This window comes from Primulina tabacum, chromosome 3, assembly GCF_025594145.1.
Source record: "Primulina tabacum isolate GXHZ01 chromosome 3, ASM2559414v2, whole genome shotgun sequence".
In the NCBI taxonomy this organism is placed as follows: Eukaryota; Viridiplantae; Streptophyta; class Magnoliopsida; order Lamiales; family Gesneriaceae; genus Primulina; species Primulina tabacum.
In genome coordinates this window covers 3,175,125-3,287,532 of record NC_134552.1, presented here as the reverse complement: position 1 = coordinate 3,287,532, position 112,408 = coordinate 3,175,125, and the positions used below count along the sequence as shown (strand labels likewise).

Below are 112,408 nucleotides of genomic sequence, written 5' to 3'. Positions count from 1 at the left end.
ATCCCCTATCATTTAAACTCTATTCAACATCAATTTTTTTATCTCAAACTCTTTATTTGATTTTCGCAATTTCTCGAATAATCTTATGAATTTCATGTATTTGGACATAGAGTGGTGATAATTTGAGATAATTCTTTTGTCGAATATCATTTTTATGCATTTTATTTTTTTAAGGTTTGTTGTGCATACTCATAAACTGTTAGCATTGAATAAAGTAGAGACTTAATTGAGACCATCGGATTTTTTGTTTATATTTGTATAAACTCACGTTGATGTAATTATTACATTTCATAACCATGGTGATTGGTGATTTTGTTTATATTATTTTAGATGCGCAACAATCGTAATTAAAATATTATAACCTTGGTGGTTTTGTATGCACTAATTCAAACTAACAATTCATAATTTTATTAAAATATATTTATTGATATAAGTAAGAAGAATTAAAAAAATTAATATATTATAAATTCAATAAAGCAAAACAAATGTTAAATCAACTCTTAAAGAGAAATAATAGATAATTAAACAAATGAATCACGAAAATGGAACTTGTGTGTTAATAGAAAAAGGGTATTTTAGGATTTTTTAATTAAATAAGACATAATGCAAAATGTGTAATAAAGAAGGTCATTTTTGAAATTATGACTTTGAAATATACTAGAATAATCAATTTTCCTGAAAATTATTATCAGGTGTCGAGGCTCTTAAATCTATTCTTTTTATAAAATAGAAAATATTAGTTGAAGAACCGAGATTCATAACCTTGACACCTCAATTAAATCGAAAAAATTTATTGAGGAGTTGGCGTTTAAGACCATGGTTTTTTTATTTAATAAAAAAATAAGGACTGAGATTCACAACCTCAATGTCTCAATAAAATCGAAAAAAATTATTGAGGGTTCGAGGCGCAAAACCCCGGCTCTTTTTCTTTAAACGAAAAAAATAATCGAAGGACTGAAGTTCACAACCCTAACTTCTCAATAAAATCAAAAAACATTATTGAGGGGTTGAAGCTCACAACCCTGTCTCTTATTATAAAATCAAAAGAATAATTGAGAGGAGTTCGCAATCGAATCTCCTTAATAAAATAAAAAAATTTAATTGAGGTTCTGGGATTTGCGACTCCGGCTCCTCAATATAATCGAAAAATTATTGTTGTGTTGAGCTCACAACCACAGCTTTTTTTATAAGATAAAAAATAGTTAATGAAACGGGGTTCGCAACCCAGACTCCTCGATAAAATCAAGAAAAAAAAATTGATGTATTGATGCTTAAAACACCTCCTCTTTTTATACAATCGAAAAAAAATTGAAAGAACGAGGTTCACAATCATAATTTTTCAATAAAATTGGAAAAAAATGTTGAGTGATCGAGGCTCAGTACAAGTATCTTTTTATAAAAGCGAAAAAAATAATGGAAGGAGTAGGGTTCACAATCCCTTGTTGGTTGTAATAATTATCTTTTGTGGGTAGAACAATCGAAACATGGTGCTTGAACTGCTATGCAGTTTAAAAGATTTGAGAGTATCTATAACTTTTGGTAAAACAGAAAGCATTCAGTTCTTTAATTTATATTAGAGCCAAGGTCACAGGTTCTGTAATGACGGAAGTAAATATCACAATTTTCTGATGTTGTAATATGAGATTAATACATAATTAATGATGTTAAAATAATTTAATATATCATAAATTGGTCATACGAATTCCAAATTTGAAATTCGGAAATGACGTAGAAAACTTAATTATATAGAAGTTTTGTTTGATAAATTTGATCGTTTGACTGATTCAAACGGATATATCGATGGTGAGAATGATAAATATTATATATTATATTATTAATATAATATTAAAAAAGTAAATATAAAAAATTAGGCCAGAGAATTGAATTCATTCATCGATAGAAAGTCACAACCTATGAGCGAAAGATAGAGAAATTGTGTTTCGATTTTTTATCTTGCAACTTGTCGTTTTATTCAATTGACGAACCGACTTCAGTTCTGAGATCGTAGACATGATATCTTCGATTGGAGGTATAAATTTCATATTTCTGAATATTTTTGAATTCATCCATTTTTGTAATAAATCCAATAAATTGTGAAATCATACTGAAATTGAAGATTGTTGAATATTGTATTATTTTAGCAAATAATAGATAATTATAGTTGAGTTATTTGAATTATTTCTAATTTAATATAAAGATGAATTTTAATTGTTGAATTGAAATTGTGGCGTTGTTCGTCAGTTAATATTAAATTGGATTATATATTCAGATTCTACGAAGTATATGATATATGTTAATATGCAGTTTTTTGCAGTTTAGCTGCTGTTTTATATAACCTATTAATTAAATTTAATTTATTAGGGTGTATTTGATGTTAATATTGTTAACTAAATATACCTTAATATTAATTTTTAAACGATGAAGATTAATAATCAAGTTTATATGTTTGTTGAATTAGTTGTTGTTGGGCTATTTGAAGTTATATATTGAGGATGTTATGATTGTGTTGATACGGTGACGATGATATGATAATTGTTGTTGAATTATTTAGATAACAACATGCCTCAAGATCAAATAAATAAATATATTTTATATGTACTCGATTATCATGTACGTGTTGACGTACGATCATATGTTGTTGTTGTTGTTCAGTATTGATGAATAATATTGTGTTGAATGATGGTAAATCACCGGGAATAAGTGATTTGATATTATATTTATTGTTATTTCTTATTTTTGATATTGTTGGTTGTCGTCTATTGGGAGATGTCTTGACGATATTGTTGTCACCGAAGTAGAGGTACGACGTATCGTTGATGTTGTTTGTCGCAATAGTAGGGGAGACGTATTGAAAATATTGATCTCACCAGAGTAGGGGTGCGACTTATCGTTGATGTTGTTTGTTACAATAGTAAGACAGTGATGTTGATATTGTTGACAGTTTGGTTGTCCAGAAATAGTGAATGTATTATTCATGTTATTATTTCAGTTATATATTACTGTTGCTAATATAATTGTTATGTATTACGATGATGATTGTTGTATATGCTCACATTTCGAGTGATGTATATGTTGGACTGATTACAGGAATAGTGTCGTGACATGATAGAGATGAAATACAAGTATGTCTAGTCAAATAAGCATTGTAGTTGATAGTAGATAGATGCAATATAACTCATTGTCGTATTCGAGTTATGTGTGTGCGCTTATTATATTGTTTCTGCTACACTGATGTAAATAATGTGTTGATTGCACTATTTTAGAAATATATGATTACACTATAACGTCGTCGAAAAGAAATTTTTTTGTGCATATGACGTTACATATCATATGATTACGTCACGAGATTTGGGATTCCAGGTTTGATTGCCATTGATTGCAAATATTGCAATAATTGGGAGGAATATTATTGAATGCAATAATTGTCTCTTCTGGATAGAACAATCGAAACGTTGTGTGGTGCCCTGTGGTTTAGAAAAATTGAGTTTCACTATTACCATCATCTATAATTTTAGTAAAGTAATAAGCGTTTGGTCCTATACCCCGAATTCTAAATTAAATTGAAAAATATCATTGAGCACCGAGGTTTCCCACTCGTGCTCCTCAATAAATTGGGACAAAAGTATCAAGGGATTGGGGTTCGAAATCTCACTCATCAATAAAATCAAAAAATTTAACCGAGGTATGGGATTCACTACTCTAGATCCTCAATAAAATTAAAACAAAAAACCAAATTGAGGGATAGGCAAAAACCATAGCTCTTTTTATAAAATAGAAAAAAAAATAATTGAAAGCAACTGTTCACAACAACTTCTAAATAAAATCAAAAAATATTATAGAGGGCCCGAGGTTCACAAATCCGGCTACTCGATGATATCTAAAATTTTAAAAAAAATTGACAAATTGGGGTTCGCAACTCTCGCTCTTCAATAAACTGGTCCGATATGTCTGCCCATTTTGACCATTTTTCATGACGCGACAACTCGACTGACTTAACCAATTTATACGGTTCTAGTCTAAGTTTATTGACGAGATGCAACTATCCAAAATTTATTTCTTTATAAATCCTTTGAAATCGAAAAAATAATTGAAAGACCAAAGCACAATTCCGACTCCTCAATAAATCTGTTTAGCCCAATTAATTGGCCAATGACCCAACTTGGCTAGGGGCAGTTTGTTTAGCCAAAATCCTTGAAGCCCACGAGCCACAGCCCAATGGATAAAATCATATAGTTCCAAGCCACAGCCCAATGGATAAAGCCCAAGAAGAGTTGCAGTTTGGTCTAAGAAAAGCACGATGCCGGGAGTTGAGCCATGACCCAACGTGAGTGATCGTGGAATGCGGTTGAAACTTATCTGTGAAGGGCGACAAAAACAGAAGGAGGAATCAGAAAGAAACCCCTGACAAATCAACACAACAAATCTACAGCAAAGCTCTGCAGAATTCCTCACAATAGTTCATCTTTTTCCAATTTTCAGTATTTTAGTTCCTTGAGATTTTTACATATTCCTTCAACTTTCTTGTGCTAATGTCGTTCAAATTCAAAACAGCGTAATTAAATTTAATGTTGTTCATGGATTCCTCCTGTAATTTTGTCTTATTCCTCATTTTGTGTTTGCGTTTTTGAGCCATTTCGAAGGAGTTAGAACTTAAGACCGAATCGAGACCTACAACGTTTGGTAAACGGAGTCAGATTATTTCACAATTTTGGCACGATCACGTGTCTGGCACGCCCCATAAATTTTCGTGACAAACAAGTTGGCACGCCCAGTGGGACCAAATGCCTCCAAAGCTTACTGAGAAGAATGAAGGAATTCCTCCATCACAGGGGAAAGATCATCGTTCACAGGAGGAAGAGACCGATGTTGATGGAAGATCAGTGGAACGACTGGTACACAAGTTCGAAGAAGAGGCTGTGAAGGAAGGAATTTCATTTTCTGGTGGTGAGGGACTTCCAGCAACTATTATGTTGTCCATGGAGAAAAATATCCGTGAGGATCTCAACGAAATGACCAAAGTCTTTATTGCTGTTATGATGGAAGTTATGGCAGAAATAAGGGAATGGAGGAAGTCTTTGAAGGAAGAGAATAAGTCACCAAAAGATGATAAACCTAAGGAAACTGGAACTAAATTGTCTGAAGACCAACGCCAGGGATCGGGGAATCCTCAAGCAGGTGAAAATCACTGCTTGGAGGAATCACTGACTCTCGGGTTTGTTGGGGAAGGAAGGTATACTCCTCCACACATGAGGGAATATGAGTTGGATCCTAAATGGCAAAGTTACAGTAACGGTAAACAAGTAGCAGGGAATATGTTCGATGTCACTTCTCCTAGCAAGCATCCAGAGATGTATGGTGATGGGGGAATGCATGGGTGTTCAGTTCCAGGTTCGGGGAATAACACTCGGGGGGCAAATTATTCCCCGCACCCATTGCGAAAAACTTCAGTCTTGGACTCCGAGACTGTACATGATGTTATTCAAGAGTTGTATGTCCCGGGAGTGAGGCCATTCAACCGACCAAAGTTTCATAAGCCATACCCCGATGTTGTTGATCGTGAAAATCCTTACCCACGAGGATATCACATTTCAGACTTTACTTTATACCCGGGGGAAGACCGTCAATCTAACGTGGAACATGTGGCGAGGTTTACAATACAGTGTGTGGAACTAGCAAATTTGGATAATTTTTCCAACTACAAGTTACGTTTGTTTCCCAATTCATTGACTAGTACTGCTTTTATTTGGTATGCCACACTGTCTCGGAAAATGATGTTTGAGGTAACGGAGAACAAGACAGAAATTTTTCATGGAAAAGGCCGCTGTCACAGTGGAGATGATATGTATTATAGTTGGAGGAATATGAGGTACAGTAGGGGATCCATGGCCAAAAGGCCGGAGAACCGGCACCTCGGAAAGGTTTCATTTCATGGGTCAATGAATGGCGAGGGAAGGAGTGACCGACAGTCATTCCAGAAGCTAATACAGAGGTCACCACCTCTAGACACCGATAATAGATATGAAAGAAAATCTCGTTTTGTTATTCCTCCCAGAGCAATCCCCAATGGTGTAAAGAAACGGGTGGAGCATCCAAAGTTCCCAAAACCGCTTTCTCGGACCCAAAAACGACGTTTGTTGAGAGAAAAAGCTGTTTAGCGCAGATCTAAGGTGGAGGAATCATTCAAAGAAAAGAAAATATTTGAGGAGGAATATGGAGGTAGCAAGGAAGAAGAGTTACAAATGGAGGATTTAATCTTAGCTCCGGCTCAGATGAAAGATCGACAGCCGGAGACAGATGTTTTATAAAGATGGAATAGATGAGAAGTATTGTACAAAGTAGGCTGGATAGCCACTTTGGCTAATTTTGAGATATTGACTCGTAGAAAGTTTCTGTAATATGCGAGGAATAGGCTTTTAAGTCATTCCCCGCTGAACTTGTTTGTAAATAATGATGGAGGATTTGTAAATAAATAAAAATACTGGCTCGTGGAGTTCGCTGTAGTTAATTTGGGTAAAGTGCTCGTTGTGTTAGTTGTCCAAATCGGTGACAAAGCGAAGTTCATTTAGTGCATGTTTTGAAACTTCGGTGAGCTTTATTCGAAAATGTGGTTTGGCCGTTCATTGGGAATGTGTGTTGATTTGCGTTTGTTTGCGTCGTTATTAAATGTTTACTTTTTAGAAAAATTTTGGCAAGTTTCCCTTGTAAATGTGATACGCCAAAAATATAAACACCTGCAAACAAATCCCAAGCAACAGATACCCAAACAACAGTGTATTCTAACGGCAAAGTTGAGTTTCTGACCATTCCCCAACATTCACGAAACAGAAAAAGAAACAAGCCAAATCATGGCAGACAAGTGCAACATGTCAAGAAGGTACTACGCTATGGTCCAGAAATTTCATAAAAATGCCAAAACATAAACTAGGATCGCCATAAAGATGAGACGGAGTTTTCAAGAGAGATCAAGTTGATGCAACTCTTCCCATTTGGACAGACACTTTGCCCGAGTCTGCTCAGCTGTTTGCAAGGTGTGCTCCCACTGCTGGTAAGCATGCTTTGTTGCACCAGCTCATCACCCAAGCATTGGATGACGGCTTTGAGCTTATCAGAGGAAACTTTCAAGGCTTCACTATCATGCAGAAGGACAATTATATCGGTTTTATGTTGAGTTAGCCTTTCTCTCCGAGAGCATGCTATCCAACTTTTCTTTTGTGCTTTGAAATCTACCACTTGAATCAACATCTCCGAACAAGTGAGGATTGAATCCTGAAAAGCTGAAAACATTGAAGGAAGATTATTTAAGATATCATGCAGTGGGTGTTGCAAGGTATTGCTCATAAAAAACTCACTCTGACATATTCACAAACACCTTGAGGGCAGCATGAAATGTAATATATTCTACTATGTTTTTGTGATGGAGGATTGAGAAAAATGGTAAAATATACTTACCTTGAGAAGGTGTGGCTTGATGTAAAGGAGATTGATGATGACAATTTTCAGAAATTTGGATGGCATCAAAAAGGCAACGTAATCGGCGGTGATACGGGACATGGGATCTCCATGAGCGGTTGAGTATTTGTCTCGAAATAAAGGAAGATCGATATAAAAGCAATGAAGAATTGAAGGATTTTGGGGAAAGAAGATGAGGAAGAAGTTTGGGAAATATGGTGTTGTGAACTACACTGTCTTCTTCTTTTTTCCTTCTTTTCTCCTCCTCCTCCTCATTTATGTCGTATTATAAATTTGGGCCAACTTGTAAATGGCCAACACAATATATTTGAATTATTAAACATAGCCAAATTGGCCCATAGGCCAAATTGGCTACGGGGGGCAATTGTTTAGCCCAATTAATTGGCCAATGACCCAACTTGGCTAGGGGGCAGTTTGTTTAGCCAAAATCCTTGAAGCCCACGAGCCACAGCCCAATGGATAAAATCATATAGTTCGAAGCCACAGCCCAATGGATAAAGCCCAAGAAGAGTTGCAGTTTGGTCCAAGAAAAGCACGATGCCGGGAGTTGAGCCATGACCCAACGTGAGTGATCGTGGAATGCGGTTGAAACTTCTCTGTGGAGGGCGACAAAAACAGAAGGAGGAATCAGAAAGAAACCCCCGACAAATCAACACAACAAATCTACAGCAAAGCTCTGCAGAATTCCTCACAATAGTTCATCTTTTTCCGATTTCCAGTATTTAGTTCCTTGAGATTTTTACATATTCCTTCAACTTTCTTGTGATAATGTCGTTCAAATTCAAAACAGCGTAATTAAATTTAATGTTGTTCATGGATTCCTCCTGTAATTTTGTCTTATTCCTCATTTTGTGTTTGCGTTTTTGAGCCATTTCGAAGGAGTTAGAACTTAAGACCGAATCGAGACCTACAACGTTTGGTAAACGGAGTCAGATTATTTCACAATTTTGGCACGATCACGTGTCTGGCACGCTCCATAAATTTTCGTGACAAACAAAATCAAAAAAATTATAGAGTGTTCGAAGCTCGCAATCCCTTATAAAATCGAAAAAATATATATTTGAAGGACCTGGGTTCACAATTAGGGATGGCAAAGGGCCGGGGTCGAGGCGGGTTTGTCATCCCCATCCCCATCCCCGAATTCCATCCCCACCCCCATACCCGCCCCAATCCCCGCTTTTTCGGGTTCGGAGAATCCTCAAACCCGAAACTTCGGGGATCAACTTCTCATCCCCGTTTCAAAAATATTAATATGGCAAGACGACGACGAATTCGGAAATTTTCTCAAACCAAAACTTATTATTATCTATTATTATTAGAGATAATATTAATATCAATATCAATATTAATAATAATAAGATTATTAATATTTTAAAAAATAATATTATTATTATATTATTAATACTAATAATACTATTATTTTATTATTGATATTATTTTCGGTACGGATTCGGGGATTTCGGGGATGTGGATCGGGGATTTTTTTAAATCCCCGAACCCGAAAAAATCGGGGATCCCCATCCGCGTTTCGGATTTTCCCCACAGGGCCCCAAACCCGTGGGGAAGTTGCCATCCCTATTCACAATCCCGGCTCCTCAATAAAATCGAAAAAAATTATAGAAGGGTCGAGGATCAAAACTGTGACTTCTTTTATAAAATGGACGACCCGACTTATCTGACCAATTTGGACTTCTCTAGTCATATATTCTCGACAAGGTATAAATCCTTTGAAATCATCTTATAAATCATGATCTAATTGTGTATTTAACGGAAAACAATTGAAAATTTTAATTTTTTTTTAATTTTACGCCCAAACATTTCCTAAGTTCTCTATTTTTTAAAAAAAATTAAATATTGACTAGTATTTTAAAAAAATTTATATAGAGACGACAAAACGAATCAAACCTCCGATGAACTCCCGTAACAATAACTGTTGGGTTTGTCCCGAAAACCAGATCTAAAACGCAGCAAAAATTTAAAATTTTTCAGATATACGATATTTCAGGGACGATCAATTGCCTTTGATTTATATTTAGCATATACGTGTAAATAAAATAAATACACGAATACAGATTACCACACGATCTAGATCGTGGTGACGACAATCTTGTCCAAATCTTACTGCATGGCTTGACTTTGCTGCTACCACGAACCGCCAAAATCCGGTCCACCAACTGTATATATCTGCCTCAAAATAGCTGGCACTAGACAACTATCCGATTTTCTCCAAACAAATCAACAAGCACAAAAATCAAATAAAATTTATTTCATCAATTAGCCAAGAGCGAAGTTGTGAGAGAAGCAAGAATTATTGAAGAACCCTTCTTCAATCACACCTCTATTTAATTACACGGCTCATTTAATGAATGATTGTCCTACTATCATTTTTAAAACATTATCATTTCAATTCTTTCGTATATCAGTTGAATTGCATGTTCCTTTTCGTTTCTTAGTTTCCCACACTTTAAATGCATTGTCCAATCAATTTTAAAATGCATCACGTGGACACCTCTTTTTCCATTCATTGAAATGCCCATTAATATTTATATATATATATATATATCGAAACATGTATATTATATATGACATATATAAGTATCCATGTAGATATTATATATATATATATATATATATATATATATATAATAATAATAATAATTCAACAAATCCAATATTTCAAAAATAGAACTTTTAGTTTGATTTTTCGTTCTTACTTATAATCACTATTATAAGCCTTGAAATTTAATCATATTAAATTTATTATTATTAAATCCAACTCTTTGAATTTAATTATTTTTGTTCGGGTAGATAACAATCAGTATTTATGTCACGCCTCAAGACTCGGGATTGACACCGACGTTGTTTAACAATCACACAATCGAAACAACAAGCCTCTGTAGCACAGTGTAAACCGAAACCAGTTTATATATCATAATTCAAATGAAATAACGATTGTCTTTACAATACCGAAATCTCCAAAAACGACAGAGTTTAATGCGGAAACGTAAAACTAAATTAAATGTTACACTTAATCTAAATTCTTGAAGTCTGGCATTCACCAGCCCAAAAACTGGTCTGATTCCTCCTCCTAGATTTCCTCCTCGGATTTCTCTGGGACAGGTTGTAAGAGGGGTGAGTATTTTGGGAAATACTCAGCAAGTGGAGGATATCGAGTACAACATAAAAATTTTACAACATTTTCGAAAATAACACATAATTACATCATGCTTTTCGTAATCGTAACATCATATTCATACCATAATACCACTGCGATTTTTCCACCTTCTATGGTTTACTGACGTCAGTCCCTAAGTTTTAATCCTCTAAGGGGGCGAGGCCATAAAACGTTTCTATCCCACCGTGGAGGGCCATATGTTGGAATTCCACCCATTTTCAGGGAATTCCTCACAGTGCCAACACGCAACGTACCAAAATTTCAAAAAAAAAAACGTATAGACGGGAGACGGTGTTCAACCGAATTTTTTAGGAAAACGAACACATGCAAAACCAAAATTTTAACATTTAAAACAGCCCACTTACAATATTTTTTATCTCTAAAAACGTGGAGTGCACGATGCTAGACTTGGATCACTTCTTATTCTTCGATCGGGCAGCACTTCGGCTTGAATTATTGGACGACTTTGGGACGATTTTTGGCCAGAGTTTCGGCTAGGATGGCTGCTGGATTTTCGAGAGTTTCAGCAAGGATTTTCGAAATTGGGTGTGGGGGAATGACTAGGGATGATGGTGGTATTTATAGGTGAGGGGGAATGGAGCTAAACATGACATCAAAATCCCACATATTGCACTCAAGATCCACACAATTTTTCCCAAAAAAATGTATTCCATGATGAGTTTATTTTGCTACCAATTTGTGAGATACATTCCTTAATCCCTTGCCCTTGATTATTTTCGAAAATATGCTAGCTAAGTTAAGGATTTTGTGCACAAGTTTGATGATTTGCCTCCACTTTTCCTTGCAAGTTTCCATGCATCCATGCATCACAATATCTAGGCATATATTCTAGGAGGATTTCGAAAATAACTAGCAATATTCATGCCTTAATTCTTTTAATTGTATGATATTCAAATCTTGCAAAATTTCCTCCCCAAATTTCGAAATTTGCATGTCTTGGCACAAATATTACGAATCCAGGCTTTCTGAAAATCGTTTGTTCGTTAAAATTAAAAGAAAAAATTATGATATGCAAATCGCGTATGGGCTTTCAAATGGGACCAGCCTGTCACCCGTCTTGGCCCGCCAACCAACGGAGCGGCGAGCCAACAATGGTGGGTTTGGGAACACCAACCCAGTCCACCACCAGCTCGGGGGTCGAGTCGATCCACCATAATTAAATTTTTTTGAGGGGTTGAAGCTCACAACCCTAACTCTTATTATAAAATCGAAAGAATAATTGAGAGGAGTTGGAAATCGAATCTCCTTAAATAAATCAAAAAATTAATTGAGGTTCTGGGATTTACGACTCTGGCTCCTCAATATAATCGAAAAAAATTATTGTTGTGTTGAGCTCACAACCACCGCTTTTTTTATAAGATAAAAAATAGTTATGAAACGGGGTTCACAACCCAGACTCTTCAATAAAATCAAGAAAAAAAATTGATGTATTGATGCTTAAAACACCTTCTCTTTTTATACAATCGAAAAAAATTGATGGAACCAGGTTCACAATCATAATGTTTCAATAAAATCGGAAAAAAAATGTTGAGTGATCGAGGCTCAGAACAAGTATCTTTTTATAAAAGCGAAAAAAATAATTTAAGGAATATGGTTCACAATCCCGTGTTGGCTGCAATAATTATCTTTGGTGAGTAGAACAATCGAAACGTGGTGCTTGAACTGCTGTGCAGTTTAAAATATTTGAGTTGCACCATTACGATCCATCTATAACTTTTGGTAAAAAAGAAAGCTCTCAATTCTTCAATTTGTATCAGAGCCAAGGTCACGGGTTCTGTAATGACGGAAATAAATATCACAATTTTCTGATGTTGTAATATGAGATTAATACATCATTAATGATGTTAAAATAATTTAATATATCATATATTGGTCATATGAAGTCCAATTTGAAATTCAGAAATGACGTAGAAAACTCAATTATATAAAAGTTTTGTTTGATAAATTCAATCGTTTGACTGATTCAAACGGATATATCGATGATGAAAATGATAAATATTATATATTATATTGTTAATATAATTTTAAAAGAGTAAATTTAAAAAAGTAGGTGAGAGAATGAATTTCATTCATCGATAGAAAGTCATCATCGATGAGCGAAAAGAGAGAAATTGTGTTTCGATTTTTGATCTTACAACTTATTGTTTTATCCAATTGACGAATCGACTTAGTTCTGAGATCGTAGACATGATGTCTTTGATTGGAGGTATAAATTTCATATTTCTGAAAATTTTTGAATTCGTCATTTTTTGTAATAAATCAGATAAATTATTAAATAATGCTGAAATTAAAGATTGTTGAATATTGTTTTATTTTAGCGAATAATAGATAATTATAGTTGAGTTATTTGAATTATTTCTAATTTATTATAAAGATGAATTTTAATTGTTGAATTGGAATTATGGAGTTGTTAGTCAGTTAATATTAAATTGGATTATATATTCATATTCTATGAAGTATACATTATATGTTAATATGCAGTTTTTTGCAGTTTAGCTGGTGTTTTATATAGCCTATTAATTAAAAGTTAATTTATTAGGGTGTATTTGATATTAGTATTGATAACTAAATATTCCTTAATATTAATTTTTGAACGAGGAATATTAATAATCGAGTTTATATTTTTGTTGAATTAGTTGTTGAACTATTTGATGTTATATATTGAGGTTGTTATGACTTTGTTGATACGGTGACAAAGATATGATATTCGTTGTTGAATTATTTAGATACACCATAATCATCGGGATCAAAGAAATAAATATATTTTATTTATATTCGATTATCATGTACGTGTTGACGTACGAGTATATGTTGTTGTTGTTTAGTATTTAGGAATACGATTGTGTTGAATGATATTAAATCACATGGAATGAGTGATTCGATATTATATTTGTTGTTATTTATTATTTTTGATATTGTTGGTCGTTTTTTATTAGGAGACGTCTTGACGATATTGCTGTCACCGGAGTAGAGGTTACGACGTATCGTTGATGTTGTTTGTCGCAATAATAGAGGAGCGACCAATTGAAAATATTGATGTTGCCACAGTAGGAGTGCGACATATAGTTGATGTTGTTTGTTATAATAGTATGATAGTGATGTTATCATTGATAGTTTGGTTATCCAGAAATAGTGAATGTAGTATTCTTGTTATTATTTCGGTTATATATTATTGTTGCTAATATAATTGTTATATATTATGATGATGATTGTTGTATATGCTCACATTTCGAGGGCTGTATGTGTTGAAGTGATTACAGGAATAGTGTCGTGACATGATAGAGATGAAATACAGGTATGTCTAGTCAAATAAGCATTGTAGTTGATAGTAGATAGAGACAATGTAACTCTTGTCGTATTCGAGTGATGTGTGTGTGCTTTTATATTGTTTATGCTACACTGATGTAAATAATGTGTTGATTGCATTATTTTGGTCATATATGATTACACTATGACGTCGTCGAAAAGAAATTTTTTTGTGCATATGACATCACATGTCGTATGATTACGTGACGAGATTTGAGGCGCCACAGGTTTGATTGCCATTGTTGTAAATATTGCAATTATTGGGAGGAATATTATTGAATGCAATAATTGTCTATTCTGATTAGAGCAATCGAAACATAGTGTGGTGCCCTGTGGTTTAAAAGAATTGAGTTTCACTGTTACCATCAACTATAATTTAGGTAAAACAGCAAGCGTTCGGTCATATACCCCGAATTCTAAATTAAATTGAAAAATATCATTGAGGATCGAGGTTTCCCACTCATGCTCCTCAATAAATTTGGAGAAAAATATTAAGGGATTGGGATTCGAAATCTCACTCATAAATAAAATCAAAAAATTTAACTGAGGTATGGGATTCACGAGATCCTCAATAAAAGTAAAACAAAAAACAAAAATTGAGGGATAGGCAAAAACCTTAGGTTTTTTTATAAAATAGAAAAAAAAAATTGAAAGCAACTGTTCACAACAACTTCTAAATAAAATCAAAAAATATTATAGAGGGCCCGAGGTTCACACACTCGGATACTTGATGATATCTAAAATTTTTAAAAAAATTGACAAACTGAGGCTAGCAACTCTCGCTCTTCAATAAACTGGTCCGATATGTCTGCCCCATTTTGACCATTTTTCATGACGGGATGACTCGACTGACTTAACCAATTTGTACGGCTCTAGTCTAAGTTTATTGACGAGATGCAAATATCCCAAATTTATTTCTTTATAAATCCTTTGAAATCGAAAAAATAATTGAAAGACCTAAAGCACAATTCCGACTCCTCAATAAATCAAAAAAATTATCGAGTGTTCGAAGCTCGCAATCTCTTTATAAAATCGAAAAAATATATATTTGAAGGACCTGAGTGTTGGGATATCAGGAAAATAAACGAGGTAACATCACAGCGGAACATCATAAGTGATATCAACAATGAATAAGATGAATACCAATATTTATAGTGGTTCACCCCAAATTGGGCTACGTCCACTCTAAACCTCTCAAGGAGATCACTTTTTTAATAATAACAAAGAAGACAAGAGAATTGAGAATACAAAGTATTTCACTCAGAACACTCTGATTTTAACACTCACTTTCTCTCCACTAATCCTATTCCTTCCAAGGATAAACAACTCCTTAAGAAATCTCACACTAAATCCTTTGTCTCACTTCTACACTTATGATTGTAGATGAGAGGATTTTGTGTTTTGGTGTGATTTTGAAATGAAGAATGGATGAGTATTTATAGGTGAAATTTAGGGAAAAAACAAAAATTAAAACATCATAGCTTACATAATCAAACCAACCATTTTTTACTAATCTCAAACCATGTGGTAATTGTGTTGTTGAATTCCAAAATAGTGTGTTTTGAATTCAAATATGGCTTGCTTTGAATTCAATTTAGGTTGCTTGAATATTAGCAATTCTCCCCCTCAAGCATATTTTGTGAATTCGATCAAACCTGCAACAACTCTACAGTATTCCAACTTCCATTTCGGCAATGTCTTGGTCATCATATCCGATCCATTTTCATCCGTGTGAATCTTCTCAAGCTTCAACAGCTTCTTCTCCAATACATCTCGTATCCAATGATAACGAACATCAATATGCTTTGATCTTGAATGCATTGAAGGATTCTTTCCAAGATGAATTGCACTCTGACTGTCACAGAACGACCTGTAAAAAGAGAAATTACAGTAAAAAAATTAAAATGAAAGTACAATAACAAAATAAAACTGTGATTTATTTACCTTTCACCTCACCCCACAATCATCTTCGCGAGCACATCAATGCCTCCAAAGTCGTTGGATTATGTCTATTAAGACTGACCAACTATTCTTCCACAATTGCTAAAAACAGATTCAAATGCAACAGTTGACATAGGAATAGCTAAAACCGTTATGGTTGAGGTGAGCTACTAAAAAAATGAAAATTAATAAAACTAAAACCCTAGAGTATTTATATCCACATATATAAGGCGGGTATTATAGGACCCATGACCCGCCCCATATCCGGACGGGTCTGAAAAATTGGACCTGAGACCCGCCCCATGACCAATTTAGTATGCCCAAACCCACCCCATACACGCGGATCCATTGCGGGTCTGGGTAAAACCCGGATCCATTGACATCCCTATCTCGCCTTGCGGAGAGAGATAAAATGTTACGATACTTTGCGTTAACAATAAAAACAAACAACCACTTTCGCCAATTGTTGTTTCCTCCATTATTTTGTTGGAATTTTATTTTTATGATCAATTTTTAATTTGTCATTGGAGTAATTCTAATATTTTCGTGGTCAGTTAATATATATAAACGTAAAAAAGATCATATATATACATATAATTAAAGTAAGAAAAAGAGGGTGGGAAATTTAATTATATGGTTGATATTCTATTCTTGTTTATTTATACAGTGAAATTTATTTGGTCAATCAAATATAATAAACATTATTTAATTATTAAAAATAACTCATATGCAACATCGAGCCCCTTACGTTGTACAAAAAAATGTATAATGTAATATATGTCTTAGTCAAAAAATACTCTCTAAAATAAATATTATTATTTTATCGATTAATTAATATCTTTTTAAATTAATAAATTTTCATTATTTCAATATTGTTAATTTATAAAAAAAATTTAAATATATATAAATATTTGATTATCGAAGCTTTCTTATGTACAATCCAGTCTAATTTCCCTGAGAAGGTAAAAGCTTTCTTATGTGCAATCCAGTCTAATTAAATATTGTACATATTTTTAAAAGTTTTCCATATTATTTTTATTTTTTTATACAAATTCAAATATATCACATTTTTGCCAAATAATAAAATTATTTGCCAAAAATAGGAAATTTAATTATTTTTTTAAACTATAATATTTAATATACATTTTCACATATACGAATCCTCTAACAAATTTAACATCATTTTTCCAAAAAAGGGGAACGACAGGCCAAACAAACTTTATTCCAATTTCGTTGACTTACCTAACCAAATACAATTTTTTATAAGCACGACTTTCGCAATGTCACCAATTTTAACCTCAGTAAGCTACGACCAACCTATGACCTACTATGAAATATAAATTCAAAGGCGTGTTGATGTCCAAAGTTAAGAGTATGTGATATTGAAAATTTGAATTCAATGTAAAGTTTGAATAAAAATTATGGTTCACGAATATGAGAGTGTTTTTTGGCTTTCTATATTCTTGAATTAATTGTGGTTCATGATTGTTGAATTTTCTTTTGATTTTCTACATTCTTGAGTTAATTTGTCACTTTTTGTTCTTCGTATTCTTGAGTTAATTGAATTAATTATTTTTGCATGACTTTTGATTTGTATTTTAGAGCTTATAAATTGTGTATCCATTTTCTCAATCCATATAAATATTTTTTTAGAACACGCTCAAGATCTCACTCAATCATTCTCTTGTATTTTATATTATTAAATTTTCATTTGGCCCTCGATAAGTTTTGTTGATAAAGTGAAAGTACATTTTAGTTCGTCGGTGTAGTTATTTTGTTCTATGTTGCTGCATGGTTTTGTCGTTGTATCCTGAGAAATAGTTGTCCGTATTGAATTTCTCAAGGATTTTTTCACATAATGTGACTGACTTAAAACTAGTCTCTCTGAAGTCTTATGAATATTAATTTCAATGATCACATCGGCTAAGCTCAAATCTTTAATGTTGAATCTTGAGTTTAATTATTTCTTGGTGGATTTAATAATCTTATCATTGTTACCAATGATAAGTATGTCATCTACGTAAAGATATAAAATGACATAATTATTTTTAGTGTTCTTTATTTATACACTATTAGTCGCATTAGTAAATTTAAATCCAGTTTCTATGATGACTTTATCAGAATTTTCGTGTCATTGCTTTGGTATTTGTTTTAAGTCATATAGAGATTTTACCAGTTTACAAACCTTATTTTCTAGCTCAGTCGCATGAAATCTCTCATGTTGTTCCATATAAATTTTTTCTTCTAAATCTTCATTTAGAAAAGTTGTCTTTCATCCAACTTCAATGTATGTTTTTATAAAATGGATTCCATTTCGGAATGGATAGCCTCTTTGCATAGAGGTCTCTCAGATGAATTTATTGCTTCTTTGAAGCTTTGAAGTTCATTTTATATCATGAAAATGATGAAATCTGGACCAAAGGTTTTATCTGCCATACCTCTCTTACTCTGTATATCTTCAACCTCGTGGTTAATCTCATGTTCTTTTTCAATTGCCTCATATGATCTTTTGGATGAACTTGATTCTTCTTTATATTTCCATGGAAATGCATGTTCAAAAAATGGAACATTTCTTAATTCTATTATCATATTATTGTGAATATCATGTATTTTTAAAATTCATGTACAGAAAACGATAAGCATTGTTGTTTTGGTCCTATCTTTACTTTTTTCGAAGTGAGCATTGCTACATTGTCAAGACACTCCACACTCGCAAGTATTGGTAAGAAGAAATTCTTTCTTTTCAGCTCGTATGGGCTTTTATCTTGCTTCTTTTTGGACATCTTATTTAAAAGGTAATTTGTTGTTAGAACATCTTCCCCCCCACATGTTCTGTGCTAAACTAGAATTTAATAACAATGCATTCATCATTTCTTTCAAGGTGCGATTCTTTCTCTGTACAATGTCATTTTGCTGAGGAGAATAAGGTATGGTTCTTTCTTGTTTGATATCATGTTGAGCACAAAACTCAACAAATAGTTATTCATATTCACCTTCACGATCATTTCTTAGCAGTTTAATATTTTTGCTAAATTTATTTTCAACTTTACTTTTGTAATCAACAAATTTTCTAATTGCTTCATCTTTACTTATAAGAAAATACACATAAAAAATTTTGTGTCATCGTCAAGAAAAGAAATGAAGTATTTATTATCACCATATGTTTGCACTCCTTTTAAATAATGTATATTACTGTGAATTAGATCAAGAGACTCATTATTTCTTTCAATTGTTTGAAAAACTGACCTTGTTAGTTTTGCTTCAATACAAGTTTCACATCTGTGTTGTTTATCAATTTGGAACGCATGAATGTTTTTCATGTTAATTACTCTACGAATTGTATCATAATTAATGTGTCCAAATCTATCATGCCACAAAAAAAGACTCGAACAAGTAAGTAAACGTATTAACTTTATTAATCACAGACTTAATAGTCATTACATTGGTTTGAATAGACCATTACTTACATAATCGTTGCTAACAAACATTCAATTTTTAGACAAAACAAGTTGTCTTACTCAAAAAAAATGTGGAAACCATGCTTGTTAAGAAACGACCTGGACATTAAGTTCTTTTGGATGTCTAGTACAAACAACACATTGTTCAGAGTCGCATTTTTTCTATATATAATCTTTAGAACAACTTATCATTGACCCTTGATCTTAGACGTAGCAGAATTTCCTGTGAATAGCTTACACAAATTCTCAGATTTCTCAAAATTTGCAAACATCTTCTCATCAGAGCAAACATGACGAGTGGCACCAGTGTGGATCCATTACTCTCTTGGGTTTGAACCCACTAGATTAACTTCAAAGATTACAACACATATATTCATGTTTGAAACTTCTTGAGATATGTTCTCTACTGCAGTCACCTCTTGGTTTTTCTTCGATTTCTTACACTCAGATGCCTTGTGACCCATACTACCACAATTGTAGCATTTTTCAAAGAAATTCTTCTTTGAAATGGCTCTTTTGAGTCCCGGGTTTATCTTTTTGTTGGAAGGAGAAAATTTTTTTCCGTTTCGAGTTTTGACTATGGTCGAAAACATTTTCCTTGGCAACACTGGAGAAAACAATCGTCTTTCAGAACTCTTGTTGTCTTCCTCAATGCGAAATTGAAAAATGAGCTCTTCAACATTAATCTCCTCACGCTTGTATTTCAAATAGTTTTTGAATTCCTTCCATGTTGGTGGTAGCTTCTCAACAATAATAGTCACTTAGAAATATTCGCTCAAAGTCATCCCCTCAGCGTGAATCCCGTGAAGAATCACTTGAATTTCTTGAACTTGACTAATAACTGTATTAGAATCCATCATTTTAAAATCTAGAAAGTGACCTACAAGAAACTTCTTGATCTCAGCATCCTCGGTTTTGTATTTCTAGAGACTCCCACAATTCTCGAGTCTTCTTCTTTTCACTCACTACAAGAAAAACGCCCAACGACAACGAAGCTACGACAACGGTTTTTTTGAAAAACCGTTGTCGTATAGTTTTTAACAACGATTTTAGTGAAAACCGTTGTCGTAGCTGCGTTTTGACAACGGTTTTGTAAAAACCGTCGTCTTTTAGAGGGTCAAAGACAACGGTTTTCTAAAAATCGTTGTCTTTGAGGGTGTCAACGACAACGGTTTACTAAAAACCGTTGTCTTTCAGCGTTTTTTAGGGCAAAAGACAAACTGTTGTCTTTTGGCGTGTTTTATTGGACAATCGACAACGGGTTTTGAAAACCGTTGTCTATTAGCGTGTTTTTTTGACAAACGACAACGGTTTTTTAAAACCGTTGTCTATTAGCGTGTTTGTTTAGACAATCGACAACGATTTTTTAAAACCGTTGTCGATTGGCGTGGTTTTGGACAAACAACAACGGTTTTGGAAACTGTTGTCATATTTAGCGACGAATTTTCTAAGTCCGTCGCTAAATTTAGCGACGGCTTCTTTCTTACCGTCGCTAAATTCAAATTAGCGACGGTTTTAGTTTAAAGAAACTGTCGCATGTTTAAAATTAGCGACTTTTTAAAAACCCGTCGCTACACTTAGCGACAGTGTGGTATTAACCGTCGCATAATCAAAACATGCGACGGTTTTAAAAAACCGTCGCATTTATGACAACCGTCGCTAATTTGAAATTAGCGATGGTTTAACAAAATACCGCGCAAACTCTCTATAAATATCTCCATTTTCGGTCCATTTTCCTCCACAACACTTAAATTTTTTTTTATCTTACACAATTTTCTCACTTCACACAACACTTAAAATTTTTCTCACTACTTCATAACACTTAAATTTTTCTCTCTTACATAATTTTATCACTTCACACAACATTTAAAATTTTTCTCACTACTTCATAACACATAAAATTTTTCTCACTACTTCATAAAATTTTTCTCACTACTACTTCATAACACTTAAAATTTATCTCTCTTTCACGATTTTACTACTTCACAACATTTAAAATGTTTCTCTCTTACACGATTTTAGTTTCAATTGTTAGTTTCTTTTATATTTATTAAATTGTTAAAAGATTTTTTTTATTTTTCGAAACAACTTAGCGACGGAAAGCATGAATAAAGTTCGTCGCTAAAGTTAGCGACGGTTGCTTTATGCTGACCGTCGCTATGTAGCGACGATTTTCAAAAACCGTCGCAAATTCCACCTACCACAACAGATAAAAATCGTCGTCGTTGAGCGGACTTTCAACAACACCCTCAGTTACAACAGTTTTAAAAAGGCTACGACAACGAATAAAATCCGTTGTCGTATGCCGTTTTTGTTGTAGTGACTATATACAATGTGTAGCAAATTAGCTGTGGGGACCCGAACTTAATTCAATTCTTAATCACTTTCTGGGAATAATTATTCAATTAAAATAAACAGGGTCTAAATTTTTTTTTTAAAAATACGAGAGTACGCAGCATATGAAATAAGTCTTATCTCATTTACAAGATCACTATTCAGATCTAAGTACAAGTCCTGTACAAACATAAATCATAATAACTACTGTTTCTTCACTACATCTCAAGTGATATAACAGATATACTCCTAAGTCCGGATCTCCACGCTAACTGTCTTCTCTCATCCTCTTCTTGACCCTGATCCAGCCCCACCTGTTGTCATGCACACATACAAAACAAGACAACAGCCGGATAACTCCGGTGAGAATAAATCTCAGTATAAACAATGTAAACATGCAATCATATAAAAACATATATAAAAGCATAATAAAGATATCATTATCATGTAGCAATTCACCATACATGAATTATATAAACACTGTAAATCAACCTGTCGTATCAGACTCAACTCAACCGACGCGTCGTCTCAGACTCGACTCAACTGACGCGTCGTCTCAGACTCGACTCAATTATAATCTAGGGATCCCGGTGTCTGAATAATGACAAATATACCGAATCTCAGTCGATAGGAATGAACCAATCCCTAAACGGCATCGATATAATTCACATATCCAGTGTCTGGGCGAATCGGCCGCAGAATTGACGAATCAGTCAAAGATAGGCGAATCAGCCAATGACTAGACGAATCATCCAGTAACTAGACGAATCAGCCAATGACTAGGCGAATCAGCCAATGACTCAATACATACAATGTCTATGAATCAATAGACCATACAAATCAATCTCATCAATTACAAGTATCAATGCAATAAACTAAAGTATGTGATTTAGGGAGACTCGAGTCAAACCTCACTCGAGTTGTGCAATCTCAACTCAACATTAATTTATACCTTTCTTTCTGATACTCTGACTCTGTCGAAGTCTCGAACTCAAAACCTGTCAATACTCAATCTGACAATAACAATATTGAGGGTACGGCATCAATATACCACTCAATCAATACTGGATAAAATCAGAATTCAATCAAATTCTGTTTCAACAATATAATGTCATAATTTCAATATATCCAGCACTACCATATCAGTCAGATATCAATCTCAACCCTCATACTCGATACTACTTCAATCCTGATATCAATTCTCAATCAACTCAACTCTAAAATCATAACAATTTCATATGGTATCTGTTTCTCAATCCAGTTTCGATTATACGATGTCTAACATGACAAGAACATCATATATGAATCATATCAGATTTTGACAATACCATAATTTCAAATCATATCAAAACGTAGCAAAACTTACGTCCAGTTGTAGCCTACGTCGATAAGAACTCAATACCGAAGTCGGATTCAAAATTGGACGGGCGGATTTCTCACAAAAGGCGTAAGGATTTTCAATCCTTTTTCAAAAACCTTTTCTTGATTTCCTTCTCGTTTCTTTTCTTATGAAGAATGTAGTATTCGTGTATATATATATATATATATATACACATCCACGCACATGCAAAAGGACGAGTAGCTCAATGTGCATACTGCACGTCTCGCGCATATGCGCGACTAATATCGGCACATATGCGCAAGACCTACGGGTCTCGTGGATAAGCTTCTCGGCAGCTCGCGCATATGCGCGACTCATCTCCGCGCATATGCGCGAGGTCCTCTGCCCACGACGCGCATATGCGCGCATCTGTGCCGCGCATATGCGCGAGGGCTAATGTTCCTCGCACATTTTCATGCATTATCTCGTCTTTCCCTGTCCGATCCTTTCCGTCTATAATCATATCAATTATCCCCAAATCATTTCAGATTAATAGGATAAAATTCTCGGGCCTTACATTAGCCAAACAATTATTCATGTAATTTCTACACAAGAAATCAGAATGATACCATGTCTCAATAGCACTACTAGTCTGCACATCTCCGTCAACCTCGGTTAGTTTGGGAGCATCCTCGGTGAGGAACCTTTCTAGATTCAAGGTGGTGAGACTGGATAACATCTTATGATGCCACCTTTTCAAATTTGAGCCATCGAATTTCTCCGTTTATCAACATGGTTCACATGCATAGCAGCAACTGTGACTTTCATAACTATGAGGTTAATCAGTAGTCATGTCTTTCAATAAATCACGTAATGAGTATTACAAATTCAGTTTTAAAATTGTTAACCAAAATGCTAAAATTCAAAGTATGAAAACAAAAATTATAGATCAGTTAACGAAAGCAGGATCGTAGAGATACTGACAGAGCACTAAACAAATTTTAGCGGGAACGTATAGATACAGACATAACACAGAACCAGCGTGTTATGTCTGTATCTCTACGATCATGTTTTCGTTAATTGCTCTATATTATTTGTTTTCATAATGTGAAATTTAGTATTTTGGCTAACACGTGATCATTTCATCAATTTTCAGAAGTTAGATTCTTCTTAGCAGCATCTTATCGAATTAATCTCACACAAAACTTGCTCGGTGAAGATTACCTGGTCAATATGATTTATAAATTAATGCGTTAGCTCGTAATTAACAAGTACACATCAAAAGATAGTGTATGCGAGGTTCAAAAATGAAATATGATTTTTTAAATTTATTGTTTTGTGATTTACTTTAAAACACGGAGAAAACGAATACCATGCAAAAGTTCAAAGTTAGAAGGATTGTTATTTATTTTGATGTATTTTGATGTGATATTTTAAAGAAAAAAATTTGGTGGCCACAATCAAACAGAAAATGAATATCCCAAAGTCTCAATAATATATATATCTATATATATATTAATAACTTTATTTGGTAGCACCAACCAGTCAAATCTCTTACCCACTCTTCTCCCGACAACTAAAATAATTATAACACCCTTTTAGTTCTTTAAAAACCCTATTATGTAGTAAGATAAACTTGACATTTTCTCATCATATCAACGTCAGATCCCTTGTTCCGAGTTGTCTACATTTGCAGCACAGTATATTATTTGGCGGGCAGTGAACTTTTTAATTTATTCTCCTTGATTATAAGTTTGAACGTAGGAAAGGAAGGAGTAAAAATGGAGGCGCCACCGCGGAGGAGCCAGCTGAAAAATATGCTGCAGACGGCGGTTCAGAGCGTGGATTGGACGTACAGCATTTTTTGGCAATGTTGCCCGACAAGAAGGGTAGGATCACTTATAATTGAATTAATTTCACTTATGATCACATGCTAATATTTAAAAATTAAATACTTTGTTGATAATTATATAATTTGCAGAATTCTTGTATGGGGTGATGGCTACTACAATGGAGCCATAAATACAAGAAAGACAGCTGAGCCAACGGTGGTCACGATGGAGGAGGAGGCGCTACAGAGAAGCCAGCAGCTCAGAGAACTGTATGAGTCCCTCGTCGTCGCCGAGTCACGGCGTCCCGCCGGCGCTTTGATGCCAGAAGACTTGACGGAAGCCGAGTGGTTCTATCTATTGAGCGTCTCATTCTCATTTCGACCGGGGACCGGGTACGTAACAAAGTTATTCATTCGGACGACACGTGCATATACAGGTACCTGGACTGTCATTTTCTGGAAAAATAGCTACAATGAAATATTATACGAAATAAAATAATATAAATATAATGATTTAACAAAAATGTTTAACAAATACATACAATTTTTCAGTCAAATATTCATATTCAAAAAGTGTCCATAACTATTGGAATCATTTTTAGTCCGATTATCACTTTCAAACAAATTCCCTTTTTTTAAATTTAGTGCTTGATTGATGAATCTTAGATGATGCGATCCGGGTGAATCGGGTGAGGGGAGTCGGGGCAATCCACCGGATCTGATTTGCATTTTGTTCAAGAAAATGAGCGAGGAGATGAATCTGTGAGCTATAGCTTCCACTGTGACCTGCAAACAAGGAGATGAACTCGTGAATGGGCGTCAGAGAAGTGTACGGCGTGACCACTCCGATGCTTAAGTCAGTTGGTGATTTAAGCAAAGAACCAATGTAACCAAGTGATGGTTGTGATATTGGTGTAAGAGTGTAGGGCAATAAATGAGTAGTAAATGTGTGTTCAATATCTGAATAGAGAGTAAGTGTAAAGAGAGAACCTGGTATTTATAGTAGGAGATGTAATGATGACCTCGTTCTTTGTGCTACCAACTAATTATAGTAGGGCGACTGATTATACCCTACATCCTGACATGTCAAATCTCTTACTAGTCACATCCATAGGATTCTGTCAGGTATGCTTCTCGAGACAAGATCTTATCTTCTAAAACACTCGAGTGCGATACTGTTAGCGAGGTAGCCCGGGTAGAATGTCTCTCGGGAGCTTATATGAGAGTCCTGGCTTCTGGTTGCCTGTGGAGTAGAGCCTGGTCATCTCTCTGCCCGGCTGTTGAAGAAAGCACTCTGCATATTGATCTTTCTTTGAGAATCCATTTAGTATTCTGGGTCATCCATGACCCGAGCTCTTATAGGGTATCATAGACTATTTTAGTTTTAAATTGTTTTAACTTTTTTGAAAGTAAATGATTTAAAATTGTGCTTGGATCCGTAGATTCGGATGACGGATTTGAATATTACTCACCAAGTATGAAAATCATCGCAATGGTTATTATTAAATTAAAATTATATAACTTGAAACAAAGTGAAATTCACTTTGATTTATTTATCCAACCAAGTTAGGTTGTATTGGATTGATGAATTCGAAATGATTTTAAGTTTGGATAAATATCAAATCTATCAAAATGATTTGAAAAATAGTTAATTAAATATTTAAAAATTATCCAGTGGATTTACCCAAAACTTACCAAATGATATGATTTGTTATTTTGAATACTTTAGGTTATGTTTGGATTTCAAATATTACTCATCCAATTTCTGATATGATTTGATTTCGAACGCATAAATTGACTAGGTCAAACCTTCATTGAATGGGAATTCAGGAAATATGGTTGGGAGTTGAGGTGAAATTGAAACAAAAAAATACATTTAACACAAGATATTTCAATTTTTTATTATAATTTTGAGTCAAATCAATACGAACTGATTTAAAATGTTGATTTTAAATCAAATATAATCAAATTATCCGGTCTGAATGCAACCTTAGGGAATTAAAAATCAATATATTTAAAATTTCATAATCTCAATACATGAATCCAAACACAACTAAAATGAATTTCAAATCTGTTTCGTGTAAAGTTACACTCACAATTTTAATAGCTATCATAATAGACATCAATTGCACTCAAAATATGTGTTATTTGAAATACCTCTCTCATATCCTTCCTCAAATCAGCATCTTAATAATATCTGAAACGGTTGTTTAACATAAAAGTACTAAATAAATGGATAATTGCATGAATAAGATATGTGTGTTTTGTGCGGTATTGTAACACATTAACACATTGAAGGACAATCTTCAATACAAGTTTTCCCAAGTACAAGGTATAACTCCCAATAGCGAAGGAAAACGAAACAAAAGCCTAAGTTCTTGTAACAAAAGTTGTAATCCTTGAGAGGGTCCAATTGCGGATGGCTGTCTTGTGTATCACATAATCGAAAGAAGTTAAATTCGCTGCAGACAGCCTGTTGGGCTAGTCTAGAAAAATTTTGATCAGTCCTCCAGTGAGGACAACAATAATGTCATTAATATTCGAGGCCATTCCTTCTTGTTCATTAGTTGTATTGTGGAATGTATTGACAGCCGAAGGATTGAAGTTCTAGACCTTATCACAGACAAACACTCGTCCAAACTTTGCTAATCTCTCATGACACGTCTATATTCATCAATCAATCGCATAATCTATTCACTCTTATTTATAAGCTCTATATGTTCTAGATCTTCTTCCTCGAATAGATGATACCTACGGAATATGAAAACAAGAATTTCATTGGGAAGTAAACTTTTTAAAATAAAAATATCATATCTAGACTTAGTTTCAATATGATCATAAATTTCAATACTCTAAAAAGATAAAAACTCTATATTTGTAAGCACAATTTTATTAAAAAACAATTAAAAAATAAATTATTCCTTTCAACATCATCAATGCTTATGCAAACTTAAGATTTATTAAATTCATGAACCCATCTCTATAAAAATATATTCACGCCTGATAACAAAAATTTGATATGTACATATAATGCATAAATAAAAATACAATGGATCATACAACAGTTAATATGAAATGCGATATTTCATCCAAAAAAAATCTCATTTTCTATCATCGCATTTCATAATTTACTCACTATTCCATTTTTTTCCATGAAGATTGCCTGGAAAAGCATACGAGAAGCAGAAGCATGCATGGCTCGCGAGCGCAGATGAAGTTGACCGTAAAATTTGTCCTAGACTCGTTATCGCTAAGGCACACTCCAATGTTAATTTCTTTGCTTCTAATTTAATCGTATATTGAATGTTATTAATGGGTTTTGTGTTTCCTTCTCCATGAAATACCCGATCCAAAAGAGTGCTGGAATACAGGTAATTTCTTTTTGTTAGTTAATGATTTTGTATCTAGAAAAATATGTGAAATTTAATTAGAAAATAGTTTCTGTATGATTTTTAAGCTGTTTTTTTTGTTTCCTTGTCCAAACACATTTCTGTTTGATCTGTATATATGTTGAAATATATAGAGTTAGGTCTTTAGCATTCTTGGATGCTACGTGATAAGAGTTTGTTGTAATTAGTTGTTGTATTCTTTCTTATTCTTATGGTCTTTCCCTGTTATTAAGAGTCAGTCTTCCTAGTTTTGTGGTTTGTTACGTATTTTAGCCTTGTATATGTACGGTTTCACTATCGATAATTACTACTACACTCATGTATTCTTCAGACTTGTGTGTGCATTCCTGTTCTTGATGGGGTCGTGGAACTCGGATCAATCAAATGGGTAATCGGTCGCTACAATGTTTATCTTCATTTTTTTTTTTCATATGTACAATGGGTAAAGAAAAGGAAGATTTTTGAAAGAGAAATAGTTATTGATGAAAATTCAAAATTTTCTCAGAAGAGTTGAGTCTCATATATAGGTGAGGATTGTATCTAGCTATATCATAAAACTCAATAATACATAATTTTTTGAAGAATTTATTATTTCCAAAAAAAATCAGAAAATATTATGTTTTCATTTAAATAGCTAGTTGTGACAGGTTGAAGACGACATAGGCTTAATTCAAGACATAAAAAGAATCTTCGGCGACCATTCAAATTCGGCGATCTCCGACTACTCTACTTCCACTCCCTCTATATCTTTTCTTCTCCACCCAACAGTAACATCACATGACTCGGCTCCGCCGATGGATGGCAGCTTCGTGTCGCAAGGCGACGACGAGTCGGGTTCCTATTTTGGCGGACTGCACTTGCCTGATTGTGAAGCAGCGGAGGCAAATTATGAACATGATCATCAGCTGGTGGAACAACTTGACATGCCTGTGGGTATTGGGGTCGGGTTACGGGATTATGAGTCGGATAACTTGGATCCGTATTTGAATGTTTTAGGGAGTAGGACTCAGCCGGAAAGGTCCTGTGAGCTCAGCGAGGTGCAGAGGTGGCACACACGGCAAGATCCCATGGACAGTAGCCTGCATCCTCCAGGTATATGTATATATATATATTTTTTGGAAGGAGATTTCGATTTGTATATATATTTTAAGCTTAATATAATGTTTTTTTTGAATCTTTAAAATAATATTATTTGTTTTTTTTTTTTTTTTTGAGAATGTAATATAATATTATTTTGATACTGATAAGTTTTGGGTGCAGATATACTGGCAGGAATTTCGTCTCCCCACGAGACAACACAAGAAAACAGTGTCTACTCCCGGACAGTGTCCACCATTCTTCAGTCAACGCGGTGGTCAGGCTCTTCTCCCGCCGCCATTCCCTCAGCCAGCACCACCTTCTCGAAGTACTCCACTTCCACGAGCCACCATCACCCCCGCCGCCGTCTCTGTGGCTCTTCTCAGTGGGCCCTCAAATACATCCTCTTCACTGTCCCATTCCTCCCCAATCCCACATCCAGTGACTCCTCCGATAGCCTCCACCGAGACTCCACTTCCGCAAAGCAGGAAGAGCTCGGCGGCAGCCACGTCCTCGCCGAAAGACGCCGTAGAGAAAAACTAAACGAAAGGTTCGTAACACTCAGATCCTTGGTACCCTTCGTCACGAAAATGGATAAAGCTTCGGTTCTTGGGGATACCATAGAGTACTTGAAACATCAGTGCAAAAAAATCCAGGAGCTGGAGGAGCGAACGAGGCAAATGGAGGCCGAGGCAAAGCAGAAGAAGTTGAATGATCTTATGGAGAAAGGAGACTGTCATGTACTTTCTCTAAGGAAAAAGAAGAAAAGGAGGATAATCGGAGACGGCGGCGAGATGAAGAATGCGGCGGCGCAGGTGGAGGTCTCGATAATCGAGAGCGATGCCTTGGTGGAGATCCAGTGTTTGCTCAAGGAGGGATTGCTGATAAATGTGATTCGGATGCTTAGAAAATTCACGATCGAGGTGATTACGGTGCAATCATCAATGGAGAATGGCGTTTTTGCTGCTCAATTGAGAGCTAAGGTATGATCTTTTTGTAATCTTTTTGAATAATTTTTTTTTTTTGCAATGTAAATATTTTATATTTAAATTTTCTCAGGTTGGAGAGGGTATTAATGGGAGGAAAGCAAGCATTATGGAAGTGAAAAGAGCAATCAACCAAATAATATATTCTTAATCAACGAAGTTTTTTAAAAAAATTTAAGCTTGGTTACGTTGAATCATCATAAATGTACAATAACCCCTAATTAAGTAATTCGCCACGGAGAAGTATGTCAATAACAAATCTGTCGACGTCCTTATAATGTGCAATATAAGATGTAACTCTTATTGTATATATAGTATTTTTTTTTTTTACATTTTTTGTGCATATAGAGTGATGTTATTAAATTTGCAAACTGTGAAAAAAATATTAAAAAATCAAAAATGAATAATGTTTAAAAGTAAAATAAGTGATTATGATATTAGATGTTTTACTAAAATATCAAAAAATATTATTACTGATGTGTTTGCATAAAAGCAAAAACTTATGTGAGACGGTCTCACGGGTCGTAGTTTGTGAGACGAGACTCTTATTTGGGTTATCCATGAATTCGTGAGATTTCTCACAATACTTGCATAAAATAGGATTAGATAGTGTATAGGGAATTGTAAATATATGTAAAGATTAATTTTGGATTAAACAAAAATATTGAGATCAAGAATCTCCAAAAAAAAAAATTCTTTTATTTATCAAAATATTATAAGTAATTTTACATATTAATGCTTTCTTTGGATGGAATTTAAGAACTTAATTATGTGTAGGTAAATTGAAATTTTTTGTGTTAATTTTAGAAAACTGATTCGCATAATATGTTAGGCCTTTTTCCATATCTTATGAGAGGAACAGACAAATTTAAGGGTCCATTTTAAAACGAGTGATTTAATTTGCCTCGAAAGGGGAACATCTTTGGTACCTTTTTTAGGATAATAATTATGGGTTTTGTCCATCTAACAAAGATATATCTTTTATATATATTTAGTGTTATGACGTATTCACTGCATGTTTGCATAATATTTGATATTTTGAAAGTCTTATTTATAATTTAAATTTTCACAATTGATCGGCACCACCCTATAAAAAAAGTCGGTATACACCCCTCCCCCTAAATAATATAGAACATAAAGTGAATTTTAAGTTGAATTCATGAATATAGAAAAAGTAGTTCTAAATTATCAAATTTGAGCTATGGACATGTCACTAATTTGCTTTCTCTCTAAATCAGTGGCGATTAGTTTGTGAGCAGTATCATGTGAATAAATCATTAGACGATCTCACGAATCTTTATCTGTACGATGTGTCAATCATATCGATATTCACAATAAAAAGTAATACTCTTAGAATAAAAAGTAATATTTTTCATGGATGACCAAATAAGATATCTGTCTCACAAAATACGACCCGTGAAACCGTCTCACACAAGTTTTTACCATAAATCATTTTATATGGTATATAATAATTGTTATGCGATATATATTTATCGAGTATAACTAATATGCGTAATCACATACAGGAGTAAACATTTGTTCTACACTGAATATATTCCGAGGTACAAATTTAAATGTCAATTTTTCTCCAAACATATATTCGGTAAATGTTTATTTATCTTATAAAGCAAAATGGCAAACTAGGTAAGTTATTGCTTTCATCTCTCTTGCATCCGCTGCTACACCACCAATTTGACACCCGAGTCTCCCACGATCTTCAAGCTTCGAGTCGCCATTTTCGTCGAAATCTTCTTCCGGTACTTGGCCATTTTCTTCACCAAGCTCTGCATTTTCAGCTGACAGATCCTCACAATCCCGGGATTCATTTTTGCACATGAAAAGCTTGAGCCTCCCATGTTCTCTTACGGATATAAAATGAGTACTGCAGCAAGAGAAACTAAATGCTTTAATCACTAATCGCCCCCCTTCTCGATGAGACCGCACTTGAACAACATCTTTACCACTAATGGAAGACAGTGGAGGTGGATGACAGCTGCTGTAATCTACTTTCTTGCTGGATTTTCCAGCTTCCGGGTGCTTTTTTCGGGAAAACTCTGTTTTTCCAGTACTAGAACAGAATTCTTCCATGCTCGAATAAAAAACGCATTCCGTTTCGTTTGCCTAAGCCCTCGGTGCACATTTCCAGGCTCTTTGTACTGAGTGAATAATCCGATCTCTTCTCCATGGGATGGACGTAAACTCTCTCGGAATCATCTGCCAAATGCTTGGAGGTTTTTGTATGAGAATGTTAGCAACCAGGGTCTCCGCGGAATTGCCCATTTCGGCTAATGTTACTGGGGTTTGGATTTGTAGCCATGGCGAAGATGGTAGTTCTGATTTGCAATGTTGACAAATACTCGATGTGGGGGACATTTGTGGGAATGTTTGAATCCAAGAAACAGAGCAGAAACCCGGAGAGGAGCTATGAAAATAATTATAGAATTCGAGGGGTTTGAATAAAAATTATTGAAAATTTATTAATTTATAGAAAATGAAGATTTTTTGTCAGAATTTGTAGATTTAAAAATTGTTAGAAAAAGAGAGACTGCGACATCACATAACCAAAAATTTAGTTGAAGGCGAGAAATGATAAATAATATTTAAATGTGAATGTTTGCTATGGGTATTGTTGTTATTTCGATTGAATGCGAGGAGCGAAGAGCTTTTCATGCCCACTTAGAATTATGTCCTTTTTCAACTCAGCCCTGGCCATCCATAATTAAAATAATGGAAGGAAAACTAGTAATAATGAAATTAATATAAAATATATCTCATGTGCTATGCCATGGGATATTTGTTCATGATATTATATTTGACCGTGTTGAGTGTTAATTCAATTGAATTTCTCGTGAGACGATATTATATATTTTTATTAATAAGATGGTGGTCAACAATATTCATATTTACAATAAAAATAACATTTTTAATTTAAAAAATAAATTTTTTGATGAGTTACTTAAATAAAATATTTATCCGATTTTCAAAAGTAGAGAGAGGAGAAAACGTGTGGCTGCTGGGATTCGAGCCCAGGTCTCCACGGCCACAACGTGGAATTCTTACCACTAAACTACAGCAACTTTGTTGAGGTCAATCCACATTAGATATTTTACATTATCACTTTTGAATTTCTCCTTTTTTTCCACACTCGGTGATTAATATTTCTTTTACCAAGAATAGATGTTCATAGATACGATATCAACCAACCAAGAGGGAAAGTCCTTGTTCACCCAACAGAGAGAAGAAATTACAAATTGTTCTAAGCAATGAGCTACTGTATTGACATACTGTTTCATGTGCTTTAAACTAATTACCCACGGCTTTATGATATGGTTTTTAATCTTCTCATCGCATAATCCAATATAACCATAGTCACTTTATGGATCCATGACTGCTGGCACGGCCATCCGTGCATCAGAATAAATATGAGTGTGGGCATGTTTTCTCTCGCAAACTAGCTTTAATCCTTCCTTAAGAGCCAAAAGTTCCAGCATGTACCACCGAGGCCGGTTGCGGAATGTCGGATTATCCTATCAACACCATAGATGTTTAGTTGTTCGTTAACGACTGCGTCCACATCAAGATGAAAGTGCCTATCTAGTGGTGGAGTCCAGATTCTCGGCGAATCACTGACAATCTTATATTTGTTACTATGAACCTCACGCCGCAAAGCAGTATTCCTCAATGCAGCTATTGTCCCACTGTTTCGGTAGCGATATACGCGCTTTTTCGTCTTATGAAGAACTCCAAGTCGACCACACCAAACACCCCAGGCCCGGCAAGAAAATCTTTCATACTCGATTTTGACTCATCATCCAAATACAGATTTTCATTGTATCACGCCCTCAGACATGTTTTAGCAATTGCTTCTGAATCTAGCCCTTCCAAAAGCCTTTGGTTTCTGGACAAAAGAAAAACGCATGGCACCTTTCATCACCTCCAAAAATCCAGAGTGGACATACATCGAACACTGGAACATGGTGCTTTAGAAGGTACTTCTCGGTTGGAATAATATCATGTGCTAATCTCCACCAAAAGATCCTAATTTTCAGTGGAATCGTTAATGACTAGAGGAACTGCATCCACTTCATCAAAGGTAAAACCGTCTGATTTTCCAGAGTATTTTGCAGACCAATTCCAGCCCTATTAAACCCTCTTTAACAAAATATTTGCCTTCTATATCATATTTCAAGTATCTAGAGTCTAGAGTCGGTGTTTGTGGGAGTGGGATACCATGTATTTCATCCGCAATATAAGGTAAAAATGTGTCGCTAATCGCCTCGTCATACCATCTCCCATCCTTGATGAGGGCACTGACAGTGAGCTCATTCTCCATGGATGCATAGTTGACAAGCAAATTAGGAAACAACATTCCCATTTATCTTGGAAAATTCTGATTGAAGATCAATTCCCTACTCGCCAATACCTACATTCCTCTAGTAAGCTTCTGCTCCACATAAGGAATCACCAAATATATAACAGATTACTTCCAAGAGGCACATGCATAATATCGCCATATTTAAAGTAACGAGCTTTAAGGACTCGGCCGACAAGGGATTGGGAGTTTTGGATAATCATCCATATTCGTTTTGCAAGTAGTGATTTATTAAATATGTCGAGTTTCTAAAACCCATTCCACCTTGACATTTCGGTTGGCAAAGATAGTACCACTTTTTCCAATGTAGCTTTTTGTGGTCTGCATTAAAGCCTCACCAGAACTTGGCACATTTCATTTCGATGTTTTCACATATGTATCGTGAAATTCGAAATCACAACATTGCATATGTGAGAATTGCCTGAAGCACTGACTTAATAAGAACATTTTTTCCTCCGACCGAGAAAAATTTATTACCCCACTCTGAGATTATCTTGACAACTTTTTCCAAAAGATATGCAAACTATACTCCCTTATTCCGGACTTAGAAATTAGGTAGGCCAAGATTAATCTCATGTCCCTATACTACCAGGATGGCGAGCATCGATTTAATATGATTCATTGTATCTTAACTTGTATTCGGGCTAAAAGAGAGACCGGATTTTTCGAAATTGATAAGCTATCCTGAAGCCTTTGCATATTGATCAATACAATGCTTGACTTGTACGCAATCTCCTTCTGTTGCCTTGAAAAAAAACAAGACTATCATCCACAAAGAACGAGTGCGAAGGTGTTGGGCTCGAATTTGCAATCTTGATTCCAAGTGTATCGGTTTCTCTTTTGAAATGAAAACAACATCGAAGAGAGACCATGCACACATATCACAAATAAATATGATGATAGAGGATCACTTTGTCTATTGCCTCGTTTAGAAATCAGTTGCGCGAAAATATCATGGTTAACTCGGAATGAATATGAGACAAAGGTGATACATATCATAATCCTTTTAGTCCAGGCTCGAGTAAATCCCACTTTATTCATCATCGCCTCAAGGAATCGTCACTCAACTCTATCATAGGCCTTACTCATGTCAAGTTTCAGACCTGTAAAGCCATATTTCCCAACTTTTCTACTACGCACCCAATGAATAGACTCGAACCCAAGATTATGTTGTCAGATATCAATCTTCCTGGAACGAAAGCATTATGGTAATCATCGGCAATATTACTCATGAGGGGGCCTAGACAGTTTGTGAAGACTCAAGAGAAAATTTTATAACAGACATTACAGAGGCTAATAGGTCTGAACTCTTTCATCAGGAGAGGATTTGCAACTTTAGAGATGAGAGTTACCACTGTCTGATTCCAGCAATCCAGAGAAACTCCATCATCAAGGACGTCTAAGATAGCCGAGGTAACATCCCGACCAACAATGTGCCAAAAGTTCTGATAAAATAGTGTTGGCATGCCATCCGGTCAAGATTACTTATCCGAATGCATATCAAATAATGCTTTCTTCACCTAAATGTTCATTTGGCTAGTAACCCTAGTTTGTACATGATCAAAAACGATATGCATATCGTCTAGGGAGGAGCTATTAGAATTGAAGAGATTATTAAAGTAATCAATAACAATTTCAGCCATATCTTTGGGGCTCCGTACAGAGGTCCCCATGTGTCATGATCAATTCTCATTGTGTTTATTTACTTACTAGATGAGGCATGTACATGGAAGAATTGAGTTTCTTCTGTCTCCCCATTGAATCCAATCAACACGGCTTCTATGTCGCCAATATTCTTCCTCTAGCGTACACAGCTTCTCGAGTTCATTCTCAAGCATGTGTAGCTGGTCCGTAGAATGGAACCATTTTGACTGGCTCTTGAGTTCATTAATTTCAAACATCTTCTCTTTAATTTGCATATGCAATGCACGGAACTTATGTCCAACCCAATGGTGAAGTGTTTGTAGGCAATTGACTATTATGTCTTTTAATACCATCGAGGCATCAAATGGCCGCAACCTTGTACAACTTTTTCAGCATCCTCCATCTCCTGGAGCCATCCATCCTCGAATTGAGGAATAAATTTGTGGTTAGGGGAGAATCGTGGTCCTTGGACATTTAGATTTCCCAAATGAATGTAAAGAGACCGATGGTCTTGTGGAAAAACTCCAAGGCCTGGTGTACCAACAAAACGATCAAGCCGCTCAAGAATAAGTTGGTTCCCGGTTCTCCTACTAGCCCACATGAAAAACTCACCAGTAGAATGTTGGTATTGTAAAGCACAATCATAAAGAGCGGCCGAAATCCTTGCATCTGTGAAGAGGCCCGAATATTACCTCCCCATTTTTCACTATCAAAGCAAATCTCATTGAAGTCGCCTTCCACAAGCCAAGGTAGTTCTTTTAATTCCCGGATTCCCGCAAGGCGACGCATTGGTTCCTAAGACTGATTTCTAAGAAAGGCATCTGGGATACCATAAAAACCCGATAATCTCTACTTTTTGTCTCTCTCCCTAACCGTGCAATCAATGTGGCCTTGGGAGAAAGAATTAACTGAAACAATCAACGGTTTCCTCCATAGTATACAACCAGTAAACCCAAGTAACATTTTCCACTGGGCACTATTTATATTTCTCTTCCTTGTTTCACTAAGGAAGAGTCGAGAGGGCTTTTTTCAGCTGTCAACCGCCTGAGTGCTCAAAATGCCCGTTGGTTCCCAAGCTATTAGGCATTCTATACTACACAACTCATTGTTGTCGGCGGTGGTTGTGTTGTTGTATTTGTATCAGGCATCTTTAATTTTTTGGGTGACATAACTATCGCCGTACGACGATCCATTTTCCCAACATCCCAGTTCCTCTTCTGTCCCGTTAATTTTGTTTTCCCCAGTGAAACCACTCCCGACTTGTTTGGGCTACCCCTTGCACTCCGTTTCCCCTTCATTGTGTTAATTTTTGGTCGTAGGTCAGCTTCATCTCCCGATTTAAACTGTACAGGCTCTTTATCCATCTCTTTCATAGAAGCTGATATCGGTACATGCATCAATATTAGTGGAGCATCTGCGATCTCCACATTCGGTGGCAACTGTGGAATTGGTTTACAACAGCTTGTGGAATCTGGTTTATCATGAGAAGTTTTCATAAGGTCTTGGGACATATTTCCTCGAGATTCATAGGCTGTAGATGTTCGTTGTCCCCCTTGCACCTCTTCCAACATCAAACGATTGTTAGACTCCACGTTATCTCTATTAGTTTCTTTGGGTATTTCCAAATCATCCCCATCATGCTCGCAATTAGGATCATCTTAGGCTGAGTAAGTATTTGTGTTTTGTGATGCATGAAGCCTATTCTTTCAAGCTCCAGTCGGTAACACCGCTCGCAACCAGGTTCCATACTCCAGTTTTCCTGTTTGCAATGAATCGCTATCACATTCTCTGCCACAAGCGTAACAAAAATCGGATACTCTCAGTTTCCTTGTTGACAGATTTAGAGGAGATTTCTTCGGCGGCCGAGCAATTCGCGATTCGCGTGTTTGATGTTTCTATTAATTAATGTAATCCTACTTTTATTTCTAATCACATATTTGGGCTAAACTTTGTCATCCCAATCTCCTTCACTTCAGCATATTATTATCGTAATGATTCAACAATTTTTTTATTTTTCTGGTTCATTTCCGAAATCATTTCGACTAAAATTAAACAGAGCTGACCCAACAGAATGAACAGGTGCACTAATTCATCCTTTTAAATCTAAAATTAATTTTTTTTAGATTTAGTGGGTACTTTTCGTAAAATGTAAAATTTTATCTCCGACGCTTTTTCGAGGTATACTTCAAGCCTACTGGAAAGCTGTTCAACGAAATAAACCATGAATAAATTGGAGTTTACATTAAATGGGAGACAAAGAATCAAGACAATAAACTCTGCCACTTCGTTTGTTACAATTACTCAAAAGCAAAGTAGCCAGTTTCTGTACAAATTCCTGCGTCTTTGATTAGTTAAAGATCAAAACTGAAGTCAAACCACCTATCGTCTTGGTTCAGAAAGCGTTCTGGTCAGTAATCTCAAGAAATAATTACGAGTCTCCGGTAAAACACGCAGGATCAGCTGGGGATACCTGCATACGAGCATACGAAAAAGATGGTTTCAGCACCATTAAGTACTAAACTACCACAACAAGAAGTCAAAGCAGAGAGTCAAGCATACCATGGCATGGTACATATTTTGTCAAATTTATCCAGGATGAATAGGACACAGGTATGTCTCAAGGAGAGAGCGTTGAATGCCTCAGACAACTCCAACATGAGAGACACGTTTTCCACAGATATGTCCTTTGAGGAGACGAGAAAACAGTGAGGAATTGTGGCCATAAGAGCTTTTCGGTCAAATTGGTCCTTTCTCTTATGTAAACTCACCTGTGCAATCGCGTATTCACACAGACGTTTCAGACCTTCCAACAGATACTGATCAGCAGCCCTCAGAAGATCCTGTGCTATGTCCAACTTGATGTCAACTGATCCAGTGTATATGAACCTGCGGCCAAAAATAATGCAGGGACAAGTAATTAGAAATTAAAGATGATTGCCTTCATTTTATTTGAGAGCGAGAGTAAAATTGTAAAAACATGGAAGCATTTTCACCTCATCATCAACTCAAAGACATCCCATCTTATATTTGGAATCTCTATGTCTTTGGCTTCTCTTTCCTGCAGTGGATTATAGTAAATTTTTACGCGGCCAACCAATTACGAGACAAGTTATTAACTTTAATTTAAAGACCTTGGAACAGCACTTTCGAATTCATAAATCCTTGCTACTATATTTGTGTATGTTTATGTTGAAGCAAAATACAAAAAATTAGAAAATATAATTCAGACGATGTAAATTGTCCTATGTGACTGAAATATGTGCGTCAGTTTAACAAGAAATAGTGTGGGTGGAACTCAATTAGGAAATGGTAAAAGATACCCGGTAACCACCATCAAACATAGCTCGGAATGCATCAGAAGAAGCAAGTAGACAAATTCTGTGAGCATAGAATCGTTTTCCTGATGAAAAAAACAAGAGAAATAAAGATTGATAACCAATTGCTTAGAATGAAAATGCATGGAAAACAACTCGCCAAGATACATATCAATATTCACCTTCAACTAAAAATGTGACATCAGACAGTGTAGGATTATTCACGTACTGCTCACCCAAATACACCTGTAGAACAAAAAGCACTTAAGTTAATAGGAAAAGTAAAAATAAAAATTTCCCATCACAAACTGAAATATCAGCAACCACACAAAGAGGTACCGCTGCTGTATATTAGTCAATATCAAGAGAACGAAGATATGTTATTGCAAAAGGCCAGATGCATCAAGCTCTTTCAGTTCAGATCAATAGACAATTCAAGATCAATACTTTTAAACTATAATACAAGCAACCCAAAACTGTAAAATCCTATGTCATCAAAGAACATGCATCAAGCTAAAACATTTTCTTTATTCAGAAAACAGAATAGTATGACACTACAAAAATCAGGTTCTGCATGGAGAAATGTATTTCAAGTCCAGAAGTCACATTTAAGGAAAATAATGCAGAACTTATGCGGGATTTCAACTAATTTGCATGAAAAGGTACTGAAACGTTTATATTTTTTGTCAACCCTTCAAAACAGTATTGAGATAACATATCCTGAAAGTAAATATGATTGTCATTTAGTATAGCTACCAGATATTGTACACAAAACCAAAACATAAACTTTTTATATTTATTTCAACAATGTAGAGAGCAAAAAACGTGTAATAATAAATAATTAATAAATTAATATCGAATAGATCACTTGTTACGGATCTTAATATTATTATGGGCTTTAATTGTTGGGCCTGCTTTGTGTATTGGAAGGATCTAGAAATGAGAGTGGTAGATAAAATGTGAGGGAGGGGAGAGTTGAGGATCCGTTCGATTATTCTGTTAATTTGGGGTTTTGAGAGAAAATACTAGCATAGGCTAGGGGAGAGAAGTGATCCTCTTGTACAGAGACAAATTTGTTCAAGGCTTAGCAATGCAAATGTCAAGTAATGTTACGATAATATCTAGAAATGAGAGTGGTAGATAAAATGTGAGGGAGGGGAGAGTTGAGGATTTGTTCGATTATTCTATTAATTTGAGGTTTGGTGAGAAAATACTAGCATGGGCTAGGGGAGAGAAGTGATCCTCTTGTACAGAGACAAATTTGTTCAACGCTTTGCAATGCAAATGTCAAGTAACTTGCATTGCAAAGCGTTGAACAAATTTTTCCAAAAATCACTTAAACAGGTGATGACCTCACCAGGTTATCCTAATTAAATAACTGCCAAAGCCATCCATGTCAATCCTTAAATTACATTTTAACAGTCTTTTCAGAATTTCCACAACATGTAAGTAAATATAGCAAGACTGGACTTCTACAACATGAATCTGCAGCATTGCAGTAAAAATTTGGTCAGATGAATCCTATATGGAAAAGTGAATAAGGCTCAGGCTTAGGATTATCTTCCACCCCACCAGGTGAAACCTGTGTTTTCACAACTACAATTGCTTCTCTTTCTTCCATACACTATGCATTAAAAACAAATAAATAATTCACACCATAAGACCTTGTTACTCTACTTCCCTAGGAACTCGAAAATTGACAAGTACATTCATGTGCTTGTTATGTTAAGCTACCAGGTAAACAGGGTTCAGGCCAAGAAAAATCAGGGGGGAAATCATATAACAATATGGAAAATTCATCTAAAAAATATCAAAACATTGCAAAATAAAAAATGCATAATCCATAAATTATACAAGTGACTGACGCAATCAAATCACTTGAAAGACTGGACAATCACCTGTGGTGTTGGTGAGGGTGGAGCTGCATCCACAGGAGAAAGAGAGTTGGCTTTATTAGCCAACTTGCATAAAGCCAATGAACTATCTCTTTGGTTCTTTAAGTTAGTTGATTCTAAAAGCTCCAAAAGCAACTCCAATCCTGAAAAGAAGGTGGTTGCAGAAGGCTCTAGCAGAAAGTGTAGATGTGCAGACAATTTTGACAAATTTGATAAACAACATACCATTGTTATCAATAAAAATAGTCTTTTGATCATCAGGAGAACACAGATGCGCAAGAGCCAAAGCAACCCGTCTATGAACATTTTTTTCCCCCACATGCATCATGTATAATAAATGGTTCAGTACCTAAAATGGAAAATGATTAGAAGAGTGATTGGCAAGGGACCCTTTATATGATGGTCAATGATTTGCATTTTCCACAGTTCTAAGATCCAGACTTACACCAAACACATAAATTTTCAGATATCAAGAATCAAAGGCTCGACAACACACCATAAACCTTTTATCCTCTGCTGTTTACAATAGTGACATTTCCCTCCAATTGTCCCAAACTGTCACTCTCCATTTGTTCTTTTTCTTGGGGGTTAACCGCTGATGAAACATTTGAATACTACACTTATATTTTCAACAAACAAAATAACTCACCCGCCCATGAATCTTCTCTTCAAGTCTTTTCAATGTCTTGGCAACACAATCTCTAGTAGGCTGTAGGAAAAGGAATATGAAACAATGCTTTCAATCACTTGAATCAAGCTATAGCATCAATTCAAAGACTAAACAAATAATGTTTCTGACTAAAAAATCAATAAGGATAAGATAGTACTTGAACAATAAATTCACCATCTTGAAGTTTCTGAATACCTCCAACCCTAATAAGTTCTGCAACATTATCCTAAAACAAAGAAGAGTGAGAAATAGAAGAGAGTAAGAAACCAATAAGTACCTCCATGCTCAGACCAGAAAAATGCACATATAACTCAGGTTTACAAGAATAACAACACTACTATCTTTAGAACAATACTTCATTATCTGAGAGCCCATAAAGAGCAAATGCAGCATTATGTTGCAGAGATCCATTCTTGGATTCAAGAAGCTTCAATAATGGAGCTATTCCACCACTGTGAACTATACCAGCTTGGTTATGAGTGTCCTAACACACATGAAATATGGTTTTAGCAACAAAACAAAAGAATCAGATAAACTTAGGTGGAATTAGAAATGTGCACTTTGTTGGGACCAAAAAATGGGAAATGTTACCTGAGCTAGCCTCCCTAAGGCAAAGGCTGACATTTCTCTTAATTGAGAGTCAGGTGACTGGAGCATACTGATTAATGGCCGCACAGCACCTCTTTGAACTATATGCACCTGAAGAATTATCATCCAGGGATTTGCCATTGCATTGAGTTAAAATAGGAGATTCCAGATAAAACCATAATAAGTAATGAAGCTCCAGTTCTCAAGTTAAATAGCAAAAATAATGTTAGTACAAACCTTACAGTCTGTATCCGTAGCTGCAAATTGCCCAAGCAGTAAAGCAGCTTCTCTTTGGCTGTCCGGACAGCATGAACTGAATAAGTACAACAGAAGCCAGATTAGCCACCTCAAGGTAGATATAAAAAGATGAAGGCAAAATAATTTAAAACAGAAAATGATTTCCACAAACAGAAAGTAAAAATAAAACCACACATGCATAATGTTAAAGATGGTCAAGAACCAAGAGTCGATGTCTATACTGCGTTTCAATATAGTCAATTAATAAAAAGGATAAATGAATAATTCAATAAAATATACACGCGTATACCTGAAAACGAGAACAGCAAACTTAGAAACATCAAGGTCATATCCAGAAACAAATTTACATATTTGATACAAGGATCAAACCAAATCAACCTCCGTACAGATATGCAACTTATTTTCAACACTCCCATTCACTACTGGTACATACATTTCAAGAGAAATTTGATGTGATTGACATACCCATCTGTTTCGTTTAATTTAGAATAAATTACATCATACACAGAAGAGGTAAGTGATTAACATACCCATCTGTTTTGTTTAATTTAGAAAATTTTAAATCATACACGAAAGAGATCGCTCCCACATCTGATAATATAATTTTATATTTTTAGCATAAACTCACTTTGGAATCCTTAACTGACACAAAGATTTGCTCTAGAAATCCACTCCAATGCCGCATTTAATTACTGTAAATAGCAAATCATAATCTGGACAAAACACAAAAGGATCTCAAAATTCATTCACAGGCTCACCACCACTTCAACAACGCCGTTGTTTCGAGAACCAAGATATTCAAGTTTTGGATTCCATTTTCATAATTTCAATCAAGGGTGGTTTAGAAAATGGTCGTTTATGAACTACGATCAGAGAACAACTTTTTCCTAGAGGGACACGGTGAAACCACAAATAGCCTCTCACAGATCAGGATTCAACCAAGGAGTTCAATCACTCATGGTCTAAAATGTTGATTTTAGTTAAGTCGCTTGAAAAAACAAGTATCAAGGCATTGGCGTCAAAGATGTAATGGCCATAAAACACTAGAAAAAATTGGGATGGAAAAGGGCAAGGGAGAACAGGATCCCTGCATTGCTTAATCATAGAAAATTCCTTGCACTCCACTGCTACAACGAGGGTAACAATTGCTTGCAAGATTTAGAGATGTCCAGCAAAAATATAATACCGTGTTAGTTTTTCTCCAGAATCAGAACATGGAAATGCTGGATTTGAAGGGAAGGAATGCTTAGTGGTGATAATTAACATTTGACAGTGCAAGCTGTTCTAACAGATATAACTCAAGCATGTTTTACAACTTGCTCAATCACCGATTTTATTTCACAATTCAAAAACTGGAAACTTGTGATTCCAATTCCATCGTTCAAAATTATATGACAACAAAACAATAATTTCTAAATAAAAGACCCCGGGGAATGATACTGCTGTTTCTCCAAGAACACAGAACATAAATCCAATGACCTGAGTAACCCAATGACAGGTTGCAAAGCCCCAGCAGCAAGGACGTCCTTCTTAATGCTTGGGGAGGAATGGACGAGATTTCCAATGACACCGACCTGTTAATTAGCATTAAAGATATCAGAAATCTTTTTCCATGTACAAGGAAAAAATATAAGTGAATACAACAGCAATAGAAAAGAAAAGTATTAGTGGTCGCCAACCGCTTCATAATGTATGGCAGCATCCTCTGACCGCAACATAAGTATAAGTGTTGGTAGAGCATTGCATTCCACAATCTGATATTAATGAGATATAATTAAATCTCCGTAGGGAAGAAATTCTATATTTTGCAATTTTGCAAAATCCAACCACCTGATTTTTGTTCTCATCATTTTTAAAGGCAAGAGTTCGAAGCGCTCCAGCCGCTGCTCTCTGCACCTTCGAGTCAACAAAATCAAGCAGTTCCACAAGTGGAGGTATACCACCCTCAACCCTAAACATCAAAGAATTAAAGTCTAAACACACATCAAAACCGAGAGACAGAGTACAAAAGAAAACCAACCTCACACGAGTTTTAATGTTGTTGTTTTCATGAGCAAGATTGGTGATCGCATCAGCTGCCCTCCTTATAACGCTACATACTTCCCGAGATTTTTGTCCATCTCTATGCCTCTTTAAGAGATCAACAAGATGGGGTAAAGCACCCGCATCAACAATCAGTTGTTGATGCTCCGGCTAAGGAACAAAAATTGTAATTAGATAGAACGGATTAGAGTTACAAGCAGTAAAGATGTAAGATCCACAATTTAAAACAAAGACCGCGGAATATACTTTGTGAGTAGTCATTCCCTATCTAATAAAGCTCGTTCCAGTAAAGGAAACAACAAAATATTTAATAAATACAAGGAAACATCAACTGTCAATCACATTTTATGTGTAGATAACATGCCATTTTCTCATTACTGAATCAATCTGACCTCTTACTTCTACCCACAAACAAGTTCGCTAATCTAAGTAATGGTGCATGTGAGATGCGGCTGCTCGATTAGCAAAAGTCAGACCCGACCTATCTAGAATTTTCCTAAAACTTTGACTGTCACCACTTAGAAGATTTACTTAATCATGCTCAACATTGAACACGGCAATTACTTTAATGGCAAGAAGTCCAAGAGTGAAGGCACTCCCCTTCTCTACATCATGCTCGTACAAGGTCGAACCACTATCGTCCTCCCGTTCAGAAGGCCGAGCCTTCAGATGCTTCACAAGTGCTGGAACAGCACCACAATCCACAATAACATTCACTATATCCTCTGCAACGAACGAATTTACCACACGGATCAAAGCAGTAAACTCAATATCCAGAGCACGAAAACTCAGGAAAAGTATTTCCAACAATCAAAATAAAAAAAATTTGATTAAAAAATGAAAAGTAAAAAATTTTACTACACATGCAAAATTCCCAGCAGATCAAGGCCCTAGACTCAAAATTAAGCACTGCGAGGCTCAAAAAATAACCAGAACGGACCAGACACTACACAAAAACTGAAAAGGAAAAAAACAAATGAAATTTATTTTTCATTCTCCAGATTTATGTACCGTTCTTCGCAAGTTCGGATAAGACGTGGATGGAGCGTTTCAAGGACGCGCGATCCACCTCTGTGGAGGTGGAACAATCGAGAATCTCGACTTGAGTTCTGACATCGAGTACGAGATCTTGCCGCGAATCAGACGACGATTCATCGTCTCCTGTCCTCACTTCGAACTCTTCATCCAGTTTTCTCTTCAAACTCCGCCTAGAAGATGACGAGCCAGACGAAGATTTCTCGCGGTGGCGCCTCCCGGAGTTCTGGCTACGGTTCTCCATCAGAGAGGTGGTGGGGGAGATGTGGATAGAGAAAACAGAGGAAATGAGTGTGGGTGAAAAGAACGTGAGAGGTGCGTGAAATGAAACGAACTGACAGAGGGGTACTTTAGGAAAATCACAACGGATCGGTTTCTTTAATATGGTGTCGGGCGATACCCGTGGGTCCCTTTGATCCTGGAGCTAAACCGGGTCGGTTTAAAATAATTTAAAACTTTGCCGCTTTTATCATTCCCTCCAAAACCCAAGCACCGCCAAACTGAATCATCGTTGTGTGTGAACATATTTAAATAAACAATTTAATTTAATTATTTAAGGAATATTTTTTAAAATTGGTGTAAATATGTACGTATTGACGTATTGTGTGTATATATTTTTTTTATGGATAATATTTTTTGGACTTAAATCTGGAGTTTTTCTTTTTATTTTTGCAATTTGTGTCAAGTTATGATTATTTAAAGGCAAAAACTTGTGCGAGACGAACTCACGGGTCGTATTTTGTGAGACGGATCTCTTATTTGGAGCATCCATGAAAAAGAAGTACTTTTTATTGTGAATATCGGTAGGGTTGACTCGTATCACAGATAAAGATTCGTGAGACCGTCTCATAAAATACTTACTTTTCTTTAAATCACGATATGTTTTTTTCTAGATTTGCTGCAAGACCAATTCTAGTAATTAGTTAGAATAATCTATATTTATTTATATATAAGATGTTAAAAAAGGAAATAATGGGAAATTAATGTTATATTTAATAACAGTCGAGCTTTTGATTGAGGTCGATAGGAAATTTGTCTTCTTTTCGTATTACTGTTCAATATTCAAATTTGAATTCGAAAACCCTTCTTGAAAATAGAAATCACATTTTAAAAAAATCGTTTTCACTAACCACATTTGAATTTGTTTCGTTTTTAGCATTTTAATTAATTAGAGTCAGTATTGTGTCATATTTATATGTGTGATTCAAAATAATTCATCACACATCTTGTTCACAGAACACAGCCCTGTCAAGCCGGAAGTTGCAGTCTTTCTTCCGTCTTTTATTTTACTACGTCTGATTCATTTCCTGCGAAACCTTCCGCCAGCAATTGATTCAATAACAAACGATATGCTGTATTTTTTACCCAACACGAGCCACGTATATATTCTATCGAGATTTTTCTGTCCCACATGCACAAAGTGATTTTTCTCCTAGAATTTTATTTTTTTGTTGTTGTTGGATCATGAATTTTCCGTTTTTGTGAATTCTCTTCAAGACTAAAATAATTTAAAAAAAAATTTATGTTGGTTTTCATGGTGGATGCTTATACATTTAGATATTTTCATGCTGGTTTTATAAGGACGTAAATTTTGTTATGAATCAATTTATTTATATCGTGTTCACGTTATTAATTGGTTTACATGTCTTAGTCATGTTATTTTTTACAAACATAAAGCGTTTGCGTCGTCTGCTGGTATAGTTATAGATTATGTGTTGTTTACTATATATTTTTTTTCAAATAATATTTTAGCTTAATTTTATGGTTTTTCTAAAAAAATAAATATTTTCCACTCCATAAATCCAGGTAACACAAATTAAGCATACAATATATAATATTCTTAAAATAAGTTATATCAAACTAGACAAGCAGAATGCCCTTATTTCTGCAGCTAGAGCATCAACCCAGAACCTCTAAACTCCTCTCGCACAACCTTTTCAAGTCGTTCAACCATAGCAGGAGTCAAGTAATTGACCCAATCTCCAATCTCCCCGTTCCTGAAAAAGTAACTATTTTTCAACGAAGAATCCAAGCTACCAACCTGGTTTACCTCCAGATTTTTAAGCTTTTCAAAGCTACATAGCTTAACTATTTTATCTATCAATCCCATCTTTTCCTCCTCGAACGAGAAAGGATATCCAATAAATTCAGCTATGATTTTCACATTAAAATTTACATCTTTCTTCAGATCTTCGTATTTCAAAAACAACACTTTTTCGGGATTCTTCAGATAGGCATTCCAGTATCCCAAAACATGTTCCCAAAAGGGTCCATAATCATGCGTCCCTTCACAATACGCTTCCAAGAACTCATCCAAAGAAATCGATCCACTGGTAGAAATCAGATTCTTGAAATGCCAGAGCGAAATGAATTGATCCAAGGGGTTTCTACATATATGTATAACACGACACTTAGATTCCATGATGGAAATTGGAAGCAATTTGTAATGCACATGAGTCGAAAAGATTCTTGGATCGGGAATGTGATCCAGGTCGGGATTTTCACTTTCTCTATAGATGTTTCGTTCAAGAAAAGGGATTAAAGCGTGAGGATTGGATGTGAGTAAAGGATTTTCATCAAGGGGATACTGCGAGCGATTAATGATGCTGAACGTTAATGCTTTAAGCCAAGTGGTTCCGGATTTGGGAAGGGTTGCCAATATTACGTCAGTATCGCGAGCTTTGAAGTATTTTTCACAGCGTATAATTGGCCGAAGTAAATCCAAGCTACACCAGTGACCCTTGTATTTGTACAGAGACCATCCAAGCAAACTCTTCTTTTCAAGCCCTTGCAGGAGCAGTTCTTCGACTTCGGCATTATGGTTATCATCATAATCAGTCAACTTTAGTTGAAAAACACTCATTTTGTATTGCCTTTTGCGAGTTCTTCATTTGAAACTGACTTTCGGGGTTGGAGTGGGAAATTATGAAGACCTAGCTTGCAATTTATAGTGTCATTGTGAAATGCTATAATTTGTCTATATGCATCGTGAGTTATGCTAAATTTGGTCAGATTTCAGCCCAAAACATTTTTCATGCATGCTGTGACGTCGACAATGCATGGAAATTGTGAACTGTAAGCTTGTGTGCCATGCCTCATAATTACATGATTTGCATATTCTTGTCTTTATTCGAAAACTACACCAAACAAACACTATTTCAAATTCTCAGTTCCTATAATTTTTTTTCTCACTTATTACTTGCAGCAACTCCATTTTAATTTGAAGCTTCGAATAATCAAAATTTACTAGTACAAGAAAAAATTCGTTTTCAGAGTCTAAGGTCATCTCCAACCAAAATCTCTATTTTAGAGCAACTCTATTTAAAAATAGTGCAGTTTCTACAGTCAAATACAATATCATCTCCAACACATCTACTTCAAATCTTACTCTAAAAAAAATATTCTCGGAATATTCTTTTTATTTGATTTATTTAATTTTTTTCTTATTATTTATTAAATATTTATATTTTAAATTTAGTGATATAATTAGAATTATATTTTATAATTGATATAATTAATATTATGAGTTTTGACTAATAGATGAGTTTTAACTGGTAGATACGTTTAGACTTGATCCATTTAAAATTTAAAAAGAAAAAATATATATATTCCATTTAAATTTAATTAAATAAAAGGTGGGTCGAGCTCTTTGTTTGGGTCGAGCTCGACCCACTCTTCAGACCTTGGTCGAGCTCGACTCAAGCCTGAAGACATCGACCCAGCTCGACCCAGGTGGGTCGAGGTGAGTGGCTCGACCCACTCTTCTTCTTCTTTTTTAAGGTGAGTGGGTCGAGCTCACTCTGACTTTTTTTTTCTTTTTTTTAAATATATTTAATTATTAAATTAATATAATAATATCATATTGTTTATATTGTTTATATATTATTATATAAATAATATTTATAATTTTTATAATATAAATATTTATAATTAAAATAAATAAAAAAACAAAAAACAAAAGAAAACTCATCTATCCCCAAATTTGACGCAGAGGGAAATGAAGTTGCGCTATTTTGCAAAATAGCGTAGCTCCGTCGGAAGAAACCCCATCACCTAAATAGTGTGAAACGCTATTTTGATGCTGGGATTGGAGATGACTTAAAGATTCGTAAACTACTTACACACATTTCTCTATTTACAAGGGAAAATTATGAATTTGGAAGAGTCTAAACGACACAGATTATTTTTCAAATCTCAACAAAAATAGCGAGTATGGAAATGGTACACCAGATGTAACGTGCCAGTCATAAACAGTGAACAAGCAAACATGATATATAATTCATTTATATATGAGTCTTCCAAAAAATTATTATCTTATTCATTTATCAAAATTATTAATTTAACACACCAGCTTAAGTCGGGACTAGAACTGTAAACGAATCGAATTTTATGAAATTTTCAGTATTCGAGCTCGAATTCGAATAAATATATTCGAAGCTCGATTCGAAACTCGAACTTTTATTATTTTCGATTCGAACTCGATTCGAACTGAATTCGAACTCGAATAATATTATATATATTATAATATTATAATATTATATATATATATATATACTTAATAATATTTTATTTATTTTTTAAACATAATGCTAAAGTTCGCGAACAATCGAACAATATAATTTTAGCTCGAATTCGATTCGAAAAATATTCGAACAAGTTCGAGTTCGGCTCGAATTCAATAATTTCGAATTCCGAACCAAATATTATTCGAACCGGCTCGAAAAGTTCGTGAACGTGTTCGGTTCGTTTACACCCCTAGTCGGGACCGGAAAAAAGTATAATTTTAGAGAGATTATTAATTTATCGAGTATTAATTTATGTATGTTTTACTGCATATAAATACCCGAATTCAAATAAAAGATCAAGACACGATTATTATGAACTTTATAATAACCTCAGCACGTTGTATAATTCAATTCAATATTCAAGATCTTGTGGTGAATTTCTCTAAAATATTTATTGATCTATATCTAGGGCGCTAATAAATCGATTATTATTATAAAAATATGCATGATTGATTCATCTCACAAAAGACATACTAATATTTTAATACATCACTTTTTCCATTCGAGATTAAGTAACAAATATGCAAATGGTTTGGCAGGTGATTTACATGCAACGATAAATTAATATCCATCAATAATTAAGAACAAGAAAGGATAAATTTCATGTGAAAATGAATAAAATATCAAACATAGAGATGTCAAAAAAGATATATCACTCCATAAATGTGAAACAAACACTACAAGAATAAATACTTATCGTGACATTCATAAATGTCATCATATTCAATATTTAGTGACATTTTAGTTTTAATGACACCTCCAACAAATGTCATCTATTCCAATGTCGTCTTAAACTTCCTGACATTTTTTAATGTCATTATAAGATGTTAATGACAACTTCATACGTGTTACTAATTATTCATATAATGACAATTTTAAATGTCAGGAAAACTCATGTTTTAAATACATTTATATATGCCTTGTTATTATAGTAATAATGACAAATTTATATGTCAGTTAAAATCATTTATAATGACAACTAAAAATGTCATATATGTTATTTATAGTGACAATAACAAATGTGAGAATATTTGGGTTGGATAAATATTGGAGGAGGAAAAAATAGATAAAATAAATGTGGGAATAAAAAAACATATTAGATTAGTTATCCTGATATTTTTAATTGATGTCATTTTTTATATGGAGGGAAACAATTATTTTCCCTCCTCCAATATATATCCAACCCAAGTATTGCCACATTTATTTATAGTGACAATTTTTAGTTTTTTAATGATTTTTTACGATGTGAGAAAAATAATTGGTTCACTCCATGTAAAACATGACATAAATTAAAAATGTCATGATAACTAATCTAATATGTTTTTTTATTTTACACATTATTAATTTTTTACAAGTGTCATTATTAAGTATTTGTAACAACATTTAATTAAAAGTGTCTACAAAAAAGTGTCACAATAGCCCTTTATTGTTGTAGTGAAAACAAATAAACCAGGTTTGAATTTGATGCTGTATGGACTTCGGGTGATTAATCAGTCCGGGTGATCACGCTATTATGAGAGAATATCCGCTACTTTGCGTCCATACCAATAAATATCGGGGTCGCCACCTATGTCACGAAGTGAAGTTAGAGGTGTCGGGAGATACACGGCAAAAAATCCTCCAACACTCAAGTTAGTAAACACCTCAAGATATGTACTCACAAAAGATAGAGATTTTTGGAGCATAGAATAAGATACCGAGAATCCACCCTCCAAATGGAGAGATAATTCTTATTTATAGACTCCCATGGGGGGTGGTCATAGGCTTGAATAACACGGGCCTCCATTGAGCCTATCCCCTTATTTAATGGTCCACCAATCTTTATAACCTTAATCAATTTTTAACTGTGCCCGACTAATATTTACAAAAATGAACAACTTTCTAGACTAATACACATCAGAATTCATGAAAGCAAATTCAATAAAAGTGTATATTCAATATCCTAATTCTGTTGACTTTATATCAATTAATCATCTAGAATCCCATCTTTCAAACAAAGTGGCACAGTAAACACATTATTCCGCAGTTGAACACAAATTTACAATTCAGAAACGCAAATTCATGATAATCCAAAACGATTCTTGATCACCGATGAATCATAAATCTTGAAAACTCTGCTAGAACCCATTACATTTCCTTGTAGTATACATGGCGGAAAGGCGTCGACATTCCATGGATTGCAATCCTGCTGTTATGGACCAAATCAAATTGCTTCATCTTCACGTAATTTATCCTCAACGGCGCCAATGGGCTTCCGCTCCCGCTATTGGTTACCACCAGATTCTGACCACTCTCCATGGTAGGCAACGCCGTGCCCTTCGGCAGCGCAAACAAGTCAGCCGCCGTCAAAATCCTATTGGGCACGACGTGAAACCTCAGCTTCGATACATAGGAGTGGCCTCCACCACCGCTGAAGATTGAAACATCATCGATGGCGAAAAGGGTAAGCGACTCGAGGACTGAAAGATCCGGGTACGTGACCCGCATTCCCAGAGCGACTATACTGTAACCGCTTACCCGCAGTCTCGTCATGGAGTCTTTCAGCATTTGGCGCATCATGAAGAACGCCGAGGCGGGCGGCGGCTGCTGGGGGAAGGATAGAGAAGTCATCCTTTCAATGCTGCAAGAAAATGGGGATAAGTGGGAGATAAAGCCTTGGAGGCCGTGTATGATGAGAAGGCCGTTGTTGAAGAGATCCGGCTTTGTGATTTCAACGCCGTTGATGAAGATTTTCCCCACGGAGGATGGCTCCAATGAGGTGGCGGAGGAGGTGACGGTGAGGCAGCGGTTGGGGGCGAAAGTCCCGATCTTGGTGCCGAATGCTAATTCGCGCAGGAAGTGGAGGGAGTAGAGGCCCCGGAGAGAGTGCTCTTGGAGAATGAGAGGGATGGAGCAAGAGGGGCAGGTGATGAGGGAGGAGTACGTGGGGGCGAAGACGGTGGTTGGTGTAACTGAGGAGAAGTTGGCGTCGGCGGTTGCGGCGGCGAGCTCTTCGTAGCCGAGAGTGGAGAGGACGGTGGCGAGGAGGGATTTCGGGTACGCTCTGAGGGTGAGGTGGAGTGGTGGGCTCACTGGTGCGCCTGCGGAGGTGTTGAGGGATATCGATATTAGGAGGACGAAGGCTAGCAAATTGGTGGTGGCCATTAGTGGAAATGGAGATCTTGGGCTTCTTGATTTGACAGTCGAGAAAAGAGTAGAAACTGGATTCAGGTTGGGGAATGGGCGGTTAAGAGTGACCACTGTTTTTTATTTTGTTTTATCGATAAATTGTGAGCGACCAGTTAGCATTATCTAATTATTCGTGTGTGTGTGTGTGTGTATACATATTTTATTTTATTTTTTTTCTCGAAATAATATAATAAATCAATATATTTTGATAATATAACAATACATTATAATAATTATTGAGCCAAACATATAACAAAATAAAAACGAATCATCACTCAATGTCTTATTTTTCAAGAACATCAATCGATGTTAATTCAAACTAAAATAGGGGTCTCAGGAATATCAATCGATGTTTTTATAAAAAAATACAAAGGGATACAATACATTCGATGTAGCATAGAATGAGACAAGATTTATTAGATTAAAACCTTTGCAATGATAGCATATTGAATACTGAATAGGACGCAAATTGGTCTTCTAGTAGATCTTTAAATAATCATATACCAAACTAAAGACACATTCTAGGTCTCATTTGAAACTATTTTACAGGAGACAGATTTATATCATTGAGGCGGCTTGTACCGTTTGTAAAAAATGTAGACCATGACCGTCACCATTTCTTATAAGTATTTCTTTCTTTTGATAGATATGAGTCATTTTTCTTCCACCAAAACCATCGAGAAATCTTTTTTTAATGATTTCTTTTATTTTATTTGATTTTCTCCTTTCCCTGATTATTTGTATTCTTTCATCGAGTTCTTTCTCTCATTTATGGCATTTGAGTGTTAAGTTCTTTAATATTAGTGAGTTGTTTGTTTTCATGTATCAATAGAGTGTGTATTCTCTTTGGAAATACAATGAATGTTTGTACACCATAAAATATTATAGTGAAATTCTTTCCATCTTGTCCGTAGTTTTTACTCTAATAATTTTAGGGGTTTTTCACGTAAATCTCGATCTCCAATTTTATTTTCATGTTATTATCTTAAGTTGCCGCACATAAGACCAACCTGAAAAATGTTTTTTCATATAAAATCTTCTAACGATATAAATTATTTATTATTAGAAATCAATGCCATATGCATAACATAGAGAGAGAAGACGAATACACGAATAGGGAATACAACGATGATAAAAATAAACTTAAAAAAAAAAACGATGATAAAATAAATAAATAATATACTTTGGTCACTAACTTGTGCAAATAAAAGAATCCAAAATGATCTACTTACCTTTGGGAAAATTTTCTTATTGATTCGGTAACTTTTATTTTCAAGTACATGCGTTTCATGTGCATAAATTTTATATATATATATATATATATATATATATATATATATATATAATTTGAATTTATTTACAATTTTTTCAAATTCCATGTTAGAATAACGAGATAATGATAACTAGAACTTAGGATTAATGGACATTGACAAGAGAATCTGAGAAGTTTTTTAGTGATCTATTTATATTTTTTCCCCTTAATTATCTGCATCACGAGACTCTTCTTCAGTAGGCTTTAATTGTTGAAAATTTCAATATCGTCACGTTAAAAATTCAATCTCAGTCTTTTGTTTTTGTTAAACGATCAGTGAATCATGTAACTCATACATTAGCTAAGGCATCAGTTTCTTATTTAATTTCCAACATAATTATATCTGACTTCATTTGAATGTATTTATCGTGGCTTTTATTTATATAATATATATATATATATATATATATGTATACTATCTATACTTCTATACTATATTATTAAGTGTGAAGACATGATAATAACTATCTAGAGTGGACACCAACTTTTTTCTTTCAATTTTACCTTTATATAATACTAATATTACACTTTTTTTTTTGTTTTTTTTTTTCAATTTCAACACACAATCTTTCAATTTTACCTTTATATGATACTAATATTACACTTTTGTTTTTTGTTTTTTTCAATTTCAACACATTTTTTTATTTTTATTTTTTTTATTTCAACAATTCAAATATCAATTTAGTCCCTTCATAATTTGTCAAATTTCACTTTAGTTCATCGATAATGATAAAAAAAGATTGTACACACGCATCGCGTGTGCAGAATAACTAACATATATATATATATATATATATATCTATTATATACATCCCATTATTAGTTTTTTTTTTCCTAAAAAAGTATCCCATTATAAAAGTTTTTTCAAGGCCTCATCAAATCAAAAGTATGGGCCCAATTGTAGTTTGGGCCTATGCCATTGGAATTTGGAGGCCTACCTCCAATCACCGTTCGCATTCATATTTAAACAGTAAACCTTTCATTAACAAGGTGTACTGAACTAGGGTTTGAGAATTGGCGTCCAGCGAGTGGGAAGCAAAAGCAGCCGAACCGAGAGCAATCACAAAATCCTAGCTATGGTATTGCCTCCAATCTCTGCTCATACGATATTCCTTAAGTTTATAGATTCGTTTTTGATCTCTTATCTTGCGGATAATGTCTTGAATCACAGTCGCTCGTGTCGAATGAGGAGTTCCAGCACATTCTGCGTGTGCAGAACACAAATGTGGATGGGAAGCAGAAGATCATGTTCGCTTTGACCTCCATCAAGGGTATCGGTCGCCGTTTCGCCAATATTGTCTGCAAGAAGGCCGATGTTGACATGAACAAAAGGTCCTCTCTTTTCTCACTCTTTAGATTTGCGTCAGATCAGTACATGTTAGCTTGAATTTGATCCTGATTCTGTGTGTGTTTCTTGGATGTTAATTTGCTTTCTGTGTTGTGCGTGGCAGTTGTCTATTGTTATTTATGCTATTATAAATTCATTTATTTCAAACTGTTCATGAGAGATATTTTCAACTTTTTTAAGCACTCTTCCATGCTATAGATTTCTCTTTTTGTTAGACCCCAAGGATGGAGCTCTAGAGGTAACAGTTGCTGGAAATGTAAAGGAGTCGAGCATGAAAATGAAGTTTAGAGTTAAGCCCGATCCGTGCGTGTAGCTTGTTTTATAATTGATCGAATTCAAAATTATTATATTTCTAGTCCCCTAAAATGTATTTTCAAAATTCTAGTCGTCTAAATTGTATCATCAGAATGATATTGGATTAATTTTACTTTCAGAGACAAATATTTATGAAAGTTTATGTTTATGTTTCATTGAATTTATATCAGTATAAATTACATGGTATGCTATATGTTTATCGATTATAAATTAGTAACGATAACAAGAAAAAGCTTGCGACAACCAACAAGCTTTAGAACGAACTTGTAAAAGTTTGAGCTCAATCTCAAGGCAACAGTTCACCAGTCAGATAATGTTACCCTTGGGTTGTGCTGTCAAATCGAAAAATTCTTCTAATTCCTTATGTATTTTTTGTGAGAAGGCATGTTTTGGTTCCCAAAGAAGATGAAGGTTGAGCTATAGCATGTTTTATATTCAGGGATCTGGATCCTACAGCCTTGATGGGACTTTGGAATGGCTGAAAGTCTGATATTGAATGTGCCTATTGACATTTAAATTGGATATAATATATTCCTATCTCAAGTTGCAGTTGTAACTGAAAGTTGACAGTGCAATTGGAATAATTGTTTGAATCACTTTTCGTTCAAAATGTCTATATTACTATCGCTACCATTTCATTGCTCAATTGTATCCTCTGTTGCAATTAATGTCAATAGTGATAAATCGATGACAATGTCTCTTCAGGTTTATATGGTGTTTTGAAATCTTCATTAGGCGTTCTTTCGGTATATTCATGTTTGAAATAATCAATGTATTGATGTTCTAACTAGGGCCGGTGAACTTTCTGCTGCTGAGATCGATAACTTGATGGTTATTGTGTCTAATCCCCGCCAATTCAAGATCCCAGACTGGTTTTTAAACAGGAAGAAGGATTACAAGGATGGAAAGTTTTCTCAGGTGACTTCCAATGCACTGGACATGAAACTCAGGGATGATCTTGAACGCTTGAAGAAGATCAGGTTTAACTTCAAATTGCTTCTAATACATATCGACCACTAGCTGTGCTTCTCTTTATTCAAATTTTCATGATGCATGCAGGAACCATCGCGGGCTCCGTCACTACTGGGGTCTTCGCGTGCGCGGACAGCACACTAAGACTACTGGGCGCCGAGGAAAGACTGTCGGTGTCTCCAAGAAGCGATGAAAGCTTTATCTTCTTTTGCTGTGATTTTGTTTTGGTTTAGATGTCTCTTAAGTTCAAATTTTCTTTATTGGTTGGATGGATAGCTTGAGCCTTTGCCTTCAATCGCCGCCGAGGCACGCTATGGTTTTCCTAAGAGCTGCGTTTCTATGAATATTTTACATGTTGCTTAATCAATCCTCTGTTTAATTTAAGGACTATTATTGTTAAACAAGCAAAATTGTTTTTCACATCTTTTCTGGTTTTGCGATAATGACTAATCGAATAACGCATACATCAGCAGAAAGACTATCATTTTCTTGATACAATTTTTACAGATACGGGGTGGGTTAAAAGGGACCGGAAGGCATTTGATTTACGTACAACGTAAGCTGAGCCAATTGGCTAATGAAGAAAAACTACCAATTTGATACATGTATGTCTAATGATAAAACTCAGTGTCGTAATTTGGGTTGTATATCAATGGCAAGAGCTATTTTTATTTAATTATTTATTTTCATTGAAACTATAAATAAATATGTGAGAATAAAACTTTGCAATCCATGCAAATGTATATTTTTAAACTAAAATTAAATGATTGCGTGTGTGTGTGATACAGTTGTACTATATATATACTTGTCTTTAAATTAAATTGTGTTAACTTCATCTTTCTCGTATGTATTTTCTTATTGTCTGTATTCATTCATCCCCGACACAGAACTGTACTGTATTAAAGAGAACAAATTGAGGAGGAGACCGGAAGGATTCTTCAGTTTGTGAAAAATAAATAAAAAATAAAAGAGAACTTTTAAATAAATTTTAGACTTTTGAATCTCGTGTATCTAAATCAATTTTAGACTTTTGGATCTAGCAGGAAGACGTTGCTCATAAACTAGCAAGAGTTGAATCGTAGTTCTACAAACAGTTCCGATTATCGTTCTGTCATCGTCGGGTTCAATTTGGGTACAAATCTTATAAATTAAAACAAACTATCAATATGGTTTTTTTTCTGAATACTTTTTAATTTTAAAAATATAATTCGTTCTAATATTAGAATATAATGGACTTTTTTTTTCCTTTTTTTTATATCTTTTTATAGAAAAACTGAAAGAGAAGTACGAAAATCATCTTTTATTCATTTTTTTTAATTAATTAAAAAATCATATTTTAATTTTTAATCTCATGAATTTTTGCTTATTCATCGCTTTTCAGAAGAGTTTTGATATTTATATATTATTTTTTAAATATATATATATATCTTATAAAAGGACAAGCACAACACAGAGAAATTAATTTGCTTTGTCCTTTTGGACCAAATCACGTCGTGAAAATTTCATCGTGAAACCTAATAATATTCTATATAATAAAGGTAGATAGTTCAAGTGCTTTACACAAGCGCAACTCTTCCAGTTCCCCGGCCGTAATCACCCCCGCCAGTAATCTCCTCCTCCACCCTTTTCGGCACAGTCACCACCAGCTCCCCTTTGCCGTAGGCAGCGTACGCGAGCTGCGGCATTGTTCTCTCCGGCAACCGAATCCTCCACAAATCGAGCTCGAACTCACTTCCTGCTGGCTCAACCAAGCCCTCGCCCCGAATGACAATCTTGGAAACTCCGGGAAAGGTCTCAACAGTATCGGCCTTGATATCTCCCGAGATATCGTTGGTGTTGACAGTGAATGTAATGGATTCCGGTGTTTCTTCCACACAAACGTCGGCATCGGCGTGAAACGGTAACTCCAGAACCTTCTCAAAGATAAAGGGCAGCCGCCGCAGCTTGTTCTGCAGGCAGCCCTTCGCCTGATCAACAACCCACTTTCCAGGTGCTGGGTGCACCTCCATCCTAGAGAAACCCAGAGTTCAATAATCTAGCTGATATCGATGTTCCTCCAAGAAAAGTTTGAAATATGAGAAAGGGAGCAGAATCAGTAGCAAAGATTCGATTTCATAATAGACAGAGAATTTGAGGGGTTGAAGAACATGAATCGAGATGAACAACAAAAAAAAAAAACTCAAAGCATTTTCATTAAATCTCGGCTTGTAGATTTCTGGTTAATGCTGGTATGTCTTGTAGAGCTGCCGATGTCTGTATTTATACATACATGCAGGGCCTCACGGCTCATGCGACCTTAAAATTAAAATAGCCCGATTGTTATTTTCAAAAAACGATTATAATTTTAAATAAGATTTCACCAAATCAATTACAAGTTAATTTGTACAAGAGACTCGACTTTAATTATATTATTATAAGATTTTTAAAAAAGCTTAGTAAAAGGTTATTATTTGCGATTATTAATTAATACATATCAAGATACATACAAAAACTTGTGTGAGACGATCTCACGGGTCGTATTTTATGAGACGAATATCTTATTTGAGTCATTCATGAAAAAGTATTACTTTTTGTGATAAGAGTATTATTTTTTATTGTGAATATCGATATGATTGACTCGTCTCACAGATAAAGATTCGTTAGACCATCTCACAAGAGAGCTACTACAAAATACATTATAAACTATTTCGGATGACGGATAATATTATTGTTGAGTGTGTAGAATTTTTATAATATTATTTTATTTAATTTCATAATATTTTTCTAAGAGAATTAACAGTTACCTAAAAATAAATATTTTACATTTTTTTACGTGGAAATTGGGTTTTTCTCCCTTACTACGAAATTAAATAATTTCTCCATATAACACAAAATTAATTTCAATTTCCAATTGTTCGATCAATCTTGGGTCATGTTCATGCATGCGCAGTAGTTTTTCTTCTTAAGCTTCAAGTGAAATTCATCACATATCATATATCCTGCATTATTAAAATGACCATTACTTTCTATGTTAATTTGGTCTTCTCAAGAAGATTTCAAGAAATTGCCTGGTGATTAAAAAAAAAACATTAAATAACATTTGTTTCAGACATCAATCTCAGATATTCTGAACAAAAATATTACTTCATCTACAAGTTTTGGGAGAGACCACGGAATGAGCTTTGAATTTAAGATCTCGTCTCAAATTTAAAACTTTAAGACGACAAAGTTTGTATTTTTCGAAAAGGGCAATTTAAAATTTTACCAGATCTTCGATATATATTTTGATACATGACCTTCTCAATTTGTAAACATTGTCATGTGCTTAACACTAACTCTTCAAATGAAATAAAAAGAAAAATTCCGGGGTGCTGTGAAATTGGAAACTTCCGAGAAAAGAACTCGAAAACTTACATGATCTCCTCGAGGCTAGGCTGGTTGGTTGAACGTCAATTTAATTAGGACAAAGATGGTAAACACTCAAAATGGGAGTTTCCAAGAATGTTCCTAATCATGTTGCGTCGAATGGTTGTCTGAAGAATGACAACATAATAATAAAAATATTATTGGAAGCCACGGAGAAGTTGTCCCATACGGTGAAGATTTGACCACTTTTGTCAGGAATTCGAATTTTCTAACTAAATTTTTTTCGATCAAGACATATCTATTATAAGCGAATTATAATTTTTTCGTATAAATATAAATCAAATTTAACTTTTTTGTATAATTATTGGTGATATTATTATTTAAAAATAAAAAAAATATTAGAGATAAATATGTTTAGACTAAAAGATTGAAATAACATATGTGTATTATGTTAACAAACAATTTTTTATCAATGAAATTTTTAACATAATATTCATCCTCCTAGACTAAAAATACTACGCCATGTTCTCAGGCGAACATATCGTGCACGTAGTTTGTTTATTACGGTTTATCTTATTAGAGCAGTTTGCAGGGCTATTGAGTAAAATCAAGAGTTTACCCAATATGTATCAAATGTATCGATTGAGGGTTTCAATTCATAATTATATTAATCTGTATCCCAGCCTGTAATTTATACGAATAGTGTTTTATTTTTTAAAGTTTTATTTATGGGCCGACTGGTGTATCGAATCGAAACCCAAACTGGTATTGGCCATCCATCTCTCCGATAATGAACTCCTAAAATTCCAATTATGATAATGATGTCTTCTCTTTCCTTCAAAGCAAGAGTTTAATTAGGCTGAGTTTAGGCAGCCAACTTGTGTTTATGTCCTAAAATTCCTCCTAACAAGAGTTGTTTATTGTCAAACCCCCCACCTATATTTTGTGACAATATCAGTGCTATAACAATTACACACAATCCAGTACTTCATTTCAGAACGAAGCACATTGATATAAGACATCATTTTATTAGAGATCATGTGCAGAAGAAAGACATTCGTGTGGAATAAAAATTGTTCTTTCTTGAGAATGCCTAAATATGAATAATAATTTATAAGACGAAAAATAGACGACTCCACTTTGCATTATATTAGCTGAGTGGACAATGATCTTGTCTTTCACAAGTCCAATGAAGCCTGAAAATTTCGACGCGATTCTTCCGATGTTTAAGTAAGGGGAGTGAGAGAAAGAAGAAAGTAGATAATCGATTAATATGGTAACATATGTACGTATACTCTATCAAATTCCATGATTTACGTAACTATTCTCTGTCAAAACAATATTAGACTAATCCTAGCTTGAAATTTGATCAATGGGATGCTCAAGAGTTAGCACTACGGGGATGAGTGGATTGGAGTAGTCAATCTCAGATGATCAGCTAAGAAGGTAATCGGATGCTCGACTAGCGGTTCGGACATATTAATCCGGTCGGATATTCTGAATTCTCGGGTGATTCTTTTCTTAAACTGGCAATGGAAAAATACGCTTATACAGCAAAATATATCGGCATGTCCGATGACCATCCAAGCAAATTATTCACAAGGTATCAATAATATATAATAACGATAATAATAATTAAGATAGCCTTTGAAATCACTCTAAAGTGGATAAGAACTTGATTGGGGAAGCAACACCACGCACATCACATGCTTGGTAGATCACTGTGGACGGTCAAGATGCATCCCAAAATGGAGCCAAGACCTCAATATTAACGTGGTAAAAAAAATAAAAAAATCAATCATTCTCGCAATTTTTTTAGAATGTGTAAAATATCTCATGTATTTATACTACTTACAAAAGACATTTTTATATAAAGATTAATAATTTTTCATGAACCAGATTGATCTGGACATCAATATCACAAAATTGATCCGTGAGAGACCATGCATGTGTTGATGATCCCATTTTCAATTGTATTAAGATATAACGAACTGTTGTAAAACACATAATGCGTTTCAAACCATAGGGTATTGTCATTTAAATGCTAAAAATAAGGGGATAAAGACCAAAGTAATATTAACTGTCATTGGATCCCATCAATCATTCTTGTACATTATTTATGCAGGGGAGAGAGATTCAAAACTTACAAGAAGAAGCCCACCAAAAAAAAAATCAAGAAATATATATTATTTTTCCCAAAAAAAAAAAAGAAAAACAAGAAAAGAGGATAGACAAGTTGAGTCATCTTCCAACAGATCATGGAAAATCAATTGAAATCCCTTTCGAAGATGCCAAATTCCTCTTGAAGAAACAAAGAGAAGCATAGAAAATCCAATGCTCGTAGCAGTAATAATATTTCTTTTATTTTTTTCCCAAAAAATAAAGGCGTCCTAAAAAGCATCATCCATCTCTTCATTCTTCGTTTTTTCAAAAAGCATTTCTTGATAACGGCATTCATGGCTACAAAAAGCCGTCTCTCCCCTGCAAAACAATATCAACACTTGGTTAAGCTTGACTATAGTGGAATTCGAGTAGCACGAGCAAATTGATCGTCCTTCGATCGACAAAAACCGACAAGTTTTAGTCTTTGAATCCTTGTTGGACCGATCGACATTTTAAACAATAATAATTTAATATTAAGGCAGCGAAACCAATCATCGATCAACTACCAATTATACAAACTACTATATATGAATTGTTTAAACAGGAATATTCTTGGGCTAACCTGTAGATGTAAATATCTTTGCCCAGTTCAAGATTTTGTTTGCAAGTGTGACAAGAACTCAAGAAACTCATCGGTGGAGAATCCGAGGCATCGGTTTCAACAAAACTACCAGTCTTGATTATGTCGAAATCTTCACCCAATTTTGCATCATTTTCACAGCAATTCTCCACGATGCAATCATCAAATATATGAGTAGTTTTCGGATTCGGTCCATGTGTGATCACACAAGTGTAATCTTCGGAAAGCTCCATTTCTTTCAAAGAGAGTTGTCTGGTGAAGTAATCCTTCACTGGGGTGCCTGAAAATGGGCTCAACAGCTGAGAATCCCGAGTTTTTATTCCGAAATCTGATGGAGAATTAGGCGATTCCAGCTGGGAATTGATGGTGGGGAGTTGAATCTTGAGTTTTGCTCCATAAAAAACATTAACCGTTCTTGAGAACTTCTCATCGGTTCTTTCCTCATTGATTGAATGAACTAAAGCAAGTCCAATGGCTTCTGGATTTTGTTTGTTGGATGAAGATTTGTTGGTAGTTTCGGAGTATGGGGTTGGGGATTTGGACAAGATATTATCATAACCAAATGGGGTCACAAAACTTGGAGAAATTCTTGTGTCTAGAATTGAAGTTGGGCTGGCTAAAGCTGTTTCGGGATCAGAAATTGTTCTTGACAAAAACCCACTGAAAAATCTCGGAGAATTCAAGAAAGATGATACCGGTTTTGTGGGATCTTTAGCAGAAGAATGGATTGGGTTTTGGTCAGCCATTATAGCTTGTTTGGTGGTCACTGTTCTTGATATGTTCCTCAGCATCAGTAATCAGATAAAATTCTCAACTGATTAAAAAAAATCTAAAAAAGATTTAGAGAACACAAAAATAGAAAGATCAAAACTGATAAAATTCATCAAACTTATTATATCATAAAGATCAGCTAACCTGGAATCAGTGGATAAGTTACTCCATGAAAAAGACTCCCACTTTTACGCCTCAAAAGAATAATCAAAAGCTGGGTTCACTCTCAAAACCAGAAACAATCATAACACAAAAAAGCAAGAAAAAGTGGCAATTCTTTTTCATTAAAAATCAGCAAAATTATTAATAAACTTTGTTAAATCTCGTTAGATTCCATTTTCCAGCAAATTGAAATATAAACCAAAAAAAAAAAAAAAAACCAATCTTTCATCTATTGAATCTTGTCAGCGTTTCCTGGTTTTCTTCACCAAAATCTCAGTCAAATCCTCGCAAAACAAAACCCATCACGAAGAAGAAAACGAAACAAGCTATAACCAAACTACTCGGAGTGGGCGATGCAAAAGATTCAGCAAAAGCAGACAACACATTCAAGAAAAGGTCTCCAGTTGGAGTCTCTGATTTTTTATGACTCCAAAAAATCTCTTAAAACTTATCAAAACAAGAAATAAATGTCAACAGAAAAAGGAGTTGAAAATGGCTGATTTTAGAGCCATTTTAAAGATGAGAGAAAGTGTACAAGTGCACGCAAATTTCATTATTGGAGAGGAAGGAGAATATGACAAAAAGAAAGAAAACAAGAAATTCCAAGCAAGATAAGGGGGCAACGGGTCCCCCCGCATTCTCGCTCAGCAATTATTTCTCCCCCTGTTTTGGATTTTAGCGTGGGTTTCTTGAGAAAATTATTTAAAAAAATGGCAAGTCATTTTAAAAAATGCACGCCACCCCGATTTCATATGATTTAGTGTGATTTTTAGTTCAATATTGAGTTGGGCTCAGATGAATATTCTCTCTTGGACAATAATTGAGCAAACTCGTAAATCTATCTTATTTAAATCAAAATATATGATATTTTAAAACTTTCTTGTACTTGGTTTTATAATATTAATTTATTCCAATATTTTTAATGTTAAAAGTTAAAACAGGTAAAGTGACACCACAAATTGGATAAGATAAAAACAATAAAAATTCCAAACCTTTTGGCAATTTGTGGACTTCTCTTCCAATATGATTTTCATAATTCTTGAAAATGAAAATCGCAAAAAAGTTTATTTTAGATTGCTTCCCAAACTATATTTTCATATTATTATTTATTATATATATATATATATCTATTTAAATTTTAATAAATCAGACAACTTTAATATGTATGTATATGTATATATATTATTAACTCGGACAATGTTTGACTCATGGATTGAGATGATGGAAGATGTGAAAAAGAAGGTTTTTGATACCATCGACTCCCATTTTTTTCCAAAAGGACCAATCGTTCTGTTTTGCCCTTCCCGTAAGGGGTTGCCGATTTATCGACATCAAGCTCGTAAAAAAATTGATAAAAATATGAATAATATAATGATTTATAATTATAATAATTTGTACAACTTAAAGCAAACAATTATAAAATAAAATATGTAATCAACTAATGTATTATCTTTATCATCTCATTCGTATGTTTGGATACAAAAATTTTGGGATAAAAACATTTTTCTCAAAAAAGAGAGTTTGGATCAGTTTAGCAGATAAAAAGAACATTTAAAAAAAACGAAAGAGCTAGGGAAAATCCGATCTTCAGATTTTTGCCTTATATATTTTTCCTCTTTTAACTAAAATATTTAAATAATCTCAACCTTTTTGTGTATGTATTCAAATCGGTCCAAAAATCGTTGGATCCAATAAAGTTTACAAATAATAAAACACCTTTTACTTTATACAAGCAATTTGCAAATTGTTGGAAAATAAAGTTATCATTTTCCTTGTATATTCTCGAGGCAAAAACTTGTGTGAGACGGTTTCACGAGTCGTATTTTGTGAGACTGATCTTTTACTTGGGTTATCCATGAAAAATATTAATTTTTATGTTAAGAGTATTACTTTTTATTGTGAATATCGGTATGGTTGACCCGTCTCACAGATAAAGATTCGTGAGACCGTCTCACAAGAGACCTACTCTATTCTCGAGGTGTATACTTTTTCTAAATCAGTATTAAAAAATAATAAAGAATTTATTGAATACCAAATATTTTTATAATTATATGTAAAAATATCTGACATCCCATTGGCCCAAAAAAATTGAAATTATTATTTTTTGTTTTCTTGTGGGAGTAGGTCTCTTGTGATACGGTCTCATTAATCTTTATTTGTGAGACGGGTCAATCCTACCGATATTCACAATAAAAATTAATAATCTTAGCATAAAAAATAATAATTTTTCATGGATGACCCAAATAAAATATATGTATTACAAAATACCACTCGTGAGACCTTCTCACACAAATTTTTTATCTGATTGTGGTTTGTATATTTTGGTATAGTTGGACACATAAAACTAAAAGTAATTAAATTATAAAAAAAACCAAGTATATCTTTGAATTTTGACTGTTTAAATAAATCACAAACAACACATTTGTCTGATTAAGTTATTTTTATGTGAATTAGATTTTAGTAAAGAAAAAAATGTAGTAGTTAAGAGTATTATTAGGTACTAGTAGATTGCGGCACGTATGATTTATGATATATATGTTTCGTAAAAAAATTTAAAGATAATTTTTTTTAAAAAAATAAAAGTTATAATTTTTAAAATTTAAATGGTAAGAGATAAAATAAATATAAATAAACTATTATTATAATATAGTAAAAGCATGTATCTAGTTTGATAAATGTGTTTTAGGCAAATATAAAATTACATAATGACTCCATATACTTAGTATATGGTGCTCTTGTATTATATATAGTAATAGATAACTAAATAAATTTGCTAAATTCAGTGTGTGTGTATATATATATATATATAATGTGGTAAAAATAAATACTGACACAATAATAACAACAACAACAATAATAATAATAATACAAGGCACTGTTTGGTTCAAGTATACTGATACAAATAGTCCTATCATATCACTTGTTTTGTACAAGTATTATTTATCTCGATCAATCAAATTATTAATTATTTATTTCACATCAATTAAATTTGTAATAATATATCTCACATCAATCAAATCAATAATATAAAATTACGATATTATCCTTAATAAATAATATTATTAATATTCTATTAATATTTTCAACAATGACAAAATGGTAATATCATTTATCTCAAATTTAATCAATCAAATCAATTAAATCAAACACTATATTAACTATCATTTTTTATTTATTTTATTATTACAAAATATTACTTATCTCCATACTGTATATCTCAAATCATGAACCAAACAGTCTGTAAAAAAAAGTCTGAGTGTGGAATAAATATGGTAAAAAAACATGGTGGTAGACTGGTAAAACGTGAAGGCTAGACAAAATATTTCATCTAAAAAATTAATGATAAATAAAAAAAGAGAAATATCGTATTATTTCATTTATTATTTTCCATAAAGAAAAAAATTCAAATATAAGTTTTAATTAATTTACTGTTTAAATTTATTATTAATAATATTTTTTTTAAAATAAAAGGAGGAGGAGAAAAAACTTACATGTGGCACAAATAGAGAGAAGAATCCCGCAAGTTAATTAAATTAAATGCGCACTCGAAGGTTAAAACTTTCTGACCATATTTGGATAAGACAGATATCACTAACGTGACATTTAGACTTTGACCTCTCAAATATTAGTAGGTTTTTTGTGAGACGACTATTAATCTTTATCTATGAGAAATATCAACTCTACCGATATTCACAATAAAAATAATATTCTTAGCATAAAAAATAATATTTTTCCAGTGATGACCCAAATAAGAGATTCGTCTCACAAAATACGACTCATGAAACCTTATCATACAAATTTTTGTCCTCAAATATTAGTATATTTTTTACGAGACAATTTCAAGTATTTTTATCTTACGATGCATTAACTAATAAAAAATAATATTTTTAGCATTTTAATATTTTTAATGAGTGATCCAAATATAATATCTCCCTCACAAAATTCACATACCGTCTCACAAGAGTTTTTTTATATTTTTATACAAAAAGTATTACTTTTTATATTAAATACGAGTAGAGTTGATTGAATCACGAAAAAATGATATGTGAGACAGTATAACAAGAGACATAGTCACACACACACATATTAGTAGGTTTAACAATATCACATAATTCAGGGCCAAGAGTAGGTCTTTTGTGAGACGGTCTCACAATCTTTATTTGTGAAACGGGTCAACCTTATCGATATTCACAATAAAAAGTAATAATTTAGCATAAAAAGTAATATTTTTTCATGGATGATCCAAATAAGAGATCCGTCTAACAAAATACAATCTGTGAGACCGTCTCACACAAGTTTTTGCCCAGGGCCAAAGCCAGGATTCATAAGTATTTGAGACTGACTTTATCTTGTGTTATACAGTAATATGTTCAGTTAAAATCGGACCGAATTTTCTAAAATTTAATTAAAACTTTATTTCGACATATCAAACCAACAGAACTTTACTGTCAAAATCTAACAAATCAAATCGAAAAAATCGATTATTTCGGTCAGTAACACAATTAACTAAAATTTTAGATTTTTTTAAATAATCATGTTTTAAATAATAAAGTGTAATATAAAAATTAGATTAAATAAATTTAATTTTTATTTATTAAAAAATATTTTTAAATATAGTACTATTGTCTAATAAATTTTATTAGAAATTTTAATATTTATATACTTATAAAATTTATTAGAAAATTTAATAATATTAATTTATTTATAAAAGTTTAGTTGGTTAGGTTAACCGAAATTTTATATTAAAAACTAAAATCGAACAAAAGTAACATGTATTTTAAAAAATTTAAACCAAAATTCCGAATAAACCGAATGTAGGACCAAACACTTGCCGCTTTACCAAAAGCTATAGCTGGTGGTAATGGTACAACTCAAATATTTTAAATTGCATAGCAACCCAAGTGTTATAGTCCGATCGCTCTACTTAGTAGAGACAATTATTGCACATCAATACCGAATGAATTTTCAAATTAAGAAACCGATAATTTGTTCACTCATAGATTGTAATTTATATTTGCCCGTTATTTGTTGATATATGCTCTTTTAGTTTAAAAATAACTTGATAATTTTTATTTTCTTTATTTTATAGTTAAGTTCTCAGTTAACTAGAAAAATTCAATATTCCCAAAATTTTACAACAAAGAATTATTTTTTAAATTTCATACTTATTCAAATTTCGATTAATAAATAGAAAAATCACAAAACAAGCCTAATAATAATTATACATCAATAATCATCAAACATTTCAACCAATTGATTATTATTCCAAAAATTCGCAACAATAAATTTTTAGGATAAAAATTCAAATTCCAAAAAATTTATCATATACCTCATAAAATAATATTATTGCAACTCGAATAATAACAACTAAATATTCAACATAATTTTAGAGTCGTCGAATTTTTATTTTAAAGTTATTAATTTTAGAACATACGACAATAAATCAACCAATACACAGTAATGAATTATGATTTGTGGGAGTTGTTTTATTTTAAATTTTTAAATATGAGACTAAAAAATATTGATAAAAAATTTGTTATATTTTTAATATGGGCTGAAAAAATTTAAAATTTAAAAATACTAACTTTTTTATTTAAAAAAATAGGTGGGGCCTAGGATGGCTCCGCCTCTGACATATTTTTGATCTGATCCATATTTAGAGTTAAAAGTAATGTTTTTAGTATAAAAAGTTATATCTTTTCATAAGTTAAGTCAAATATAAGACTCGTCTATCAAAATTAACCATGAGAAGGTCTATATAAGTTTTTGTGTATATTTATATTTATGCTAAAGAACTATAATCTCATCATTTTTAAATTTTTAGAAGAAAAAGTTTCCTCATCCGGATATGTTCGTAATGTTGTGTTGCTTTTTTATGTTTGAATGAGTTAAAATAACCTGAAACAAGTTTTAAAATGGCCCTAAAGTCAGAGGGAGACTTTACAAGTTTCTACATATATAATCGCCAAATCTTTTGATCATATAAGATAAAGATTGGATTGGATTTAAATTATTTACTCTCTTTATCTATATTTAATTCATATATACCGATTAAATTATCTTCATCGTAAATCGTTAGATCGAATAAAACAAATAGATAAACATCACACTATATTCCAACAAGTGTACCGGATGAATATAACTTGCTAATAATTTATTGATGCCATGGGCAGAATTGGGATTAGCGTAGACCCAAGACGGGATTAGACAAGACGAATTTTGTTTGAGTCACTTATAAGAAATATATTTTTTATATCAAAAATATTATTATTTTTATTATAAATACGTATATGATTGGTTCGTCTCGCAAATAAAATTTTGTAAAATCGTCTCGTAAAAAACTTAGTTTGATTATTTAATTTCATATGATCACTCATCCATGTATTGAATTGGTCACAACAAAATAAAAATATAAAATGTAAAAAAAAAAAATGGAGGATATGAAAGAGAAGATTTTATTGGGAAATATGGGTCAAAGGCATCAATTTAGTGCTGTGTACAGAAAGTAAGGCTACGAGTGAGGAAATGACATGTGTAAGGTTAATCCTTGTCTTCTTTACGCCTCGGTGGACCAATGGGGACTTGTCACCTTTCATCTTCAATCAATTCTTATTCAATATAAATTATTATCCTTTAGCTTTCAGTAGGGCTCGCTAGCATGTTAAATTTGGGAAGAAAATGGATCTCTTCAGATGAGTAGGTTTGTGAAATGTTCTCGCGAATTTTTGTTTGTGAAATGAATTAATTTTATCGATATTCATAATAAAAAATAAGAGATCCGTCTTACAAAATACGACCCGTGAGACCGTCTCACACAAGTTTTTGTCTAGTCAAATTTGAAAAAAAGGTGAGTTTAAGATATTTTTTTTTATTTTATTCGATCTAAATTATGAAAATATTATTTTTTATGTTGAAAATATCATTTTTTGTTACAGATATAGATAGAACTGTAAAATCGTCCTACAAAATACCTACTCTTCAAATTTTACATGTACGTGTGTATAAACACAATACAACTTTCACATGTAATATATTACTATTGTGATAAGCAAGGGTGAACATGAACCAAATCAAACCAAATTGTTCAATTTGATCTTAGTCGATTATAGTTTGGATTAATTTTAAAATCGAACAGATCGAAAAAAATGGTTTCTTTCAAAATTTTGATTTAAGAAAGTTCAAACCAAACCATTTTTTATTATAAGATCCTTTTTAGATTAGTGATATCATTAGTGTTATCGATGCTAATTTTTATATATTTTTGGCATTTCAATTATTTTAACCGAACTATAATTTTATGGGCCCATTTTTTTTTTTTTCCAATTAACCCGTTTAATTTTTCGCCTATATTAGTCGAAAGTTTTGGTTGAGGTTGAAAAACTCGAGCAATAAATATTGCATGTGAATGAATTTGCTTTTATTTTTGTAGTCAAGTTACACTCATTATTTATGTGATTTTAACACTTAATATTTGATATTTTAGCAATTGATTAATGACAACGATAATTTAGAAAAATAATACAAGAAGTTCCATTATACTTAGTCTTTTGCTTAACAAAATAATAATATAGTTAGACGGCATCTGATATGACGGATAAAACGCTAGTTATTATAATTTTTTAATTGAAAATTATTTTCATATTATTTTTTAACTCAAACATTTACTTCAAGTTTTATAATAATCAAAGTTAAAATTTATATTATATTTTGTTTCATAAGTCGACTTTATAAGACGAATATAACATGAGACCTATTATTGGAGTTATAACTTATTTTATTATCTATATATTTTCATTCATTATCTTTATGTTATGCATAAATCATTATCTCATCTCACTATAGATGTTAATAGGACGGTTATGGTTAAACTCAGGACTCGTCCTATGAAGAAAATTTTGACCCATTACTCGTCCCACTCTGGTTAGATATTTTCGGACCCGCCCCACCTCGAATACAAAACGGGGCCGGATAGACCCGTGAGACCCGATTTTTTAATATAAAAACAGTAATATTTCTTCTCACATGACTGAATTATGAAACAAACAAGCCTCTAAATACAACACAATAGAAAATTAATTCAGGTCTTCGACCACACTTGATAATAACAAACAAAGTGTTTTCACGACATAAAGAATCACATAAAAAAAGGAGTTACTAGCTCTCAAAAAAAATGTTGACATTCCCAAAAATAAGTCATAACATAACTTAAATAGATCAATATAAAATCGGCGAGTATGTAATATTTCAGACATATTCTTCATGATCATCTTCCTCTTCATCAAGAATGGTGGGACAAGTTGGTAAACTCTTTGAAAATTAACTACAAAATTAAAGAAAAAAGTACAATGAAAAAATGTAATTTAAAACTGTAAAAAAAATGTAATTTAAAGAGAGAAAGCACAGTAACAAAATTAAAATAAAAGTACAAATCACAAAATAAAACAGTGATTTATTTTACCTTTCACCTCACCCCACAATCATCTTCGCGAGCACATTAATGCCTCCAAAGTCGTTGGATTAAGCATATTAAGATGAAGACCAACTATTCTTCCACTATTGCTAAAAGCATATTCAAATGCAACATTTGACATATGAATACACTAAGACCGTTTTGGTTCACGAGGACTACTGAAAAAATGAAAAATTAATAAAACTAAAATCCTAGAGTATTTATATTCACATATATAGGGTTGGTATGTGACGGGTATAATAGGACCCATAACCCACCTCATACTCGGACGAGTCTGAAAAATTGGACCTGAGACCCATCCCATGACCCATTTAATATACCCACACCTGTCCCATACGTGTAGATCCATTCTGGATCTGGGTAAAATCCGGATCCATCGACATCCATACATCTCACGAACTAGTCCCGTGCCGTACGATAGCAGGAATATAAAATATAGTATGGATTTACTATCAGTCATGGATGTAAGGGATCATTCGTGGCCCTAGGCCAGCAAATCACGTATACAATTGATTACCTATCTAATCCAATAATCGTTTTTATATTCTAAGTTGGGCTTCGAAACTAGTAAGACATGGGCCCTTATTTAACCCAACACAGTCATACAATGTATTTAAAAAATCACAAAACTTTTGTATTATTTCCCTCATCAGTCAATTTTATAAAAAAATATCTCCTATTTGAGTCATCCATAAAAAATATCATTTTTTATGAATAAAATATTATTTATTATCGTAAATTTGAGCAGTGTTGACCCGTCTCACACATAAAAATCCATGAAACCGTCTAACAAGAGACCTACGTTCAAAAAATATATATACATACCATAACATCTGTAATTATTTCCATTCTTAATGAAAAGGACAAGGAAGTAATGCAGTCAAATATAACAGACGTTCACTTTTTTTTATTAGGTCTCTTATGGGACGATCTCACGAATCTTTATCTGTGAGACGGATCAATCCTACCGATATTCACAATAAAAAATAATATTTTTTCATGGATGACCCATATAAGAGATCCGTCTCACAAAATACGATCCATGAGACCGTCTCACGTAATTTTTGCCTCTTTTTTTTTGGTGACCCAAATATTCGGGTTTCGTCCTAATATAGACTTGGGGGATGACAATTTTCCCACTAATTCGTTCCATGAGTAAATCGTGAATGTGATGCAATGAGGCTGACTCTTGTTTCGTTGTCATATCTCGTCGAGGTTTGAATTTGTGAAATTCTCCAAATGTCTCGCGGTTTTGTAATGCCCGTGGGGGGCTCATTCACTAATTTTTAATTTTATTAAGATGTAGCCTCTATATAATTGAGTAAAGTGAATGCTAGTAGTTAGATATACATAAATTACATTTTTAAGTTTGATGCACCAAATATCGAATTCCAGTTTCAGACTACAAGTGCGATGATAGGGTAAAAATTCTATCATATAATCAATTATATTTTAGATATGTGACAAAATATTGCATAAATATGCACAAATATAAATGTTATATAACACAATAGTCCATATCATCGAGGACTCTACACCTATAAATAAAGAGCTTTTAATCCTAAGATATTAATATTTTTTCATGGATGACTCAAATAAGAGATTTGTCTCACAAAATACGATCCGTGAGATCGTCTCACACAAATTTTTGCTTGATATGAATATAAGCTAAATTCAAATTTGAATTACTAAAATAATTGATAAAATCAATGCAAACAATAATTGAAGTTATCATTTATTGCAGTGCATCTATTTCGAGATTTATTATATATCTTTCTTTTTTTAGAAATGTAATTTTGACGAGAACTTACTATTTTAGGCAAAAACTCAACTTCTATATATATATATATCAAAGTGTATTTTTTATTTTTTAAATAAAAAATTGAAATTGAATCTATAAATTATTTGTCCATTTAACAAGATGGCAACTTCAAAACGTGAAAGGATACGTACGAGTAAGACTTGTTTGAAATATGGGAAAGCTGTCGATTTGTAGAAAAAAGCCTATTTATTTAGGTTGGACCAATCAATCTCGTATCGACATTTTCAAATCAACCATATCTTCACAAGACAAACAAATAATACACGATTAAAATATGTTCCATCCCTTTCAAAATCTATGCTGCAAGTGGAGTGGAAGGTAAATTAGAGTAGGTCTATTGTGAGATGATCTCATGAACCTTTATCTGTGAGACATGTCAATCCTATCGATATTTACAATAAAAAATAATACTCTTAGCATAAAAAAATAATATTTTTCAATGGATGATCCAAATAAGAGATTCGTATCATAAAATACGATCCGTGAGACCGTCTCACACAAGTTTTTGTCGAGAAATTAATCGACTACAGTAAATCAAGAACTAAGTGTTCTTCTTGATTAAATTTTTAGTCTGTCAAGAAAAATATCTTTAATTAAGTACAAAAAATAAACGTGGAACACAATAATTACGAAAAACAAATTTTTGGTCCACTAACTGTATCTAGCAAAATCAAAATTTGAAAATTTTGTGAATCAAAATCTAAAAGTAAATCCAAAATTAACGCTAAACCAAATAGTTCAAGAGCATATGTTAATGTCTCTTAAATGGAGATCATATCACCAAACAATTCCTAAGTCTTTTTGTTCATCACTATTACTGGACATATATCGTTGCTTTTATCCAAAAATCTAGACACGCACAGCAACCATAACAACTGCTGGTAAGTAGTCTAGCCAAAGAACTTGAACTACAAAAGTGGCTTTCATCAAATTTATGATGGCAAAAAATTAAATTATCGACACGTGAACAACACTCTAGGCAATGTTCGATAAGAAAGATAAGACCGTACATCTTTGTTTTACTTAACTTTGACTCGAGTTGTATAATAATTTAAGTTATAAATAATCTATTCATAAGTAGATTTCAATGTGTTATCGCCTCCGATATTTTATTATCTCATCTCATGAATCAACCTATGACTTAAGGTACTACTTGGAATGTAGCATTGGATATCGAAATATATGAATGAGTGGCATGGATGATAAAAAAATTTGATAGATATAAGTATTTAATGTAGTGATTAATTTTGGATGATAATTTGGTATATATTTTGAATGTGAATTGAACAATCAATAGCCCTATTTTTAACCACACAAAACTAATCTTCACACATTTAAAACTTATCTTAAATCTTTCATATCATGCTCTGGGGATTTGATCCCCGCGATTTCGGTTTGGGGGAAAAACGTGGATCATACGAGTATCAGGGTAGAGATGTAATTCGGAGATGGAGATGGGGATTGGGTGACGAACCCCACCTCGTCCCATTGTCATCCCTATCTATATCACGTCCCGAGCCTCGAGTCCGCACAATCTACACAATGAGCCTCTGTAACAAATACTTTATATTTGTATATGTATCTGTTCTCATTTTACGAAATTTGTTAACCAAAGTTTCTATAAAAAGTTAATTATAAACGTGTTTAAACTTCTTTCTACCAAAAGGAAAAAAAAGTTGTGGTAGGATAAAATAATAATTACAATATGGGGATAGAGTGGGTTGAGGTATACTCATTAAAATGGGACCTCGAACAAAATAATTGAGGCACATGCACAACTTGTTGTGTACAACTTAATCCAGCGGAGTGTCGATGAACCCAAGATTCGTGAATTAATGTGGTTGGTTAAATAAAAATCTTAACTAATTTGGTATTATATTACGTACAAAACTCACCAATTACGACTTAACCTCATTTCCAAGAAAAAAAATAATCCATTTTTGGGTAGGTCTACCAAATTGGTAGGGCGCTAGTAGAATTAAATAGGTCTCTTGTGAGACGGTCTCACGAATATTTATCTGTGAGACGAGTTAATCCTACCGATATTCACAATAAAAAGTAATACTCTTAGCATAAAAACTAATATTTTTTCATGGATGACCTAAATAAGAGATCTGTCTCACAAAATACGACCCATGAGACCATCTCACACAAGAATTATTGTCCATCTTAAATTCTTGCAACATCAAAGATATTTTTCCTCACAAGATGAATAATCCCCATCTACCGCCGACGTTAGTTGTTACTAGATCAGAATTAAATCATGGACTTTAATTGTATCTGATTAAATCCAGGTATTATAGATATTGTCTGATCCCAATTTTCTTAAAACGAATTTTAGTCATTCAAATAGTTTGAATCGTAAACCAACACGACACCCATCGAGTTTTGAAATTTACATAAAAAAGATAGAAATGTTCTATATTTAATCCGACATAAGATTTATATGTTAATACTTACGTACCAAACATTGACAAATAAAGTTTAGCAAGTTGAAATTAATCTCTTGAGAGGAGTTAGGATTCGAAAATACATACGTTGAAAAATAGTATTATTTTTTATTTAAAAATATTTATTTTTTCAGAAATCGAATTCGAAAATTCATCTAACAAAATTGAACTATGAAAGGGACACAATTTTTTTAAAATGTTAAGTCTCAAGTTTTTGTGTATTAATTAAATTGTTAAACCCCTATACAAAGAAAGGAATAAAATGATTCGCTGCAAGGTGGATTGCTCCAATGGCACCAAGATAGCGTGCCACCCTCCCTTGCACCAGATTTGGCGCCGGCCAAAAAGCTTTATTTTTTTATTTGTTTATGATTATAAATCATTTAATTTTATAGATAATAATTTAAGGTAAAATGCATAATTTTATGTATTCAAGTTATTTATGATTTTATAATTTATATGTATTAATTCATGTTATATATAATTTAATTAATATATAACAATTAAATTAACAAATTAAATATTATAACAATTACATTTATTCATATTATAATATTTTTATATCATATCTACGTTAAAGATTAAATTTATAAATATATATTAAATATATGATAAGAAATAATTATGTAAAATAAAAATATATATTTCAAGAATATTTTTTTGATGTAAGATTTGAAGTAACGGGACGGAGATAGAAGTGTGTTTGGTGCATAACTTATACTATTTTAATACAAAATTTTATATTAAAATAGATTTCTCGGACAAAGACGAGCTAAAATTATACATCTGTCAACATAGAAACGCGGTAAGCACAAAGGCGCTGCTTTTCGGCAAGAAAAACAATTAATTCCCTTTTGAACTTCAATTAAAACTATGGTTCTTTAATTTTATAATATTTCTATAATTAAACAAAAGAAAGAAAAAAAATCTAATTTTGAAAATAAAATTTTACAAAAATTTCAAAGACAACAAAATATTATAAATTTTAAAAAAATATTCTAACCGAAATCGTGGGTCAATAATATAAGCAATCGAATAAAGAATATAGCCGGGGATATATACGTAAATACGGAATGACATGTGGAGAGTTTCAAAATGATGTATATTTATTTATTTAGAAAGAAAAAAAATGAAAAGAAAATATCGATTTGCTGTGGTCTAAATATTTGGTGATTTCGCCTAAGAATTAATTATTCTCACCGTCCAACCCACTCACAGTGGACCCAAATTGATCAAAAGTCTGGAACATTCATTAATCGCTAACCGTATTTACATTAATACCCTTCGTCTAAATTTATATATATATATATATATGTATGTATGTATATTTGTATAATGTATATGGATGTAAAAATACACACAGACAAATAAAAGGGTGATTGGGACATTATGTTTGTGTTATAGAGAATGTAGCACAAAATATATCTTACGGATTATATATTCACTCTCATGTCTCATGTTTTATGATAATCTTATATGTATGAGTAGGTCTCTTGTGAGACGATCTCACGAATCTTTATTTGTGAGACGAGTCGACCCTACCGATATTCACAATAAAAAGTAATACTCTTAGTATAAAAAATAATATTTTTTCATTGATTACCCAAATAAGAGATCTGTCTCACAAAATACGACTCGTGAGACCGTCTCACATGAGTTTTTGTCTATATGTATACCTGGATTTATTTACATTCTTTCATGGTTTAAACTAGACATGTCAAAACATGTTAATGGGATAGGTCAACCCGGTTCTTTGGACCTACCTGACCTATTTTAGATGGTGAGACGAGCTAGTTAGAAAAGTCTAGTCAGTTTTATGTGTAATTTGGATATATGAAACAAGTCATTTCGTCATTGTGAAAAAATTTAGAAACTATCAGTCTAATCCAGTTGTTTTACACGATGTGGTGTTTCTAACTCATTTTGACATTTCTTGTTTAAAGTTATGATCTATTCTATTTCATACAAATATAACGATTTGCTTAAGAAGAAGAAAAAAAGAAAAGAAAAAGAAAAAGACTAATTTATTATACACTAGATTGAGAATATTTGATTTATATTTGATGGAAGCCTTATATATTTTTATTAATTAAATTAAAATATTATGTATGAAGTGGCAGCTATAAGATTCTCGATCGGCAACAATCACGTGACAGAGATTTGTTTTGCTCATCTTCAACAATATAATAAAATATCGAATAACACACTATCATAACAAAGAAAAATAAATTATATGTTCAAAGATAACAGAATTTAATTATAACTTGAACAAAGATTCACATTTTTACGATCACACAGAACTCATGTGGGACGGTTTTACATATCGATTTTGTTAAATAGATATTCTATTTTAATCACTAATAAAAAATTTATTTTTTTATTGTAAATATAAGAATGATTGATCTGTCTCATGAATAAAAGATATGCAATATCATTATATATACAAATTTAAATATATTTTTTGGAAGCTAATTTTTAAATAGTTGGTCGTTGCCTAGATTGGATCACCACTTAGGTGACGAGGATCGAATGTGTATTGTTATTTTATTATCGACCAATAAACAAAGAATGTGCTAATAATCCATTCACATGTTTTAACTTAAATCCATTTCAATGTAGATTAATGTGTGATTAGACCACAATTATGTGATACTGCCATATAATGACATAATAATTTTAGGCTAGCTGTGGGGCTTGTGACAATTATAGAGTTGGTGTCTTGTGAGACGGTCTCACGAATCTTTATCTGTGAGATGAGTCAATCATACCGATATTCACAATAAAAAATAATACTTCTAGCATAAAAAGTAATATTTTTTTATGGATGACCCAAATAAGAGATCCGTCTCACAAAATACGACCCATGAGACCGTCTCACATAAGTTTTTGCTTTATAATTGTTATTAAATCTTTTTAAAAGTGATTGAAATATAATATTTGGATTGTTGTATTTTTTTATATTTAGAGACCAGAGCTTAGCTCCACTGATTTCACCAGGGATTCTCTGTTTAATGGCTTGAGTTCGAGCCTCTCCAACTCCTAGATTTTGGAATTTCAAAAAAATATATTAAATACTAAAATAATAAATTTATTAATTTTTAGGTTTATTTAAATATAAAATAATGATTCACCATTAATAAACTTGATTATCTGAAAAATGCTTTGATTATTGAAAGGAAATACTAAAAGCAAAGATTATCTTTTTATGAGAGTGAAAAAAAATTGAAACCACGCTTCTATCCAATATTTGAGTTATGACATTATAAAAAATTATTGAGTTTTGGAAAGCGAGAAACGTTCTCTATGTAATTGTAGTTTTTGAAATTAATATCAAAAGAATTCATTTTTATTTAAAATAACGAGCAAAACCAAAATATTTGGATAATTCCTAAGACGATTTACAACATAAAATATAATATATTTTATGTTAAAAATATTAATTTTTATTTTAAATATGAATCAAATTAACTCATTTCACAAAAATAAATCTGTTAATTCGTTCTACAACTCATTATAAAAAATAAATATGTTAGATCGTCTCATAATTCACAACAACTTATTATACGATTACGACAAAATATAGAAAAAGAAAAACATAATTATTTTCTCAAGGAAAACAATAAATACCATTTTTTTTCAGAAGCAAACAGTCGACAAAATAAAGCCATATAATAGCTGCCATGGAATTTGTCATTTTCTTGTTTTCCATTATATTATTATATTATATTTTAAAAAGAATTTATAGGATTGACGGATGAGTCATGCTGATGAGCAAAGATCATATTTTTTTTTCCTTGAAAGACAGAGTGAAGGATCGGGCAGCAAGAAAGAGAACTTTGCGATGAAGATTGGGTGTGGTGGTGTTTTTTCGGTCATATTTCCCATTCAGACTATACTGTATTATTTTTCCGTTTCATCTGTGCACTGTTAACTTTTTTTTGTTTAATCTTTTATTTCCATGTTTTCTTAGCGTACAATCCAGCCATCTTCGTTGTTCCTACGCGTTTCTACTGTATGACTGGTTTGGTTGACTTGTCACACTTGATCTTTCATGGGTTTTGAAATCAAATGGTTGTTGGTTTAATGATCCTGGTTTTACAGTTTCTGGTATGATCAAAATCTGGTTTCTTTTTTTTCTGGGTATGTTCATTTTACTGTGGGGATCTTGCATGATTTTTTTATTGGTCGGGTAATTCTCGAGGCTGCTACTTTTCTGTTTGATAGTGTAAGGTCTTAATTTCGTTAACCAGTTTAATTCAATGCTCACTGTGTGATCTTCTAAGTTATTGATATTTTTACCTTATAAGGTTTTTTCCCACACTCGTTTCTGGAAACCTTGAGATGTTTGGGACTAATTGATTGATTCCTCCATTTTTTTCCATTACTGTGGACAGGGGCTAAGTGATCTTCAACTCAATTCTGTCTTTTATTCTTGAATTGGGTGCTTCCGAGTTTGTTTTAATTGGATTGAGTACCTGGATTACACCATTTGAAGTTCGCGATTGCATCGAAAGAGATGGAAAAGTTGTCGCACACGGATTCGAAACGTATGTACTCGTGGTGGTGGGATAGTCATATTAGCCCCAAGAATTCAAAATGGCTTCAGGAGAATCTGACAGGTATGGCCTGTTTTTTTTGTTTTTATTTTTATTTTTATTTTTTATTTTTATTTTATATATTTCCAGTTTTATTGAAATTATGAACTTAATGGAGAATGATAATTATTTGCTTCTCCGTTCCATCTTCTTCCAACTTGTATATGAGTCTATATTCTGTGAAATTTCTGCTATGTTATATGAAAAAATGGCACAGATATGTCAATATTCACTTCAGAATCGTGTCTATGCTTCAGGTCCTTGGTGTCTTCTGGTTGATGGTTCCTTTTATGTTCAGTTAATTTTAACAAAAGTTAGGCATTACTTTCTCAGGGGGTCGTGGCCATGAATTTAAAATGTTGTATCTTATACCAACTGGGCATTCGACTGGATCGTTATTTATGTATTTTCTGCTGAAAGATTATCTTGTACTTTGATAGATATGGATGCCAAAGTTAAAGTAATGATAAAGCTCATTGAGGAAGATGCAGATTCCTTCGCAAGGAGGGCAGAGATGTATTACAAGAAACGTCCTGAGCTTATGAGAATGGTCGAGGAGTTCTATAGAGCGTATCGTGCATTGGCTGAAAGATATGATCATGCAACTGGTGTGATTCGACATGCACAACGAACTATGGCAGAAGCTTTTCCGAATCAAGTCCCTTCTATGTTTGCTGATGATTCACCGGTGTTTTCTGGAACCGATCCTAGAACGCCTTGTGAGCATGCTTTCAAACAGAATGGAGAATTCACTGATGAATCTGATACCGTTGCAAGAAGGAGGGCTTTAAAACAGCAGCTTAACGACCCCTTTGGGTCAGTTGAAAAGGTGAGGAAGGGCCTTAATTTCGATGAAACGGAGGAAAAAGAGAATACCCAGTTTGAAAAATTATCAAAACCTGATGAAGAACGTGAATCTGAGGAAATCCTAAAGTTGAAGGAATTCATTGCCAAATTGGAAAGTGAGAAGGAAGCTGGCCTTGTTCAATATCAAGAGAGTGTAGATAAACTGTCCCAGCTTGAATTGGAAATTTCTCAAACTCGAGAAGATTTCAGAGTGTTCGTCGACCGCGCAACTAAAGCTGAAAATGAAGTTGTTATCTTGAAGGAATCACTGTCTCAACTAGAATTTGAAAAACAGTTGAAGCTTCAAGAATATGAAAGATCTTTGGAAAGGTTATCCGATCTAGAGGCTATTATCTCTACTGCTCGAGAGGATACCGAGAAATCCAATCAAAGAGCTCGGGTTGCGGAAACAGAAGCACAATCCTTGAGAGTTGAACGGGACAAGATGTCCGTCGAAAAGGAAGCAGCTCTTGGTCAGTACTTGCAATCATTGGAGGCGATATCAAACTTAGAGAACAAACTTCGAGTCACCGAAGAGGATGCTAGTCAGTCGAAAGAGAGAGCAGAAAAGGCGGAGAGTGAAATTGAAATTCTTAAACAAACCATTTCCAAATTAACTGATGACAAGGAGGCTGCAGCTTTTCAATACCAGCAATGCTTGGATACGATTTCCAGTCTAGAGGACAAACTTACACGTGCACAAGAGGAGGCCAAACTCCTTAATCTAGAGATAGATAGCGGAGTATCCAAGTTAAAGGGTGCTGAAGAAAAATGTCTCCAGTTAGAAGGATCGAATCAGTCTCTCCACTCTCAGTTGGAGTCTTTGATGTTGAAGATGGGAACACAAACTCAAGATCTTACAGAAAAGCAGAAGGAATTAGGACAAATATGGGCTTGCTTACAAGAAGAACGGTTACGGTTTGTGGAGGCTGAGACTGCTTTTCAGACTTTGCAGCATTTGCACGCCCAAACTCAGGAAGAGCTGCAGAAGAGGGCTAAACTTTTGGACGTTTCACAGACCCATAATCAGAGTTTGCAAGATGAAGTTCTCAAGGTAAAGGAGAAGAACAAACATCTTGATGAGTTCAATGCATCTTCAGCCTCGTCGATCAAGGAGATGCAAAATGAGATTTCCGATTTAAAAAATTCAAAAGGGAAACTTGAGGAGGAAGTTGAAAATCGAGTAGATGAAAGAAATGCACTGCAGCAAGAAATATATTGCCTAAAAGAGGAATTGAATGATCTGCAAAAGAAGCATCATTCGGTTGTGGACCAGGTGCATATGGTCGGCTTGAATCCAGTCTCCTTTGGACCATCAGTGAGGGAATTGCAGGATGAGAATTCCAACTTGAAAGAAACTTGGGACAGAGAAAGAAGGGATAAAGAAGGTCTAATGGCGAAACTGGAAATTATGGAGCAGCTTCTTGAGAAAAATGCTGTCTTGGAAACCTCTCTATCTGATTTAAATGCTGAGCTAGATGCAGTCAGAGGAAAGATCAAAACATTAGAGCAGTCCTTACAATCTCTTCTGAAGGAGAAATCCTCCCTTCTTGACGAGAAGGCTTCTCTCACGACCCAACTACAGGAAGCAAACAAGAATTTGGAGAGCCTCACAGAGAATAACACCGTTATGGCAAATTCCCTTTCTTATCTTCACGATCAGATCCAGATGTTCGTGGTTAAAGCAAAAACATTAGAAGATTCATGCCTGTTACTAGGAAATGAGAAGGCTGATCTCATCGGTGAGAAGCACAGTTTAAATTCTCAGCTAGAAAACACACTGAAAAGATTGGAAGAGCTTGGAAGACATCATGGAGAACTAGAAGGAAGATACACAGCTCTTGAGAAAGAAAGAGACTCAACTCTTCGCAAAGTTCAAGAGCTGCAGACATCTTTGGAGGTAGCAAGGCAAGAACATGGCAATTACACGCAGATTAGTGAGTCGCGGTTAATAGGTGTTGAAGCTGAAATGCGTGATTTGCACGAAGAATGTTGGTGGAGAAAGAGAGAACTTGATGAAGTGATAGATAATGCCATGATTTTTGAAATTGAGATATTTGTCTTGCAAAAAACTGCTCAAGAGCTGAAACTAAATAATTTCTCCTTGATGAAAAGGAATGAACAACTTTTGGAGAAATCCACTTTGTTTGAAAAGACCATGCTACAGTTAGAGAAGAGCAAAGTTGAGCAACAAGTTGAAATTAAATCTTTGTCCGACCAAGCCTCAAGTCTGAGAGCTGGCACTCGTCAGTTATTGAAAGTTCTGAACATTGTTGACAATCCTGCATTAATGGATAAAGCTGAACAACACCATTTTTATTTCGACCAGCTGTTTAGTACTATTCAAGATTTGAAAACGTCACTCTGCAAAGCCGAGGAAGAAAATCAACATCGGGCCGTTGAATTATCAGTTCTTGTTGAGTGGATTAGGCAGCTAAGACATGAGGCACAAAATCTTGATGTGGAAAAAAGCAATATCGAGCATGAGTTCAAGGAAAGATCTGAGCAGCTCTCATCTGTACAGATCGAGGTAATTAAACACCTCGAGACAAATGAAAATTTGCGGCTAAAATTGAAGGAAGGAGAATGCATAAAGGAAGCACTAATGATTCAGATTGAAGATTTACAGAGAAATGTAATGGTTATGCAAGGCACCTGTGAGACCTTGCGAAGAGAAAAATCAGAAGTTTATGACGAGAAAAGATCCTTGATGGAGAAATTTTTACATTTGGAAGAGGAAAATTGTGCGTTGTGCGATGAAGTTTTAGCTTTGGATAATCACTCCTTGATATTGAGATGCTGTGCCGAAGAGAAATCGATGGCTGTAAGAGAATTGGGTGAAGATCGAAATAAGCTTCATGATGTGAATGGTGTTCTTGTGGGGAAGTTAAGCTCGGCAGAGGGGAGGTTGGAAGAATCAAATATTGAAAATTTCCACCTGAAGCAGCAATTGCAGAGATCAGAGAATGAGCTCAAGATTATTGCTACTGTCAAAGATCAGCTGTCTGATGATATTGAAAATGGGAAAAATGTGCTACATCAGATGAAATTAGAACTTCAAGAAGCTGAACAAAAGATAAACATAGTTGAAAAAAAGAAATTTGAATTGCATAAAATTGTGGAAGAGCTGAAATTTGAGAGCAATGAGTTTAAGACTATTAGAGATGACCAAGAGAATCAGATTTTCAATCTTTCCACAACGAATGACCATTTGAGCGTGGAGAATAATCGTCTGCGTGAAGCAAGTCAGATTCTGGAAGGTAAGCTTCATGATTTGCATGAAGAGCTCAAGAAGAGCAAAAGCAATGGGGAAAATCTGAAAAATGAGCTGAAAATGAAAGAACAGGAGATTGACGAGTTGGAAATTAAGGCTACATCAGCTTTTGGCCAATTACAGTACTCCATGGTCTATCAGCTTCTTTTCAAGCAAAAGTTTCACGAGCTCGAAGGAGCATGTCTGGACTATATTGATCAAAACGAAGGTCTCAAAAATCAACTTGCTGCATTTCGCCCTGAAATTGTTTCCTTGAAGGCATGTGTAGCCTCCCTGGAGAACCATACAGATCGACAGATTAAGCTTCAAAATCCTGAAGATGATGAACTGCAGGTATTATTGAGTACCCTAAATATATTGCAACCGGCTGATCTGACGTTAAACAAATCTTTCATGCTTGCAGTATTCTTTTGTGTTAATTATTGAAGTAGTATTCCCCATTGGCTGACATAATTCTTCTGGTAAAAACAACATTATATTCCCAAATGCGCACAATCTAGCTATGGACAGTTGATAATGGTTCTGCATGGTTATGAACAAAATCTTCTACGGTTACTTGAAGTAGATGGACAGTTTATAACGCCAGAAATTTATGATGTGAAATATAATCATTACGTAATACAGATTGGTCAAGTTTTTTGCCTTCGGTTTTAATTGTCTTTTATGTAGTGAAGGCCTTAGCTTTTTAATCATTGTCTTGGTTTCTTGATTTTGATTCACAGACATCTTACATTAAACAAGTATGTGTAATATTTTATTTGGTGGAAAAAAATTCGAGAGAGTTGTTTAAGAATTATTTTACGTGTAGCTTTGTTGTTTCGAAACTTGCTCATATTGATAATATTCATTAATCAGATGAACTGCAAATTAGGATAAAACTCTTCTGTGCTAACATGAGTGTAACACTGACCACTGCGAAGCTTTAATTGCTGTATGCAATGATGCATTATCTTGGATTAGGAATAATAAAGAGTTTGTTACGTTCTCGGTTATAGACTTAGTCGATGATATGTCTTGAGTTTTAGAGGATCTGTGTGCGGATGTCTTATCCGTTTTTTGTGATCATTAAATGTTTATATATATATATATATATGATCTCGTTTCTTATATATAAAAAAAAGATTTTATACTTCCTAATGTGCGTATAATTTATTAAAAATTTCCACTCAGCATCCACCAGTCATTGGTTTTAACTACAGCTACGTTTTTGTTTGTTTGTTTGTTTTAGGGTGCTGAAGTTATAAATGATTTGCAAGGAATTGATTTCAATGAGGATGAGAAGGCCCCAATGCAAGATATGCTGTCAGACTTGCGTGATCTGCATGCCAGACTTCAGGCCTATGAAAAGGCATCAGCTGTGACAAGGGAGGCCATGGTTCAAGAAAGGATCGATCTACATTCTAAACTGGACACTTCATTAAGGCAAATTGAGTTTCTAAAATCAGAGAGTTGGCGTTACAGAAGAAGTCTGAAGCAAACATCTGAAATCTCCGAGGCCGAAAATACACTTCTGATGAAAGACATAATGCTTGATCAGATATCGAATGGTTCACCTTATGGAGTCAGCAGTAGAGAAACGATTGATACGGATAATCAAATTGTTGAGTTACCAGAAAATATAGATCCGATAAAGAACCATAAAGCTGGGTTTCTTGCCTCAGATGATCCGATTGTCAAAGAGTCTAGCATGGACAAGTTAGAGACCTCAAAAATATTTTCTGGGTCTGTTCAAGAAGAGAACAAGAAGAAGGTGTTGGAACGGCTGGACTCCGATGTTCAGAAACTGGCGAATCTGCAAATCACAGTTCAAGACTTGAAGAGAAAACTTCAGGTTACAGAAAAGGGAAAGCGTGGCAAATCTGTGATTGAATGTGAAGCACTTAAGGGTAAGCTTGAAGAAGCTGATGTAGCCATCATAAAATTGTTTGATTTCAATGGCAGATTGATAAAAACAGTTGAACATAGCACTTTCTCTGATGTTAAGTCATCGTTTGACTTAGAAGGGGATGGAAATGCAAGGAGAAGGGTGTCTGAGCAGGCACGACGGATGTCTGAAAAAATCGGGAGGCTGCAGCTGGAGGTACAAAAATTACAGTTTATTTTACTCAAGCTCAGTGATGAAAAAGAAGCAAAACCTAATATATCAGATATAAAACGAAGAGTTGTTCTGCGTGATTATCTGTACGGAGGAAGAACTGGCCAGGGCCGGAAGAAGGCACCGTATTGTGGATGCTTCGAGCCTTCCACTGTTGATCATTGAAGTCTTTGTGTGCTTATACTTTAGAAGCCCCATGTTTGAGGAGACTAGTTTCCTAGTTGTTTCTAAATAATCTGTTAGGTGCTTGCAAATTTCTAATGTGTCTGTTGAAAATTAGAGACTATTTTCTGGGATATATTCCATTTTTACTTACTCTAGCTCAAAGAAACAAACTCTGCACCCAGGATTTTCGTAAAGAGACTCAACCTAGTGTTTCTCGTGGAATAAAATTTATGTTTAGTAATTTTATTTTTTAATCTAGCTTGCTCCTGCTCTGCATTCCAGGATTAAACTATTCCATCGTGAAGTTGTAAAGGGCACAAGAGTTATTATAGTTATACTAATAGTCAAGAGGAGCCTAAACTTGTTGACCATTCCACTATTAATTGCCAAGTCTATTAAATATCAGAACATAGACAAGAAATTCTCTCGATTCTGCGTGCTGGAACATCTTTCTTATTTGTCCCACGTAGAGTCGTCATGGCCGGTAAAGATATTTTACCACACTGGAGAAATTTGTATATCAGAATTCGAGATAGTTACTGATTAATTATGCTGTGTTCAATATGTTAGGATTTGGAAGGTGTGCGTATATGTGTTTTAACATCTGGAAAGTTTAACCGAACAACTAAAATAAAAAAAGATACTGAAAATGTCTTAACTATGTTAACGTGGGTAGAAAGTATCCAAAATAATAAAGTTGGGAGATGGATTTTTTGCACAAAAGTGCTCTTGATGGACGATCGGACACTAGTCATGTAACAAAATTATTTGATAATAAGACAAAAGACATGTTAAACACTGTTTGGTTTATGAGATAAAATGACTAATTATTTGTAAAATACGAACCAAATTTTAAATGAAACGCATATATTTGTGATCATTTAATAGCTTATTATTCACACCAAAAGATAGTGATCAAGAGTTTCCCAACATAAAGATGTTAGATGTCCCACATCGGTTGGATAAAATAGAGTTGTATATATGGTCTTGGACAATCTTCCACCTTTGAGCTAGTTTTTGAGGTTGAGTTAGGTCTGTTAAATTGACTTGAAATGTTTGGGCCTAATAAATCGATTGTCAAGATGGGGGCCCAATAAGGAAGTCAAGGCCAACGGGTATATCAGTGGAGACGTCAATACAGTTGGGAGGGATTCTGGTTTTCTTCTTGATTCACGGTTACGCTCGGGAAAAGAAGAAGAAGGAGAGAGAGTTTCGAAACCTCCAGTTGAGATTGAGTCCAGGCGAGCTGAAATACTCCATTGATCCACCTACAAAAGCTGCAAGGGAGAATAGTTACTGGGAAATCACAGGGCTCTAAATTTCTTGCGATTCTCGGGTATTGGGTTTGTGATAGAGAGAAAAGATCAAGAAAGAGTTGAGTTGTAACCTGTGAATATTCTCTGATTCATAAATAAAATTGTTTCCTTCTTCCCGTGGACGTAGATCACTTGTGATCGAACCACGTAATTGCTCTGTTCTTCTTTTATTTCTTGTGCTTGGTTACTGGAGTTGTGAAATCTTTGCTGTTTGTGATCTTGGATTGGTTTCTTTGTAATATCAAACTTGTTAGACATTTCATAACAAGGTCCAAGTTCCAATCTTAACATGATATCAGAGCTCCTGGGCGTGAGGGAGTGTGTTAGTTGTCCCACATCGGTTGGATAAAATACTTCCAATCTTTAACAAAAGAGTGGCAATAGCTGTAACTATTAACTCCCGTGTGTATGTTGGCGTATGATGGTATGTAAACTCATATTGTTACATATAACATGTAAAGATCCGCTATGTGCTGTTTTAAAATGGAGTGGCTATGGAGGTGGGACATATGCTACTAGCGAGTCGCTATGGCGGAGAATAGCGGAGCGACTCTGCTGTAAGTTGTTAGCTGCTGTGGTGGTATAGTATATGTTGTGGTATCATGAATGATGAGCAGAAGTCCAGGGATTTCCTGCATGCATCATGAACATTACAAGGAGTACTTGTTTGTTTATATAATACAGGCATTACTGGTTTGCATCCCTATGGGACATTGATGTCATTGCTTTTCTGAAGTAGTTGTAATCTGGGTTTGCATCATTACGGATTTACGGGACATTGATCTGTAAAAGTACTTGTACGGCAACATGACCACGCAAATCAAGCTCGAACAATTTCAGAAATCTTAAGGATCGATTTCTCTTGATGAAAGTTGAGATATACAACTTTGAAAGAGCACAAATATGCGCACCTTTTCAACCTACAGGCTACACATCACATGCCACAAGTTTTACACTCGTCTCTTCATTTTTTCCTAATAATGATAGTTTGAGGCTATTCGTCTCACACATTGCTGCTATATTTTTGTGAATCCTCATCACTCATTTTCTGCTTGCATCCAGTGTGCATCATATAATTGCATGCCCCCACAGCTTCTCCCACAGTCAAAAACAGCCATTCTTGGCCTATTGTTTCTATGAATTTACCCTTGTTCAGCTTCTTTATCACCTCGGCCCCTGGGTTGGCTAACGCTAACTGCACAATCACGTTTCAAAGTCGAAACAACGAACATATTATGACGTAAGTATTTTTGCATATGGTAAAGCTCAAATATTACTTGGACTATTCATTGACACAACGATTTATTTAAAAAAATAAACAGATTACCTTTAGCCCTCTTCGATCCATGATCTTCTTTACCTCATCAAGCATGCTAATGCCACTTGTATCAATGTTCCCAACAGCTGCCCCACGTTTCCAAAAAACCAGTCAAAAAGGATCGTGTTTGAGCATCACATGTTCATGTTTCGAAAGTAATCATGTAACTTAGCTTACCACTCATGTCTAGTATCACGTACTGTAATTCGGTTTCTCCCGATGACTTTAACTTTTCTTCCTCGTCATCGATCCATCTCGAAATTCTGTTACAAATCAAGCCAAGAACTAGTTAATACTGATGCCATAATACTACTTGCTGATTAATCACGAGTTGATTTTTTTATGGTACCTTTCTCTCAAATAGATAGCATTAGCAAAATAAATAGGTGCATCAATCTCAAGAATGAGAACTCCCGGAACATTGTTGGTGTTTGGATACTGCTCAACACTTCTGTACACCTTAGAGTCTGGAATATTACCAAGAACTAAAGTCTTTGGCCTTGCAACAAACAACAGTACCCTCAAAATAGACAGTCCAATCTGCAAGTTTTTTCATGTATTAAAATCATATGTTAATCCAAATCACGATTCCACGTTAAATAAAAAATCATGTCAACAGAAATTTGAACTTGTACCGCGAGGACTAGGCCGATCTCGATGTCGGCAAAGACAACTCCTACGTAGGCACTAATGCATACCAAGAAGTCGAATTTATCGACATGATACAGATGGATGGCGGCTTTGTAGTCTATGAGGCCGAGCATGGCGGCGATGATGATCGAGGACAGGACCACGAGTGGGGTGTAATGGAATAATGGTGTGAGAAACAACAACGTTAACATCACCGCAAATGCCATCACTATGTTGGAAACTGCTGTCTTGCATCCTGCATTGAAGTTCACCGCTGTCCTCGAAAATGGGCCTGCAAATATCCATTTGTTAATAATAATGGCTAGTCTGTGGGCCTTAGTTTCGATCGGGTTTAGGCCGATATGGTTACCTGTGGTGAGGTAACAAGAGGTGAAAGAACCAGCAATGTTCATGAATCCAAAGGCTATCATCTCTTTGTTCCCATCAATGTTGTAATTCTTGAACATTGCAAAGCTTCTCCCCACTGCTATTCCTTCCTGTCATTTCAACATTTTGTTAGCAAAATTCCATTTAAACCTCATATAATTTGTATCTTTGACTTATATCAATCAATAATATTCATTTTTCAGTCATTCATCGAAAGGAGACACTTCAAGAAAATCCGATGAATTGAGAGATCTGGAAACAAACATTCTCTATCATTTCTTGATTCGAATCCGCAGTGGAGCTGTAGTCTATTTTTGTATTCCTCATAGATTCACACAATATTTCAAAATTTAAAATGAATTTAAATATTTTTTTTAAAAAAATGTTTCTTTTTGTTTTTTAATATCGAAAGAGAAGAGGTATGTGTAGCAATTTATTTTACAGATTAAGATGTGATATAATTGGTCACATCAATTGTTTGTAAGTGTGGGAATTCCATGAGAAATTTGTTTTTTCTCCTTATTTTTCAGGAAACCCAATTTAAGTTAATCCAGACCATTCTTATATTAATAATGGCAGTGATAGTGAAGTTGTGTGCTCCATATGCATGATTGGGGTTGTCAATTTGGTTAACTCGGACAAATTATGCTTCATGATATCTCATGTATGGACCCATCAAGCGATCAGACTCAAACCAAATTTCGAACTTCTGACTCAAGTGGTCCATGATGGACCTTGTATGCTCTCCTATAAATATCATGCTCACTTCTAACAGTTTTTTTCATGATTTAAGGTCTAGAATAAGTCAGAGATCTGAATTCAAGCTACTGTCTTATGCTGAAATCGAACCTTATATTTTTAGATCATATAAAAATTTAAAGCTCTCATTTTGGTCCACACAACTTGCAAATATATATGTAATTGCATTTATTGCCACTTTATTTAGTATATATTTTTTACATGTAATATAGTCTCATTTTTGTGATATAATATATGGAGATGATATTTTATATATATATAGAAATTAAATATTTGAAGTAAAAGAAAAGAAAGTACTCACAGCTAGAGCAATGACACCCGTGACTATCCCGGTTCTGATAGCTGTCGTCAGATATTTTGACCCGAATTCCATATCCATTATTGATGCTGGATTTATCCCTTTCTTCAATTTTCCTATCTGCGTTAATACAAAATTCATCAACTTTTTTTCCCTATCTATCTATCTATGAACCAGAACCAAATTCATATTCCAAATTAAATACATATTCCGAAATTTCGAAATCATCATCAACCGGTTCGGTTCGTCGGAATATATAATATATATTGATACCTATTTTGTGCTTTTATTTGATGCATGTTTATGAATGAATCAAAGTTAAAGTATACATTGGAATGTGGAAAGTTGGTGATTATTTGTGGTAAAGTGATTTGTCCTAAAGTGTTCAACAATTATCATGTGCAAGACAAGAAAAGATCGAAGAATTGTATTGTCAATGCCAAACACGAGTGAAATTACAAAAAGGTCCTCACCACTTGGACTCCATGTTTCTCCGCATGAGTAAGGTAAACCAGCAAACTTCCCAATATCACAGACGTTAATGGGGCCATCGCGGATACCCAGAACATGTTTGGCTTCTTTTTGCTCTGCATGCAACCAAAATTTCAATAATTAAATTAATTTAGTCTCTCTCTCTTTTTAAAATAATAAAAAAATAACATGAAGTAAATTCAATCAATAGTAAATAATAAATAAAACTACATTTGTTAAGATATGTGCTTTTGACTTAACTCAACTTCAAAAACCAATTCGAAAAAGATGATTATTCAAGTCCATATATGCAACTTTCAGGGAATTTATCCAAATTATGTGAGACAACTAACATACACAAATCACACCGAAATGGACGTCTGGAGCGTGAAGTTTACAAGCCAACAGATGTCTCAATTATAGACAGTCCAATACAAAACGGTGGAAGCTCTGATACCATGTTAAGATTGAAATTTTGACTCAACTAAACCCAGAAAGCTAGCTCAATGAAAGATGATTGTCCAAGTCCATATATGCAACTTTTAGTTATTTTATCCCATCGATATGAGATAATTAACGAAAGTTCTTATATTTTTTTTTTCTCTTGGCGAGTGGTTTTTAGTTTTCAAAATTAGGTCGAAGCCAAATCAAGCAGAAATCGAGTCGAGTCATGCCGGTCTATATTACAATTTACCTATAGTTTGCATATAACTATATACTTAATTCACAAATATTGTAAATTTCCTAACCTCCTAATACTCCTCCTACAGCCTTTTGTATATGATGCATAAACTAAATAAATGTGATTTTAGATTTTATATATATTAATGAACTTACAAGGTATCTTGCACTTAGGAGGTAGAAAAGAAACACAATTCCCAGCACTGCACTTTCCCATTTCCACTGCACATACAAAATATATCAATTAGATATATTGATGGTTTCTAATCAAATGGAAAAAATAAATGAAAATTCATAATTTGTTGATTTTTAATTATTATATTATATGAATTTGTCTGATTAAATTTATTGTCGTGTCTTCTCCTGGAAAAAGAGTTGGACCACGCAAGCACCATAATTTAATTTCATATGTTACATCAATCGATTAACATTTTATGATCCGTAGATAGTGCATGGCAGCACCCTTACGGCTAATATACAGAGATTAAGGTCGGTGAGTACTTGTATATTTTGAGTACAATAAAGGTAATTTATTTATTTTTTTAAAATCAATATCCGATATCATATTAGTATTCTAAAGAATTAAAGAAAAGTGCAAAAAAAATGACCAATTTATTATTTGTACTTGTAAGACCAAATTTTTACACAGGTTTTTTAAAATTTAAATATCTAATTACTCGTTTTCGTGTTCGTATTTTTCCAATAATTCTTTTATATCAGATTGAAACTCAAAATCAATAACATGTTCTTTCTTTTTATTCAATACAAATCAATTGAAAAATATGCAGAACAATCTATTTTAAAAAAAATTGAAAAATATACAAATTCTATATATTACGTTACGCGACTGCCTAGGCAAGCGACTAGGTAACATAGACGGTCGATTTTTTTTACAATGTCCAGAGGCATGATCTATCAAAAAATCGGACCACCCAACATTTAGGCGCCGCTTAGGCTTTTTTAGAACACTACATATACGTGATAAAGTGAAAACAGACCGACTTACGGGACGAATTTTGTAATTTTCGGATATTTTACATAAAGTTTGAGACGGCTTCTCTATGTATATTAACTTATCATGTATTATTTCGCTAAACAGTATACTTAGATCATATGGAAATTACAGAGTAGTATAATATGAAGAGTAGACCTGGTGAGTTTGAGAAAAAACGGAGCGCATGACGGAGATAACATCAGTGTCATGAGTGAAATGGTCGAGCCCGAAAATCCCTTTCAGCTGCTGCAGGGACACCACCGTCGCAGCTCCGCCCATGAACCCCACTATCGTTGCATGCGACAGAAAATCCACGATAAACCCTAGCCTGAACCGAAACATACACGGTAATCAATCTACGTACTGATCAATAGCAATTAATGGACGAAAAAAGGGGTAAAAATAAGAAAGTATTTGTCGAAATGGAGAACCTGAAAATGCCCAAGGCGGCTTCGAAAATCCCAGTAAATAGAGTAGCTGTGAAAGCAAGATGAAGATAGAGTGTCGGGTTCTCAATCGGGTTCACCACCGTGCTCAGCATGGAACCTGTAAGCAGCGACCCGACTGCGACGGTACCCACCGCCACATCTCTTGAACTCCCCATCATAGCATATATCAATGGCGGAACAAAGCTCGAATCTGTGGCGGTATACAGTTAGTAATTAACGAACGCTGATCAAATTAGCTGGTACGAGGATTTAACATATTGTAGTTATGTTATGTACTCACAGAGGCCCTGAACCGCGGGCAAGTTGGCAAGCTTCGCGTAGCTAATCCCTTGAGGGATGGCGAGGCTGGCTATGGTGATTCCGGCGATAAGGTCAGCTTTGAAGAACTCTAAGGTGTAGCGAGGACCCCACTCGAGGACCGGGAACAGGTACTGCAGGCCAAGAGCAAACTTTTTCCTAGGCGGTTGGTTCTTGAACTGGCGGAGAGGGTCGTCAGGGAACAATGTTTCCTTCAACGTGTTCTTAAGTGACTTCACGAATGGCTGCGGCGGCGGAATCACCACACGGTGGCTTGCGGCGGAGTTGAAGTTGTAGGTGTTCGACGATGGATATGATTGGTCAGTGTCGTTGCCCATTTTAGGAAACGGAATTAAATTCTTTACCGGATCAGTGTCCCGCTATTGAATTTCTTTCCAAAACTGATCAAATGTAAAATACAATATGATTTGTTTTCTGCATAAAATATGGAAAAGCAGAGAATTAAATTCTTTTGGCTTGACGGGATGTTCCACAACTTGGACGGGTTTTATAGAGGAAAAATGATCATGTGATCAATTAGACTACGTACGGTGTCAACGGTCTGAAATTTCATTAAAAAAGATTTAGATAATAAAATTATTTGAAAAAAATTATCCATAAAATTGAACTTTTTTCCATAAAAAAATTGTGTGTGCATATCTTTAGTGTGTTTTCTTGACAAATTAATGTAATGGTCTCCCAAAATTTTATAACTTCGTTTTATTGTTTCTATATTCTATAGGATACGTCTCTTGTGAGATGGTCTCACGAATATTTATCTATGAGACGGGTCAACCTTACCGATATTCACAATAAAAAGTAATATCTTAGCATAAAAAATAATAATTTTTCATGGATGACCCAAATAAGATATCCGTCTCACAAAATACGATCCATAAAACCGTCTCACACAAGTTTTTGTCTATTCTATATTACATGGTTGAGTAGTTGAATATAGGTAAGATAACTTTACGCTACTACAGTTTATGGGATAAGACGATGAAAAATATGTGTTGATCATAAATTGAAATATAAATATAATATGACTATTTTTAACTCAGATGTTTTGCAAAATTAGTTGAGTCGAACACGATATCATACAAAGACGTTAATTCACATCGTTAGTATAAAAGCTAGTCTAATATAAGAAAATTTACTGTGTACTTTAACAATAATATAATAAACAAGATTTTATTATAAACTCGATTTTAGTATATGTGCCATAACAATATAATTTTCAAATATCTAAACTCAAATTGTATGATATAAATAAAACTTTACACGACAAATTTTAAATAAAGAATTATATACATATTTAAAAAAAATTATAATTGTTTATAAAACAGGCCGACGCCCAAAAAATTATGTGGTGTACATGTAGTAAAAATACGAACGACATTAAGCAGAAGGTACGAAGTACAATGAGTGTGTCCATGCTGGACCAACGTGTGTGCCGAAAAATTCTAATATAAAATTTTAAAAAAAATATCCCAAATTTTTAAAAAAAATTAATATAGAGAATATTCAAAATCTTCTGGTGGGCAGCGTAAATTAAGTGAAGTGACGTAACTATTTCCTGATTTTTGAATTTTCAGCATAGAGGTTACGTACAAATTAGCTATTTCTAATATTAAGCAATTCGATGTAATTATAAGTGGGTTTCTTTTAAAAATAATAATAATAAGGACGGTGGAATTTTGTAAAACTAAGGCAAAAACTCCACAATTAATGAGAGACGCAACAATATTTAGGTGTTAATTTGTTTTATTATTTTTTTTAGAACTTTGAAACATATCTTATTTAATAAAATAAAACAATCGACGATATACCAAAAATGAGAATTGAAACTCAAATTCAATAATTTGAAAGATAGGTCGTCTTAAAATGGTGAACCGATCAACTATTTTTCTTCAAAAATTTCTTTATATGTAAAAATTAAATCACTTATCTTTAAAAAAGTTTGTAATATTTTTTTAAAAAAATATTTATTTATTTAAATATGCGGTGGTTTAGTTTTCGGAAAAATTAAAAAAGTGTATGTGTATCAATCTACTTATTTTTTATTTTATTTTTACTAGTGATATGATTATTAATAACGATAGTCTGAATATGCACATTTTTTAATTACGTAATTCAAATTCTATGGAAAATGGAAATGCTTGATCAGTTATATGATTATGTTAAAAATACTTATTATTAGTATCCATATAAATGGATGATGAAATTTTCTTGGTTTATTATAGAGAAAATTGTAATGTTAATCTCCATGAAAATCGACATAAATTTTTTGTTTTTGATCCTTTTGTTGGTTAGGTGTCAGCTAGATATGTCAATGGGTGGGTATGACCAAACACAAGACCCGTTCCATGAAGAAAACTTTGACTCATTATCCGCCCTACCCAAGGTTAAATATTTTTCGGACCATCCCACCTCGAATACGAAACGGGACATGGTAGACCCGTGAGACCCGAATTTTTTAAAATAAAACCAGTAATCTTTTTTCTCACATAACTTAATTATGAAACAGACAAGCCTTTAAATACAATAACAATAGAAAATTAATTCATATCTTTGACCACACTTGATAATAACAAACAAAATATTTTTACAACATAAAGAATTACATAAAAAAAGATTTATTAGCTCTCCAAAAAAATCTTGACATCCTCAAAAATAATTCATAACATAACTTAAACAGATCAATATAAAATTAGCGAGTAGACAATATTTCAAACATATTTTTCGGGATCATCTTCCTCTTCATCAAGAATGGTGGGACAAATTGGTAAACTACTTGAAAATTAACTTCAAAATTAAAGAGATAACGTACATTGAAAAAATAAAACTGTAATTTAAAACTGTAATTTAAAAAGAGAAAGTAGTAACAAAATTAAAATGAAAGTACAATGACAAAATAAAACTGTGATTTATTTACATTTCACCTCACCGCACAACCATCTTCACGAGTATATCAATGCCTCCAAAGTCGTTGGATTAAGCCTACTAAGAAGAAGACTAACTATTCTTCCACTATTGCTAAAAGCAGATTCAAATGCAACAGTTGACATAGAAATATGTAATATTGTTATGGTTGAGGTGATCTACTGAAAAAATGAAAATTAATAAAACTAAAACCCTAGAATATTTATATCCACATATATGGGGTGGGTATGAGGCGGGTATTATAGGACCTATGACCCGTTCCATACCCGGACGAGTCTGAAAAATTGGACCCGAGACTCGTTCCATTACCTATTTAGTATGCCCAAATCCACCCCATACATGCGGTTTCATTGCAGATCTCGGTAAAACTCGGACCCATTGACATCCCTAATGTCAGCATTAAAGAAGTAACTTTGTTTTTATTAAGTTATAATATGACTGAATACTGATGTGATACCGACCATCGCATATATGCATACAATATTATTTGTATTGGAGCCACGACAACTTTCAGGCATAAGAAGCGCTAAAATTGCAAAAGGATGAAGTTATTGAAACATAACTGAAAATTTACTTATTACTGGATAAAAACGAAACTGATAATTTTGATAATTTTCTGTCATCTATATTATGTGTTAAAGCAATAACTCCTTATTGATATGATTAAATTATGCTAAAATAAAATTACTATAATATTCATCCATTACTATATCCCTATTTTATTATATAAATCAAACTAATTAGAAAAAAATTGTAGGACCGAGCGTTTACCATTTTACCAAAAGCTATATCTAGTGGTAATGGTGCAACTCAAATCTTTTAAACCGCACAACAGCACAAGCACCACGGTTCGATCGCTCTACCAAGCAGGGACAATTATTGCACCCAACAATCTCCCTCCCAATAATTGCACTCCTTGCAATCAATGAGAATCGAACCCGTGACATTGGCTCTGATATCAATTGTAAGACCGAGTGTTTACCGCTTTACCAAAAGCTATAGCTGGTGGTAATGGTGTAACTCAAATCTTTTAAACCGCACAACAACACAAGCACCACGGTCCGATTGCTCTACCAAGCAGGGACAATTATTGCACCCCGCAAAAATGATGAAATCCAAATAAAATTTTAAAAAATAAAAACTGTAAAAACAAACCGTACGTGCAACGTGCTTTCGCTTCATGCTAGGGATGTAATCGAGTCGAGCCGAGCCGAACTCTTGAATGTTTGAGCTTGACTTGTTTATAATCGAGCCGAGCTCGAGCTTTATTTAACGAATATATTCATGGCTCACGAGCTTATTCAAGCTTTTATCGAACCTAAACGGGCTCCATAAATATGAATTATACATTTAAATATTCATTAAATTCATTAAAAAATAAATTATACATTTAGAAAAAAATATAATATTCTTATTAAAATTTGTCAATTTATTATAATAAATAAATTTAATAGATTTTTCTATATACTTCATAATTAATGTGTTAAATCAATAAATTAAATATCAAAATTATTATTTTTCATCTAAGATATTACTTATGAATTTACTAACGAATATGTTCACGAGCTAACGAGCCGAATATCGTAGAGCTTGAGCTTGGTTCGTTTATCTTAACGAGCCTCATTAAACGAGCTCAAACGAGCTTTTATCGAATCGAGCTTCGAATAGCTCACAAACAGTTTGGTTCATTTACATCCCTACTTCATGCCTCAAGTCTCAACCCTTTTAATTGCCACATTTTTAAGTAATTGAATACTTGAATAACTTGTTCGGATTTTTTTGGGATTAGGACTCGCGTTATTATGAAAATTATAATTTTTTATTTGTATATAAGAAGATATTTGACAGAGCTTATAATTTGTTTTATGGTTTATAAACTTTGAAATTTTGTAATTTTTTTTTAGCTTATAATTTGTTTTATGGTTTATAAACTTTGAAATTTTGTAATTTTTTTTTTATAAAAAAAACAACTTATAAGCTGTCAAAATAAATTTGAATACCCCACTTTTTTAAAGATTTTATTTGAATATATTTTAATGATCAAATATCCACATATATTTTATAACATTTAAAATATATTGTCGTCTACATGATATGTATTAATTGATTAATAATCAATCATAATTAGGAATATTAATTTATTAAAATAAAAACAATAATACGTGATGTTAATAATCACGTATATATGTTAATTAATAATAGTAATGTTAATAATCATGTATTAATAGTAATGTTAATAATCACATATATATGTTAATTAATAATTATTGTTGTTATATTAGTAAATTAATATTCCTAATTATGATTATATAAATAATAAATATTATTATTATATTAATATTATCGTTATTTTACTATTGTTATTATTAATAATTATGTTAAGTTATACAAATAGTATTGTAATTAATAATAACTAATTAATTATCGTTATTATTATACTTCTACTATTAGTATTATACAGTTTTTATTATTATTACATGAATAATCATTTATATAATTGTTGTTGCTACTACTAATAATATTAATATACGAATAATAATAATTAGTTATTTAATTATATAAATTATATGACAATATAGTATTATCAATTAGTTATTATTTAATTATATAAATTAAGTACTAATTGATAATACTATATTATTATATAAATATTATAGTAATTTTTAAAAAATATTAACCATATTTATGATTTTCATAATGTTATGTCTTTTTGGTAAGAGTAGATGTCTTGTGAGACGATTTCACGAATCTTTATCTGTGAGACTGGTCAACCCTACCGATATTCACAATAAAGTAATATTTTTCATTGATGACACAAATAGATATTTGTCTCACAAAATACGACACATGAAACCGTCTCACACAAGTTTTTTAGTAATTATCGTAACAAAAGGATCTTATAATACTAAACGTATCAACAATTTTAGGCTTCATTATCATATTTTGTCCAAATTCTTTTAAAAAATTATTTTTAAAATAAGATCATACATCAACTTATAAAACACGAAAACTTATAAACGGTTTTAAATAAATTTAGTCAAATAATATCTAAATTGTACGTGGCTTCAAATATGACCGCTATGTGACATGGCAAATTACTATTGGACACTATCTCTTTGTATTTATTAAGAATGCTTAGTGAGAAGATGATGCATGCCCAAATTTGCAACCAACGGCGGTAGAAGACGAAACGAACTTGAGAACAAAAAGTTGACCAATAATGAAATCAAGAATAAGTTTGTTATGAGATGATATCATGGATCTTTATCTGTGAGACGGGTCAACTCTATCGATATCCACAATAAAAAGTAATAGTCTTAGCATAAAAAATAATATTTTTTTATGGATGATCCAAATAAGATATTCATCTCACAAAATACGACCCGTGAGACCGTCTCACACAAGTTTTTGCCTGAAATCAAACCCAAATTATTTTCTATTTGAGATTTTCACCCTTTTTTAAAGATTATAAATAAAATGTATGGGGAAAAAAGATAGAGTGACACGTTGATTTTTAATAACTTACATGATTTATCAATAATATGGAACAATTACGAAAAATTATTAATCATAAATGATATATGTGGACTAAATTAAAAGAGTATTAATTATTGGTATTTCACATGAAGAGTGCTTTATTTGTACACGGCGAAAGATAAGTGTCTGGCCACAAAATTAAGTTGTGTTGAGAATATATATCTATATATACAAAAAAAATTCCACTTTTTTTTAAATAAAAATTATAGGTGAATTAATTAACATTTGTTTATCAAAAAGTCTAAAGTTGCAAACAATTGTCGATTGAATGACTCCAATCAAATATGCAGGTATTAGTCAATTTCCCGAATCCATCGAAATTTTTGATCCGACGCAAATTAAGTTTTTTGTCATCGGGGTCTGGAAAAATGAATTATTTTGCACTCGAGGGCTGCTCGGCTAGGGGTTTGAATTGAGCTTGATTTGTTGGAATTATTTTGTGGATTCACATAATTTAATTGATTGTATATGAACAATCTATCTAATAAAAAAACTCAATAAGGTGATCTAATTATTTATGAGTTTTCAAAATATTAAATAAATTGGTATGATCCACCTTATGTGCAGAAATTCAACCCAATCAAGTCTTCTATGATGGGTCGAAGACTGCTTTGATTATATAAAGTTATGGTATCCGATGCATATAGAGTAACACAGAATATATATGACAGACATATTCTGGATATCTCTCATTCTCCCATTTAATGTAAGAATAAGGTGATCGATTCTCTGTTGCCTCGAAAAATCTATAACTCCAGCACTCGATCATTCAATGGATTCTGGTACGTGTTTACTGTTATTTATATTTTCTGATAATTCGACATAAATTCCTGACGTGTTATGATATATTGATATAATTACATGATTTATAGATTCGTTTTATTAAATCTCCAAGATGATTATCTTGTTTCAAACCTATAGTAGTGTGTATATATATTTGTACGTAAGATAATGAAATTGATGCTTATTATTTGAACATTAAAATACACGTTTTAATTTAGTTATTTATAAGTTAAAACAATTTCAATAATAAATATAATAATTTCCATATATATGATATGAATTTTATCGAGGGAGATAAAAAGGGCGGTGGGAGGGTCAACATTGGGTCAAGATGGAAAGCTCGAGTGTTATCCGAGTGGACCCGGCAAGTTTGAACGGATCTCTATGCAAATAAAAGTGGGGCTCCACCGACAGCGGACCACCTTCGTTTCCAGGTCTTAATTCTCTTCATTAAACCACTCGAATTACTCCACGTAAATATCGGATTTGTCATTTGGCCGGAACAACTGATCCAACCACCACATCCATCCAACTATAAAAATATTTTTATAAAATAATTGTTCAAAATTATATATATTATTAAATATTTAACAAGTAATTGTTATTTTGTTATTGTATTCTGAATGCTTTTTTTGTTGTCTGAGGAGTCTACTTTGCGTGATCATAATCGCACGGATTTAGGGTCGAGATGTGATGTGACCACTGGAGAATCAATGTGGGGGTAAGAGAGGTGATACGCTATTTCCTAAAATAAATCAATAAATAATTAGAATTTATTTATATAATTCAAGTTTTAATAAGTCTACCCAACTTTTTTATCAAAAAAATAATAATAATAAGTCTACCCAACTTCCGTCTCCTTGTAAATTTTATCTGGCCTCGCTCCCATCGTCACAGGCCAATTATATATACTACAGTATTATCATCTCAAAATATAGAAACTATTGGAAAATTTGTCATTTCATCCCCCAGTTGTTGTCAATTGGGGGGAGTGAGCGTGATATTAAATGATTAACACACATTTCAAGTATGTGTAGCATCCATAACTTGACTGAAATTTTAAAATTATATGCGCTATCCATATCTATCAATTTTTATCCACATAATATAGATATTTATCATCTCATCTCACAACATGTAATGTTAAGATCATACAAACTTCACCCCAAAAACTAGCTCAAGAGAAATTATTGTCTAAATCTATATATACAACTCTCAATAACTTAATTCAGTCGATGTGAGACATCTAACACACCTCACTCGGGTCCAAGAATGAGATTGAAGTTTAGAAGACATTGACAGATGATCCATGATGGAAGTGTTATCCAAAATATATGGAATGGTACAGAGCAGAAAGCAATGTGCAAAACAAGCGATGCAGTGTCATAAACAGAACAGCAGGACAGTGCATAAAATAAAGCAAACCGAGGCCTGTATGAAATACAGTGTCCTTAAAACAGCTTCGTCCCCTCCGGTGTGTGCTGCGAGGATGAACGTGGACGTCTGTTTCCCAGGATACAACGGAAAACCAGCAGTACCGTAGCACAAGGCACCACCACGACGAACCGAAAAAGTACCTGAACTTTATCACGAGGGCAGATGAATGATAGAGGAACAGCAGCCGTGGACAGCAACAGCAGCCGAGGTAGGAAAGCAGAAGAAAGCTTCGAAAATTCGAGAGTGTGTTGGATTGTGTCTGATGGAGTTGAAGCTGCCTCTGTTTATAGGCACTCCGGTTCCATATGACTGAAACTGTTGGTCATCCGAAAGGCCAAAGGCCAAAGGCCAGCCCAGCTGGAGCACCAACCGTCACCCAGCTGGAGCACCAACAGTCACGCAAGCCATATGAAGAGTTAGGCAGCTGGAAGGTCATTCATAACTGAAATTTCGAAAAAGAAAATTAGCAAAAGCCAGGTGAACCTTGGTGGGAAATTTTGCCTTGATCGGTCCGACATTCGACGCACCCAGGTCGCGCTCGTACGCTTGCACACAAGTCAAGCCTTTTTCCACTGCAAATCGGGCCCATGATTTGCACCCCCCTGCGCCGACGGGCGCGAGAGAGAGCCTCTTGACCAATCTTACTTACACCTCTACAAAGTGTAAATCAATATAAGCTCACCAATGCTTTGTTCTTTTTTCTATGTCGGACAATTCCCACTTACCGTCCACTAACTTGTCCAATTTCTCATTCAAATGGACCAAGCCCAATACACATAAGTCCAACAATCCCCCACATGAATGGAAATTGAAAGATATTCAACGGTTTTCGTGATAAAATTCAACAGTTGAATCTTGCATAGGATAGGTAGGTATTACCCTTTGAACCTTCCCTTGTGAAAGCATAATAATTCACTGGTTGACAGTAGACATGATGTCTTTGAACTGTACAACCGTTTGTGTGAGTTAATATATACTTCACACAAGACTCTTCCTAATACTATTCAGTGCTCATGATTGTGTTCGTTTTTGGCCATGAACACATTCCTGGTTCTGCAAGAGGGTCTAGAATTGAGCCCTGCAATTCCTTCGAAGCGGCCCCACTTCTCTATCACATAGGTGATTCTATATTACTTCTCATCAGAATCATTAAAAGCCGTAAGCTTATCCTCAATATTCACTGTTTCATGATAGGAATGGATTAGGGATAACCCCCACAGTGATTCTCCAAATTAGTGCGATTAGGTTGTCCCATTGAACCTAGTTCTTGGGATCTCCAGTCAGCGTAAGTTGGGTTTTCCTTCACACCAATTTATTCTATAGGCTTGAGCCCTATTCCCCTTGACATTTTCGCAACTAACTCTCTGTTTAACCCTTTGGTTAGCGGATCCGCTATATTATACTTTGACTTTACATAGTCAACAGAGATAATTCCAGTTGAGAGTAGTTGTCTAATGGTATTATGTCTACGACGTATATGCCTAGACTTACCATTATACATATTATTTTGTGCCCTACCAATCGCAGATTGGCTATCACAATGTATGCATATAGCCGGCACATGTTTTTCCCATCCTGGAACATCTTCTAAAAAGTGACGCAGCCATTCAGCCTCTTCACCACACTTGAAGAGGCCATCGTGGATCTAGCTATTACAGTTTGTTTAGAAGACTTCCACGCAATAGCTGCACCTCCTAAAGTGAATACAAATCCACTTGTAGATTTTGAATCTTTCATATCAGATATCCAATTTGCATCACTGTACCCTTCAATAACAGCAGGATATCTGGTATAGTGCAATCCATGATCACGAGTGTACCTTAAGTATCTTAGCAATCTGATAATTGCTTTCCAGTGTTCAACTCCTGGATTACTCGTGAATCTACTCAATTTGCTTACTGCATATGCTATGTCTGGTCTTGTACAACTCATTAAGTACATCAGACTTCCAATAACTCGAGAGTATTTTAATTGAGACATACTCTCCCCTCGATTCTTTGATAGATGCTGACTGGTATCTATCGGGGTTTTAGCCAATGCAGAGTCATCGTTATTGAATTTCTCAAGTATTTTGTCAACATAATGTGACTGACTAAGGACTAGCCCTTCTGATGTTCTATGGATTTTAATTCCAAAGATTACATCGGCTAAGCCCAAATTTTTCATATCAAATCTTGAGTTCAATAGTTTCTTTGTGGATTTGATCATCTTATCATTACTACCAATGATAAGTATGTCATCTACGTAAAGACATAAAATGACATATCCCATTTCAGTGTTCTTTATGTATACACATTTGTCACATTCACTGAATTTAAATCCACTTTCCATCATGGCCTTATCAAATTTTTCGTGCCATTGCTTTGGTGCTTGTTTTAAGCCATACAGAGACTTCACCAGTTTACATACCTTATTTTCTTGCCCAATCGCAGAAAATCCCTCAGGTTGTTTCATGTAAATTTCCTCTTCTAAATCTCCATTTAGAAAAGCTGTCTTTACGTCCATTTGGTGTACTTCAAGGTTCCGCAAGGCGGCAATCGCAAGTATCACACGAATAGAGGTTATTCTCGATACAGGAGAATATGTGTCAAAGTAATCAAGCCCTTCACGTTGATGGTAACCTTTAATTACCAATCTGGCTTTATACTTATCTATGGTTCCATCTGATTTCATTTTCCTTTTGAAAACCCATTTACAGCCTAGTGGTTTACTTCCCGGAGGAAGATTTACTAATTCCCACGTATGGTTTTGTAAAATGGATTCCATTTCGGAATTGATACCCTCTTTCCATAGAGGTCCCTCAGATGAACTAATTGCTTCCTTGAAGCTTTGAGGTTCACTTTCCATCATGAAAGTGATGAAATCCGGACCAAAGGATTTCTCAGTCCTAGCTCTCTTACTACGTCTAGGTTCAATATCTTGATCAAGCTCTTGTCCTTGATCAATTGTCTCATACAATCTTTTGGATGAACTTGGTTCTTCCTTAGATTTGTATGGAAACATGTGTTCAAAGAACGAAGAATTTCTTGATTCCATTATCGTATTCTTATGAATATCAGGTATTTGAGATTCGTGTACAAAAAAACGATAGGCGCTACTGTTTTGAGCATATCCAATGAAAATGCAATCAACAGTTTTTGGTCCTATCTTTACTTTCTTTTGAGTGGGTACTGCTACTTTGGCAAGACACCCCCACACTCGCAGATATTGGTAGGAAGGACTTCTACCTTTCCATAACTCATATGGACTTTTATCTTGCTTCTTTCGGGGAACCTTATTTAAAAGGTAATTTGCTGTTAGAATAGCTTCCCCCCACATGTTCTGTGGTAAACCAGAACTTAATAACAACGCATTCATCATTTCTTTCAATGTGCGATTTTTTCTCTCTGCAATGCCATTTTGCTTAGGAGAATAAGGTGCAGTTCTTTCGTGTTTGATACCGTGTTGAGCACAAAACTCAACAAATGGTGATTCATATTCACCCCCACGATCACTTCTTAGCACCTTAATTTTCTTGCTAAGTTGATTTTCAACTTCACTCTTGTATTGGACAAATTTGTCAATCGCTTCATCCTTACTTTTAAGGAGATACACGTAACAAAATTTTGTGCTATCGTTAACAAAAGTAATGAAGTATTTATTTCCACCACGAGTTTGTACACCTTTTAAATCACATACATCACTGTGAATTATATCAAGCGGTTCACTATTTCTTTCAATAGTTCGAAAAGATGATCTTGTTAGTTTTGCCTCAACACACGTTTCGCATTTGTGTTGTTTATCAATTTGGAATGCAGGAATGCTTTTCATGTTAATTAGTCTACGAATTGTATCGTAATTAACGTGTCCAAGTCTACCATGCCATAAACAAGAAGACTCAAGCAAGTAAGCAGAAGTATTAACTTTATTGATCACGGGCTTAATATCCATTACATTTAGTTTGAACAAACCATTACAAACATAACATTTGCCTACAAACATTCCACTCTTTGACAAAACCACCTTATCTGACTCGAAGACAATGCGGAAACCATGCTTGTTAAGAAGCGACCCGGACACCAAGTTCTTGCGAATGTCCGGTACATACAGCACATTGTTTAGAGTCAGTTCTTTTCCAGATGTCATCTTCAGAATAACTTTCCCTTGACCCTTGATTTCAGAAGTAGCGGAATTTCCCATGAATAGTTTTTCACCATTCTCAGATTCCTCAAGAGTAGCAAACATCTCCTTGTCTGAGCAAACATGGCGAGTGGCACCAGTGTCGATCCATCACTCCCTTGGGTTAGAACCCACCAGATTAACTTCTGATATTACAGCACAGAGATTCATATTCGAAACCTCTTGAGATATGTTCTCTACCACATTCGCCTCTCGGTTTCTCTTCGGCTTCTTACAATCAGATGCCTTGTGACCCATGCCATCACAATTATAGCATTTTCCCGAGAACTTCTTCTTTGACACGCCTCCTTTGGGTCCCATGTTCAACCTTTTGCTGGAGGAGGGAAATGTTCTCTTTTTCGAGCTTTGGCCATGCTCGACAACATTTGTCTTAGCGGCAACAAGAGAAAATAATCGTCTTTCCGAACTCTTGTTGTCTTCCTCGATGCGAAGTCGAACAATGAGCTCTTCAACATTCATCTCCTTTCGCTTGTGCTTCAAGTAGTTTTTGAAATCCTTCCAAGCTGGTGGTAGCTTCTCAACAATAGCAGCCACTTGGAATGATCGCTCAAAGTTATCCCCTCACCGTGAATCTCGTGAAGAATCACTTGGAGTTCTTGAACTTGGCTGATAACCGGCTTTGAATCCACCATTTTAAAGTCCAGAAAGCGACCAACAAGAAACTTCTTGGCCCCGACATCCTCGGTTTTGTACTTTCTGTCAAGGGATTCCCACAGCTCTTTAGCCGTTTTCTTTTCGCAAAACACGTTGTAGAGCGAATCTGCCAATCCGTTTAGTACATAGTTTCGGCACAAGAAATCAGAATGATTCCATGCCTCAACCGCACTAACAGATTCAACATCTCTCTCACCCTCATTGAGTTTAGGAGCATCCTCAGTGAGAAATCTAGCCAGGTTCAGCATCGTCAAGTAAAACAGCATCTTCTGCTGCCAACTCTTGAAGTCCACACCAGTAAACTTCTCGGGTTTTTCACCGTGACTTGCTGGAACAGCAACCGCAGCAGCACGTGGGGTACCATGAGGGACAACTTGAGGAGGGACAACTTGAACAGTTTCAATTTGCACGTTAGCTTGGGTAGCCATATCTGAAACAAAACTCGTTATAAGTAATCTGTTTTAAGATTGTTATCCAAAATATATGGAATGGTACAGAGCAGAAAGCAATGTGCAAAACAAGCGATGCAGTGCGATAAACAGAATAGCAGGACAGTGCATAAAATAAAGCAAACCGAGGCCTGTATGAAATACAGTGTCCTTAAAACAGATTCGTCCCCTCCGGTGTGTGCTGCGAGGATGAACGTGGACGTCTGTTTCCCAGGATACAACGGAAAACCAGCAGTACCGTAGCACAAGGCACCACCACGGTGAACCGAAAAAGTACCTGAACTTTATCACGAGGGCAAAGGAATGACAGAGGAACAGCAGCCGTGGACAGCAACAGCAGCCGAGGTAGGAAAGCAGAAGAAAGCTTCGAAAATTCGAGAGTGTGTTGGATTGTGTCTGATGGAGTTGAAGCTGCCTCTGTTTTATAGGCACTCCGGTTCCATATGACTGTAACTGTTGGTCATCCGAAAGGCCAAAGGCCAGGCCAGCTGGAGCACAAGCCATATGAAGAGTTAGGCAGCTGGAAGGTCATTCATAACTGAAATTTCGAAAAAGAAAATTAGCAAAAGCCAGGTGAACCTTGGTGGGAAATTTTGCCTTGATCGGTCTGACATTCGACGCACCCAGGTCGCGCTCGTACGCTTGCACACAAGTCAAGCCTTTTTCCACTGCAAATCGGGCCCATGATTTGTACCCCCCTGCGCCGGCGGGCGCGAGAGAGAGCCTCTTGACCAATCTTACTTACACCTCTACAAAGTGTAAATCAATATAAGCTCACCAATGCCTTGTTCTTTTTCCTATGTGGGACAGTTCCCACTTACCATCCACTAACTTGTCCAATTTCTCATTCAAATGGACCAAGCCCAATACACATAAGTCCAACAGGAAGTCCAACACATAACAGTGAGTCTGAACTTTGATATCAATTTAAGATCATGAAACCATGTTAAGATTATGGACTTGATTCTAACTCAACCCCAAAAATTAGATCAAATGGATGGATTGTCCAAGTACTTATATTCAATTTCCGACAACATAATCCAGCCAATGTGTGATAATGATTGTTCAAGACCATATATACAACTCCCAATAACTTAAGTCAACCGATGTGAGATATCTAACACACCCGATCATGCTCAAGAATTAATAATTGAAGCGTAAAGTTTACAGGATATTAATGGGAAACCCATAAGGACCATCCAACACATAATGGTTGATATGAGTTCTGATACCATGTTAAGATTATGGATTTGAGTCTAACTCAACGCCAAAAATTAAATCAAGAGGGGAGAATTGTTCAATTCCATGTATATAACTTCCAAAAACATAATTCACCCGATTTCTGATATTTAACACACCGCCCTAATGCCCATGAATGAACAATTGGAGTTTGAAGTTTACAAGACATAACGATATATTCGAAAGCTGATATCATATTGAGATCATAGACTCAAGCTTAATTCTACCAAAAAACTAGCTCAATAGGAAGGTTTTTCTAAGTCCATTTATAAAACTCCAAAAAATTAATCCAATCGATGTGGTGCATCTAACACACTCATTCACTCTTATGAATGAACAAGTGAAACATGAAGTTACAAGACATTAATAAGTGATACATAAAACAAGTCCAACACATAACAATGAATATGAGATCTCATATCATGTTAAGATAATGAATTTGAGCCTAACTCTACCCCAAAAACTATAGTCAAGAAGGAGAAAATTACTCAAGTTCATATATACAAATCCGAAATTTAAACCAATCGATATGAGACATCTTAATAAATTAAGATATTTTAATAAATTAGTCACATATTTTGTGCATATATTATATTCCCAGCCCATATAGCTATTTAAAAGATACACAACAATATACAAAAATGATCAAACTTCCTTTTTATGTACCGAGCAATGTCACTTTTAATATTGAATATACAAACACCGAATACTCACGTTGAGAAATTTTTTATTTTAGATCTTATACATTTCTCACTTTGTCATTTTGATTTTTTATATTTTTAAATTTTAATTTCGCTCTTGTATCTTCCGATTTTGTTTTTATTTTTGTAGTTCTAGTTTTTTCATCGTGAATACCAATGCGACACTACATACGACAATACCACATGTCCACATCAGCTCTGTCTTGATGTCACATCAATATCACGTCGGAAAAACACTAAAATTATCCCAAAATAATCGACTAAAACCGAAACTCTACAACATAGATCAAAATAGAAAAGAAAAAAAAAATATTATAATAAACTTAAGCTAGGTAGTGAA

At 34.0% G+C, this 112,408-nt stretch overlaps 8 protein-coding genes and 1 pseudogene across 13 annotated transcripts; 3 read left to right on the top strand and 6 right to left on the bottom strand.

The window, feature by feature from the left end:
- Positions 1 to 24,675: 24,675 nt before the first annotated feature.
- Positions 24,676 to 30,618, top strand: LOC142539355 (basic helix-loop-helix protein A-like; annotated as a pseudogene).
- Positions 30,619 to 38,530: 7,912 nt separating this feature from the next.
- Positions 38,531 to 46,447, bottom strand: LOC142539353 (ARM REPEAT PROTEIN INTERACTING WITH ABF2-like). Its single transcript, XM_075644763.1, has 19 exons — positions 46,105 to 46,447; positions 45,658 to 45,818; positions 45,071 to 45,243; positions 44,881 to 45,001; positions 44,730 to 44,804; positions 44,530 to 44,624; positions 43,030 to 43,105; positions 42,796 to 42,903; positions 42,560 to 42,688; positions 42,362 to 42,430; positions 42,184 to 42,243; positions 41,760 to 41,883; positions 41,538 to 41,677; positions 39,822 to 39,885; positions 39,646 to 39,725; positions 39,319 to 39,383; positions 39,094 to 39,211; positions 38,885 to 39,009; positions 38,531 to 38,795 (listed from the first exon to the last, which is right to left on the bottom strand). Exons 1-19 carry the CDS (start codon positions 46,370 to 46,372, stop codon positions 38,705 to 38,707), a joined length of 2,142 nt encoding a protein of 713 aa, XP_075500878.1. The 5' UTR covers positions 46,373 to 46,447; the 3' UTR covers positions 38,531 to 38,704.
- Positions 46,448 to 47,929: 1,482 nt separating this feature from the next.
- LOC142539354 (cytosolic sulfotransferase 8-like) lies at positions 47,930 to 49,030 on the bottom strand. Its single transcript, XM_075644764.1, has one exon. The coding sequence runs from the start codon at positions 48,989 to 48,991 to the stop codon at positions 48,020 to 48,022; it is 972 nt and encodes a 323-aa protein (XP_075500879.1). The 5' UTR covers positions 48,992 to 49,030; the 3' UTR covers positions 47,930 to 48,019.
- Positions 49,031 to 52,680: 3,650 nt separating this feature from the next.
- On the bottom strand, positions 52,681 to 53,902 carry LOC142538824 (putative fasciclin-like arabinogalactan protein 20). The gene has a single exon (XM_075644117.1). It carries the CDS (start codon positions 53,835 to 53,837, stop codon positions 52,821 to 52,823), a length of 1,017 nt encoding a protein of 338 aa, XP_075500232.1. The 5' UTR covers positions 53,838 to 53,902; the 3' UTR covers positions 52,681 to 52,820.
- A 2,200-nt stretch (positions 53,903 to 56,102) lies between these two features.
- LOC142539352 (small ribosomal subunit protein uS13z/uS13y/uS13x-like) lies at positions 56,103 to 58,192 on the top strand. Its single transcript, XM_075644762.1, has 4 exons — positions 56,103 to 56,252; positions 56,345 to 56,505; positions 57,628 to 57,816; positions 57,896 to 58,192. The coding sequence occupies exons 1-4, from the start codon at positions 56,250 to 56,252 to the stop codon at positions 57,999 to 58,001; spliced, it is 459 nt and encodes a 152-aa protein (XP_075500877.1). The 5' UTR covers positions 56,103 to 56,249; the 3' UTR covers positions 58,002 to 58,192.
- Positions 58,193 to 59,364: 1,172 nt separating this feature from the next.
- Positions 59,365 to 59,817, bottom strand: LOC142538295 (uncharacterized). The gene has a single exon (XM_075643647.1). It carries the CDS (start codon positions 59,815 to 59,817, stop codon positions 59,365 to 59,367), a length of 453 nt encoding a protein of 150 aa, XP_075499762.1.
- A 3,395-nt stretch (positions 59,818 to 63,212) lies between these two features.
- LOC142539351 (FCS-Like Zinc finger 8-like) lies at positions 63,213 to 65,412 on the bottom strand. 2 transcript variants are annotated; one of them, XM_075644761.1, is made up of 3 exons: positions 64,812 to 65,412; positions 63,879 to 64,725; positions 63,213 to 63,634 (listed from the first exon to the last, which is right to left on the bottom strand). In XM_075644761.1, the coding sequence occupies exons 2-3, from the start codon at positions 64,685 to 64,687 to the stop codon at positions 63,544 to 63,546; spliced, it is 900 nt and encodes a 299-aa protein (XP_075500876.1). In that variant the 5' UTR covers positions 64,688 to 64,725; positions 64,812 to 65,412; the 3' UTR covers positions 63,213 to 63,543. The 2 variants fall into 2 exon arrangements, with proteins under 2 accessions (XP_075500876.1, XP_075500875.1); XM_075644760.1 differs by having other exon boundaries at positions 63,879 to 64,710; positions 64,812 to 65,410.
- Positions 65,413 to 81,271: 15,859 nt separating this feature from the next.
- LOC142539348 (protein NETWORKED 1D-like) lies at positions 81,272 to 88,701 on the top strand. 5 transcript variants are annotated; one of them, XM_075644755.1, is made up of 4 exons: positions 81,272 to 81,423; positions 81,966 to 82,190; positions 82,607 to 86,619; positions 87,515 to 88,701. In XM_075644755.1, the coding sequence occupies exons 2-4, from the start codon at positions 82,088 to 82,090 to the stop codon at positions 88,544 to 88,546; spliced, it is 5,148 nt and encodes a 1,715-aa protein (XP_075500870.1). In that variant the 5' UTR covers positions 81,272 to 81,423; positions 81,966 to 82,087; the 3' UTR covers positions 88,547 to 88,701. The 5 variants fall into 5 exon arrangements, with proteins under 5 accessions (XP_075500870.1, XP_075500872.1, XP_075500871.1 ...); XM_075644757.1 differs by having other exon boundaries at positions 81,293 to 81,428; XM_075644756.1 differs by having other exon boundaries at positions 81,300 to 81,442.
- Positions 88,702 to 90,682: 1,981 nt separating this feature from the next.
- LOC142539350 (sulfate transporter 3.1-like) lies at positions 90,683 to 96,640 on the bottom strand. The gene is made up of 12 exons (XM_075644758.1): positions 96,130 to 96,640; positions 95,832 to 96,039; positions 95,557 to 95,728; positions 94,563 to 94,628; positions 93,728 to 93,841; positions 93,258 to 93,374; positions 92,181 to 92,307; positions 91,816 to 92,102; positions 91,530 to 91,720; positions 91,358 to 91,443; positions 91,190 to 91,266; positions 90,683 to 91,057 (listed from the first exon to the last, which is right to left on the bottom strand). Exons 1-12 carry the CDS (start codon positions 96,482 to 96,484, stop codon positions 90,866 to 90,868), a joined length of 1,992 nt encoding a protein of 663 aa, XP_075500873.1. The 5' UTR covers positions 96,485 to 96,640; the 3' UTR covers positions 90,683 to 90,865.
- Positions 96,641 to 112,408: the final 15,768 nt, after the last annotated feature.

What these genes read in the sequence shown, in the direction of transcription:
- LOC142539353 (XM_075644763.1), bottom strand. Translation starts at nt 46,372, where the DNA reads ATGGAGAACCGTAGCCAGAACTCCGGGAGGCGCCACCGCGAGAAATCT. An exon ending in TTGGACTTCTTGCCATTAAA is followed by an intron (nt 45,244 to 45,657) that starts GTAATTGCCGTG and finishes TTTGTTCCTTAG; the next exon opens with CCGGAGCATCAACAACTGAT. An exon ending in CTACGGATACAGACTGTAAG is followed by an intron (nt 42,904 to 43,029) that starts GTTTGTACTAAC and finishes ATAATTCTTCAG; the next exon opens with GTGCATATAGTTCAAAGAGG.
- LOC142539354 (XM_075644764.1), bottom strand. Translation starts at nt 48,991, where the DNA reads ATGAGTGTTTTTCAACTAAAGTTGACTGATTATGATGATAACCATAAT.
- LOC142538824 (XM_075644117.1), bottom strand. Translation starts at nt 53,837, where the DNA reads ATGGCCACCACCAATTTGCTAGCCTTCGTCCTCCTAATATCGATATCC.
- LOC142539352 (XM_075644762.1), top strand. An exon ending in GATGTTGACATGAACAAAAG is followed by an intron (nt 56,506 to 57,627) that starts GTCCTCTCTTTT and finishes TGTTCTAACTAG; the next exon opens with GGCCGGTGAACTTTCTGCTG. An exon ending in GAACGCTTGAAGAAGATCAG is followed by an intron (nt 57,817 to 57,895) that starts GTTTAACTTCAA and finishes TGATGCATGCAG; the next exon opens with GAACCATCGCGGGCTCCGTC.
- LOC142538295 (XM_075643647.1), bottom strand. Translation starts at nt 59,817, where the DNA reads ATGGAGGTGCACCCAGCACCTGGAAAGTGGGTTGTTGATCAGGCGAAG.
- LOC142539351 (XM_075644761.1), bottom strand. Translation starts at nt 64,687, where the DNA reads ATGCTGAGGAACATATCAAGAACAGTGACCACCAAACAAGCTATAATG. An exon ending in AAAGATATTTACATCTACAG is followed by an intron (nt 63,635 to 63,878) that starts GTTAGCCCAAGA and finishes ATTGTTTTGCAG; the next exon opens with GGGAGAGACGGCTTTTTGTA.
- LOC142539348 (XM_075644755.1), top strand. Translation starts at nt 82,088, where the DNA reads ATGGAAAAGTTGTCGCACACGGATTCGAAACGTATGTACTCGTGGTGG. An exon ending in GCTTCAGGAGAATCTGACAG is followed by an intron (nt 82,191 to 82,606) that starts GTATGGCCTGTT and finishes GTACTTTGATAG; the next exon opens with ATATGGATGCCAAAGTTAAA. An exon ending in CTGAAGATGATGAACTGCAG is followed by an intron (nt 86,620 to 87,514) that starts GTATTATTGAGT and finishes TGTTTGTTTTAG; the next exon opens with GGTGCTGAAGTTATAAATGA.
- LOC142539350 (XM_075644758.1), bottom strand. Translation starts at nt 96,484, where the DNA reads ATGGGCAACGACACTGACCAATCATATCCATCGTCGAACACCTACAAC. An exon ending in GCCCGCGGTTCAGGGCCTCT is followed by an intron (nt 96,040 to 96,129) that starts GTGAGTACATAA and finishes ATACCGCCACAG; the next exon opens with ATTCGAGCTTTGTTCCGCCA. An exon ending in AGATCGGCCTAGTCCTCGCG is followed by an intron (nt 91,721 to 91,815) that starts GTACAAGTTCAA and finishes AAAAACTTGCAG; the next exon opens with ATTGGACTGTCTATTTTGAG.